This window comes from Saccostrea echinata, unplaced genomic scaffold (genome assembly GCF_033153115.1).
Source record: "Saccostrea echinata isolate AGI-Se365-2 ecotype Australia unplaced genomic scaffold, CSIRO_AGI_Sech_v1 ptg000030l, whole genome shotgun sequence".
Taxonomy (NCBI): domain Eukaryota; kingdom Metazoa; phylum Mollusca; class Bivalvia; order Ostreida; family Ostreidae; genus Saccostrea; species Saccostrea echinata.
Genome location: NW_026889779.1, coordinates 7,072,343 through 7,190,000, shown reverse-complemented (window position 1 = coordinate 7,190,000; position 117,658 = coordinate 7,072,343). Strand labels below are relative to the sequence as shown.

The 117,658-nt window shown below is 33.3% G+C and overlaps 4 protein-coding genes across 10 annotated transcripts; 2 read left to right on the top strand and 2 right to left on the bottom strand.

Moving 5' to 3' along the window:
• Nucleotides 1-3,331: 3,331 nt before the first annotated feature.
• On the top strand, nucleotides 3,332-30,184 carry LOC133197183 (dnaJ homolog subfamily C member 7-like). 4 transcript variants are annotated; one of them, XM_061333081.1, is made up of 14 exons: nucleotides 3,332-3,466; nucleotides 3,707-3,785; nucleotides 15,923-16,023; nucleotides 16,201-16,325; nucleotides 17,101-17,214; nucleotides 20,215-20,289; nucleotides 20,687-20,805; nucleotides 21,921-22,077; nucleotides 23,549-23,713; nucleotides 23,796-23,887; nucleotides 25,516-25,589; nucleotides 26,427-26,573; nucleotides 26,720-26,875; nucleotides 29,072-30,184. In XM_061333081.1, the coding sequence occupies exons 2-14, from the start codon at nucleotides 3,757-3,759 to the stop codon at nucleotides 29,173-29,175; spliced, it is 1,458 nt and encodes a 485-aa protein (XP_061189065.1). In that variant the 5' UTR covers nucleotides 3,332-3,466; nucleotides 3,707-3,756; the 3' UTR covers nucleotides 29,176-30,184. The 4 variants fall into 4 exon arrangements, with proteins under 4 accessions (XP_061189065.1, XP_061189066.1, XP_061189064.1 ...); XM_061333082.1 differs by having other exon boundaries at nucleotides 3,348-3,473; XM_061333080.1 differs by lacking the exon at nucleotides 3,332-3,466 and adding an exon at nucleotides 11,496-11,664 and having other exon boundaries at nucleotides 3,724-3,785.
• Nucleotides 30,185-31,741: 1,557 nt separating this feature from the next.
• Nucleotides 31,742-40,285, bottom strand: LOC133196272 (uncharacterized). Its single transcript, XM_061332193.1, has 8 exons — nucleotides 40,191-40,285; nucleotides 39,935-40,084; nucleotides 37,655-37,747; nucleotides 35,611-35,673; nucleotides 34,655-34,699; nucleotides 33,410-33,495; nucleotides 32,871-32,946; nucleotides 31,742-31,845 (listed from the first exon to the last, which is right to left on the bottom strand). Exons 1-8 carry the CDS (start codon nucleotides 40,245-40,247, stop codon nucleotides 31,792-31,794), a joined length of 624 nt encoding a protein of 207 aa, XP_061188177.1. The 5' UTR covers nucleotides 40,248-40,285; the 3' UTR covers nucleotides 31,742-31,791.
• Nucleotides 40,286-40,617: 332 nt separating this feature from the next.
• LOC133197182 (advillin-like) lies at nucleotides 40,618-63,711 on the top strand. 2 transcript variants are annotated; one of them, XM_061333077.1, is made up of 25 exons: nucleotides 40,618-40,795; nucleotides 44,957-45,045; nucleotides 51,617-51,691; nucleotides 52,067-52,105; nucleotides 54,201-54,266; nucleotides 54,771-54,907; nucleotides 55,104-55,206; nucleotides 55,490-55,600; nucleotides 55,691-55,792; nucleotides 56,028-56,140; nucleotides 56,269-56,347; nucleotides 56,475-56,573; nucleotides 56,812-56,956; nucleotides 57,306-57,406; nucleotides 57,711-57,935; nucleotides 58,164-58,235; nucleotides 58,326-58,436; nucleotides 58,532-58,615; nucleotides 59,157-59,212; nucleotides 59,340-59,433; nucleotides 59,835-60,038; nucleotides 60,538-60,660; nucleotides 60,775-60,846; nucleotides 61,220-61,330; nucleotides 61,813-63,711. In XM_061333077.1, the coding sequence occupies exons 2-25, from the start codon at nucleotides 44,977-44,979 to the stop codon at nucleotides 61,924-61,926; spliced, it is 2,505 nt and encodes an 834-aa protein (XP_061189061.1). In that variant the 5' UTR covers nucleotides 40,618-40,795; nucleotides 44,957-44,976; the 3' UTR covers nucleotides 61,927-63,711. The 2 variants fall into 2 exon arrangements, with proteins under 2 accessions (XP_061189061.1, XP_061189062.1); XM_061333078.1 differs by lacking the exon at nucleotides 52,067-52,105 and having other exon boundaries at nucleotides 40,619-40,795.
• Nucleotides 63,712-67,449: 3,738 nt separating this feature from the next.
• On the bottom strand, nucleotides 67,450-87,634 carry LOC133197181 (next to BRCA1 gene 1 protein-like). 3 transcript variants are annotated; one of them, XM_061333074.1, is made up of 20 exons: nucleotides 87,413-87,634; nucleotides 85,377-85,439; nucleotides 85,189-85,230; nucleotides 84,828-85,063; nucleotides 84,333-84,393; nucleotides 83,794-83,934; nucleotides 83,230-83,443; nucleotides 83,037-83,109; nucleotides 82,656-82,907; nucleotides 81,040-81,120; nucleotides 80,603-80,744; nucleotides 80,381-80,495; nucleotides 80,048-80,205; nucleotides 79,034-79,370; nucleotides 76,427-76,585; nucleotides 70,387-70,581; nucleotides 69,691-69,885; nucleotides 69,282-69,570; nucleotides 69,065-69,191; nucleotides 67,450-68,898 (listed from the first exon to the last, which is right to left on the bottom strand). In XM_061333074.1, the coding sequence occupies exons 1-20, from the start codon at nucleotides 87,515-87,517 to the stop codon at nucleotides 68,638-68,640; spliced, it is 3,246 nt and encodes a 1,081-aa protein (XP_061189058.1). In that variant the 5' UTR covers nucleotides 87,518-87,634; the 3' UTR covers nucleotides 67,450-68,637. The 3 variants fall into 3 exon arrangements, with proteins under 3 accessions (XP_061189058.1, XP_061189059.1, XP_061189060.1); XM_061333075.1 differs by having other exon boundaries at nucleotides 69,691-69,843; XM_061333076.1 differs by lacking the exon at nucleotides 81,040-81,120.
• Between the last annotated feature and the right edge of the window lie 30,024 nt (nucleotides 87,635-117,658).

The window sequence follows — 117,658 nt, the reverse complement described above, 5'->3', positions numbered from 1 at the left end:
GCAAATACATGTATTTTAACTTATTTTTCAATTTTTTAATAATGGTACTTCTTGTTCTTACTGCTTTTCCATTGTTCCTTCTACTTTTTCTACTGATAAACATTCTTTTTCAAACTACATTTTACATCATAACAGATGGATATAAATTACAACTTAATCATTCATTAAACTTCTAACCTGATGTTGATACTGGAACATGAAATTCCCTTCTATGGCTTGAGTCTTGTCTGCTTTGGAAGCTTTGGAAGCTTCTTATATTCTATCCATTTTCTAATGTGGGTCTAAAAATTTCTGCCAATTAGTCGAATGTTTTACAATTGCACATGGATTAAGATATTGGTTCAGTGGGCAATAATCTCTAAATCTGCAAACACAGAGAGAAAGGGGGAGGGGGATAATGAATTTCGTTTTTAATAATATATAATATTCCATTCAATAAAATGCCCTGCTGAGCAGTAAGCACACATATATTTACAACACAATTATTTATCTTTCTGTTTTTTAGGCACTAAGGATTTTGAAATTGATGTTTGTAATATTTTCTTGCTTGTTTGACAATGAGAGTCCCTGTTACAAAACAACATGTAACAAACATTTGGTATACTGTTCACAACAAATAGTTATATTTTCTATATATTTTTGAAAGGTCTATCAATAATCTGAATTTAAAACACGTTTACCACATTGATTTATAGTAGGGAAGACGTGTTCTTTTTTATAAAAAGAAAAAAAAACGCGCTTGCCAAGAAACTGCGTTCCCGGTTATAATAAACGTCTGACGTCAAATGCTGTAAATAGATTTGAAGCACTGTAAAAAAAACGTTAACAAATAAGATTGCACGAAATCTGAACAACGTTTATTTCTTAGTTGGACATTAAGGTTTATAGTCAGAAAAACATACAAATATGAAACAGATGTAACATACTCCATTTTGTCTCACTGGGCAATATCGAGTCAACATATGAACGAAAATAATGTAAAAGGTAAAGATAACGAACAGTGGTCGATCTCAAAAATCCACAAACAATACAAATATGTGAAGAGGGCATAAAACACGAGCCCCTGGAAATCCCAGAGGGGTGATCAGGTGCCTAGGAGGAGTAATCACCCCCTATTGACCGGTCACACCCACCGTGAGCCTCATGTATTGATCAGGTAAACGGAACTATCCGTAGTCAATCCAGTACAAAAACAAAGGTCTTACAATTAGTATGAAATAAGCCAGCCAAAATACGACCCAATGGTAGGTTATATTTGCTAACAAGGTAATTTTAACGACCATAAAATTTACGAAATGCTGACTTTAAACGAGGCTATTGATATCCCTGTAATATCTGTTAATTGATGAAACGTATCCAACATCTAATATTGAATTGAAGACCATTGCAATCGGTTTTTTTTTCTTCTCATGTAGAAGTTTTTTTAATATAAATTCTGCTTCAGAAGAATGTAAAAACAGGTCGGCCAACAAAGGAGCACAATTAGAGCCCATCGAAATTTTAACAGATTGTTGGAAGACCTATTCTCCAAAGACTACATAGTTATTGTCATTGAAAAACTCCAGCATCATATCAAATTCAGAGTACTTGTGTGTAGAATCAGTACAGTAAATCGGAAAATAAATATGATCCTTAGCATGCAGCATGCATTTTTTACGTAGACCTACTATAAGCCAAGCACATTGAAGTTGTGCTTTATAGTTTTAATCAAAATTCATAATTGCACTTTCAGTACTTTGATGAACTTGAAAACAAGGATACTATAAGATCCAACATCATCTTAGAGACTAGGAAAAAATTAGAAAATGTAAATAAACCAGTGACATTATAGTTACTTGCACAAAACACATGAAATATAAAACGAGACAATGCATATTCAACAAAAAACAACTAGTCCAAAAACCGTATTTGTAATAAAACTGCAACAAAGACATGTACATATGTTTGTGCAGAAACAATTTCATACAGACAAAGCACATCACTGTGTGACTAAGGTAAACAAATACATCCACTGAGTATGAACTACCTTAACATAATTTCAATAATGTAAATTAATGGTGCAAAGGCACAGATGAACTTTCTCTGTAATTTTATTTCTACAAAAGCTTCATATTTGTCTTTAAAAGATCCCTGTAAAGTATGACTTTTTTAGGAACTTAGATATTTTTTCTTTCATTTTCTGAATATTTAATTGGTAAACATATTTATTAGTAAACATAATTGAGATTTCTGTATTTAGAACTACAAGTAATTTGTACTTGTAAATAAGACTACATATAATATTATCTTTGAGGAGATGATATATTCTGGTGAATATTTATGTGAAAACATATTCAAGTAAGATATTTTCTACATAAGCTTTGAGGTTTTTGGGAATTTTTTTTTGATACAGTGTTTATTATTTTTAAAAGTTCAAAAATAAAATAAAATTAAATTTAATTAAACATAAAAAGCAAGATAGCATTTACATGTATAGCATTCTGCTACTATGGCAATTTTTTTTATCTTTCTTCTAATTTTGTGTTCATTTCCCCCTTTTCTGAGTATGAAATGTACCAAAACAAACTCTTTTTAACTTTGCAATGGCAAAAATGCCATTCCGTGCATTGAATCTATAAACATGGAAATTTTAAATAAAAAACATCATTATTTTCTTAGTTTAAAACATGTAAACATTTGTAAAACCTCTTACAACATATTCTGTATAAATGCAATTTTAAAATGAGACGTTGCTCAATTTATACAAGTGTTCTTTCGATTGTAAAAAAAAATTCGACGCCTTCCGTTTTTTCTTACTGCATCTGGTGAATTAAAATTTAGAAATATGAAAATTAATTTAATTTTTCTGTCTAATCATCTCTAGATTTTAATTTTTTCAAGATTTTTTATTTGACCAGTAGATGATACTTAATGAATAATTGGACAAAGGCATCATTTCATGAAAACTGCGGACCTGTTTTCTAGTAGTTTTCATTGCCAACATTCCTCTAAACATTGATAATTCAATACTTTTGAACAAGCATTAATAAATACTGTTAATCATTTTTCAAAAATTAATAAACGTAAAAATAAATTATTAATAACTGAAAAAAAAATGCAAGTGAGCAATATTTACTGCTATCGTATAAAGTATACTAAGCTCGATCTAGTTTCTTTAATACTCGTCCTCAATTTCTACAACTTCCGGTATTATAATTTGGGAAATAAAAAGAAAATGCTTTGATGTATTTTTATTCAGAAAAATATATATTATTTCTTGAGATTATGGGTGATTGCTGTAGAAAGCAATTTTGGAAATCTTTATTTTACATGCGTGCGCTGTTCACCGGAAGTCCCTTGATGTTTGGAGGACAGATAGAAGACATACGGCCATATTTGCTGTGGCAAATAATGGCATAAATAATTACACATGCCAACAAAGAAATAAGTGGTTACAAAGTACGAAGATTCCAGTTTCGACATTTTGGTAAATGGTATCATTGTCTCACTAGTGGCATTGTTTTTCAGTCCTCGGTCACTTTGCTCTCAATAATTGCTAGCCTAGTTTGCAGCCAAATCAATTTGCAATTTTGAGCTATTATTTTATTTTTAAAAAGTGTTAAAAGCAAATATCTTTAATGCTATTGCTTGTTTATCGTGTTTTGAATGTGGAAGTTAAAAAGAATGTTATTGATGGCAGTGGATGCTATTTTTGGTATTTTCACAGGTCTCTACACAGTAACACCGAAGTCTCACCAAGGTCTCTAGAGAAACGGGATGGTTCGCCTGAAAGAGGAATCAGATGAGTACGTATTTCGATCATTAATTGTTGCTCTTTGCTGTTTTTTCCCTGTCACATCACAAATTAATTTTGACTGAGAAAGAAGAGTATTTGGTCCAATACATCAATTTTGCAGAAACATATATATTGAAAAACAAACTTGAAACTGAAACTTAAATTGCTTCTTATATTACTAACATCTACAAATTCGATGTACCCATTTATGATTTTAAAAAATGGAAACTAGGATAAGATGAGAATAAATGTATTGCATTAATAATTAAATCAGTAAACTTTCTTGTCTACGTCAGGGTTAGGTCACATTGCTTTTTGTCTCGAAAATTCTGGTGAAATCTTTACACTCTAACAATTTTATGTATATTATTGTGTATTTACTCATCCTTTTACATGTTTTTTTTCAAATACAGGTTACAATGTACAATCAATTATGCATTTCAGTTGACCAAAAAAAAAAAAAAAAAAAAAAAAAAAAAAGGTTTAACCACCAAGAGAACTTTAAAATGCATTGATACAACCCATCCCTGCATGTCTGCCCAAAAATGAACCAAATGCATAGATTCTTCAACATAACACTCTGTGCATAGATATCGAGAATATGCATTAATAATTTGTTATCATTGTGGTTTTTTGTCACATATGCAAGGCATGCAGTTTGCATAAAAAAAACTATATGCTACACATTTAACAATGTGATCTTATAATTGCAGCTGATGTTTAACGAACGACCCAGTATGACATTTCAGAGTAAAAATTGAACATAAGCAAACACAAATATCAAAGTAAACTGGATTGTTATTCCCCAAAGTTTGTCATCTTTGAAAAAATATTTTGTTCAAATTCTTGTTACGTGTGAATGATTGTGTTTTTGGAGAATTCAAGCAGACAGCTCAATTAGTCCTAGTTTAACATGATAATCACATTATGTTGTGTTAAGAATTCTGTATAGTTGTCCTGTCTCGTGGTTAAAGTGTCAGCTTTAACAAATACGAAAAAAAGTATCCAATACTTTAAAAATTTCAAGCAAGTGTTTGTTCAGTACCATTGATCAAATATTCATATGAAATTTTGTACGTAATTATATCTATATTTTTCCTTCTAGGGTACAAGTCCCAACGAGCCTTTTCCCTTCGTCTGTGCCTATTTTATATTATTCCAATGAATCAGTTCCAGCTTAATTAGTAGTAACTCAAAGCTTCTTGCATTTGTCGCTGGTTGCAAAATTTCTTGAACTCTTCCTTTTTTCTACCCATGTTTTGTCCTTTAAAGGTTTGCAAAAGTGTGTTCTTCCTATCTTTAATTTTATTTGGGTTTTTTCCTCCAACACAGATAAATGTCCCCATAATCTTTCAAAATCATTTGCTATTTTAGTACGTGTATATTAATCGTAAAGACTGGCAAACAAGGGTGCAAATGTGTATAGATTCTAATGTATAAAAATCAAATACAATTTGTAAATGAAGTATTTAGAGCAAAGTTCTAATTATTTTTAGGGTATGAAGTAGTGACAAACATAACTTTTCGACTGAAAAATTCTCTTGGCAAGTAGTGACAAACATAACTTTTCAACTGAAAAATTCTCTTGGCAAAATTTATTCTAAGGTAATTTTTTAAAGGATTTCTTGGGATTTGAACCCAAGTGATAAAATTCTTGGGTGTCAGGGTTTTTTTTTCTCTTAGACTGACACTATAACACATGCACTTGTTACGTATACGGGGCACCCCCCACTTATAAGTATACGAAACAAGTGCCTGTGCACTATAACCATTACACCAGCCAATTTAAAACGGGAATTGTCATAGATATGACCCTTAAATAACTGGACTTCAACTATTTCTCGAAAAAAATACGAATTTTGTGCATAAAAATGTGTTTTATGGTAGAGTGGGTCCTTGCTCCATGGTTTTGTTAAGTAAAAATGTATACTTTTCAATATACTTAATATCCACTTATATGGAAAAGTTGTATTATAGCATAAAGAAATGAATATTTTTGCCCTCCTTGGTGTGTGCATGCTATTTCATAGACGAATAATTTAAACACGTGAGATTGTTGCAAATTGTGAAGATTTTACAGGAAGTATATTTTGTTGTTAACTGAAATAAAGAAAATTGTGTTATAATTGAGATTTAATTTTTTACTTCCATTGGCAATTTTCTTGGCTTTCGCCCATCTTCTTCAGTGAAAACATTTGAACTTTAAAAAAGTTATTAAAAATAGACTCGGTTGTGAAAATAAATCATTCTCTATCTATCTATCTATCTATCTAGTCATTTAAAATTATATGATTTGTAAATTGGCAACAGAAACGTCTCGACGAAACTGTTTTACTTATAAAAGTTATAATTACTTTCCTTGAGCCTGTGTAACTTGTTCAGAAATTAAAAGAAGCTTGTAAAATTCATTTAGCACCTCCCCCTTTTTTAAGAAAAATGAATGAATGAAATATAATGGGGTAAACTGTAATTTTTGTAATACGAATTTCTGATTAAATTCAGATTTTATCAAGTGTAACAGTGAATAATTAGATTGAATCAAATTGAACGATTTCTTACCTATATGGCTTAAATCCCTAAAAAGATCCAGTCATGTTTGCGCTGAGCACGGATTATAACCGAACCAGCAACTCGACTACTTTGCAGGCCCCAGAATAGACTTTTTTGTTTTAAAAATTACGTCTTAGTTTAGTTGTAACTTCATTTTTTGCCACGTATCAGTAATTTGATTTATCGTAACGGAAAGGGTTAGCTTTTGTGTGTAAATACGTACTGTTGTTATAATAATGATACGGAATAGTTTTTGCGAATGTTTTAAATCGAACTACGTTTTATTTTCATCGCATAATGGTCAAATGCTTTGTAACTACGCAGTTTATACCTTGAAAAGCTCACAAATCATTTTGTTTCCCACGAAATATTGTTTCCTACGTAAATTTACTAATCTGGATAGTTCTAGAATTACCCATGCCCAAACACCAATGAAGTTCTAGATTTATCCAAACCTTTCTCGATTTACGTCATAGGTGTCAAACTATTTCGCTCTACTTCCGCTTCGCACCGAGACGCATTCAGTCTCTTACACTACGTATGTATTGTACCTAAAGAATATATAATAATTATTTATTTAAATGTAATATTCATTCCACGACTTATAAATTATATTTAAATATAAAAGCTATATTAAGAAACAAAAGTAATATTATAGTTTTGTTTGCAATTACATAATTTTGATTCTTAAAACATGTTTCTAGGAATTATTATATTTTGTGATATGATTTTAAAAATCGTCAATTTACAAGAGAGAAGCATTGTTGGGCGATATAAGGCCCCAACATTCATCATTACGCATATGTAGTGTGTGTGTGTGTTTTTCCAAAGAAATAATACTTTAAAAAGAAACAAAGAACATATCAAAAAACTTGATGTATAGCAAATCTCGCGATTAACAAATATTTATTTATTCCTTTTTCTACATGTATTATTTTGGCAATGTTAAATCCCCGTGGACTTTGAATTTGCCACAGTGTCAATACCACTGGTTGAATTCAAGGGTTCGAATACAGGCGCGGATCCAGGAATTTTTTTCCAGGCGTGGGGGGGGGGGGGTTTACACCCTAGTGAAAAAAAATTCCTATCCAGAAATTTCTTTTCAAGCAAAATAAATAAATAAATAAATAAATAAATAAATAAATAAATAAATAAATAAATAAATAAATAAATAAATAAATAAATAAATAAATAAGACTCCTTTCCCAAACGTATCTAACCCAGAACATTTCTTGAAAAGCAAAAAAAAAAAAAAAAAACTGAACTAACTAAGGTCCATTCTTAAACGTTAAAAAATCCCTATTTCGTGGTGATGGTGGTGGGGTCTACGTTTTCTGGGGTGGGGGGGGGGGTTCAAAGTCATTTTTTTTATTTGCTTCAGTATATACTTTTAATAACTCTGCAAATTCAAGGGGGCCGCCCGCCCCCCCCCCCCCCCCGATCTGCGCATGGTTTAAATGCAGGAAGTTAAAAAAAATCAATCTAACGATCGAACCTATAGTTTGAAGGCCAAGGTATTTATTTTGAGATATCTTGATAGTTAAAAAAAATGTAATTTATATATGACAGCACCCATGTGCCCATATCATTGAAAAGCTATGAATTATTGGCTATTTAAATTGCGTGCAGCTACAGTACTGAAAATTAAGTTTGCGGCCAGTCTAGCCTCAATAGATCATCTTTTTCCCGACAGTTTAAGGATTATTTATAAAAAAAATATCATTCTGATGAAATAATTAGTTTAAAAAAGAAACATTCACCACTGGGAAGTATCACATCTATAGCTTCCAAAACTCTCTGCATTCTTACAATAGTCTGTCAAAATATATACAGATATATACCGAGGTGTGATTTCTTAATATTTATTCTGAGGGAAATTTTTAAACCCTCTCACCCTCTCAATTCAGGGATGGATCGAAGAGAGGGACCCCACCCCCACTCCCCGCAATTAAAATTGTCTTGATAAAACGTATACTGTAAAAGTCGTTATTGTATCAACCCCCTTATGAAAAAAGGTTTTAACCCCCATCCCTCCATTTTTTATGGTCAAAAGATTTTTTAGTAAGAAATAGAGCCCCATAGGAAAACTTCCTGGAACCGCCCTTGCTTTCTGTTGCCATTTATTTTTTTTTTTTCTCACAAATTTGTCTTCTCCCTCACTGGAAATCATGATCCCCCTTCCACTTGTTGTCGCATTTATTTAGAACTATTGGTAGATTTTTTTACGGAAACAAAAATAAAATTAGCCAATTGAGACCGAAAAAGCTTGGGAGATTAATGCATTTGTTCAAAACACAAGAACTGTTCATATATTGAATAGCTATCATTTTTCAAATTTCATTCAAAACGACTCTGGGTACATAATATTTATTCATTAAATATTATTTTATAAATTTATCTGTTTAATTTTGATTGGTTGGTTTGGTTTTATAGATTAATTGAATCACTTAGGTGACGCTGTTTTTATCTGTTACCGTTCATTGTATTTCCTCTTATGATGTGCGTACACTTAAACATTTTCAAATTCTTTCTTAGGTGGCAGAACCATTTTCAGCCAATTTTGACATTTAGCTTCTGTACGTGAAAGGTAAAAGGTCATTAATTTAGAAAGGTCCATGTCCACTTAGGGTTTGTAATATGGGGTCAAAACCAGCAAAATTCATGCAATCGTTAAGATTCTTTACATCGTTAAGATTCTTTTTTACTCACTGACAAATTACAGGCAAAATTAACCTTACCAGAATTCTGGAATTCATGTCTAGTCGGTCCAGCGTTCTGGTCCCAGGGTAGGGATAAGTTGCTCATATACATGTGTTGCAAAAACATATCACCTTTAAAAAATGCAGCATGCAGACTATTTGCATAATTTTCATGAGCAGTGAAATTCATACCTGTCTAAATTATAAACTCTTGCCACTGCCTGGGTAGGCCCAGTTTTAATTGATCTTTGGAAGCCTTATTCTTCGACCATGGAGATAACAGAAATGTTTGGATGGTTACAACTTGAGCTTTGAAATTGGTTCAGGATTCAGGTCCAATTCAAGAGTTGGACCTAGCTGGCCCTATATTGAAAAAACATATCTTTGACATGATTTTTCTTTACTCTATAGGGCATATATAGCGGGCGAACTTTTTTTGCATGATTATATAGAGCAGTTAGGCCTCTAGCAAAATTTTAAAATTCATGCACTCTGGGTTCGGATCCCGATTGGGGGGATAATTATGTTGGTCATAACCTGAAAATTTGTTGTGCGGAACAGAGTATTAATTAATAAAAATGTAATTTATTTTTGGACTCTGTATTCATGGTGACAGCAACCCGTGAGTCCAAAGTGTGAAATCTTTGTCCCCGGGGCTCAGGCCACATCTGGAGCTATGTGGATCATGCATTTAAAGTGCACTACATGTCTTTTTAAAAATCATATTACTCCTGAGCATTTTCAAAAAGGCTTCATATAGTGTGGCAATGAACATTTATATAGAGTCCTGGCCAAACTGTAAAATTCGAACTACACGAGTCCATGCATTCAGCCCAAACGGGACTGAGTTAATCTTAGGATTAGCCTCAGAAACTCGTAATGCTGTCCCATGCAGTGTACATAGACACTTTGTTATAAGCATTAAGGTAGTCCGATCCTCAGGTTCTGAAAATCAGCTTTTAGGTAATTGAAAATGCTCACAAAAATGTCTCTGATTTCACAGAGTAACATAAATTTACCCATGATATTTCTTCAAAGTTCATCATTATAGTTAATCATATTATATAGGGAAAATTATCAAATCTAACATATATTTTCAGGAAATGTGAATAAAAACACCAGCTATGTATTTTCTAATTGAAAATTGATCAACAAATATATTTTAGGATAAAAAAAAATATATAGGTATCCAGGCATTTGGAGAAAATTGCATCTTTTTTTATGCTTATACAGTATTTTAGTTCTTCTATTTACTTCAATTGTTATAATACATAGTGTAAAAAGCTTGTACTATCATTGATAGACATTAAATATCATGTGTAATTTCATATCATGCTAATAAGCATTGGTATCTAATGCTAGATTAAAGGAAATTCAATTTCTATAAAAATGAATTTATTTTTGTCTTTTATGGGGTACAAATGTCAACTTTTTACAAGAATGTTTTTTAATACTTCAAAGAACTTTGAATCCTATTGAGATGCATAAAATGAAAATTGTTGCATGAAAAGATCTCAATTTCAAGCTTCAGTTTGAGACTTTTAAAATAAAATTATAAATTTAAGAGTTACCCATCCTGGCTGAGGATCGGATATCCTTAAAAAACAAAAGCTTTGTGAAATTCAAAATATGATTGACTTTTACATGGTTTTAAGGAGGCCGAAAAATATTTGTTATGCGGCGATGTTGTTTACATTTCATGATTGTAATCTCTAAAATTTACAAAACGATTTTTTTTCCTTCGAATGACCACAACACATCGCCTATGGACGCCATCTCATTCTGTATTTTCAAGTAAAATAAATGAATACTGGGATGTATACCTTTGTATATGATTTTCCGTATCCCGTAAATATTTCAGTCATTTGAATGAAAATTCCTTGTGCAGATCTAAAAAGATCGGGAATCCGAAGCCACCACCTTTTTTTGGTGTAATCAATTCTACATGTAGTAGACTAGCCTAAATTACTTTGGATTCAATATGGACCGCCCTTAAAACCCAGGAAAGATATTATATAAAAGCAAAGTTAATATTTTCGGTTCTGTTTTCTTTGATTTGTGTTTGTCAGTTTTTTTTGGGGGGGGGGGGGTAGGTCTAAAAGTATTTTTTTTTAGGTCGATTAATTTCTGAGTCGCGTTTATTCCTGTTCTGTCTACTTTATCAATACATAGGGCTCACGGCGGGTGTGACCGGTCAACAGGGGATCCTTACTCCTCCCAGACATCTGATCCCTAATCAGGGATTTCTAGGGGTCCGTGTTTATGCCTTGTTCACATTGTATTGTATGAAGTTTTTTATGAGATCGATCACTGTTCGTTTTCTTCACCCTTTTTCATTCCAACCAAATATTAGATTAGTATTGCTTTATGATTGGCGAATTTTTAATCAGAAATGGAAATTATGAAAAGAAAATCTTAAAAATCACGTGTTTTTAAAGTATTTATTATCAATATTTATTTATTTTTACAAGAAAATACAGAAGGGGGTATCAATGAGCTATGTGACTGTGGAGTGACAGCGTCCATTCACATGGGAGCATAAAAGCCGAAAAGTAGCAAGAAATACCAAAAAAGAGGCCAAAAACGTTACAAGAAAACTGTAATGAAAAGGACTCGAACAGGCCGTAGAGTCAGAAGGGGGTATTTATTTAACATTATTTGCATCTGTGACTGCAGTCAGAAATAATATAGTTGCATGCTCATGTTGTTTACCCCAGAACTGGCTCAAACTATCTAATCGAAGTTTGTCCACTGTCTCTCTGTCGTTAATTTCAGTTCTAAAACATGTAAAATCCATGCATTTGAAAAAATATTCTATCCACTAAGACCCCCTGGCAATGACAATTAGAGTGGTATAACAGCATAGCTCTATCTCCATCAAGGATTCTTTCTATATCCCTTACATGTAACATTATGTAATTATTTCTACCAAGTGGAGGCATTTGCATTTAGACAGTGAATTTAAATCATTTTTAATTTTTTTTTTGTCTATTTTGTTGTGCCCCAACAGAAATTTGCTTCCTATGGGCCATTCTTACAACGTCAGCGGTCCTGAGTCAATTCTTCGATGTGGTCCCACGGCAATGAGACGACTCAAGACCTTTGAGTCGCCCACGTGGCGCAGTGGTTAGAGCGTTTGCTCTAGAGTTGCGGTGTAAGGAGTTGATCCTCGAATCCCACTGTGGGACATGGAGACCGGTCCTTCGGATGAGACGGTATAAACCGAGGTCCCGTGTTGCAGTAGGTGCTGGCACGAAAAAGATCCCTCGTTGCTCAATGGCCCTAAGTGCCGAGTATTGGTCAAAATTTGCAGCCCTCCACTGGCAAGTGGAGGCGTCTGCATATTAGTGAAAAATCCTCGAGAGGGACGTTAAACAACAAAACAAACAAACAAGACCCTTGTCGTTGTGAGGATACCCCACGGGCCTGAGATGTCTTTCTACAAGCTTTGGCTTTTATATATAATTTTCACATGGGAGTTTGGGGTCCAATATGTTCTATCTAGAAAAGAAAAATATAAGGAGTGAGAAGGAATGGGGTGGGGAGAAGTGCTTGTAGCTGAGCTACATGTAGGTACTAGTACATAGTATACATAGTACTGCAAAGATTCAGTGAGTTAAATATAAAGCCCCCACCCCTCAATACCTCATGATTCCAATGCAAACAAGTAAATCCTTTTAAAAAGCATTTTTAACTTTATATACGAGGAGTTATCAAAAAGTTCGTAGACTGATGCGATAAAATTAATACTATGTTGTCGATGATGACAAAATTTATAAGGAACATAAAAAAACAAGTTTAAGAAGTGCTGAAAATTTAAGCTGGATACGTTGATAATGTTCCAAATGATCATTAAATAAAAAAGACATTATATGATCACCCGTCGCCGTCGCCGTTTAGTTCCATGACGTCCGACAACGTCTTTGTTTCTCAATGTCCGCTCTCTCTGCCTCAGTAGACTTCTCTGGAGTTAAGTAAAGACCTATACCCGTCTTGTTTAAATGACTTTATAATGTCATGAACAGCTGATTTCAATGCATTAATATTGTAAATGAATCTAAACATAGGTAAAGATCCTCGTTTGATTATGCCAGCATAATTTGCTTGTCGGAGTTCACTGTCTACCACACAAGTACCATGGATGCATTTTAGTTCTCTGTCAGGCCCGTATATATATATATATATATATATATATATATATATATATATATATATATATATATATATATATATATATATATATATATTGTGAAATGGGTTTTGTGTTTCACCTCAGTCTTTCCAAAAAATTATTTGGCTCCATATTCTCTCTTCCTCTTGGTGTTTCTTGGTGCAAAGTTTTTTTTTTATCATCTTTATCTCTTAGCAGGCCCGTAGCAAGTTTGGGGGGGGGGGGGGGCAATTTTTAGTTTAACAAAGTCTGACAAAAGTCTAACATGCCAGAAAAAATCTTTAACTGTCCAAATAGAGAAGGAGGCTTTAAAATAGTATTAATTAAATTCTATTTTCAGAAAAGCATCAATAAAAAAAATAATAATAACGTTAATCTAACGTATTTTATATGTAATAATGTCGCGCTAACGTTATCTCAACGTGTAGTGCAATTACGCAAATGTACACAAATGACCGTATTCAAAGTTAATGACTGACATGTGGTAATATCGATGTAATAGCGCATGAGGGAAAATGTGTTTACTAATTTCACATAATATATGATAAATACAATAGATTAAGTGTATTTTTTTTTTTTTAATATTTTTGACGCATTCTTGAACTTGACATTTGATCGTAAATTTTCAGCATGCAAAAATGACGTCGTTTACAGTTTATTTTCTGACTCGTGTTGTTATTCCCCTTCCATAGCCGAAAGACTGTTTACCATACCTAGTGGTTCTTGGTCTTGGTAATTCCAAAGTCTTTTCGTACCTAAAATTGTATATGGAATTTCTCTGTTGAACTAAATGCACTGGCAAACTGTTTATTACCACTGTCTTCTAAACATCCATATATGGCATGCTTGTCTTTATTTTCTTATATCTCCGTATTAACAGCGTCAAAACTCTCTTGCCGAGTGGATAAGTCGAATTACACCATGAAATGGTATGCGCATTTCCTCTGATAGTGTAAATAAGGCGATTCTGGGAAGGGGGTCCTCCATGGAGTTTGGAGCTGGATACCTTGTGTTATTATTATACTATGGTTTTAAAAATTTATTACCGAAATAAGTGCCCGTGGACGGAATTACGGGGTTGGAGATCGATGCCAAACTCTCACCAGAGGGCGTATTATAACGCTACGGCTAAACGCTACAATTAATAGAATGGATCGCAAATTATCCCTCTCCCCCCCCCCCCCCCCGGGTTCTACGGGTCTGCTTAGTTTGTGCAGAAGCATATATAACATTATGTTGTTTATGTCTCTGGTTTGTAACATTTTATATCTTTTAGGAAAATCAATTCATAGCTGCGCTTTCTATCACTCTATCCAAATTGCGGGCACGCTGCTTTCAAAAGTAATCTGGTCCCCAAACACAAAAGATCATGCTAAATATGCCCAATAACAGATAACGCAGTGTTCTAAAATGTTTATTATTTTTATTTGTATACAATCCCCCAGTATATATCTATTTAGCGATTTTTTTAGAGATAAAAATACTTAAAGTTGGGCGAAGGATTTAGTCCTTCAAGTATAAACAGAAACAGATCTTACTTTCAGATGTTTAAAAAGGAACTCAGGTTTTGCTATGATCCCAAGACCAAATTACATATCATTATTGACAATTTGTATTGTGCGCTAGGCGTATATAGTTTGCTTTTTTAGAAGTTAACCACCTGTACCAGAGACATAAAATAATATTTATGTCATGTCACATGTGTGTGTATTATCAATGATTGATACATGCATGTATCTATTTTTAATTATATATTTTTGTGATTGAAACTTCGGGTCTCAATGTGTAATTCAAAACTATTAAAATCTACGAAATACCAATTATGAATAGATAGAGTAACATAAAAATGCACAAATCATCGTTCCAAATGACCATGCAGTCCAGCCCATGTATTAGCATGACCTGGTAAAAACTTCCAGTCGATTCTCGCGAGATTCCCTCTTACGTAGAAGTTGGTTTCGTCAAAATGTCCTCGGAAACTCCTATGGAAGAGGACCCCAGTCCACAGACAGAATTTCATTCCGGGGAGTTATTGTTAAGTATCGTCGATATAATGTGTACTGTTTTGATATATTTTCATTCATGCGAAGGTCATAGTGGTAAAGATTTTTTTTAATCTGTGCCGAGCTCGATTTAGAACTGGGATTTCCCCCTTCTCGTATGTTCTTAAGTACTTTTCGCATAAAATGCCCTGTTTGAGACGTTTTTTATGAAGAATTAGTTTGATAAGTTTTATTAAATGCTGCAAAATGTATGTTCACATTTTAGAACGTAATTTTGAAAAACAGGATATATGATTTCCATGGAAACTTCTAGAATATATGGAGATAAAAAAATCGGATTTTTTTTTAATAGCCATGATCCATATTTACTGTTGCGTAGCAAAATTATTATATGGATGAATTATTTAGACATATACACATTTTTAAAAATATTAAAATAATGAGATTTTATTTAGATCTTAATCTAAAATCAACTGAATTAAGCTACTTGAATATAATAAGACAGTTATAGTATATTGATATGATTATTTAAGTGACAAAAAATTCTTTCATAAGACTTTCTTTTATGTAAATTTTAAAATTTTTAATTTATTTAAAATTAATGATATTACAGAATTACAATTTATAATTCATGATGGATATGATTTTTTTTTTATTATTGATTTAGCTTTTTTTTAAATTAGTTCTAGCAAATGTAACTAATATCATGATTTTAAAAATTTAGAAAGACAAACATCGATGCAGAGAGAAAGAAAGCTGAAGGAAATGCATTTTATTCAAAGAAGCAGTATAAAGAAGCAATTCAGTGTTACACAGAAGCCATCGGTAAGGTTTAACTGTAAAGCCTGTGCCTGTTGGTTAGATTTCCATTTGAAAAGTTTATTTCACAAAAAATACCTGTTTAATGATTAAGATTTGATTCCTGGGATATCAATAATCATTTTGATTATTAGTGAACCTCTCCATTAATTTATTCTTAATGGCTTTGATGTTTTTGTTTAGATACATGCCCTAATTGTGCTGCTTACTATGGGAACCGAGCTGCTGCCTATATGATGCTGAATAGGTACAAAGATGCACTGCATGACATCAGAGAAGCACTGAGGATTGATAAGGCATTTGTGAAAGTAAGTGACTTTTTTTTTTCAAAAGTAATATTAGAACCGATCATGAAGAAAAGATTTTTTTTTTGTGTTAGAATAGTGGAGTTTTTGTACCATATAACTACATGTGCCTATTTTGTTTCTATGTTTCTTAATGTCACCTTGTTTTGAGTTGTATTTCATAAATTTTATTTCAACAGGTGAATGAGGGAAAGAGTGGGGGGGGGGGGGGGGGGGAGAATGGTGATAATGTTGAGTGTTTAAGAAATTCTTACACTATGTGCAATGTATTTACACATGTGTGACTACTTGCATTTAGCTCAATAAATCCACTTGTTTAGTGGCATAGTTATGTACCTTTTGCTTGTAGAAGAGAAAGGGGGATGAAAGAGTAAAAAGAAATATTTAATATAAAGTAAGGGTCAAGAAATATGAAACTTGGTGTGTGTGTGTGTGTGTGTTTTTGGTAATGTGAGAGGATTCAGAGGAAATGTTACCACTTATTTTAGACTGAGTGATCTTACCACTTTGTTGTTTTCAAATTTGATTACTCAGACACAAGTGAAAAAAGCCTACAACTGTTTTAACAGTATAGAATACATGGTCATATTGGCATGTTTCTGACACTCAACACAAAGGTAACATAAATTGCTTATTTTGTTAGGGGCTTTCTCTGGAAAGTCTTCCTTAAAACCACCACTAGGAGAAAATGGGGATAATTTTTGCCACAAAAATCAAAATGTTTATCCAAAGTACAGAGAAACCATTTTTTTATCCAGATTTATTTGACTTTTTTTAGGGATACCTCAGAGAAGGAAAGTGTCACCTTGCTCTAGGAGAGCCCCAGGCTGCTCTCTGCAGCTTCAGAAAGGTTCTTGAACTGGATCCAGACAATGCAGCAGCAAAGGCAGATGTAAGACTTAAACAAAGATATCAAGCTTTATCTTACAGTAATAATGTCATATAATAATACAGTCTTAAATAGTCATTCATGGTAGGGATTTTTTAGCTCACCTCGACGAAGTCGAGAGGAGCTTATGCTATACCCCCGGCATCAGTGTCGGCGTTAGCGTCGGCGTCCCGGTTAAAGTTTTAGGAGCAAGTCCCATTCCCAAGTAACTATAAGCCCTATCTGGACCAAACTTGCATGGATGATGCATCTAGTGATGGACACTACCACACTTGCTTCGGATGCTGGATCTGACCTAGATTTTCCAGATGAGTGACCAGGTTAAAGTTTTTGGAGCAGGTCCATTCCCAAGTAACTATAAGCCCTATCTGGACCAAACTTGCCTGAATGATGCGTTTAGGGATGGACACTGCCACACTTGATTTGGATGCTGGATCTGACCTAGATTTTCCAGATGAGTGACCAGGTTAAAGTTTTTGGAGCAGGTCCATTCCCAAGTAACTATAAGCCGTACCTGAACCAAACTTGCATGGATGATGCATCTAGGCTCAGTGATTTTTTTTTTTTTTTAAACCACCACCCCCTCCTTTTGAATTGGGAAAAATTAGCGACATTTTCCTCAAATTGGGAAAAATTATTTATAGTAAATTAGAAAGCTAAAAAATACATAAAATAATCAAACTAAGTAACAACAACAGATTTTGTTTGATTTTAACTTTGATTTTGATTTAAATTCATAAAATAATCATTTAAAAATATTAACATCAATATTTTATTGAATGTGAACATGGCTTATCAGTGATTTTTCTACACCCAATTTAGGTCCGAATATCAGCCCTTTCCCCTCTCAAAAATTACCGATTTTTTCCCAATTTCAGTTGCTTTTTTCCCCAAAATAAATTTGCTGTAGTTATTGTTATATTGAAATTTTTACGTACGACTTATCTAATATGGAACGCTATTGTTCTTGGTCATTCAGACTCTTAAATTAATGGCGAGGAATAGCAGATTATTTTGTGCATTTACAAGGTGTAGAAAACACATTTTGTGGAAAGATGCATGTGAACTGACGAAACATAGCTTTATTTGTAAATCAAACTAGTAGTAGTTCTACAACATGCATCCCTGATTCGACGAATATCAAACTGTTTCTACACCTCTCAGATGCAACTAGTATTGCAGAGAAATTGCGGTAATATGATTAGGGCAATTCATAAAGCTTTAACTAGTTAATAAGTTGATAGAAAAATAAATTACTTGTCATCTTGTCATTAATCATGTCAGATTATCCCATCTTCAATGGCTATTACGAGAAGGATTTTCTCTTATGTCTACTATTATGGCAAAAAAAAAATTTGAAATATAGGAAGGTCGCACTTACCGACAACTTTCAAAGATTTTTTTTTTAAAAGTTAAGAATGTAGAACTGTGTCTAATTTGTAATTTTGTAGCAAATAAATTGAATAAATGATGTAACATTTTTATAAATATTCTATTTTACCTTTTAATTAAGGTTAAATACAATTTTATTGAATTTTCCCAATTTGACACAAATGTCGATGATTTTTCCCAATTGAAAAGGCCCAGGCCCCTTTTAAAAATTGTAGAAAAATCACTGGCTTATATTAGTCACATCTTGTATATAGCTTCTATTTTCTTGGAATTGCTTTGTCTAATTTCATTTTTAAAAAAAAATAAAATAACCAGTATTTTGAAATCGCGATATTGAGCAAAATAAACACCATTTTTGTACTTATGTTAATATTACGGTATATTTTGAATAAAAATTTAACATATTTTACAATAAAATGTATTCAAGAACATAACTAAAGGGGCATTTCGGTAGTTTTCAGGGGCATTTCGGTTATTTCTATGGGCATTTCGGTAAATCGGGGGCATTTCGGTAATTCGGGTTACCCTTAGAATGACCCTCTATGTAATAATGGCGGTCAAACCAAAATCATTATGTCAACATGCATCATGACTTGTATCTGGGGATTATTTACCAATTCATTGAGAATATTATAAGCTACTTATCTGCTTATATGGATATCTGCATTGTTTTACACATTCATTAAAAAAAATCAGCTGCATATGCATGGATTTGAAGAATAAATACGTATTTACTCTGTCAGGAAATTTAGCGACTTTTGTTCAAAGTTAAAACATAATTTTCGTATGTTTGAAATTGGGAAAAATATACTAATAATTGGGAAAAAATAGCTAATTTTTGTGAGGGGAAATAGCCGAATATCGGTGGCATTTTGACCCCAAAAAAATCACTGCTAGGAATGGACATTACCACACTTGATTCAGATGCTGGATCTGATTTAGATTTTCCACATATGAGACCAGATTTAGATTTTGGGGCAGTCTCATTCCCAAGTGACTATAAGCCCTACCTGGACCAAACTTTCATGGATGATGCATCTAGGGATGTGCACTAACAAACCTGCTTCGGATGCTATATCAGACCTAGATTTTCCACATGAGAGAATTTTAGCAATATTTTAACTAAATTAGCATGGATGATGTATCTAGGGATGAACACTTCCAGACTTTCTTTGGATTCTGAATCTGACTTACATTTTCTAGATGAGTGACCAGGGTAATTTTTTTTTTGGATTAGCTATATAAAATTATGGCCTGTTATGATTAAACTTGCATAGATGGTGCATTTAAGGATGAAACTTCCAGAATTGCCTTGGATGTTGGAACTGACCAAAATTTTCTTGATTAGTAAACAGGTTAAAAGTTTTTTGAGCAGGTCTATTTCCAAGTAACTATAAGTCCTACTTAAACCAAACTTGCATGGATATTGATCTTGGGATGTACCCTAACTAGAAAAAAAATATGATGTGAAATTTGCCTTACATGTAGATAACATTCGTCGAGGTGAGCTTCGTAATCTTTGATTACCTATGTTTTAAAAAATAAATTTCAAATATTCAAAAGTTAAGAAATTTCCACTGAAACTGTATTTGAGTACAATTTTTTTCCCAGATTGAAACAGCAAATGGAGTGATGCAATTTGAAACAATGGCAGAAGTAGACTTTCAGAAAGAAGACTTCAGAAAGGTATTAATGAATACTGGGAAATTTTCACCCTGCTCACAGGTGGGCGAATTAAAAAGGGGGGGGGGGGGGTGACTTAAAAAAAAAATTGTTTAAACAGATCATTTACGTATGTGTTAGCAATTACAGTTACTTCATTGTGTGTATGTGATGGTCATTACAGTCTTTATATAGCATGCACATAACATGTATTTGAAGGTTATTACAGTATTAACCAATAGATGTGATGGTCACTACAGTTATTTGAGTGTATTTGTTAATGTAATGATATTTGGAATGATTACAGCATACACGTACATGTAAATGTGTATTTGATGGTTATTACAGCTACATTGTACTGCACTGCATCGATGGTCATAGATTTACTATAGGATATTTATGTTTGTAATGGTTATTGCAGGCTGTGTTCTGTATGGATCAGTGTCTACAGAAATGTCCAGCATGTATCAAGTTTAAACTGAAGAAAGCAGAGGCATTGGCAATGTTAGGCAGATATCAAGAGGCTCAGGAAATTGCCAAGTAAGTATTAAATGTCATAGAGTAATCTTGTATGTGCAGTACATTTCACACACAATCTTGTTAGAGGAGGGTATACTGTTTTACCTTTGTTTCAGTCAAATGAATATATTTCAGTGTAACCAACTATGGCTGAACTATTGCAGAAAACACTGTTATGAAATTCTATTCAGTAAAGTAGATGTTTAGGGTCAAGTAGCCACATTTTTTTAATACTGTATTACTCAAATGGGTACAGTCCACTAATACATTTCCCATAGGTGACAATGTTAATGTTACAGTCCACTAATACATTTCCCATAGGCGACAATGTTAACGTTACAGTCCACTAATACATTTCTCATAGGCGACAGTGTTAATGTTTTCTCACACAACTCCTTCCCTAATTTTCATTGAAGGATGGTACACCCCTCAAATGAAAGCTCATTAAATTCTCTCTCATTGGTTAAAATCCTGAGGTGGCATGTCAGATTCATTTTCCTGCAAAATGCACATGTTCGCAAAAACAGCTGAAAATGAAAATAAAAATAGGGTAATTTCCAAAGTCAGGGTATGCACATATCAAACAATTCAATTCCCTTCCTTTCAAAGATAACATAAAGCTGAAAATTTCATTTTAGTGAACTACTTTCTTCCCCTACCGATTCTAAAAATAATTAGGGGTATGTACCCAAATATAAGTCTTAATTGTCTTGGGAGCATCACATGTAATTGCAGAAACTTCATTTTCAAAGGCAACGCAACGCAGAGCATTCCCTCATAAAAGAGCACCTCAATCCCAATATAAATTACTTGTGTAACTTCCATTATGCATGCATTGGCCCCCCCCCCCCCCCCCCCCTCCACAAGCATGTTACGATATCCCGACTTCATTGCAAAGGGATAATTAGCATCTGTGCGTGTCCATTGTCCAATATTGAATGTTATAGAAAGCAAAATGTGTACACCATGATATTACTACATATCCAAATATGAAAAAGCACAGATTACCTGATGTAATTACTGAAAATCATAGTCTGTATATTAAATAACATATTGAAGTATCTTCAAAGTATCTGGGAATATCCATATAAAAGTAAAGTCATTATCACTTTATCCATGCAATTTTTACTTTGCAGTGATGTGTTACAAAGAGAAGATCCCATGAACTCAGATGCCTTGTATGTACGGGGATTGTGTCTGTATTACGAGGATATGGTAGACAAAGCCTTCCAACATTTCCAACAGGTTCTGAGGCTAGCACCAGACCACGCCAAGGCAAAAGGAGTCTATAAAGTAGGTCTAATTTTGATATTAGATTCAGCATGTCTTTATTTACATGTATCAACTGTTTCTTTTAGGACAAAACAGAGTTGCTTAGAGATTAACAGAATTTATTATATATTGTAAAAAAAATGAAGGGATGATAATTTTTCTTTATTGAAAATATTTTCTCAAGCTACATGTACATATAGTGTTCCGCTCGACTATTATTTTGAAAGGCTAGATACCCCATGGTCACTCATTTACCAGTATGTTTCCACCATATTTTAAAAAACCAGTCTTCTTTTTTTTTGAATCTGAAAACAAAATTGAGAAAATGTAGATAATTGGGGGGGGGGGGGGGGGGGGGGTGACCACATTTCCTAGAGGAGACTTCATCAATTCAGCTGTGATTTGTGGACATGAAAAAAAAACACTATTAAGGAACTTTTCACTTATTGTAAATGTGGAAAGGTAGATTTACTGTATTTCTGTTTACCAGAATCAAAAGAATTTCCATCTTCTTTGGAATTTTTTTTTTGCTTTTCTCATAATCTTATGTATATTTAAATGTATTTCAAATTTACAAAAAGGTTTCATATAGAATTGATACGCTGTAGTCAAATTACATGTATAAGAAAATTTTTTAGGGTGAAAAAAACCCCAACAACTTGAATACATACATGTAGCTTTTAACAAATAAGGTTCATGGTGTGCATGAAACGGCACTATCTATGTATAGACCAATTAACTGTTACCCTTTGTCCAATTTCAAGCACTGATATAGACTTCATGTTTTCAATTCCTGTAATTCTGCTGAAGTTCTGTGTAATGGAGAACTGGATTTGTAAAAATGGAAGTTTAGTATATTTAGCAAAAAAATCAGAATATCAGCTTAGCTATAAATCCCAAGAATATATCGGTATAATAAACTTTAGAAACAGTTCTATCATAATGTACTCATCATTTTGTGAAATGAGGTTGGTCCCTATTTGAAATATTGAACAGCTTGAAATATTGACCATTTTGGAAGAGATTTTCAAGCATTGGAAATAACTACAAAATTCTTGATGTGTAATACATAAACCAGCAAGAAAATTATGTCTACATTTCCACAAATGATATGACTTCTTTTTGGGCAAAGATCCCAACATTAAAAATATTAAGATTTTTTTTGTAGATATAATGACCTGCTTCGTACTACAGTAAATCTCAAAGTCACTGGGACGTCAATTTTTTGCTTCCTTATAAGCGAGGTTCTTCATATCTCTATAAGGAATACAGTGATAAGCCTTATATGGGAGGGATTTGTAAAAAGTTCTTTGTAGCTGAGGTTTCCTTATACATGTACATGTTAGGAGATTTTTATAACTGAGTTTACTGTCATTATAAGGATTATATTTTTATGGAAAGTTCCCCTGGCCTGAGGCTGCATTTTCCAAACAATCTGTAGGATATGACTTTGTTACTTTAAATGTGTTACAAGGAGGATAAACTTTTTCAGAAAGCAAAGTTACTAAAAGCAAAGAAAGAAGAAGGCAATTCAGAATTCCGTTTAGGAAACTTGGATAAAGCACACGATTTATATACAGAGGCATTAGAGATAGATCCCCTTAACAATTCAACAAACTCCAAGTTATACTTCAACAGAGCAACTGTATCATCCAAGGTAAAGGTTGCAGAAAAGAAATATTCTGTGTTTTTCTTGTTGCATGAATATAAACTAATTATAAAATCTTAATATTTTGTAGTTAAATCAAGTGCAAGATGCCATAAATGACTGCTCAAAAGCAATAGAACTTGATGATTCATATATCAAAGCATATTTAAGGAGGGCAAAATGGTGAGTTTTGTTTTTGACCTATTTATTTTAATTGCTTGTATGTTTCTGTATTCTGTGAATAATTTAGTCCAAGGGCATTATACCTGTATTTATTCTGAAGAAGATGGAAAAATTACTACAGTGTAACATGCTTATAACGAAAGCCAGGTGTGGACAATTTTGCTACATTATAAACATAATTCGTTATATCCGTTAGGTTTATAATATGTTTTAAAGCCTTGGGGAATTAAAACCACTTTGCTACAAGCATGAATTCATCATAACTGTGTTTGCTGTAAGCATGTTTTACTGTATACATACATGTACACATGGTCATAAAGGTTATTTTTAGGAGTTCAACACAGATTCAAAAGTCTTCGCTTTATATATATGCATCATCTATTGTTGAACATATCATGGAGCTAAATGAAGTCCTCCTGAAAACACAGCATTTAAAAATAATTTCCATTTGTAGAAATAAGATCTCTGCAATAATTTAATTGTCAGAAAATGTGAGTTTTAGATGAAAAAAAAGTTCCTCAGCACTTGCCGAAAATCACATTGCTCAGTAGAGAGTAAATTCTAAATAAAAATTTGGGGGGGGGGGGGGGGATTATAAATAATTAAATAACACGTTAAGTCTCGTTTGTTGTATCAGGGATTTTTTTAGAGTCTCTCCGGGGCCGAAATTCGGCCCCATTCCCAATGCTGAAAAGTGTATGTTTTTCCCAAAATCATACCTAAAAATTCCCAATATGAAAAGAAGTATTAAGTTGTAAATTATTAAAATAAAATAATGAAAAAAGGGGTTTATGTTCTCTATGTGCGATGTACGAGCCATCCGAGGACTTCCGAGAAGTTATTCGGAATACTATGGATGTTTGCATGCATACTTTTTAAAGAGGGATCGATGTTTAAAAATTAAAGTCGGGATCGTTATCTAAAAAATAAACGTGCATCATGTCAGTCTCTCCAGTTTGCCTAGGACGGTAATTTTCAGGCTGGGTTGAATCGCTCTTATTCTTATAATTTGGTCAAACAATACCGATTTACCACTCATCTGGAACAAAACCCACTATCAAATATTATTTTAAAGAACTTCTTACATAAATGTACAAAAGATGACAATGTATAAATGTGTTCATTTACAATGTTATCATACCCTGCGGCTTTGTCATTTTTAAGCTTCTGAACGTCAACAGCCCCTATTATTTCATATCACTAAAGCTGGTTTAAGCCAGCTTCATACTATAAAAAATAAGAAAAATGATTAAATATTTGACTTTTGCTTGTTTTTTCATATTTATTTGTATGAAGATATTTTTCCCAATTTCAACCAAATATCGCTATTTTTCCCAATCTTGACGGCCCCGGCCCCTGGAATCAAGGGGTACAAAAAATCCCTGTGTATATACAGTAATGGAGGAAAACAGAAAATGTGCATTCTTGTATAAAGTGAAAAAGTCAGATATTTATTTTCAGTATTAATTAAATGCTGTTGAACATACTTGACATCTTTAATGAATATTTTTTATATCTTGATACTTATATTATGATCAATATCTATTTATATTTGTAAATAAAAGAACTACATGAATTTCTACACTATTCTTGGAAATGTATTTTATCAGAACTTGATTATGTTTCAGTTACATGGACTTAGAACAGTATGAGGAAGCTGTCAGAGATTACGAAAAAGTCTATAAAAATGATAAATCAAGAGGTAAGAGTAGAGGAAACATAATGTGTATGTAATTAGTTTATTTAGATATGCCATGTCTGTCTGAGTTGTCTTACTTGTAGTGTTCTCCACAGTCATAGTATAGGGTGATATACTGTAAATAGGAAATATCTTCATAATCAAATTGTGAGTTAATTTGGAAGTGCAAATATTCCAATCCTGAATTTCTTGTAAACAAATTTTATAAATGTAAAGAATAGAAATTCTAAATAAAAATTTTATATGGCTGAAATGTTGCTTTGTTAGCAAGCTTTATTTGCATACTGTAAAAGCAGAAATATTCATTGGGGATTAAATTTCATTCATTTCATTGTTAACAATTATCAACGAAATTAAATCCCACACAAAATTTTTGTTTGACTATATATTGAATAGGGTTACTTTCGAAACAACGTAATTTAAAGCCCACTAAACCTTTTTAGATGACAAATCAATGAAATTTTATCCCCACAAAAATTTGTGCTTCTACAGTATTAAAGAGGAAAACTTCATGATTTTGGGATCATGCAGTAACTTTTCCACAATATTGGACCATTATTTGCCTGATTAGTTCATATGGCATATGTTGGCAAATACCCTTGGAGTCTTCACTCAGAATTACATTCTCAAGCTTGTAAATTGGAAAAGGCAAAAAGAAGTCCGTGTTATGTGTAAAATTCAGATGGTATTCAAAAGTGAAATATTAAGGATGTATGCCAATATTTTTCTTCTTTCTGTCTGAAAGAGTAGAACTTTAAATACATGTAGTTTGAATACTTCGAGAAGAATAAGTTATCATGTTAACGATCCAATTTTCATTTATATTGATTTTTACTTCAGAAAACAAGAGACTTCTTCAAGATGCAAAGCTTGAACTGAAAAAGAGCAAAAGAAAAGATTATTACAAAATTCTTGGTGTCTCCAAAACTGCTTCTGTGGATGAAATTAAGAAGGCATACAGAAAGCGGGCATTAATCCATCACCCTGGTAATATCAGCAACACAGTTTTCATAAGAGTATTAGAGTAATGATGAATCATGAAAAATGGTAGCTTGTAATTTTGTATTGTGTAATTTAAAATTTGTTGATGCAAAAATCCAGCAAAACAATGTTGATTTATGCTTAATTTTCAGATCGACACAGTCATGATACACCCGAAAAACAAAAGGAGGAAGAACGGAAGTTTAAGGAGGTTGGAGAGGCCTACTCTGTTTTATCTGACTCTCGTAAGAAAGACAGATATGACAGTGGTGCAGATCTTGATGACTTAGAAGGACCTGGTGGATTTGGTACGATAAAATAAACATCATTTCACTGGAAATTTTAAACAATTTACTTATTAATCAGTAGTTGTTAATAATATTTTCTACCACAAACCAATTTTTGTTCAAGCATTAGAAATTTATCTTCTGTTTGAACCCCCACCCCGAAAAAAAAAGAAGTGGAAAATATTTTCGGCTAGGCAATATCAGATGAACAATTTTTTTTCTTCGAATTCTTGCATTGTGAATTGAGGAATTAGGAGAAAAAAGAAAATCCATCATCGGTGTATTGAGTTTATTGTTAACTTTTAAACCTACCTTGCATCACATTTTAATGACCTTCTTAGACTTTGATTGCTAGTTTACTACTATTAAGTACTAGTGTTGTAGTATATATTAAATGTAGCTTCAGCCAAGGCATACAGCTTCTATCCAACTTGCATTTCTCAATTTTAACTAGAACTATGCATGTATTTTCCATTACATTTTTAACAATGCATTTATTTAAGTAAATTGACGGGAGAACTAAAAATTTGATTGAAAGTCATGGTTTTATAGTGTCCAAATTATTGAAAGATATTTAAAAATTGGAAGGGTTTTAAGTACCCTCTCTACACCAGTGCAAAATGTTTTTTGGACATCGAGAAAAATATTTTGAATAAAGATGTAAATAATGAGCTTATCTATTTAATTTTTCAATATATGGTACGTGGCATTTACCCCCAGGAAAAAATGTTCAAACACAACACAGTATCAGTGAACAGAAATCACTGCTGTTTACTTCCATGGAGAAAATACAAGTAAATAACATGTTCAATTAATTTATCTTGGCCTTTTAAAATGTTAAGAATACTTGAATTGATAACAGATTGAGTAATATACTGTAAATTTCTATTTATTGGAATTTAGATCTAAGGGCAGATCACTCCAACTGCAAAAAAATACCATAGAATCAGAACTCTTTAGTGTGCAGTGTAGAGAGGGTTCTTAAGTGCCCTCATGTTTTTGTCCCCCACTTTTGTAAAAGCGAGGGGACATTAAATCTTATTTGTCTGTCAGTCTGTAACAAAAATTAAACCTTGGGCAGAACTTTTGAATGAGAAGAGATAAGACTTTCATATTTCACATGTTCATTACCTGTGACAAGACCTCCAAATGTACTATGATTTTTGACCTTTTTACCTTGACCTTGAAGTTTCACCTACTTTTCAAAAATTTAAACATTTGTGATAACTTTTGAATGAGAGAAGATTAGGGCATTCTTATTTGACATGTACATTACTGGTGAGAGGACCTTTACAAATATTAAGTAGTCATATTTCCATGTGGGTTTAATTTATGCTATGTAATTTTATTCTGCGGAAATTTGTCATGGTGCACTTAAAGTGCATCTTCGACATACAGTGGCAATCCAAAGAACCTGTGTAATCTACCTGTGGATTGGAAAGAAATTATGATTCCACAGAATCATGACCCTGTGGAAAAAAGTATGTTTACAGTATATGATTTTTGACCCCGTGACCTTGACCTGGAAGTTTGACATACCTTTCAAAATTTTTAACTTTGGTGATAACTTTTGAATGAGAAAAAATAGGGTGTTCTTATTTGACATGTGCAGTACCTGTGACAAGACTTTTCTGAATGTAGTATTACTACTATGGTTTTTGACCTTGTGACCATAACCTTCAAGTTTAACCTTCAAAACTTTTAACATTGGTAATAACTTTACCTTCTGAATGAGAGAAGACATGGTTTTCGTATTTTACATGTGACAACACCTTTCAGAAAGAACTTTTTTTTTTCATTTCATGACCTTGACCTAGAAGTTTGACCTACTTATCAAATATTTTACTTTTGCTATAGAAGAGATGGGGCTTTCATATTTTTTTTTCACATGTGCTTTACTTGTGATGAGACCTTTTGGATTGTATTATAATATTGACCTCATGACCTTGATCTTGAAGTTTGATGCAGTTTTAAAAAACTTTAATCTTTGCTGTAAGTTGTATTGATTCAAAAATTTAAATCTTTTTTGTATGATGGACAGACAAGACAGTATCAATTTGCCATAAATAATTACATCCATTGCAACCCACGAAGACACTGAAAGCTGGGGAACACAATTCCTTGAATTTGCTTGTTACCATTCATATTCTCAAAGGATTAGTCTGACAACTAAATGTTGCCTGGTTATTATCTGTATGTTTATTATTTATTTTGCAGACCATGTGGATCCCAATGTGATATTCCAGACCTTCTTTGGTGGTGGTGGAGGTTTTGGTGGTGGGGGTGGCTTCCCTGGTGGTTTCTCTTTCCAGTTTGGATGATCATGTTTTCACAACTGCAGACAAGGGATTATGATTATGTACCGGTACACAGAGAATCTGCCACCCCGCCATACACACCTTCATAGAAATATAGGTCAGACTGGCATATTAAGACCTTGATCAGGAATTGTTATAGAAATCATTCTGACAGTGTGTTTCATTGTAATTCATGTGTTAATTCACTAGGATTCATTATCCTTTAAGGAACAGCCTTTTCTAGATTCAGCTCATTTTGCCAAGACTAGGATTGTAAATTGCTCACTTTTGTGATCTGTCTCCAATTCATGTTTTTTTTTTTTTGGTTTTGTTTTTTTAATTTTTTTATTAAAAAAAAATGTTGGTATCAACTAAATATGCAGTTTGTCATATATGTATCTTCAGATTGTAGAGCAATTCTGAAAGAAAGACTGCAGTTTCATATTTATTATTTGTGGCTTGCAATCATCTAATCTGATCTGCTTTATCTCCCTTGCCTTGCATTGTAAGATGTTATCTATTATACAATGTACAGTCTGTGTATGCTGGGCTCTGTGAGACCCAATCCTGGACACAGGACATTATTAACTCTCAGTAGACATTGTACACTGAACTTGATGATGTTTTATGTTTTTTTAAACATAATATGGAGTACTAGAAAAGATTTCAGGAAATCATATTTTAATCATTGCATGTTAGTTTCAAACTGTTTTATATTCAGCGATTTACTGATTTCTTGGAAAATATTCCATATTATTGCTTTACCCATAATACAAAAAGTACATATGTAACAAAGTTATTTTATGGTGTTCACTGTCTTTGCTCCTTGAAGTATCCATCATTCTTAAGGTTTTGTTACAAGTTGGGAATAAGTAGAAATGAGAGAGAGAGAGAGTAAAAATGAACATGTCCATCTGTTGTGAAGTTACTAGGTGAATGCTGTGATTATTGGCATGTTTTTTGTTCATACAGTATTTATGTAATGTAAATCTGAGTTGTGTCAACAGGTCTAATAAAAGATCTCCTTTGTCTACATCATTTCTTTTTTTTTTTTTAAGCAAGAATGATTGAGATAGTTCACTCATATTGGGCGCGCTTGATTTACTTACACTGCTTACACCGTGTACACCTTTCTTAATCAAGTGCAGGGGTGTAGACTTTTGGTGTACACTAGGTGTACACTTTCTTACACCAAATTTAGGGCATGTGTTGAAAGGTGTACACTGAATCCAGTATTGCGGAGAATGGTACGATTGAAAATTTAAGAAATGGTTTTGTGTAATATAAAGGATAAGAAATCACATTCAAGTTGTCTTTTGTGTGTAAGTGATGACATTTAAATCATTTTTTGACCATTTTAAATAATTTAGTCAATTATTTCTGTTTTTTAATTTTTTTTTTCACTTTAAGGACATACGCAACGTACCTTACCTACTGATAATTTTTCAAGATATTCTTAATTTAAGATTATAGTACGTGCCATCAGATGTTCGTAGACAAAAAGCCAGCATGTATTACCAGGGGTTTGAAAATATATCAATTGATGAAAATTCTTGTGTAATTAAAACACAAATATACAAAAATTACCAAACATATATTCTAGATGTTTTATTTATCCAAACTTGTTTTAGAAGAAGTGTACTGCAGCATATATAGACATTAAAATGTAGCACACAGTTCCTTTAAGAATTGGAACTCTTCAACTTTAGGGAAAAAGACAGTAAAGTTCAAACTACGTTGCGTATGTCTTAAACAAAAAATTTTTGTCACACACTGGCGAGATACAAAACATATACTACACCATATACACTACACCTCGTAAAATGCACTTGATTATACACCACCATCTTTCACACCGGTGTATACTGGTGTACACCAAGTTAAGCTAAATCAAGCATGCCCACTGTGTGCAGGTTTGATTTTGTACATGGCTATGTTCACTCTCAAGTTTTTTTTTTAAATTTCAGATTTTTAATTCACAATTTTTGTTTCTTTTTTTATGCCCCCTTTTGAAAAGGTTTGCACCTGTTGACCAGTCGATATCCCATTTTTTGTCCACTTAATATCTTATAAACCCATTGCTTGATAGACATCAAACTTGGTACACTGGTACCTCCTTACAAGTACTTAAGATGACCTCCATTGATTTTTAGGTCACAAGGTTGAGGATCCAAGGTCAAAGTACTCGGATAATAAGAAGATACTGGTATTGTCACCTTTGCTTGACAGACATCAATCTTGGTACACCCTTTTGATTTTGAGGTCACAAGGTTAAAGGTCAAACTACATTGAAAATATGAAGATATTATCCTTTCAAAGTGATTAGAACTCTTTTCCAGCTTGAGATCAAATAGTATTTTGTTGCCTTAGCACCAGAATTACAAACCCATATTTTTCACTACCATAACAGACATGTATTCTAAATTTATGATCCTTTATATTTGCCAAGGGGGATGTGGGGTATATATTTTTTTTAAAACATTTCTTGTTTTTGTTTAGATACTAGATTTGTTGTAGCTACCAGGACTTTGTTACCTATCAGTATGAAAAGGGGGGATATATAAACAGTACACAGAATAAGAAAACCAAGTTAAAGGCTGCATCTCAGTTTATTTGTTTCATCCTGAAGTATGAAACATTTTACTTCTTCTTTGGAAGAAATCCCACCAGTGAATCCAGGAGTTTTCCTTCTATCTGAAATTCATCGATAAACAATGAAGTTGATCTCATGACAAATGGAAAAAAGGCCCATGAGCCTTGATGGTCACCTGAGATTCTGAATTCATTAGGCAATGACTACTTTGTCCCCACCTAGAATTTGAACTTGCAACAAAAATTTACAGTTTTGTAAGGACTCTGTAATTATCATGTTCATGCATCTTGTCTCCTTAAAGGTCAGGTGTAAAGAAGATAAAATATGCTATATTATATAATTCAATTTATAATCCAACTTAACCTCGCCCTGGGGCCAGGCCCCCAAAACTGAATTTTAAAAGTTAGGTAGAGGGTAAACTTCCCATTATATTCATGCAAACAATTGCAAATTGTCCATGAAGGATATTTTCAAAGATGTGTTTTAATATGTCCAAGTAAGCCCCACCTTTGGGCCTGAACCATACAACTGGTGCTATGAATTTCAAATTTTGGGTAAAAGTGTGAGTACTCATTAAAATCAGGCAAACAGTTAACCTGCTAGATACATGTGTCTGTAAATCAAGGAAAATTTAAAAGATGCATTTTCAATATATGACAAACCGCCTCATCCTGGCACCTGAACTCAGGGGCCATCATTTTCATTATTTTGATAAAGGGCTCATTCTTATAATCATCCCAAATGATTGACTGTTTGATGAGTAAAGATTTGCTTTAATTTTAATGGTTTTGGCCACAACCCTCAGGCAAGGACTTGTTGATTTTTGTTTCCATTTACTCATAAATGCCATATAGATCTACCAATATTGGTTGCTGAGAAGGAGATGGAAATGTTCAAAAGTTTATGACCAAAACACAAACGCAGATAGAAATGGGTCACTTGGAACAACTCAGGTGTCTATTAAATGCCAACCCCCCCCCCCCCCCCCCCCAAAAAAAAAAAAACCTAAAATGTTAACATCTTACAGTTAATATTATTACAGCCTTTAATTTTTATTCATTGATTTAATAGAGCAATGATTATATAATTTTCAATAATAATAGTTAATACATGTACATGTACTTACCTCTTGAAAATCACGACAAAATGTTCCATGGACCTCAAAAAAATTCCGAAAGTGGTCAGTTATGAATTGTCTCTGCCTACAAAATAGTTTCTTATAACTTGATCTTTCCGCAAAAAAAAAAAAAAAAACCAAAAACAAAAAAAAAAAAACAAAAAAAAAACAATCAATTGGTCATGCACATTTTCATACTGGGGCAGTCAATTGTCTGTGACTGGGCTGACAAATTTTATACCCCCCCCCCCCCGAAAAAAAAATAATGATAAAGAACATATATCTATATTTGAATAAGCCCGGGAACCTAGCGATTTTTCCTATATTCTCAAAAATGTCACTATTTTTCCTAATTCTGATGTCCCCGGCCTCAGTACCAAAAAAGTGCTGTGAGAGCCCAGCAGTATCTTGAACTGTCAAAATTAGATGTTATCTAATAGAGTGAAATGTTTATATTCATAAAATGGGATATTAAATACATAAAAATAATGCAGAGGAGGTTAAGAGTCCTAAATGTAAAAAAAAAAAAATATATTAAACTGATTTACATTCTACAGAGATTGTTCACATCTATTTCCAGTTTTTTCCTCATTTCTCTCAATTCTCGCTCTTTCTGTGTGCACATCTTCGTAAACTGAAACCAAATAGTAATATTAGACATAAACAAAACATTGTTTCTAGTTAATTCAAAATTTGCAATAATATTTTAAAATAAATTTTAAACGAAGCTTGATGCTAAGTTCTGTAAGTAAAGAATAAGAGAGGTACTTTTTTCAGGACTCGGAATAAACCAAACCAAAATATAAGAAATAATTCAGGGTAAGGAATAAAATACGCTAACTTTTTTTCCCTCTCAATATGATTGTATATATATTAGGGATGGCAATTTGTAACCGGTTAACCGGTTACTCGGTCGGAACGATGGTAATCGGTTAGAAAATCTGTAATCGGTTAGTCGGAAAAAATAAAAATACGTTTAAACTTTCTTAAAACTCGATTCACAATGTTATAAAACTCTCTAAATATTGATAAGTAATGACGTTTTCAAATTTAATTCGGCTGATTTGGAGGTAAATAATTAAGACTCTCAAGATTGAAATGTTTGGGGTAATTGGTCACTCTGGGAAGTGTTAATTGCTGTTTATTTAAAACACCATGTCGTTACCCAGACTGTCCAAATTTTCTTTAATGATATTAATTAAATCTTTGTTGAGTTCTATTAAATGATTTAAGTGGTTTCAATGTGTATCTTGCCCCGTCTAACCTTCGCAGTTAACTGTCAAATTATATTTTTAAACAAACATTATAAATTAAGTGACAGCTCAGACTCAGTTTCTGCTTTTGGTGACAATGCACAATGACGTGTTGTAACATTATCAATTTCTTTGATATCTAGGAAATGTTTCATGGTTTCCTTAATACTATCATTAATAATATTATTATTATTATTTTTTTTTTTTGCCTTTCGAAATTGAAGTGAAATATGTAAAGCGTACTAATACAACTGTAAAAGAATATTACTGACGTATTTTTTTCAGTTTTCTTGTGTATATACCTGGTGTTTACTTGAAAAATAAAGTATCAGGAAAATGTGTATTTTGATACGATTAACCGATTAATCGGTCGGAACGTCTTGCGGTTAACCGATTAGCATTTCTGTATTCGATTGCCATCCCTAATATATATCGTTGGCTGGGACTTTATTCTGATACGCTGCGGTAATTGGAAGTAGTTCAAGTTTAAGTATTCTAGTTAACATAATAACAGTAGCTGAAACATTTACATGTCGATACCTTTTCTTTTTCAGCTTGAGACTTCTGTTTGTTCTTCTTCATTTTCTGCAAAAGAACGGGAAAGAAGATAATATCTAAGTCAAACATGAATAAGAGGAAAATAATTTTAGTGTTCTTTCAAAAATATCAACTGCTGCACGAGGTTTTATACAGGTGTGCTGAGAGAAATGACTTATAAAACTACAAAATCTTATTCCGATCATTTTTGTCAGAGATTTTTTTTTCACATCAAATTGCACATTTTTCTCTAATTAACGTGAAATTAATTTTTGTAAGTGCCACACTATCGGATAGGTAAAATCAAACATTTTATTTTCAGTGGCGAGCATAACTATAAATCTTTTAATTTGTTTCACGGTCATTTCCATTTCCTTATGAAGTGAATCATGCAGTCACAACTCCACACCCAATACAGGAATATATAGTTTTTGGTTTTAGATAAACAAATTTCTAATTTTGCATTTCAAACAGTATTGAAGTATGTATATGACACGATTTATGGCATGTACAATTATTTGAAAAGAACCAAAATTCTAAAGCACATGCACTCTGAAATTTAAAAAAAATTTTTTTTTATTTTTTCATATTGAACACGTCATAATCTACATGAAAACAAAATTAATCCCCCCTCAAAGAAGTTGGAGTATATATAATCGTGATGGTGGCGGTTGGGAGGGGGGGGGGTAGTCCTGTCCATCTGTGCATCAACATACGAAGAATGAGCTTTTATATCGAGCATAAATTTCGCTAAATCAGTTTTTAAAAAAGAGAAAAGAAAAGAGAAATATTCTTTGAAAATCAGCTCAACGGGCATCTGTTTGAAACACAACGTGGTTTATCGTAAAGTTCTGTGATGATAATAATAATAATAATAATAATATATATATATGTCACATATAATAATAAAAATAATAATATAATAATAATAATTCTCTCTAAGAGTAACGCCTACTTACCTCACCTTCACGTCGGTAATGACGTAATGCTTGACTTCCTTCCTCAATTTTAACTCGCAAATCCTACAAAACGTATGTTTTAGCCCGGCATTTATTATAGTATAATAACCATCAAATATAATCAGAAATACAATTCTCTATGTCAAAACATACACCGCCTATATACATGCATAAATAGGATGAGTGTTCTACCCCCCATCCCCTCCCACCCAACCCCCCTCTTTCCAATTTTTCGAAAGGGAATATATCTCGTTTTTAATATATCCTAGAAGAAAGGGATTCTATGATAACGTTTATAAGATAGATCTACCGCAATACTTGCAGGTCGGGTGCCCACAGAATTCTAAAAGATGAAATACATATACATTGTATAGCAATGGCGTAAATCCATATACTTTTCTTTGACAAGGGGGGGGGGGGGGCGTTAAGGGAGTCGTCTATCATGTGAAATTGAAGGAAACAGAAATAATTTAAACTGTCATATTTTGTTTTTTTACATTATGAATTAAATAATTCTACAAAAGCCCATTGAGCTCATTTTCGTAGATAAAAAAATATATATTTTTCGCGTTATATCGCGAAACTTTCGCGAATAAACGCGTAACTTTCGCGTTATAACGCGAAACTTTCCCTGTAAAACAGAGACATTTGCATAAGTCTACAGTTTGTTTTACTTTTTAATGATCTAGTTTATTCATTACAGTGAAAAACGAAAGACTATTTTGAACTTGGATTATCACGAGCTGAAATTTTATGTTTTCTCGCCATTGAATGTGTCTTTCCTCTTTCTAAATCTTTTTTGCCGTCACATTTTGTCTTTCTCAATACTGTTCAATACAAGTGTTGAAGCGTATAGTAGAGGAGCGAAAATACAAGTCTAACTTTAATTAGATTGAACACTCTATATAGAATTTGAAATAAAAGATCTCAGAAAATTGGCAACAATGAGGTAAATTTGTATTTCACGGAACAATTGTGTCACATCACATGAGTAACCTAATGTGAAAATTGGATGACAAATATTCGTATCAAATATTTCATCTCCGATAGACTCACTGAAGAAATACAACATTGTATTTTAAGGTTGCACCATTTGGTCATACCATTACTTACGAAAACATTGACAATTTATTCAAAGAAAGCAACGAGTGGAGATCTTCCTGAGAAAAAAAAATTAGTCTACAGAATTTCTTGGATTCAACAAGTGAAAAACAAGAAAATCTTTAAAGGAATATTCATTTAATTAATTAGTAGGGTTTTGAGATTAAATGCAAAATCAACACTAATCTATCCATTTCTCGCATCAATTCTCTTTTACATCTTCTGAAGAAATGTCATTTATAAATTCATAGAAGTCCCCCTCTGCGTTCATGTTTTTTTATCTGTCAGTCAAGATCACAGATTCCTGAGTAACATGACTATATATGTATAATTTCGCGTTATAACGCGAAAGTTTCGCGTTTATTCGCGAAAGTTACGCGTTATAACGCGAAAGTTACGCGTTTATTCGCGAAAGTTTCGCGTTATAACGCGAAAAATATATTTTTGTTACCTACGAAAATGAGCTCAATGGGCTTTCGTATAATTCAAAAGTGTTCAAGTCTTCCAAAAAGAATAAGTCGTTTAATATCCTTTTTTTTTATTAGAGTAATATGACAAGAAATATTATCAAAATGATTATTTTTTGTTGTTGTTGTTGTAAATTTACGGAGATGAAATACAAGAAAATTATGACTTCACAAAGCGCACCATTCTATATCAATAACTACATCAACTTAAATCCATTTTTCCTCAAGTCATCTCTCATAATTGTACTCGTATGCATCTAGTTGATCATATACCCAGGAAAGAAATAACAAGTTATAGTGTTTACTCAGTTTTTCTTGATTCTTTTTAAAAAAAAATAATAATTAAAAAAAAATAAACAAAACAAAACAGGAATATGAATTACGTATGTACTACTGGATAGATTAATAAATGTACAAAAAATTTTTTTTTATAAACTACATTAAAGTTATCATTTTTTCAGTGATTGTTAACTTACTAAGATGACGTAGAACTTGTCTGCGAAGTCTTGGAACCCGTCTCCGAGTTTACTAACATCCTTTTCCAGTAAATCCCACAAGTCGTCCAAATCCTGGAACAAAAGCCAATGTCACAAAGAGGTATCGTGAGATAAATTTGTCCAATACAAAAAAAAAATATATTTAGTAGGTAATTTATTAGGAAGGATGTCGGGTGGGGTTGTTTGTGGGATAAGATCATAGAATATTTATTGTATTCAACAAAAAATTCATACCCAACATTCAAGTAGTTAATTTTTATTTTATTATATCCATTAGTATTCGTATAAAAAAACAATTACGCACATTTTATGTTTGAAGGAACTGCGCAGATCCAGGATTTTTTTTTCCTGGGGGTAGGTGGGATATATATATATATATATATATATATATATATATATATATATATATATATATATATATATATATATATATATATATATATATATATATATATATATATATATATATATTAAAATGTTTCTAACTCGGAATTGTTTTTACCAAAAAAAATTTTTGGGGGGTTGGTGTTGGGGGGGGATAAGTCACTTTTCTGAGTCAATTTTCTTCATATACTTGACTCCCCTTACCATTTAACAAGGGTCCGTGTTTCCGGGGGTGGGGGTGGGGGGCAAGATCATTGATTGCATAAAAATTTAATAACTGAAAATCTCAAGGGGGGGGGTCCGTACCTCCCCCCCTTTAGATCAGCGCATGAAGAATATATCAAAAATAAATCAAAGCACTGTGGAAACTGTAAAGAAACATTTTAAAAACCAAAAAGACAGTCAGAGTAACGTTTCCAAGTGTTACACAAAGTAAGAATAAAGTTCATAATGTTTAAGAAATTAAGGGGGAGGGGTAGGGGTGGAAAGATTTCCATTTCACTTTCGCTAATACCTGGATTTTTATATCTATATGATATTGGAATAAAAATATTTTTTTCTATCAAATTTGATTGTTATGAAGAAAAAAAAATCACAAATTCCATTGAAATATGTGAATAAGTTTATTTTTTAAAAGCTTTGATTTTATGTATAGTCTCCATATCTAATTGTAAAAAGAAAAAGAATAAAAGATTCTAATCTGATTAAAATCAATTTCTTTGCTACGCTCCGAAATTTTGATAGTCTTTGCACAGCGACTATCAGAATTTTGGAGTGTAACAATAAAAGATTTGATTTTAATCAGATTGAAAAGAAAGATTCATTTAAGATTTTAAACTATAAAGTAACATAACAAAATAATTATTAATTTTATGCAAAAATATTTAATTAAAAGTTCAATACCTTCTGAAGTACATGTGTATCAACTAAATATACTTTTCCACATATGTATAATACTTTAATACATGTATTTACAAAGATTTTATTAAAATCGCATGGTCAAGAACAAACTATCTAAAAAAATTCTATTCTTAGTAACATGTATACTGATAAAATATTTATTGATTGTTGTAAAAATAAATGATTAGCAATTGTAATATGAATTCCAATTTTATCACCTTACTATATGAAAAGCCACTAAGTCGAAATGCAAGGGAATTTAGTTCCTAGCTACCCTTAATTCTCAGCTGAGGCAAAGTAAAAATAAGATGATAAAATCGATAAAAGTGGCTTTTATGTCTTGTAGTTTTCTTTTCTCTAAAGTCTGAAATGGGGTGTACTTTTTAAAATAGAATATTTAAAGAGTTAAATGTAGTAAAAATATATCCGGAGGGAAGGGGTTGGGATTATCCAAATTTTGCATACGCGGATTCAAATAATTATGTTAAACATTATGTTTGTGTCAGTCAGATTTTTTTATGTAAATGAAAAATCATAGATCCGAACTATAAAACAAAGATTAAAACTGCATGTTTTATATATTTTGTGTTGATCTCTTCGCGAAATGTTATAATGTACAGGCCCGTAGAACGCGGGGGCGCCCCCCCCACTTTTTTCTGAGTATATTATTTTGCTATAGCAAATTTTCCCTTAGATGCTGGTTGGCTCACCCACTTTTTGATGTTGTAAGGTCGAGTAATTCTAGGATTTGTACAGTAAATTAGCTTTTTTTTGCTTGTTTTTTTTTTTTTTTGGAAATTTGCCCCCCTTCTTTTGGTAAGTTTCGTTTTTTTTTTTTTGTTTTTTTTTTTTTTGGCTTGTCAGATTTTTAGGGAAGTTGCCCCCCCCCCCCATCCCTTTTGAAACCGTTGCTATACGGGCCTGATGTATGAATACTCAAAGTCGTTAAAACATTGCTGCAGTGCTGGATTATACCTGGAGGAGGGATCTGAAATAATCCATCCCTGGCCAATAAGTGCCACAAAAGAGCAGAAGGGCGTTGTTTACACCAGACATCCCTCGCTTCATGGCAGAGATTGTGGACAAGTAGGCATCCATTTTCTTGGCTAATACTTGAAACGCATTCTGGAAGTAAAGCGTCGAACATATTTGTAACGTTCATAGTTATGGCTGAACTGAAAACATATCGATGCACGAATGAAAATTTATAATTAAAGAAATTTTTAATTACCACTTGGGTGTAGAATTCAACTACCATGTCCTCTGGCGAGATATCCTCTTTATCCATCTATAAGAAATAACTCAAATGAAATATTCAGAAAAAGGTATTGAAAATTCAATGATTTGCAACATTTTATAAATTGGATCTTACCCTATGGTGTTGTGTCGGATACTTTGTGACGTCATAGAAGTCAGCGTCACAATCTCCGGAATTAAGAATTCCATTTCAGATCAGATGCTTTTACGATTACTTTGAGCTGAAGAGATCCGGTGTAAAACGATGTTGGAGAGACATGACGTGTTGCAGCAGTTGCAGATTGTATATAGTTTGCTCAAGCTATCAGTGCTATAGTTTAATTTGCATTGTATGTTGATATTCAGTTGCTGAGCATTTGTCCTGAACTCTTACTTGCCTGCATGGGAAAAATTATTAGTCATCGTCTGCTTTTCGCACCTGTCGCACGCAATCAATATTACAACCAATCAAACAACCCCTTCTATTCTAGTGCGGGACAGTCTCGGTCGAATTTCTATTTTTACTGACATACCTTTACGGTAGCACAAGTTCGATAACCAGATTTTTATTTAAATTCTACCTGGACCGGTTTGTGGATAGTAAGTACAAATTCTTTATCTATTGATTTTATTTATCCCCTTTGAATGTATTTTTATGAACCTTATTGTGTGTAACATGCAGTAATATCTGTCACTAAAGCATGCCGTATATTCAAAACTGTGAACCTGGCTGTGTGTAATGTTTACAGTTACACTATGGTACATAAGCGATGCTAGTCACGCCTGTGTGTGTCCAGTGTGTCCTCTATTAATTATGTACATTTCTTAGTGCAGCATCAGTAATTTCATTACATCCAACACTTGCGCTAGTCCTGCGGGTTGTCAGAAGGGATGAGAAGTGTGTCTCTTTTCTAAACATTTCTACCAACAACACACCCAGTAACACAGTTATGTGCAGCAGAATTTGTTAATGTACCTGTGGGAGTATTTTGAAATAACTTGAAAGACACACCAATTCTTCATTTCTTGTCATGTCTTGTATAAATCCTAGACTATTTACCTCCAAATTCTAAAAATTGTTCCAGGCAGAATCAATACAGTGCTATATAATTTTCACATGTAAGAAATTTGCATATTGCTTATTTTGCACTTATTCTCTTCATGTATTCATGGGTTAATTGCAGTCTTAATGTTTGTATGACAGAGCTGAGAGAACTTTCAAAACAGCTACAAACACTTGAAGGCATAATATGTAGATCAAATTAATAATTTCATCAGAAAAATTTGCCAAATTTCACAATTATTCTTTATGACAGTTTGTTTTATAAGAGGTGTTTGAAGCAGCTATGACTGCCCCGTTCCACTTCTTATAAATCTTCCAAAATATATCTTTTATGACAAAGAATTACAATTTGTAAATGAATTTATTTTTCTAGTAAAGCATAATGATACTCTTTCAATTGCCTTAAAAAAATTAAGGGATATAGCGTTCGAGATAGATCTCTTTTTATTGGCTATATAATGAACAGTTATGATTAACATGACATATATATACCACTGGTTTATTACTTATGAAAAGAAGACAAATAACAGATGACTCAATCAGTCATCTTGTTTCTGTAAACCAAGAAACAGCTTATGTCCATTTACAAAAAAATGTCACACTTTGTATAATAGTCACAGTGGAAAAGTCATTTCATTTGCTTTTTTGTTACTTTGAAAGTTGTTGTTAAGCTCAGGTCTGATAAAATGGGTTTATAAGACAAATTCTGACAGTACAGGAAATTAGTTTAGTCAACAAATAATATATTGCACAGGGAATTATTTAATTATATTGTTTCAGGTGCTTATTTACATGGTATGGTATTTATGTTGATTTGAACTACAATGAAAATACTAGTAGTCTAAAAAAGCATGTCACCTGTGGTTCAAAAAGTACTTTGAATGTTTTGGAATTTGTTAAATGTCATGTCGAAGGTGTTGCAGTAGATGAGTTGGATAACTGAGGATGTATATGATGTTAGGGTGCAAAACAGACCGGTTTCAATGTGTCAGTAATTGCAAATTCATATGAACCAATTAATGTATATTTTGTAAATTCTTTGTAAATGATAGTGTTACCCAAGTCTCTTAAATATCTTAATTACATTGCATGTCTTTCTGCTTGATCCATTTACAGATTCCAAATATATATAACACTATAGCTCTTAATTAGAATAGAAGGGTCTCTAAAAATACATGTACTGACATTTAAAATATTTTTATAGGACGGTTAAAATCCTCCTTGTGATCTAGAAAAGAAAATCAATTTTGGCATGTCTGTGTAATAATTACTAATCTCTTTTTATCAGATAGTGCATTCACCTTAATCTGAGAAATTGAAGACATAACACTATAAACTTAACATTTTTGCTATCTACACTAAAACCACAGTAAGCCTAAAGGTAGAATACATCATATGTGTAACAGAATATTCTGTTCCACATACAATGTATATGTATACAAAGATATGTTTAGTGTAAAGGTTTAATTTTCTTTTATCTTTGCTTCAGTTTTATTAAACTCATGATGAATGATTTTCCAATATTTTAGATATATTGATACAAAAAGTTAATAGCCTTAGGAGAAATTTAATGAATCAGAGTGATTTCAATGTTAGATAAATAGCATGAAGTCTGACTAAATGTGATTTCTTATGTGCTGAAAAGAATAATAGGCGTACTTATACATGTATCAGTCGTAAAAGTATTCTCATAAAGCTTTCAGGTGACTAAACATGAATGAAGTTCCTTGTGTTGGATTGAATATGTGGACAAAAATTATGTTTGAGGTATATGACTAAAAAATAATGGTCTTCTGTCAAGTGTCAATGTTTGCCATGATTCAACTCCCTAAACTTTGATGATAGTGTGTTGTACTTCATGAAGAAAGTTTGTTTTCCATGGAGACAGTAAATTTGATGATGAAATGTGCATCTTTTATTCCTTTTAACCTAAGTTTTAAAAAAGTACTTGGTATCAGATGATTTTCAGTACACTGTATAACCTATATTCATTTTATACATGCAAAAAAAAGATAGTATAGAACACTGAACTAGGTTTCCTAATGTCATGAAGTATTTAAATAGAATTCAAAATGTAAAGTGAACTGCATCCTTGTATTTTGTGAAATTAATTCTTATATTCAAAATATTTCTTCAAAAAGAAAAAAAGTATGAGAACATGCAGAATCCTTATTTGTTATTAAGATGTGAAAAAGATTTTTGACATTGAAGGGAATTTTTAAGTTCCTTTATTACTTTATCCTTACTATATTACTCTATCCTTTATAGTGGACAGTAAGCCTCTCGGATATCCACAGGGGTGCGGGCTTTAAACTTGTTCAATCATCTTGCACTTGTGTACTGTTATGACATGTTATGTTTATTCTAGCTATTGTGTGCCAGAATAAAGTTTTTGTCAACTTTAAAGACAGTTACAACATTCCCTATTTGGTCTAGTCACAAGATAATCTCGGATTATTTCTTTTATAGGGTCATTGTGGCTATTACAAAATAGGATGGATGTATCCAATTTGCCAAAGATATCAAAAGCATTTACATGTATATGATGTGAAAAGCTAGGTACTATATTGCAATGTAGTTGCATAAATTTAAGATAATCACTTAATTGTCTATATGTAGAATTGTGGAGTAAAGCTGCATGCGTGAATGCATAACTGCATATCTGTTGTACTCTAAAGCATGCAGGTAACTGAAGATGCACAAAAGGGCATTCAAAGTATGCCTTCCATATGTATAAATTACTGTTAGATATCTTACATACATGTACATGTAAGTAAATATTGATCTCTGATCAGAAACCACCCAAATTGTCCCAGGGGGCCAGAGTCACTCATGTGTAACAGTGGACAGGAAAATCAGACCCTCACAGTTAAATCTTCACACCCTACTACAAGTTGTGATGACGAGTAAAGGAATGTGGTGTGGGACAGATACGTCAGTGGTGTGACAGGTCTATTATTGATGGATAATCATGTCATTACATTATTGTAATGGCTCTATCTGCATTGTCACTCAAAAGATGGTGACCAGGTTTAATGGGCTGGATTAATACTTAAAACACTTACAAAATGAAAAACTTTTTCTTTTACAGCGAGGGAAATTAAGGTTTCAATTTGTTAAATAGGAACAACTAGCATATCTTATGAAAAAAGCAATCTAAATCTTAATATAAAAATATTTATTTTAAAGAGCATTCTTGATATTAAAGCCATAATTATAGGGATAATATCTTTAATATGCTAGGGTTAGAATGCAACACAGTAGGGAACATAAATTATAAAATTATAGTTATTGTTTACCTGTACCACTTGATATTTGTTTTGAGGTGAAAATCCAAATCAGTATATGTTTTGGCAAGTTTGAAAAGTGGTTGAATGAGTTTTGGTTGAAATCCTTAGGGTAGACAAATGAATATTGTCAGATTATCACAGTGACACATCACTGAACCATAAATATCATAAAATCATCTATTTGGAATGTCCTGATAGCCTTTGTACACAGAAAGATGAGCCTTGTAATTAGTGAAAGATAAGATAATGGTCATCACCAATTGTGTACCGACTTTCATCAAAATTATGCAAGGATCATGAAAGTGTTCAGAGAAACTTCAGGGATTTGATAAATTATTTTTACCTTTGCATTTTAATTAGATTGTAAGATTGTAAATTTATGCTAATCTTTTAATATTACTCCTTCAGAAACATTGGGCTTGTGAAAAATGAATGTGGATCCAGCATTTCGTAGTGTACAAAAAGGGAGGTCTGGATTCTACATATGGAGAATAGAGGTAAATCAGTATATAGATTTATCATGTTAAACATCTATGTACCAAAATTCATCAATTTTGTTATTCTATATTAATTTCCTAACACTGATTGCTGCTGAACTGCAGCTATAAACTAAGACAACACAGTGTAAGTTTGGGCAAGAAATAACCATGATTTATTTGTTATACAATGAAATCTAATAAGACATGTATGTGACAAGCATACAGTTAAATGAAATCATGGTTAACCTCTGACTAACTACAAACACACACACTCTGCTCTCATACAAAAAAAAAAAAATTTCGTGGCCTTTCCCCTTTGCCCTTTTCCAAAAAAGTGACGCTTTCTTGCAAAGTCAGGGATAGTAAGCCTGTGATTGTGCTATCTGATTGGTCAGTTAAATTGTTTTTATTTAAAATTTCCTAAATCTGACCCCTGATTGGCTTAAAAGAGCCCAGCCACCAGGGGGCGCCTGGTACTGGGCCATTGACCTAATTCCCTAGAGGGTCCCCCCCTATTGTCTAATTATGTAAACGATCTGATTTACCCCCTAGAGGGTACCCCTCAATTGTTATCAAGCATTGGGGCAATTGACCCATATTTCATAATAACCAAAAATGGCGTATAATAAAACTAATAAAGATAGACACAATAAACATGTAAGTTATCGCATAAGTATATAGCCCATACACTGCACATATGTATTACATAATAATCAACAGAAATAAACATAATCTGAGACATGCAAACATGCAAGTTATTGTATAAATATATAAACACACTGCACATACATATTACATAATAAGCAATAGTACCATAAGAATACGAAGCTAATGGTGACATAGACATAAAAACATGAGAAGTATGTTACATAAATTAATAACAATTAAACACTGTTTAATAATATATTAATTTCCTAACACTGATTGCTGCTGAACTGCAGCTATAAACTAAGACAACACAGTGTAAGTTTGGGCAAGAAATAACCATGATTTATTTGTTATACAATGAAATCTAATAAGACATGTATGTGACAAGCATACAGTTAAATGAAATCATGGTTAACCTCCAAAAGCCCAAACTGGGTAGAATGTAGGGGAAAAAAAAAAATAAATAAATAATAATAATAATAATAAAAAACAACCTCCCACACAACTTGCACACTTTCCAAACAATTCTACGATAATAATACAAAAGCTAGGCAAAACAAAGTATAGGTAGTGTCAATGATCTACAATCAATGAAAAGCACACAAAGTTTTTAATAAAAACTGCCAAGCGAGGGAGTCGAAGAGCCATCACATCATGGCAAGCACCGGCTGACGGTCAGTAAACAGAGAACTCCACGCAAGGTCTCTCCCGGAATATGTACGGGAAAAGACTTGTTAATGGTACAGATGTTCATACGAGAGTCACACAATAACATAAGCACTGTTCGTACCGAGTATCACCAAAAGGTTCATATGAGAGTCACACCATAACCTAAGCACTGTTCGTACGGAGTGTCACCATTTAGGTTAATATCTCTCAGGATAATGAACACAAATGTAGCATATTACGGTGGAAGGATAGCAGCACATGGCCAAGGTGATGGAGGAATCCATATTCCTATGCCTGGCCAACCCACAAGAACACAGCACAATAACATACATATAAGCAAAACAAATATAGACCTAAATATATACAGAATATTATTGCATCACAAAGTATGCTTTCGTGGCAGGTTATATCGGGAATTTTCGTTGAAATTCTGAGCCTAATCTGGCAGCTACCTGGCAACGAAAGGAAAGAGATGGGTCTACATATGAACGATAGGCATCTGATCGCCAGTCTCCTTGGGACTGTATTAAATCTGAAGGTAAACCACACTCTAATGCAAAGGATGCCCCACCCCTACGGAAACTGTGCCCTGAAAATTTGTCTGGATTAATACCTAATAGTGATAAAATGTGTTTAAGCTTCCTCAGGAAGATTGGATAAGTCAAGATATGCCATTTGGACCCTACTAAGTATGTAAAGGCTGGCTGGGGGGCCTGAGAGGATGGAAAAAGTCTGAAAATAAGCTTTAACATGCAACTCGGGCAAAAAGGGGATCTTGGGATATGGGGCAAGGGCACTTGCAACGACCTTTGAGAGTATTGGATGGTTTTAGACCACAGAACTGAAATCACTGCACCAGTAGAAGTGAAGGTAATATTAGACCTTGAAAGGTGTTTGTTAGGGTCAAATTTGTCCCATGCCGGAGCTAGTAGGTTAGATTTCCTAAAAAAGGAGAAAAAAGCCACTAAACAGGCTGACCAGAAGGTGAGATCCTCTGGGTTATGCAAATTTATAAAAGGAAACATTCTATTTAAAATGTCCGGGGTAATGGGCAACTTTGGACTAGATTTTGCACCTAGGAGGCGTTTAACCCCTTTAAGAATGTTGGTAATTTGCAAAGAGTCCAAAGGATTTGGATGACCCGCATCGAGGTGTAGTAGGCGGACTACTGATAAGTAATTACGGATAGAAAAATATGATAACCGAAATGACAGGAAGGCTATAAACCTGCACAGATTATCTGGAGAAATTGGTACCAAGGCAATGCCTAGAGAGTTACAAAACAACAAATATGACTGAAGATATGACCAGTATGTTCTTTTGGTGGAATCAGCCAGAATGCTGCATCGAAGCAACCGCACTCTTGCATCTAGGGAAGCGGTTGAAAGCGAGTGTGTACCTGTCAAAAAGACAAGAAAAGGTGGGCTTAGAGATATGTGAGTACCAGTCACTCACGTCAACATATCCTGTGATAGGATGTGCAAAGGTAGCTAAAAAGGCAGTAAAATTATGCTTCTCATGGAGGCGGGAAATAAAATCTGCTTTGCAATTAAGCTTACCAGGTACATGTTTGGCAGTGAATCTGAAGTTGTAAATGGCTGACAGCCAAAACAAACTGCGTAAACATTGCATAAGAATGGAATTTTTGGACATGCATTTATTTATACTGGCCACTGTGGCCGAGTTGTCAGAAAACATTGTAACCCTATGATTGGCCCAGAGCGGGGCCCAGCGGTGAGCTGCAATAACAACAGCCAAAATTTCTTTTTCATTGATGTGCATATTGGCTGCAGATGGGAAATCCAATTCCCAGTTACAATAGAACCAGTCGTGGTTCCAAGAGCCCCCTGCACCCAGTGTACAGGCATCAGTGTAAACTGATGATATGGGCTTACCATGAAGAAGTAAGGATTTCCCATTGAAGGTTTCAAGGAATTGGCACCACCAGGAAATATCCTGGAGTACCTCACCAGACAGGCGTATCTTGTGCGATTTGTGCTTGAGGCCAACAAAGGCGTTGATAATGCGGCGCAGGAACACTCTTCCACCGTATACCACTGATGCGGCCCAATTAAGCTTCCCAGCTAGGGATTGTAATTGATGCTTAGAGGCGCGTTTGCGCTCTTTAAAAAGATTAAGCTCATTGCGAAGCTCAGCTAATTTGCACGCGGGCAGCCTTAGTTCCATCTGAACACTACTAATTTCTATGCCTAGAAAAATTAAAATTTGGGAAGGATCAACTACTTTTTTCCAGTTTATATAAAAACCTAGTCTCCTTAGGAGATGTATCAATGTTGACAAAGCTTGTGAACAGTCTTGTTTAGACCTTTCGCAAATGAAGAAATCGTCTAAATAAGCTACAATAATATAGCCCCTACGGGCCATCATTCTGCGAACTGCTTGGGAGAGTCGGTGAAAAATACCTGGAGATTCTTTAGATCCGAAAGGTAGTTTAGTGTCAAAGAAGTAGGAAAATTTCCCATCAAAAGGCCATTTAAAACCTGTAACCCTTTGACTTTCCGGGCTAATAGGAACTGATCTGTAAGCTGATTTTAAGTCTACTTTGGCCATGTAACATCCCTGTTTAACCAGTCTAGTTGCATCATCTAAAGATTGGTATTTAAACTTGTAATCATTTGACACATAATCATTGACCGCAGCACCTTTCGGGCGGCTACAGTCATGTATTATGCGAATCCCCCCATCTGATTTTGGAATAATGCCCATAGGACTTACTAAAAGAGGAGGGCTAGGGGCATGGACATAATTGCCTTCACTAATTTCATCTAAAATTTGAGCTGTAGCTTTAGCAAACAAATCTGATTGAGGTGAGGCTGAAGGATGATTGTTCATTTCAACTGAATGAGGGGACAGTGAAGGGTCTATAATGTGAAAACCGTTTTTGATACCTTGAAGAATAAAAGATTTATCTGGGTCATTTGCAAGTTCTTCTTCCCAAGCAGACAGAATGAGACCTGAGGGTTTTAACCGTTTTTTGTCGAAGTATGATCGGTGGAGGAGTGTTTCTCTGCGCAGCCTGGGACTGCACAAACATGGGAGAATCTACATTGTTTAGAGAAACAACCTTTTCTAGTGTTGAAACGTTTGCAGATTTCCATGCCCTGGGGTGTATGAGAAGCTCTAGGGGGGAACTGTCCACCTGATGTAGGTCTTACAGACTTAAGGGGATGTGTATGGGGTAATTGTACCCTTGGTTTTAAGTAAACCGTTTGGATATGGGGGATGTCTGTGCCCCACCTAAATTTGTGTAGATTTTGGAGCTTTCTGTATTCTCTATCATAGAAGAACACAGATTTAATTTCGTATGAAGCTAAGAGTTGGTAAACCCTGGTGGTGTACGATAGATAATCCAGGATACTGCCAGGTAACAAGGCATTTTCTTGTAATAATTTTTGAAGGATCGCTAGATTAGCTACCGACCACTGGGACAGGGAAATATTTTCGAGTTTAGGTTTGGAGGGCCCCGATTTGAAGACTAACTGCCCATCTTCATTGTTAGACAATACTCTTTCACTTTGTGAGGCAGCTGCCTGATTAATAAAATCTACAATATCATGATATTGACTATTTGCTGAAGATGTAGACAGGGACTTAAGATAAATTTGAGGGTCCTGCCACGAAAACATACCTGGTTGGTCCAGTGTTGGAGCAGTGTTGATTGTGGGCTGGCTGGATCCCTGGGCTGATCTAAGTTGGCCCAACATGTCCGTTAAGAAAGGGTCCGATCTGTCCCCAAGTTGTCCCTGCGAGAGCGTCGGATCCGTCCCGTTTAGGGGTGTCCCGAGCGAGGGGCCAGGCATATCCTCTGCTGGAGCGTCAGCTGTTGTAGTATTGGTTTGCGTAGCTGCCGGGCCTCGCGGAAAAGTTTGGCGTATCGAATGCATAAGCAAGCGCTTTTGTCCCACAGGAATAGTGGAAGGCAAGTCATCTTCCGACAACAGCGATAAAGCCTCCATACTGTCGTATCCCAGTTCTATAAGGACAGTTGCGGTACGGGTTGACAATTTTTTACGATCCGCCCATTTTGATACCGCTTCCTCGCCGACAGTCATTTCAATCTCACCGTCCGACATTATGATTGCAATAAAGGCGATTTCAATACAATGAAAAGTCACATGCGTACAAACAAAGACAAATAGAATTTACTGCGATCGCTGATCGCGCAGACGGCACACAGGAATTCGGACAAAGTCCTCAGGGGTACAAAAAATGCAGCCATTGCAAAAGGCAGAACAGTCCATAGAAATGAAGAAAAGCGCATCGACGAGCACGTAATTGGCCTCCTGGATAATTGCAAACAGTCTGTCAGATTCCTCATCGGACATAACATACCAGGCTGGAATGTTGAAAAACAAACGAACCGAAGAAAGTCTCTGCGCCATGGTGTAAGTGTTCACAGTCCAACAGAAAAAACGTGCATTTCATCACGTGTACAATTAGCACAGAATGGAATGTCAGCAAAAAAAAAAATTTCGTGGCCTTTCCCCTTTGCCCTTTTCCAAAAAAGTGACGCTTTCTTGCAAAGTCAGGGATAGTAAGCCTGTGATTGTGCTATCTGATTGGTCAGTTAAATTGTTTTTATTTAAAATTTCCTAAATCTGACCCCTGATTGGCTTAAAAGAGCCCAGCCACCAGGGGGCGCCTGGTACTGGGCCATTGACCTAATTCCCTAGAGGGTCCCCCCCTATTGTCTAATTATGTAAACGATCTGATTTACCCCCTAGAGGGTACCCCTCAATTGTTATCAAGCATTGGGGCAATTGACCCATATTTCATAATAACCAAAAATGGCGTATAATAAAACTAATAAAGATAGACACAATAAACATGTAAGTTATCGCATAAGTATATAGCCCATACACTGCACATATGTATTACATAATAATCAACAGAAATAAACATAATCTGAGACATGCAAACATGCAAGTTATTGTATAAATATATAAACACACTGCACATACATATTACATAATAAGCAATAGTACCATAAGAATACGAAGCTAATGGTGACATAGACATAAAAACATGAGAAGTATGTTACATAAATTAATAACAATTAAACACTGTTTAATAATATATTAACCACACAAGCATTTTACAAATAAATCAATTATACAGAATAGAATAAAGAATTGAAATTTTATCCTATTTGAAATGAAAATCATCTGTTTAAAAAACAATATTGCAAATGTTTTAATGTCACTGTTACCTCTGTCCTCAAGAAGTATATAAAGTTTAACTGTGATTTCAGGACATGAAAGTTGTGGCAGTTCCTCGAGAACAATATGGCAGCTTCTATAAGGGTGACTCCTACATCATCCTCTCTGTAAGTTGAATGAATTCAGCTGCTCTGTTTTCATATTACATATTTTTCTTCTCATTAATGCAACACTCCTTTGGATTGATATACATATACATTTTAATTATCTGATACACTTTCAAATACTTTCTTCATCTCAAAACTTTAATATGTACTCTTTGATTTCAATTTTAAAATTGTTCATTATACATTACTGGGTATACATGTATTAAATCTTTTGCATGTATGTTTTAGTAGTGATACATGTAGATTAAATAAAAATGTCTCTTTGATTCATGTTTTACAATATGTTTCATCAGGTTACAAATGATATATGTTTCAGTGTTAACAGGTATAGTTAAGGTTAATAAATAGAACTAAATTTAAAATTATACAAACCAGTTATCTGAAGAGGGAGACATCAAGGGCGTGAACATTAAGGTATATACATGTATCTATCTGTAGTCAAAGCCTTTACATCATTAAAAGCTTGTTGTTGACATTGGGACACAGTGTATGCCACCACCATTAAAAGCATATTCTTGACATTGGCACACTGGCCACCATGTTTAAAAAATTGACCTTGACATTGGAACAATCACAATCATCAGTATATGTAAAAGCATGATCTTGATATTGGAACATTTGCCACCATCAATTAAATCATGTCCTTGACAATGGAACACTTGCCATCATTATAAAATGCATGTCATTGAACACTTGCCACCATCTTTAAAAGCATGCCGTTGACATTGGGCCACCATCATTAACAGCTGATTAACATTGTGTCCTGGACATTGGGATACTTACCACAACCATTAAAAGCTTGTCCTTGGCATTGGGGTACATGCCACCATCAATTACATTGTGTCCTGGACATTTAGACACTTGCCACCATCATTTAAGGATTGTCTTGACATTTGGAGACTTGCTTGTTCTAGACATTGAGACATATTCCACCATAATGAAATGATTGTCCTTGACACTTGGACATTTGGAGACTTGCCATCATCATTAAAAAGTTGTCCTTGAAATGGGGATACTTTCCACCATCATTTTAAAGGTTTTCTTTGACACTGGGGCATTGAGATGCTTGTCACCATCATTAAAAGCATGTCCTTGTCATAGAAACATTCATTTTCGCAAAAGCCTCATAAACTGATAATGGGAAGTCCAATTTTAGCATGCTATTGAGTGGAAATGTAGTGAATTATCACATATGAATTGAACTTAGCTGTTTGTTCTTTCTAGCATGCTTTTTAAAGTTTTATTTCTGCTGAATGCTTGTTATGCATTGATCATTCATGATAAGTTTTGATATTTTTGTATTCCTCAAACAATGAAATGTTAAAAGGTTTTGGATGAAATGAGATAACAGGTACATGGTTTTTTTTTCACTGCCAGGAAAATTTTTTCACTATTACTGTTCTTTTTCATGTAACTGTTGAATTTTGACTTAATGAAGCTTTTTGAATGAAAATTTCACACATTGCTTTAGCATCAAATTTGAGATATGATATGTCATTTTAAATCATCATCCAGGCTATATCTTAATCTTCACATTTGACGTCAACATGTACAATATTTTTTCTTTAACAATTCTGCTAAAGAATATCTTTTTCTCCTTTTAGAATTGAACTCCAATGTAATATATTTTGTAAAGGTCCATACAGTTGTAATTTATGAATCATTCTTTTGGATTTTTTTTTTCAAAGAGCATCTCATTTATTGAACACATTGAATACTTAGTAGTAAAAGATCACTTTTCAGAAAATAAGGTCTAGCTTATTAAATTTCAGAAATTTTAATTTTTTTCTATAAAATTGTGTAACATATTTAAAATGTATTTAAAAGAAAGGTATTCAAACCCCATCTTCAGGTATTAGAAATCTTTCATATTTGAATAAGCTAGTCTGATCTTTTTGGTACTTATCATTTTAGAATTCATTGATAGTTAATGCATATACTGAATGTAGGAAAAGTTTTACAGAATGAACATGTCATGATCTGCTTGCTTGGACATACTTTGTGTTTTGCTTTGAGATCTCGTAGAGCTGTTTGGTCACATGGAGATAAAATGCACATGCATTTTGCCTCGTTTTTTTGTCATCAAATTTGCAACTTGGTTGTTCCTGATAAAACAAAGGAAGTCACTTAAAATAAAAGATTAAAGAATATATAAAGTAGTGGTACAACTGTTTAGTGTATATACATGATTTATAATGCAGTATGTAAGATGTTGCAGAAGTAGCTGTATAATTGTTATTATAGGGCAGAGTAAGGTATATTTTTCCTAAATTAGACAAATCTAAAATAATAATATATGCATAGAGCAAAGAAAATTGTGGGTTTAATATTTATATTTTAGAACATTATTTTTGTGTCATAAGATGTCTGCCCATGCAGGGATCGTGTATTGACTTAACATACTATACTTCATATAGTACATGTATGTATTGATAGTATCACTAGTTTAAATGGAAAGGGTCAATTTTTGGTATTATTTTCCTAAAAACCTATCCCTGTTTGATTTCAGATTAAGGAAATTAAGGGAAGCCTAGATGCTAACATTCACTTCTGGCTGGGCTCCGAGACTACACAGGTATGATCAGCATCTTATCAGAGTTTGTTTTTCCCAAGGTTGTGTCACTTCAACTCATTTAAAGCTACCAACCTTACCTCAACTCAGGCATGTCTTTGTGGCCTGATTAAACTGTTAAAAAAAGGCAGAGTGCAGAATTAAAGGTATATATTGAGAGTTTATTTAGAATTTAAGACTGATGGCTTTAAGGTAGACATTTGAAAGGTGTGGATGTGATTGGAATGTTGATCAGAGAGCACAGGTAGTTCTGGGTATTTAAATGTCAGTATGCTAAAGGACTGAAAAAGAAGGCAATAAAACATATATAAAAAACATATCCATTGGCAGAAACCAGATTATAGGTTTTCTGGGTAACATGAAAGCTGATTCAGCTCATTTATTTCAATAAATTGAGATTAATCCTCTGCAACAATACTTGACTTCATGTTGTAAGTACATGCATATATTGTTTTGAAATAAGATTTGAAGAGAAGTGTAGTAAAAGTTTAAAATGAATTGATATAGGATGAAGCAGGTGTAGCAGCATATAAAACAGTAGAACTTGATGATTACTTGGGAGGGGCACCTGTTCAACACAGAGAGGTCGAAGGTCATGAATCAAAACGCTTCCTCAATTACTTCAAGTCAAAAGGAGGAGTCAGGTATAGATATAAGTTTTTATTTAAATGAGTATTTTTGTTTCAATAATATGAAAAAGTTCAAAAGAGTTTTTTTTCCCCGATCAACTTCAAAAAGAAATGTAAATTGTTGAACCATTAGCAGAATGATGTAAGCTTGATTTTTAGAAAAAGAATACTGAATCCATTCAATGATGCATTTTTTTTTTGTAATTTTCAGATATTCAGATGGAGGCCACAAGTCAGGCTTTAACCATGTGGAACACACATTTAAGCAGAGACTCCTACATGTCAAAGGAAAACATCATGTCAGAGTATCAGAGGTGAAGAGAATCGTACAACATTATCTCATGTACTGATGCATGCAGAGAGATCTTTTATGAAACTGATATATATTTGTGGTTTTCAAAATTATTTGATATGTACATATATTATGACATTTTGCAATAGTCTTTGGATTTCTCCCACAACACTCTTTTACATCACATAATAAAACATGATTGTATTCAATAATGTAGAGGTTCACAGAGGGATTTTTTTCACTTGAAACCACAATAAATACTATCTCTGTAAATATTGTCTCTTAGGTATATATTTTTTTTACAGACACCTATTGGCTGGTCATCCATGAACCATGGTGATGCATACATCTTAGACACAGGTCTGGTATTATATGTATGGGTTGGAAAAGAGGCCAGTCGCACGGAGAGAATCAAGGTCAGCAAACAGAATCAACACAGTCGTCGTGTACAGGATAAGAGATACTTTAATTTTTCAGTCTTGAGATGTTATGCTATGTCTTTGCAGGCTTTAGAACATGCTCGACATTTGAGAGATGAGAGAGGAAAGGCCAACATTATTGTAGTGGAGGATGGGCAAGAGAAAGAAATGGCTAAGGACGAATTAGATGTATTACCCTTAAACAATACTTAGCTTACAGTAGAACACACTTATACATAGCAAAGTTCCAGGGATGAAAATTTTGATTCATTATAAATGTAGTTCATCATATCTGATAAGTTCATACTATGTTTAAAAGCTACAGGGAATGAAGATCATTTCTAGCACACAATTAAAAGTTTACAGTAAATGAATCCAGTGTGAATAATAGTACATTTATAGAAGCATGGTTCTATCATTTTAGGAATTTGAAAAGCACCTTCCTCTGAGTTCCAAAGATCAAATTAAGTCAAAAGAGGAAGGAGGTGCAGATGAGGTGGCAGAGAGAAAGGGCAGCTCTGAGCTTAAACTTTATGTGTGAGTCATTTACATGTATAATATAAAGTGAAAACTATGAACTTACAAGAAGTTTTCATTAGGAGAAAAGAAATTTGGGAAATGCCATGTAGGTTGTATGTTTTATGGTATATATTTTTTTTTTGCAGCTGTTCAGAAGATGATGGTACCCTCAAAGTCTCTGAGGTCAAGAGTGGCCCTCTTCTGAAGTCTGACCTTGACTCTGGTGTAAGTTTGACCTTGACTCTGGTGTAAGTTTGTCAAGTCTCTGGATAATATTTTATGATCCAAATTTAAATCTTGGATAACCCTTGCATCTAGTCAAGAGTTTTTATCTTCAATGTTTGCCCTTTAGGAGTCCTACATTATTGACAATGGCAGTGCTGGTATTTGGGCCTGGATTGGAAAGAAATCATCCAAGAAGGAAAGATCTGAGGCTATGAGGAATGCCTTGGTAAGTATAGTTACAATAACTGAGGAACACTACCCTTCTCAATAATTATTATTGCTGCATTGAAGATGCTTCAGTGACTTGTTAGTTTATTGTTTGCTTGATGTAAATATTATAGTCTTGTTGTAGGAAGATAATTTGCTTTACATTTATTCCTAATAAACCAATACTTTATAAAAACATAACTTAAAGTTTTAAAAAGAAACATGACTGTATGAAAGATTTGATTTCTTTCTCCCAGGGCTTCATCAAGAAGAAGAACCTACCTACCAGTACTAGTGTTACTCGTGTCGTGGAGGGAGGTGAACCTTCTGATTTTAAATGTCTCTTCAAGGACTGGCCCCAGCCTCCCATCACAGGCAAAGTCTACAGTCGCAACAGAGTTGGTGAGTGTCACATTAATTGTCAGAGCAAGTAATGCATACCGTATATCCATATATTTGCGATGATCTATTTTTCACATTTTTTGCATTCATTTTTAATTCGCAAAAAATAAAACATGCAGAAATAATGTTGATTATTGTGCCATAAAAAACAGCCTTCTAGTTTACTGTGTGTGGAAGCTCACACTGTCATTCACAAAAATATAACTTGCGCAAAATAAAAACTGTACAAATCTACCCTTTTTTGCAAAATTTGCAACACGCAAAAAAAACAAAAACGGATATATGGTAATTTAATTCCTGCTTGTTGTTATGAACTAAGATAAATAGAAATTTATGATTTCATTTCCAGCCAAAACCATCCAGACCAAATTTGATGCTTCTACTCTCCACTCTAATCAACAGCTGGCTGCCGAGACTCAGATGTTTGATGATGGATCAGGGCGAGTTGAGGTCAGTAGAACTGATAAGCAACATGTATTTTGTTCCTTTTTTTTCATCTCTGATCTTTTTCTTCAGAACTCTACAGAACATGAAAATGAAAAAAAAAAGATTAATAGATTTTTTTTGCCATTTTAGACTGTGTCAGACAGTTAAACTTTATAAAGCAAGTTCGTGATTTGTATTTATTTTAAAAGTAGCTAAGCTTTAATTGAACTGTGACTAGTTAGATGTCTTTCAAAATACATTTACTTCTTTTTTCTTCATTACACCTACAAGTACAACTTAATTTAATGCATCTTTTAAATACGTGTAGGTGTGGAGAGTAAAGGACTTTGATTTGGAACCCATACATGCAAAGTACATGGGACAATTCTTTGCTGGGGACTGCTATGTTATACAGTACACCTACCAGGTCGCTGGGAAAGAAAACCATGTCATCTACTATTGGCAGGGACTCAAGGCCACCACAGATGAAAAAGGAACATCAGCTCTAAAAGCAGTGGAGCTAGATGATAAACTAGGAGGAGCTGCAGTTCAGGTACAATTTTTTTTTCAAAAATATTCGCAGCTTTCTATGATACACAATTAAATATTTATTTTTAGTGCAGATTAAAGTACATATTAACAAATATTCGACATTCAAGGAGTCAATCAGCCAGTTCTTCTGGAGTGCTTCTGCAGAAATAGCATTTGTTTTTAGTTTCTCCATATTTTTTGAGTTAACTGATTTGAACCGTGGAATAAGTTTTGTTATGGTCATTTGCAGGTTCGAGTGGTTCAGGGCAAAGAGCCAGCCCACTTCATGTCCATGTTTGATGGCAAAATGATCATTTTCTCTGTAAGTCAATCATCGGTTCAATCATTTACAATTTCATATTTTGCTGCATGATTTAATTGATATGTTTCATTAATTGTCTGTTTGTGTCAGGGTGGTCATGCTGGATGGGGAGGGCAACAGAACAACAATGCCGATGGGCCAGGTGACAGCTACATGCTTCAGGTCAGGGGAACCAACCAACTCAACACCAAAGCTGTTCAGGTATTATAGCAATTTTATTTACTAGAATAAGGATGATAAAATGAGCATGTTAATTATATGAAGATTTTTTCATGAACATGTTCTTCATTTTACAGGTGGAAATGGATGCTTCCTCTCTTAACACAAATGATGTTTTTGTTATTTTCACCAAAACCCAAGTTTTTATCTGGTGTGGAAAGGTAAGTTTTAGGGATCTAAATTCAGATTGATTGAATGTTTTAGTTTATTTCACCTGGTGATTTTTTTAAAGATTTTTGGATGAGCTCATGACATATTCTCCCAACTACACTTTAGTATCCACTGTAAACATACCTGGACAAAATTATTACATTTTTAAGTACAGTTTTAGCTAGGAGATGTACAATTATGCAACATACATTTATAATCCATTTGGGGGAAAATACATTTATATCTCCCTGAAATTATTCTTAATATTCTTTTTGTGGGATTAACATGTACATGTTTTTTATGGTATTTTGGTATACTCCATTATTAATGATATGTACTATTGAGAATATTATATAGATTTAGTAAGCATAAATTTACAAAGTTACTGTAGGTAATCAAAAGCATTGTCCTGAAGATTTATACATGTATATGTGAAACTTTACATCTCTTCCTTTTGTTGAGGTGATCTGCATGTATTTATTATAATCTTTGATTTAAACTTTGTTTAGATTATGTTCATGTATCTGAACTTATTATTCCTGCTGTTTGTAGGGTAGCACAGGGGATGAAAGAGAAATGGCCAAAAAAGTCACCAGCAGATCACCTAGGTAGATGTAGAGATAATAAGAAAATATATTCAAGTGTAGAGACTAGCATAATCAGATTTATTAGTCAAGAACAACGCGAGTGTAAATGTGCACTACACATATATAACACTACATGTATGTTTGACAGAGAGCCAGTCATGGTGTTTGAAGGTCAAGAGAAGGACACATTCTGGAACGTTTTGGGAGGAAAGAAACCTTACATCAATGACAAGAGGCTTCAGGTATGTGTGTGAATGGTACCGCCCGACAGAGTTCTGTGTCGGGAATGTTTTAAGATCACATTTATTGAACTAAAATATGATAATTATGCATATTTAGTTTAATCTCTCTGAAATTATTTTCAATCATATCAGCGGTAATTTTTTCATATATGTATTCACAGAGACAAAAATGTAAGTTATGTCTTTGGTATTCATTGTGTTATTAATGCTTGAAAAATATAATAGTAATAGCTGTATTCTTCATTTGAATTCTGTATTGATAATTACTAGATTTGTGCAAATTTAAAACACCTGATGGAAAAATAAGCAAGATTATGCACCCACATATTGAAAGCACTATGCAGAGAAAATCTAATGTCAATCACTTTTTGTAATGTTAATTCATAATCGATGTATTACAGGAAGTAGAGACAAACCACCCAGCACGCCTGTTCCAGGTGTCTAATGCCTCAGGCAGATTTACTGTAGATGAAATCCCAGACTTCAGTCAACAGGACCTGGTCAGTGATGATGTCATGATTCTGGATGTCTGGGACACAGTGTATGTTTGGATTGGAAATGGAGCCAACAAACAGGAGAGGGATGAGGCTGAGAGACTGGCCATTGTACGTACAACAAAAAATAAAGATGTAGAAATTAGAGATATACATATATTGTAGATTATACGTGTATATACTTTCTTCACAGCTTTTTTGCTATTAGATTTTTCAAGCCAAAATAAGTTTTATAAATTGTATTGTATTATATTTTTTATGTGTATTTTTAACACGGTGTGATTTTTATTCATAAATCATGTGTCCAAAATTACAGTATGATATAAAGCTCAAATTTTCTTACTGTCAGTAAAGTTTTCATCGTAAATTTCACATGCAGAGTTCTGACCTGCAAGTAAATACTGCTCTTTAAAATTTCTGTTATCTACATCCTCCTAAAGATTATTATGTTTATAGACAGTGTTCATGTCTGTATTAACGTTTGGTCAAAAAATCATTGTGAACACTTTAGAACAGTGTTCATGTATGTTTGAAGAAAGAATCATTGTGAACGTCTTAGTTGAAGTAGGTGAAAATTCTGTTGCAAAAAAGTCTTATTTTTCTGTTCCAGGAGTATGTAAAAACAGATCCAGCAGGGCGAGATGAAGATACCCCAGTATACAAAGTCAAACAAGGCTTTGAGCCTCCCACATTTACTGGCTTCTTTGGAATGTGGGATAGGGAGTTGTGGAGTGTAAGTTTATTTTTATAACTTTCCAAAATAATAAACACAACTTAATACACTGAGATTGGCCTGTACATTTTCTGATTTGAAACTATTTACTTCATGAATTTTATGACTTTGTAGAAGGGGAAATCCTTTGAGGAACTAAAGAAAGAACTTGGAGAAGGAAATGAAGCTATGTCTCTTGTCAAGCAGGTCAGATTTCAATCTTTTGTAAGAGGACTTGTAGAACAACTTTAAGTGATGATTAAACTGATAAACAATAACACAAGTGGTAAAACTGATAAACAACAACTATAGGTGGTGTTAAAACTGATAACCAACCCACACAGCTTTAATTTCTCTGACTTGTAATTGTTAGCAAAATCTATTTTCATTTGTTTTGAATTCTTGTCCATCCTGTTATTAATTTCTAATTAAGATGATATTCATTGGTTTCTATTAGCTCTAATTGTAAAGAACTTGTCTTACTCAGTGTCTAATGAGTGAGAACAACAAAACAAGAATCTACATTTTCTGTCTATTGAAAATTTCATTTGAAGAGATTGTCTGTTTTTGTTGCATTAAGGTGGCAGAGAATGGTTCCACAGACTTCCAGGATGTGGCTAAATATAGCTACGATGAGTTGACAGTACCGGCAGAAGAACTACCTGCTGGGGTTGACCCCTCATGTAGAGAGGTACATGTATTAGAATGTTGTGACTTTCTGTCTCAACCTTAATCTTAACGAAGTTACAAAATCTTATTGGTAATTTAATAACATGGAATATTATACATGTACATGCCAAGTGTATGTAGATATGTACATACTCTTTGTACATGTGCTTAAAGTATTTATTGCATGATCATACTGGTAAACCAGTGTTTAGTTTAGGAATGGTGAACATGTTCAAAGTTTTTATGAAATTTGTGTTTACTAGAACATCATTAAGGAACGTGTACTGATTTTAGGGTAAACAAATTTAGTGTAAAGATTGGCATTAAGGCACAATTTGGCACAATCATGAATAATTTAGGATGTATTCATAAATTAGTCCTCAAAGGATTGTATGAAAGGTGCCAAATATGAATCAGCTAAGATGACTATAATTTATATATATACAACATTTTGTTAAATTACAAAGAGAGACTGTTATAACAAGTTCATTTTGTCTTTTTTAGATCCATCTTAGTAATGAAGACTTTGAAAAGATTTTCAAGATGAAATACTCAGATTTTATTACTAAAGCACCATGGAAACAACAGGAATTAAAGAAGAAGAACAAACTATTCTAGTAGAACTTTTTATTTTAGTCAATATTTCACATTGCTCATTGTACATTGTACGTTATTTGCATTAGGCATTAGTTAATGTATATAAGTATCCAAATTTGAAATGGAGCTGATGTTGGTCATTATAGGGTATTTATCATTGCTTACACTGTGAATGCTTTTGTGGTGTTACACAATGTTTTAGACTTTGTTATACAGTAATTTTCTATTTTATCGTAGTGTTGTACATTGACACATACACCTTTATATTTGAAAATTAATGTTCACATCAAGAATATGCATTTCCATTTGCAAGAATAGTAAATATGAAGAATGTATGCCATGTTAGTTGTGAAAAGACCACATTCCTTTATTTATTGTGATCCAAATTTCATATTTTCTTTTTACCATAAAACTTAATCACATATCAAGCACTAAGCTGTGAACAAGTATTTATAAATGGGTTCTGTTTTTTGTAGACCAAATCTCATCAGAACTTGACTTTCTATGTTGGATCTGCTTTGTTGTTTGTTTATTTTTATAAAATAAATCTTTGATATGTTAAATATTTACTTACACATTCCTAGTTTTGGATATTATTATTATGATACATGTACAATAGTTGTTTTTTTTTTTTTTTGGTTTTGTTTTTCACTATATTGATTTGGTTGTCCAATAATCTATAGTTTATTTGTGCCTGTTGCATTTATTTAGCAAGTATTTTAATATTAATGATGTATCTTATTCAAGAGTATTATATTTAGGGGTGTGAGACTTATTTAAACTTGATATGAAAAACAAACATTTAAAGGCATTAATGTTTAAGTTTAATACAGATACATGTACATGTATTTTACAAATTAAAATCAGTTTATTATATTTCAGAGTAAGGAAAAAAGACTACTTTCCCTTAGAACAAGGAGAAATCCTTATCTCTTGTCTCTGTTATGCTTAACCCTGTGAAGAATATAAAATATGAATAAATTGGTAGCGCTAACATCATTTCTTCCTTCAAAAAGATATTGCAAAACTTTTCTTGCTTTCAAGAAGACAAGTTGTAAAGACATCCTCTCGTCTTTGGTCAATTTGATCTCAACCAAGGTAACTGGACAAGTACATGTACCTTTTTATCTTGTACATGTATTTCAGAAATAAAGTATTCAGGGTAAATACATGTACATGTATGAAGATGAATGGCATTTACATGAGAATTTCTTTGTTATTTCTAATAATTAGCATAATTTTTTTTTCATGAATCTAAGAAAGATGAGATATCAAACAAACTTTTAATATATGCTGGAATAAATGGATCTGCACAATGTCTTCCAAGAAGGTCATTCATATAGATCTTGTAATATTTCTAAAATATCCCCATAAATCTGTAATATTTCATTTGTGTTTATTACAGATAATTTTGAGGGTTTTAAATACTTGTTATTTTTTCCCCACAATATTCAATAATTTTTGTTGTTGTTCTTTTGAAAGGTGACCTATGTGCTGCTGATTGTTAGATCATTAATGGCAATACATTCCTTATTTTTTGCATTGATATATGTAGTCTGTGCAATTCATATTCCTGGAAATGTTAGTGTGCAATGTAAGCTGTTCTTGGGTTTAACAATTGTATGGAACTGTAGCAATAAGATTATGGGGATGGTAGATTTTTTGATGTGTATATTTGTAACCAGAATTTTTGTTCTAGCTTTGTAGTTTCACTTTATATACATGTATATGTCTCTTTAACATGTCATTTTACAGACATCAATATGTGTTGAACTTCTATATAAATGTCTATTATGAAAAAATGAATGCAGTACAAATAGTCTTTTATGCTAATCCATCATCTTTCTAAGGTTATAGCTAATTAATGAAACTTGGTAATTCAAGTAAAACCAATTTTCAGTTGTGTGCAGTTTATAACATCAAGAATATTTCTGCATTATCAAATTTACCCTAAAACAAATTAAGAGATCACACTACAGGTGGTGTGCCAATAAATTTTGACATTAGAAGAGAATATCATATTGAAGCTTCGCACACTGTTTTCATGTTTAACCATCAGTATGTGCAAGCTCCCATGATGCTTCAGCACAAGAATGCACAATTATAACTATGGTCATTGCCACTAAAATCTACAACTAGAAGTCAAAAAGTCACTGAGAGAATAATTTTCAAATTACAAAGTTATTGCATAATTTATTTCGGACACTGTGTGTTTGCGATTCATTGCTGCCCAACAGGTGAATTCACAGAAAATGACAATTAGATAGGTGGTAGAGGGCAGAGGATTCTGCACAAAATAAAAAAAAATGACGTACAATCATTTAAACTGAAAAACCTAAAAATACACAGACTTACATGTATCAACACAAATCTTCCAAAGATAGAACCAAATTATCAAAGAATTAGCTGTGGCCTCACTTCAAGGAGGATTAATTGCCATGTAGGGAAATTTAAAAGAAGTTTTTTTTATTGACCATCTCAAAACCTCTGGATGTGGTAGGAGATGATGGTTTAATGTTTGCTGGGGATCTTTTCAGTGTATGGTAAATGATTGAGTATCATCAGAACATGCATTTGGAATTTCAGATACCTACTGGTTTCTCTAGCAATGTATTTGTTATTCACCAACTAATTCAATTACCAAATCTTAGGAATATTTTTGCAAGACAACAATCTAACAGATGTTACTTATTTGTTGTAGCATGTCAGATACACAGCATTATATGTTGTTTGTTTCTCTGAAAGAAAATTTTTATGCCCCCGGATCGAAAGATCCCGGGGGTATATTGTTTTTGTCCTGTCTGTCTGTTTGTCTGTTTGTCTGTTTATCTGTTTGTCCGTTTGTCTGTCTGTCTGTTGTCAACTTTAACCTTGCCCATAACTTTTGATTGGTTGGAGCTATGACTTTCATATTTCACATGTGTATTCCTTGTGACAAGACCTTTCTTTGGGTACCATCATATTTGACCTTTTGACCTTGACCTTGGAGTTTGACCTACTTTTGCAAAATTTTATGAGACTTTAACCTTAGCCATAACTTCTGAACAGTTGGTGCTTGGGGTTTCAGACTTCACATGTGTATTCTTTGTGACAAGGCCTTCCTTTGGATACCAACAACTTTGACCTTTTGACCTTGACCTTGGAGTTTGAAAAACTTTAACCTTGGCCATAACTTTTGAACAGTTGGTGCATAGGGTTTCAAACTTCACATGTGTATTCCTTGTGACAAGACCTTCCTCTGGATATCAACCAATTTGACCCTTTGACCTTGACCTAGGAGTTTGACCTACTTTTGAAAAACATTAACCTTGGCCATAACTTTTGAATGGTTGGAGCTAGGGCTTTCATACTTCACATATGTAATCTTTGCGACAAGACCTTCCTTTGGATACCAACCACCACTTTGACCTTTTGACCTTGACCTAGGAGTTTGACCTACTTTTGAAAAACTTTAACTTTGGCCATAACTTTTGAATGTTTGATGCTAGGGCTTTCATACTTCACATATGTAATCCTTGTGACAAGACCTTCCTTTGGATACCAACCTATTTGACCCTTTGACCTTGACCTAGGAGTTTGATCTACTTTTGAAAAACTTTAACCTTGGCCATAACTTTTGAATGGTTGGTGCTAGGGCTTTCATACTTCACATTTGTAATCCTTGTGACAAGATCTTCCTTTGGATACCAACCACTTTGACCTTGACCTTGACGTTTGACTTTTATTCAAAAAACTTTAACCTTCGCCATAACTTCTGAACAGTTGTATCTAGGTCTTTCAAATTTCATAGGTGTATTCCTCGAGACAAGACCTTTCTTTGGGTATCAACATTTCTTATCTTTTGGCCTGGATTTTGACTTGCATTTGAAGAAACTTTAACCTTTGCCATAAGCTGCCATACGGGGGCATCAGTGTTTCACAAACACATCTTGTTTTTTTTTTGTTCATACTCTAGAATGAATTTTTAAAAAAAAATTTGGTCAAGCATGAAATGCTCTCATAAATTTTAATGCAGACAATTTTATGGGGACACCTCTTGTTGAGAAAAGACCTCAACCCTTTCCAAACATTGTTTTAATGAAAAATTAATATTTAAACATCAAAGTCATAGCTCATCAATTAACGATTAACATAGAAGTAATGTGGCATACGATATAGTATGAACCAACGAGATCAAATCTCAGGCAGGAAATTTTACTTTGCTATGAAAATCATTATCATTAAACCCCCATACGATTGCAGAGAGTATAATGTTTTTGACCCGTCCATCAGTCTTGTTCTTATCGGCGCAACTGCTCTAAAAATGCTGGGTGCTTAGGCTTTCATATTTACCAGGTATATCCATTGACACAAGTCCTTTCTTTGGATAACAACATTTTTGTTCTCTTGACCTTGACTTGCATTTGAGAAACTTTAACCTTCTCCATAAGCTGCCATATGGGGGCATCAGTGTTTCACAAATACATCTTGTTTCTTGGAGGTATGCCCCTTTCGGAAGTTTGGCCTCCATCAATCCCATTTTTGTCAGCGCAACTTCTCTGAAATTGCTGAATAGTTTCATGAAACTTTTAGTGAATAAGGACATACTGTGTTGATGTGCATATTCACAGGAAATGCCGATTCAATATATTTCTTTCCTGGGAAATATGCCTCTGTTTAACGTAGAAGTCTGACCAAAATTAAGTCTACTAAAACAGTTCCTAAGTGCAACTCCTCTGAAACTGCTTAACAGAATTTCATGTAATTTTGTAGTTTATATGGATATACTGTAATTGTGCATATTCACAGAAGATTCTTATTCATTTTTTTTTCTTTTACCTGAGTTATGCCCCTTTTGAACATACAAGTTTCACCAAAATATTCTATGTGAAACCCATTTAGTTATAAATCTTTTTATAATATAAAATATAAAGGTGAGCATCTGAGAGCCTAATGCCATTGATGCCTTGCATGATATTGATTTAAACATGTCAAAAGAGAAAGGGAGGTCGGGGGGGTTTAATCGTTTGTTGTATTTAATTAATGCAAAGCATTGACATTATGTGTAGCATTGTCAAGCAATGTGGGAGCATGGGCTATGCGAGTTTGCTTAATTTTTCTTTCATTAATTCTTAAAACTATAAATCATTACGATTTATGGAGAACATTTGATGTATGAAATTTAATGCATTTAAAAAGCATTCCGCTTCTTATCAATCCAGAAGGAAGAGTTTTTGTTTGCATGAATTTGATGCAATGTGAAAGACTAATTCTCTTATATTAATAGAAGAATAGGGTTTACCCAAATCGTACACATACATGTATGTCAAACAGGTTTAAAAATGTGCACTAAAGCCTATATCACAAGTTATCATGCTAGTGGTAGCACGTATTTTTTTTAGTTCACAGCCTAGTGCTAAGCACTTTCCTACTAAACCTTAAATCCAGAAAAGATTTCACTACATTATATTACTTTTACATGAAATAGTATGAAATAGTATAATATGATACTTTAGAGTTCAAAAAGCCCTTTGGTGCATGAAAACAGAAAACAAACAGAAAAAATATTATGTGTACAAGTTCATTTAATCTTGGGCACAAAATACAAGTGTATGTCTATCAATAGCTTTTCAGAGAAACACAGATATAATTTTGCTTTCTAATTAAGCCTTGAAAAAGCTGACACACTTAAAACTAAATTCTCCAGCACTTTTCTTCCCTGTAACAGACAAATTCTTTCTGTAATCTTCAGGACAGAGTCTCTCTTGCCATATCTTTATACAAATACATTATCTATTTATATAACAAAATAATTTGCATCCTCCAACAACCATATACACATTTAATCTGAATTCTAATCCAATTTGATATCAACGCAACAACAGAGTATGCACATTCCAAACATTTACAGTGTATTAAATCAAAAAATGTAGGACAAAGCAGAAAAAATAACAACACAAGAGGAATTAAACAGGTTAACCCTTTCACTTAAAAGTCAATGTATATTGTAACTGAATAACTTTTGTACATTATAACAACAGCACTGAATTTATAAATATGCATATATTTCCAGGGACAAAATAAAATCAAACACATATTTTTATATAAAAGTGTTATCACAGAAAAAAATGTAGAATGAAAACTATATCTTGAATAGTACTAGTCTTTCACCAAATGTACATAAGTAATGATAAAAAAAAATGTAAGCTTAACAATCAGAATGGCAGAGTATATTATAAACAGGGTATCTTGTCATAACAGGGTATCTAACCCAATGCAGCATGGAAGTTGAATATTCATGAGGATACTCAAATGCATACAATTAATACAGGTTTGTCTAAGCTATCAAACAATTTACATGTGTACTCTATATTTCTGGAGAAGCATATACCTATTGAGTAGAGCACTGATTTTCAATTGTTAATTATGGTGCGTTTCAATGAAGTGGTAAGAAGCTGAATACAAAAGGTCAGTAGGAGATTCAGTGCCATTTTAAGATTGGTGATAACAATTAAAACTGACTACTATACACTGAAGACAGAAATTTAAAAAAAATTTTGTTTGTTTTTTTCTTTTTTTAAATCAATTTTTTTGGTCTTCAATTCTCCTGTAATTAAGAAATGCAATATTCTTCATCACTACATTAAATAATGTACAAAAAACAGCTCTTTTAAATACCATGTGAACTGAAACTTGGAACACTTTCAGTAAACAAAATAAAATATTGTTCATCAAATTGCAGCACTGATAAGCTTAGTGCCTGTTGTGCATCCAATCATTGTCTGACTGATTGAGAAGTTCTGCCAGAACTTTGTCCAGGTCATAGTTGTGTTTGTTGAGCAATTCCTGGTTTCTCTGTCTGTTACAGAAGCCCATCTCTATGAGTTTCTTCATTGGACCAGAGTCTGTTGACTTGGGTACCCACTTTTCCTCCTTTGGCTTCCATTTTGCGGCCTTTGGTTTCCATGTTGATTTGGGAACCAGGTATTCTTTTCCTTCCTGGGAAGTACCGTTCTAAAAAGGCATTCATCAGTGTACAACTCTATAAGTGTTATCATTATTTACAGCAAACTTACATAAATTCATTGTGTAATGTATAAATATTACATGAAAGCTGTTTGAATTGAATGTGCTGATCATGATTTGACAATGATAAATGGAGACTTATTTTTGGCTTTACCTGGTATGTTCTGGCTTGCCAGGTGTAGAAGACTTCCTTACAGGTAGTATAAGCATTAGCAGCAGCACGATTGGCTGCTTTCACTGCAGTGGTCACCATCTGATTCACCATCTCACCAGCAACGGGCCTGTACATAAATCATTGTTCACATTATTCCTAGCTGTCAAGATAGTGTACACAATATTTCAATACATTAAGATTTCTTTTGCAAACTTACATTTCATATCCTTCAGCTTTATCCCCTTTGTTTTGATCCCCATGGTGAGCCCCACCTGTGCACACATCTCCCTGAGGAAGGGCCTCTTTGACCTCAGTTGTATCAAGAGGTGAGCAGGCTTGATCCTCAGTTTGATTGTTGGTTGCCTCCCCTGTCTCATTAGACTGTTCCATTAATGGAACATTTGTGGCACTGATCTCCTCTGTTTCAACAGCTTGTTCGATAATTGTTGTATTTGTAGCACTCACTTCCCCTGTTTCTGTATTTGTTGATGGAACATCAAGATTTCCTGGTAAATATTAAATTCTGATTAAAGCATTTCACCTTGCAATAAAGAGCTTCTTTCACCATTTTAAGGGTGAAAGAACATTGAACTTTGTTTAATCCAGCTGATATTATTTGAATGTACCTGATGCTCCTATTTCCCTCTCTGTTCTTATTTCCTCCCTGACTCCCCCCTGGGCTGGAGCTGTCAATATCTCTGGTGCACTCTGGCTGAGATCATCTACCAGTGCAGGAGAGGCTGGTGAAGGGATGAGTGGATCCAGTGGGGGTGTAGACACTGAATTTGAAGCAGTCAGAATATCATCCACAGAGGGAGGACCTGCATGCAAAATGTTATAATCACTCCAAACCAAAACATGCTGTTATAATGCTAGCATAGCTGTGCCACAGGCATGCACTACTATTATTTTAGCCCTCACAAAAAAATTATATTAAAATAAAATTTGAATAAAAACAATTAAAAATAATGAAATAAACATCAATTATGGTACAGTTATCAGATAAAAAGAAAAATTAATAAAAATAGAAAGAAAAATGTTTGCTTGTCTGAAGCCAAGGGTAACATGAAAAGAAACAAAAATGCTAATTTAAAAAAATGACATAAGCATACACATTAAATTACTTGTAATTTATACTTTTGGATTATATTTCACACACCACTCTAAAGAAAATATAGTCGATGCACAATCACACAAGAGCTAAATGTACAGTTTTGAACTAGAAACTAGTAATATTTATTAATGATACAATTCAGACAATCTATTAATATACAAAATAAAAAGAAATCAATCTACCCTCAATTCAAAATGTGATATCTTACTTGTGACAATGTTGTTGTGGTTGTCATCAAGCACGTTATGGTTGTTGTCTGTTGTTTCATTGTCTGAGGAGCTTTCTGACACCTGTGGTCTGATGACAGGCTTACTGAAGTCAAAACAGGCAGGCATGGGAACAATGAGGAAATCGTCATCCTCACTGAGGCTGTCATCTTCCTCAGAGGAGTACTGTACCTCTGCTGGTAAACAATGCATACAACAAAGATAAGTTTTTTCTCTTTCTCAAACTGTCTCATAACCTATTGAGACTTACAACTAGGTCTAGTTAACACTCGTAATATAAATTTAACCAAACTCTGTGATTTATGCACTTCCTATTTTCTTAGTTAGACTCGTTAAAAAAAAATTTTACAAAAGAAAGAAGTTGAACTGTATATATAAATACATTTTGTAATAAAATTCAAAAACTATGGAGGACTAAAAGAGCTAGGTACGTTAGCTAATGTCAACAGGCCCTGCAAAATGCTTAAAAAATAAAGTTTGCGTATCCTCACTGACAATGTATATTTATAAAGTTTATGATCCTAAGTCCTTGTATATGTAAATGTTTGGGCGGATCCAAGCCTCTTATGCTGCTATGTAATATCCAAACCTATGCCGTTTCCGGAAAACAAGCAATTTTCTTCACTTTTCACCCGGTTTTTGGGAAAATTCGATGTGGCCACACGCATCGGCCACGTAGATATTTTAACCAGAAATACTATTACATAAAAGGGATTGATTTATACAGGTTTCGTTCTGGCCGTAGGCTGTGGCCACATTGAATTTTTACAAATTCTGATATTATCAGTCGTCTGCTATACGGATCTTGACGTGAGGGGAATGGAATATTAGCTTGGTAATTTGATTACATTCGTAGAAAATAAATAACAATTGAATACATGTTTATTTTATAGAAATCTAAATGATAAAATGCATTACTTTAATAACTCATTTGTAAAAATTTCGTATCCGCGACCACCTTTTTAACTTTCGTTTTCATTCCAGGCAACATTTCGGGAACAAGCAAAACTCAGGCAAATGTACACATAAAACGTCTAAATTTCTGAAGGTCTGTTGTAAAAAGGTTTATCTGAGATGTTTTAGGGTTGTTAAGTTTATAAAAAGGCATCTTATGTTTATTTTAAGGCAAAACCCTAACATCTCCAGGTTGTACATCGAACTCTAAATATAGACGTCCTCGTTGTTTACATTGACAACGTACAGTGACGCGCCAAAAGTTTTTCTCATTTTTCAGTCTTTCGTTCGAATATTTTACTGTAAACAATACGTTGTTTTATCAAACATTTTGATAAAAAATAATTGAGAATTTCTCATAGTAAGAGAAAACTGTATTCAGATGATTCATTGTAGATATAAAAAAAATCTCAAATTAACGACTTTTTATTATCCGTAAAAATGCTGGAAAGTTTACATGTTTCAATGCACAGATGAATTATTTTAATATTATAGCACTTACACCCTTTCTCCAAAAGCTTAATTAGTACATACTTATACTTATATTTAACGTATGATAATCTTTCAATGAATTAAATTTATATACCATCACATAGAAACGAAAAAAAAAACCATACACAATTTAATGTTTTTATGTCTTCTCAAAAATAATTGAAATGATAATTGAGAACAGTAGAGACATAAGTATATGTTATTTATGTCCCTGAAAACAGAGAAACAATGCGGTTAAATTCAGGGGGGGGGGGGGAAGAAGAATGGGGAAATTACATATAACTATTAAGTTTTCCTTCAGAGAAGTTAAGATGAGAATATTAATAAAATAATATTCGACTAACATGATTCTCATTATAATAAAAACTTATGAATGGGACAGCAGCTTCATATAATTTTGTGAAATTCTAAGATACTGAAAATATTTTTTAAAATTTATTTTATATATCTATAATTTTTTTCTAAGTCATTTATTTTACACCCTCCCTTTTGTGACAGGAAAAACTCTCCAAAATATTTGCAAATTCATTGATTCTTACTAAATCAAATGATATTAATAATTAAAATATCTTCCTATGAGATACACATGTATACAATTTGATACTATACAATTATTGCATGACGTGAGGAAAATATGTAGATTTATTCAGCAAAGAAAAATTATACGAATTTTTTTGGTTGAATAAATCTTCATTTTTCCGTAATATTCATGCAATAGATTCTTATTATACCGAAACAAGCAAGGCCTTTAAAAATAAACACAAACTTTCAAAAAGTTACTGGAACACTTAACCGAAGTCCCTTGGACACTTCGTAGGGGTGAAACGATACACCTCCTTCACGGTTCGATACGTATTGTATAATTTTGTCTCGGTTCGGTTATTTTCGATACGATACATTTTGATAGAAGGAAATGAATTCAACGTTGTTTTATGCTTTTTTTTTTCTAAATCTAGTCAGATATTTTACGAATTTTATTTGCAAATTGACTAGAAGAAATTGATTAAAATTATTTGACTGTCAAAAATTATTTTACAAGCTATCAGTCATCAAAAATTTGCTGAGTAAAGTGTTTTACCTTATGCCAAACCCGACTGAATAACGATCCCGATCGAAAAATGAACCGAACCGAAAATTAGAGATTTTGCACCGTGTATCAAACCGAGAAAAAATACCGCGGTGTATTGATACCGCGGTGAACCGTTTCACTCCTAACACTTCGTATTTAGATTTCTTTCTTTCTTTCTTTTTTTTTTTTTTTTTTTTAATTGAAGAAGACCGCCAATTTTGTCATTGCATTCAATGCCTTTATTTTAAATTTTGTGATGTCTGCTGTTGTCGGGAGTTTCGTCAACGAACGATTTATAAGTATCGCGAGAAAATGCACTTGGTTTTCCTAGGAGGTTAAATATGATGAAAAGCATGACGACGACAGGGAAATATGAAGTTTTATGGCCCCGTTACGTGACAATTTAGAACCAATCAGATAACGCGTTGTATAGAATAATTATGATGAGGTATAAAAATAAGATGTATGTGTAGGGGGAGAATCCCACTTAGGCTTTTTACAAGCTTATATATCATACTTAAAATCTCGAAAATCGGAAAGTTGAACTACTTGGCCAGGTGTCTCAAGGTAAACCCCCCCCCCGACCCTTGCCTCTGAAATCCCCCTTCACCAACTCAGGTGACATACGTACCAGGTAGATACTAGTATTGTATTTTGGATATAGAACATTTTAGCGTTACAATATAAAGACTCAGGAGAATTATTTTCAGATCTTAATTGCAGCCCGGAGGACCGGGCTGCTCTATACATATAAGTTTAAGTGTTGGTATATGGGGATTGAGGTGGGAGAAGTTATTCAGAATTAAAGGTTTTCTAAACATTAAAAAGATCGTTAATCAGAATGTTCTTTCCCTTTATAAATTACGAGATACACAATATGTTTACTTCCATAAAGTGAATCTGTAAAAATATATATGTTTTTCATATTTAATATATAAAGTTGCTTATCATTTACTATCGAAAAAACGACAGGTCCCTTTTTTTAGAACATCGAATTTTACTTATCGCATAAAAACGTAAAAAAGTAATTTACACAGTTCGTGTTTTATATTCTTTAAGTGAAAGACATTTTTGAAAATAGGTGATGCATGTGTCTGGTTTCAAATTATATTTTATGCAGCCAACATTTACTTGAGGAATTGATAAAGTTCAAAAGGGTATCGTTTTTGTTCGATTTTCGTCCGACTATAAGTTTTCAAAATATTCTCGACTATCGTCTCCATCATTTAGACGCATGCCTTTTTCACACATATCGAAGCGGTTTGATGATCAAGACTCATTTTCATTGTTTACTTTATTTATTTCCCGGGCGACAATTGATGGCTACATCAATGTTTTCTTGTTTCTTGTTGTTGTTTGTCCCCAGACGATCAACAGTCAGGTTCTAAAGCTGAAACCACGAGAGGAATGAATTCAACATGACGCTAGTTGATGCGTTATTAAAAGTCATGTTTGTTTCACCTTATGCTTACAGTCATTTTGAAAAACCCCGCGTTTCGAGACACTGGTAACCTTATCGCTGTACTTTGTATCCAACTTAAGACAACCCAACGTAATAACTTTTTTTGTAAAAAAAATAAATCGACATCTTTATGGTCGCAGATAAGTGCGTATTGCCCAGGGTTGAAATATTACAACCTTTTTATGAAGGGTTGAAAAAATATACCTATCTATTATAAACCAAGTCAAAGCTTAATAAAGATTAAATATGTCATGTAGGAGATGAGTCGACCATCTTAATTTTCTGATATTTTTAATATCGATTATTGGAGGGATGATGGATATGTTCAGAAAACAAACAACGTCCAATCATAAAGTTATGTGTTGATATGGTAAAAACGGCGTCAGAGACATAATTAATGATTGTTAAAATTACTGGGAATAATCAAAATATTCTTTAACTCATTTGACAAAGCAATTCATCATATATTTCACAAAGTTTTAGAAGAAAAGTATTGTCTGAATTCCCCATTAGACAGATTAAATTAAATTTTATTACTACCATTATTAGAATTTACATCAGCTGTTTTGTATGGCTTTGCAAGTCTCCTGTTGGTAAATTAGGAAAATGATTTTAATTTATTCTTTGTTAGTTGACACCTTTGTCTGTGGTCCAAATTCAAAGATCAATTTGCAAGGTCATCGTAAACTTAAAGAAAATGCTGGTGGAAATGATGGAAGCATGTCACCTAAAGCCCGACTCTGACTCAAAGATATGTAATTTAGATCCAGTCTATACTATATGTATGAATTTTGACAAATAAAAAAAGTTAACTTTGACGTATAGTTCACAAGGAACCTTAGGGTCAACTTTGATTTTTTTTTTTAATTATTTGATATACCAGTAGCTTACTTTCAACCCCCCCCCTTCCTCCCTTTCTTAGCGCAGTATAGCGACCTAGAATATGTTTTTACTTTAAACAAAACCTTGAAGTGACTCAGAATTTCAGGATTCTGAAGTCAATGAATTTTACTAGATATTTCTTAAGTTGCAGGCACGTAGTATCGGTTTTGAAATGCGGGGGGGGGGGGGGGGGGGGGGAGAGAAAACTTGAAAATCCCATTTCGTGGGAGGAAGGTCCAACTTCTCAACTTCTTCCACATCAATTTTTTTCATACATCACCACATAACCCTGCAAGAAAAAGTGGGGGAAGGGAGCTACTAGCCCTTCAATGGACATTTTCGATAGAAAATGTAATGTTCGAAAAAAAGGGGGTCAGCCCCCCCCCCCCCCCCAATACTTCGAGCCTGAGTTATTATTACATCCTGGTGATATAATTCCTTATTATTTTGCTTCCCATTGATCTCTTTTGCATGAATAATTTAATAATTTTTAAAAATTGTATTGATTTATCTCAAAAAGGGCGATTTTCGGTAATATAAAATTATAATTTGAACCTTAGTGCAAATAGGTCAAAATTAATGCTAAAGTTAGTTATATTTCCTCGTTAACTGTTCTTGTTTGTTAATAAAAGCTTCATTTCTTTTTGCATTCTCTATCTTTTTTTTAAACATTCCCGAAAAAATAAATTTATTTGTGGAGAAAAACAGACTGCACATTATGCAAACAATTTTGACTGCAGTTATGATATTCAGGTATATCGATACTATGGAGGTCATTTATTCTTTAAAACATTCTTTTTGTGCAATATTTTTTTTAAAGTAAATAAACTATGCAATGTAAACATTTTATTGTAAGATTTTTTTTACGTATAACATACATTGATACATTATATTAAGTTGTTATTTAAATGTACTAAATTGACAACAATAATGACGTCATAGTGCTCAAAGCGTTTAAATGCAATAAAATACATTCCATTTTTAGAGGGCTATTACAACTAAACTATGAAAGGTAGATAAAAATTATTGATATATTTATAAAGTTTACATCCTCAACTCATTTCTTTATAATTATTTTAAATTTTCAAAGAAGGGCCGATTTTCACTACTAACGTACCTGGCTCTTTGTATGCATTTTAATTCAGCCCCTTCCAGAATTTACCTGGTTGAGGGATGGGCAGACTGCTCATGTAATTCTCCACAAATTCTTTGTCAATGATCTCTGTTTTTTCTGTGTAGTCTTCTGGGTTTAAAAGTTCAACACTGCTGGTCCTTGACAAACTGCCCTCTTCTGGCAATGGCGACTTAGGAGGGGACACAACTGTTGGTGCAACACATATAATAAATTGATTTGGTGATCCAATATAAAGCACAAATATTTATGTCAACAAAATATTTCCATTTTTTCTTTTAAACCTTGAAAATGAAAATGCAGTTTTCTAAGTTTTTGTGTGCACATTTTCACCCTTTTTTCCATCCTTTTCTTAAAGGATAACAATAATTACTATATGCTTCTAAGCTTTTGTAAATGTGACCTTGAACTTGCCAAAATGACCTTGGTTAAAAACAAGAGGCCCATGGGCCACATCGCTCACCTGAGTAACTTTGGCCATGCTGTTCTTTACCAGATTTCCCCCCTTTTAATATACCTATTGTGGCCCCGCCCTACCCCAGGGGAACAAAATTTGAACAATTTAGAATCTACACTACCTCTGGATGCTTCCAAATATGTCTCAGCTTTATTGGTCCAGTGGTTCTTGAAAAGAAGATTTTTAAAGATTTTTCTTATATATTTCAATGTAAAACTTGGATTCCCTATTGTGTCCCGCCCTACCCCCGGGGGTCAAGATTTGAATAATTTAGAATCTACACTACCCCAGGATGCTTCCTTATAAGTTTCAGCTTTTCTGGCCCAGTGGTTCTTGAGAAGGCCCAGTGGTTCTTGAGAAGAAGATTTTTAAAGATTTTTCTTCTGTATATCAATGTAAAACTTGAATTCCCTATTATGGCCCCGCCCTACCCCCGGGGGTCATGATTTAAACAATTTAGAATCTACACTACCCCAGGATGCTTCCATATAAGTTTCAGCTTTTCTGGCCCAGTGGTTTTTGAGAAGAAGATTTTTTAAGATTTTTCCTATATATTTCAATGTCAAACTTGGATTCCCTACTGTGGCCCCGCCCTACCCCCGGGGGTCATGATTTGAACAATTTAGATTCTACACTACCCCAGGATGCTTCCATATAAGTTTCAGTATTTCTGGCCCAGTGGTTCTTGAGAAGAAGATTTTTTAAGATTTTTCCTATATATTTCAATATCAAACTTGGATTCCCTATTGTGGCCCCGCCCTACCCCGGGGGTCATGATTTGAACAACTTAGATTCTACACTACCCCAGAATGCTTCCATATAAGTTTCAGTATTTCTGGCCCAGTGGTTCTTGAGAAGAAGATTTTTTAAGATTTTCCTATATATTTCAATGTCAAACTTGGATTCCCTATTGTGGCCCCGCCCTACCCCCGGGGGTCATGATTTGAACAATTTAGATTCTACACTACCTCAGGATGCTTCCATTTAAGTTTCAGCTTTTCTGGCCCAGTGGTTCTTGAGAAGAAGATTTTTTAAGATTTTTCCTATATATTTCAATGTCAAACTTGGATTCCCTATTGTGGCCCCGCCCTTCCCCCGGGGGGTCATGATTTGAACAATTTAGAATCTACACTACCCCAGGATGCTTCCATATAAGTTTCAGCTTTTCTGGCCCAGTGGTTCTTGAGAAGAAGATTTTTTAAGATTTTTCCTATATATTTCAATGTCAAACTTGGATTCCCTATTGTGGCCCCGCCCTTCCCCCGGGGGTCATGATTTGAACAATTTAGAATCTACACTACCCCAGGATGCTTCCATATAAGTTTCAGCTTTTCTGGCCCAGTGGTTCTTGAGAAGAAGATTTTTTAAGATTTTTCTTATGTATTTCAATGTCAAACTTGGATTCCCTATTGTGGCCCCGCCCTACCCCCGGGGGTCATGATTTTAACAATTTAAAATTTACACTACCCCAGGATGTTTCCACATAAGTTTCAGCTTTTCTGGCCCAGTGGTTCTTGAGAAGAAGATTTTTTAATGACCCCACCCTATTTTTGTCTTTTCTTGATTATCTCCCCTTGTAAGGGGACTTGGCCCTTTATTTTAACAATTTACACTCCCCTTCACCAAAGGATACTTTGTACCAAGTTTGGTTAAAATTGGCCCAGTGGTTCTTGAGAAGAAGTTGAAAATGTGAAAAGTTTACAGACGGACGGACAGACGGACGGACGGACAGACGGACAGACGGACGGACGACGGACAACGGGTGATCAGAAAAGCTCACTTGAGCTTTAAGCTCAGGTGAGCTAAAAATGATAGATCCTCTGGTTATAAGTTATCTTTAAGTGAAAAACATCCAATTTTCTCCATTAGAAAAATACAGACCTGACATGAATTTTACACTTTTCTGCCAGTGACCCTGGGTTTAGGTTTTGACTTACTTTTAGCTCACAAATAATCTTCTGACAAAAAATTTATACTTTTTCTGCCAGTGACCTTCAACTTGCCAGAATGATCTTGAGTGAAGGTCATGCCACACACTCATGTCATAAACAATCTTTGTACCAAGTATGAGCTTCCAATGATTCTCCATTAGAAAGTTATAGCCCAGAAAAGATTGCATGGACAGGTCGACAAACAGACAGATAAACAAGGTCATTCCTATGTAAAAATTCTTTACTTACCAAGTGGAGTGTTGTTGGGTGTGGCTGTCTGAGACATCTTGTTAGATCCCCTGGATGCCATGTCAAGCATTTCAAATGACATTAGATCCTGTCCTGTCTCTTCGGACACAGTGGGCTTCTGCTGGGCATCCAACTGTAACTGGGCCATGGCAGCAGCTGCTGTGGTCAATTCTTGCTCCAGTTTCTGGACAGTCTCATTGTTTATGGTCTCAGAGGATTGGTTCTCTGATTTCTTTTCAAACTGAATTGGACTTTTCTCAATTAGGAACTCTGTTTCATCCTTTTCCTTGGATTCTGCAAAGCTTTCATCTGCATGATCTGTCAGGGTTTTCACTTCCTGTTTAATCAAATAAATTTAATTTCATTTTCTTTATTCATTAATACTAGATATGAATATACTGTACTATAAATCTCTGACAATAGTTCTACTAGTTTGATCTTACAAATTTTGCTCCTGGTCTTGTAATACTTGTAGCAAGTTTTAAGAAATCAAATCAATTTAAAGAATTTCACAGATAATCCTACTTTTAATAACCCTGGCACAGTTCATTAAAGCCAAAATTAACACATATTAACTGGACCATCCATAGAACACATATATCAAAACTGAACCAAATCTGTAAAAGTATGTTGAGAGAATTTCAAAATATATAATAAATATGTATTTTTTGAACAGTAAATTATGGTAACATCATTTGAAATCAAAATTGATGCTATTTGTGCACCACAATTTTCTTAAAATTGGAGCAAAATAATAGGAGGAGCAGCATTTTCACAGGAATTTTTTTTTCTAATTTCAATAACTATGGCAACACTATGGTAAAGGTAAATCAAAACTGTAATAAATATATACATGTACATGTTTATATATATTTATTTATATGTGTGTGTGTGTGTATGTACAATTATGATTATTTTAAAACTATTTCATATCCATAACATTGACAGAATTACAAGAGAACTGTAATATCAGTCATATGGACTCAGCTTACAAAATAGCTTTTTATCCTTTACCTGTCTGTCTGATTTTGACTCTTCATTGACAATTCTCAGTGAATCCTCTGATTTATTTGGTTCTAGAACCAGTTTTGGTTCTACCTGTACCAGGCACCAGACTCGATGTCCAAACTGGTGACCGGAATCCAGCATCTTCCAGTGACTCTGATACTTCCCTGTTCACAGGGGGAAAAAAAACCTCAATGAATCACTCAAAACTTATCGTGAGTTTTTTAAAGAAAAAATAGTACAAGGCAGGAAGTCCCACCAACATGTGTTACCAAAAAATATCTAGAATTTAAAATAGACAAATATAAATATACTCAGGCTTTAAATTTTCAAAATACTAACCTGGTTCCTCTGGGGCAAAGAATGTGACAGAGATATCAGCTGTCTCCCCAGGGTTAAGGAGAGGGACATCAGTATCAGAGGAGGGAGTTGGTAGGTCTCCAGAGATGTTATGAAGCTATAAAAAATAACAGACATCAGTAGTAATATTCCTATTAAGACATTTAGCTAAATTTCCTTCTTCAGATTCAGAATGAGATAGAGAAATCTACAATGTGAACATACTTTAGTTGTTTCCCTCCATGAGATATTTCCAGAATTTCTGATTTTCCAGGTTTTTACAAATTTGGTCCCTGGTTGTACTTTGGTTCCATCAGGGATGGTCAGGTCTCCCATGAATTGGGCCTTCATGTCTTTCAAAACATCCCTAAAGCACAAAGCTTTAAGTGTACACAATGCTATACAATTTTTTAAATTTTTTTTTACAAGTTCTAATTACTGAATTGTGAAGTCTTTTCCTTTTGAATTACATGTACATGTATTGTCAAACATTTCATAGTTATTATCAATTTTATCATTTGTGACACAAATACAAAACAAGAGTTTCTTACTTACAGGGAATTACAATAATAATGTAACTTCTTTATTAAAACAATTCTTTCTGTGATTCTTTGTATCACAAACATTATTAAAAAAGATTCATGTTTGCATGGCAAGCTTACAATTTCATTTTCAACTTTTCTATTGTCTTCTCTTGTTTTTGTTTTATCTTTTCTTGCTTCATTGCTGCTTTTGCTTGTACTCTACAAACAAAATAGACAATGAAAGTCTATTTCAATTCAAAATGGCAGGAAATGATGTTAGAAAGTGGATAAGGAATACGAAAGAAGAGAATTTGATAGGGTGATGGTTAGAAAAGATGGCAAAGGAAAAGATTTCACAATTAGGCAATATCAATATAATACGGCCCAAGGACCATCCTGGGGAAGACCGAGGCCAAAAAGTTGCTTCTGAGATCCAAACTTCACAATAAATTATCACAAAAGCAAAGTTTAAGTCACCTTAACATTTCACCCCCTCTTTTTTTTCAATCATAAAAATTCTATTAAGAACATGCAGTAATATTATGACTATTTTATAAATCTCTTTGGTATTATCACTGCTTAAATAGGTGAATAACAGTAAGGCACTTGCACCTGTTTAACTGCTAATGACCACTGCATCAAATACTTGATTGCAACTCCTCTAGAATTTACTCTTCAGCATAGAAAATACTCATTAAAAGTTTTACACAAGACGCAAAATACAGGTACATGTAGCTAAGTAGCTATCGATGTATTGCCAAAGATTTTGGAGTTGATTTTAAACCTTCTTATTGTCAAAAGATTAATTCATGCTGTGAATATGAATTATTTTACAGTTCAATTTTAGAGCAATTAACTGTCTTGAGCAATTGCACGTGAAAAACAGGGCTGATTGTACGATGAAGTCCCTCAATTAGCATGCAGTATTTCATCTAATTTTCAAATTAAAGTAATGCATTTATTATTTTTGTTTTCATTTATTAATAAAAACACATTCACCTTAAAAAAAAAGATGATAAGTCTTTAAGTTGAGACAATTTTAGATTGACAATGTGTAATTTTCTTTCCCTGCTAGATATTTAGATGTCTTGTAATTAGAAAATAAAATATTTTTTTTTAAATATACCTTTTAGTATCTTTCAGTATTTAATGTGATTTTTAATAATACAGGAAATGAATAGGGATGTGCGATTTTACCTGTATACCCCGATTTTTAATTGTGTGATACTGTATCGTGGTACGGAGACTAAAATACCGTTATTTAGGTACATAGTTATAAATTCCTGAAATCATTCATTTATTCTTTCAATCTTTCATATTACAATTACAGGAAGTGTAAAAAATAATGAAAACCGTAAAAGAATAGCATCCTAGCATCCAAAATTGCTTGATATTATGTAAATAAAAAATGAAAAAAAAGTGAAGTTATATTTTTCCAGCATATTTTTCGGAAAAAATATGAACATTCATTTAAAATCATTGCAAAAAAATGTTTGTAAAAATATCATGATATTTTGGGGGAAAATCCTGGTATTTCGCGATACGAATTTTTTTGGCAATACCCATCCCTAGGAATGAATGCATTGAAGGATATACATTGACATATTTTTAATATTCTAAAGTTTTAATAATGATCAATAAGCAGTGCAAACACTATAATTAAGAAGTCTGCCTAGAATTTCTCTTAATTTCTGAGGGAAAAGTGATGTCTCCCTAAATTTTGAGTTAAGGTTGGTCCCTGCTGCCAGACTTACTTTTCAATTTTAGCCAGTATTTTGCCCTGTTTTCCACTCTTCAGTGTTATTGCAGCAGCCTCATTTTCATCTGTTTCTTCCTTCTCCTCTGAGGATGTTGGCTGTCGATAAGCTTTGTACAGAATTTGCTTCATGAGAGGGCCCTTCTGCCTGAATCTGATTGGTCGACGGAGTTTGATGAAGACATGGGTAGGATCATGGACTCCACTGACGTTCTCGCATTCCTCACACAGATCATAGTCCACACAATTACTATAATAATTATAGACTTGAGCAATTAAAAACAATAAAAGATATTAAATGTATACATGTTTTGCTTTACTAATTGTTGCTGTACATTTGGTTATTTCATTACTTTATTAGAATAAAGTAATTACTCACCAACACTTGTATCGTGATCCAACAACTACTTTATTGCAGTTGTCACAAATAACACCACAGTGATAGTAAACTTCTGCAAGAATGAATTTGAGTTTCATGTTAATATCTTCCAAAAACAATACAATCACATACAGTATTAATTTTGTTCTATTACAAATGCTAATAAAACTAAATTATACAAAAGATAGCTTACGGTGGACACTGCTGCTGTCTAGCTTGACCTTGTCTGCCATTGGTTTGACCTTGGGTCTCTCATCAGAGGAGGCTGTAGCCCCCTTAGGTTGGTTTTCCGTTCCCTCTCCCCCTTTGTAGCTCTGTAAAACAGCCCCATCCAAACCACGCAACACATGCTTTACAGTCTTTCTAGTCACATCTTTAACAATTTCCGAGTGTAACTCCTTCTTGAGCTGCAAATTCAAAATTACAAAGTTTATCATGTGCAATTTATTTCACATATGCATACATATAACACATGTTCCAAAATTTAATGAATTTAAATTTTAACAAATTATATTAGAAATATTTGAGAAACATATACAGTTGAACTTCGGTATCTCAAACACTGATATCTCGAATACTATGGATAACCACCTATTCTTTAAGTATTTTACCTTGACATCTTGAATACTCAGATGTCTTGAAGTTTTTCACTAGTCTCATCAAGTTGGAAATAACAACTTTTGACTGTACATACATGTACATTGTTGTATATAAAGTAAATATAGATGTCAAGCAGTCTTAAGAAATTCCCACTAACCTCCTTCATGTATTTAATGAAGGCTGGGTATGGAATAGCTTCCTCAGATTTTCGCTCCCCTTGGGAATCCTCCCTATGGCGATGTCCACTCTTCTTTCTTTCAGAGTCTCTAGAGTGTCTCTTCTTAGATTTCTTCACAGGCTGTATTAACACATTTAAATAATCAAGCATTGGAGTTCAGTTTTACAAAAAGGTAAGAGTACTTGGCACAAACACAGATTATCAATGAAATTATGTTTTATACAAAATGAAACTTGATTTGTACATGTATTCAGTTTCTCTTGTGCTAATTTTATTTCATCACTCTAAATACCGTTGAATTTCGTTATCTTGAACATGGATATCCTGAATACCATGGATATGTCGCAGTGATTTGGAAGTCCCAAGCAATTTTTCTTTAAGTATTTTTCCCTCAATATCTTGAACCCTTGGATACCTTGAAGTTATTTCTCGGTCCCATCGAGTTCGGGATAACAAAATTTGACTGTAATATACTTTTCTCTATGGACTACAGGTTTATTGTAATATTCTTCACTTACAAATAGTGGTGTTGTTTCTGAAGGACTATCCACATCATCTGGTTTTTCTCTTTTCTCTTGTCTACAACATTTAAGTAATCTAGATTCATTTACAAAAAAAAAAAAATTCCAATATTAAGATATTTCATCACAGTTTTATTTATAAATTCAAGTTTCAATAACTTGTACATGTTGTATTAGATGTGTGCATATCTGTATATTTGGAATCACCTCAAAATTGTATACCCTCTAAAAGATATGTTCCGTGTAATCTCTCAGTCACTGAATCTAAACTTTACTTTTTCTGTCTGGCAACATGTACTTAATATTGACAAATACTGATAGATACTGATCTATTTCTTGTATGTTAGTACAGTTATTTAATTTACATCAGGTACAGGTAGGTTCATGATAACTGACTTTTGCTTGTTTTAGACTTCTAGAGCATAGAAGAATTTCTTTATGGAGGAAAAAAAAGTTGTTTAAAAGTCTTAAGAAGAGCTAGATAGACTGTACCTAGGGTGTTTCCTTTCCCCGGTGGCTTCTTCCACAGCTTGAGCTGGACCCTCCACTTGTAATAAAACCTCTGGCTTGTTCTCCTGATGGAGGGTGTCTGGAAAAACAGGGGCCAACTTTAGCTCTGTGTTGTCTTCAGAAATGGGCATGGCATCTGCCTCAGTTGTATGTACTGGAGGAGTGGACCCTAAGTTTCTCACTCTCATATACAAAGTGTTGTGGCACTGATCTGCAACCTGTTGCAAACAGTCAAGAAAATAACATCTGAATTCAATCTTCGATGAAAATTTCAGAAAATGCGACTTTATATTTGCATTTATTCATAATGAGGGTAAAGCAAAATAATGTGAAAAACAAAAACCTTGAAGGCCTCCTCCAGTTCTCCCTGGCTACTCATGGCAATCTAAAACATGACATAATGTATTTTAATATTCACAACAGTCAAATTAAAAATTGTACAGGTAATTGCACTGTAAGCTTTTTTCTCTATGATTTTAAGTATCACTTAACAGAATATTTATCAGTTAAAAAAAAGTCCTTGCTACTTACATAGTCTCCTTCTGAGTCAACATAGTACACTCCCATATTTTCACAGTCAAACTGGGCTTTCAACTACAAATGACAATTTTATAAGTGTACTAAATGAAAAAAAAACCCAACAAAAAACAACTTTTACTTGCAAAATAAGAGTAAAGCAGAAAGAATATTCCTAACATAAATGTTTGTTTATCTCTGTCAAAATGTACATGAGAGAAAAGGGTAGACCATTCTGTAATCTTGTATGCAAAAAAGATCTCTTTTCTTTTTTGTGATGATTGCTGTAGAGGGGGTTTGATTTGTTAAAAAGATCCAGTCTCCCCCTGGATTCTCCAGCTTAAATGCTAATTGTGTCATGTTTCTTTGTGAGCCATCTGTACATCTATCAAGAATAGTCTAATGAAGATTTGAAAAAGTCATGGTATAAAAGCTACGGTTATCAGACTTTTCAGTGTTCCGCTTGAAACAGACTCATCATGATAGATGAACTGGTCATATATAGATGAACTGGTAGCTCTATCGGGAAGTTTCTAGTATGCCGGTCCCCAGAATCACGCGATTGCGCATGAGCAGTTATTTCCCTTGCCGTTGCTATGCAGAATGTAAACAAACCGCCATTTTCCCCTCGCTTCAACAAAACGCATTCGATCGAGTGATTAGGGTTAGGGTATATTGTTTTAAGATTGGAACTGTTTTATAAATCCACCGTTAATTAAATATGGCATTGTATGCGATCTACGAATTAGGGTTAGTGTATATATAGCTCGGATATTGTAACTGTTTTATATTCACCCATGCTCGCATCTATACCACTTTGGGCTTATTCATGCAATTTTTGCTTACAAAGAACAGGAAAGTTTTGCGAAACTTGGATGAATTAGCCTTGGTCTAATGTTGAAACATGCCCGATATTGTGCGCTAAGTTTTGGCAAGTAATTGGTAAAAGCGACTTACCGTTTACTTAAGCTCGATATCCTAACCTCCTAATGTCCATATTCAGAATATTTTTTTCTTTCAAATCAATGGTGATGTACAATTCAATCAACCAATTACTAGTAATTAGTTATCACTTGTTAAATCCCTGCATTTCTCACAAAAATCTCGCAATTTTAGTGTCATTCACTTTGAGTCCTATCAGCTACTTCTTCATCAGTCTTCATTACGTCAAAACACAAGTGACGCACGTCATGAATATTTATGAGATTACGTCAAAAACTGATCATGTGACCACATTCCTAAACAACGCAAAATGGAGTTTTATCTATTAAACAAGTACGTTATTTTACGAAACCTTTTAATTCTCATTTAAAAAACTGTGTTTAAAAACCAGTTTTTTAAACCCAATTTTTCACAAGGAACACGATTTTTGGCTCAATTTTGCGATTTGTGGCCTTTTTTTATCGATTTTGTCGATCGCTCACGCGATCATATTATATTGTACACCGCCTTCGACGGCACCTATTTTAGCGCCATATTTATAGGGACCGGTATACTAGAAGTGTCCCGCTCTATCTGAACATGACCACAGACCCATCTGTATTGTTGACTTTTAAACTGCATAAATAATTCTTTATAACACTAGAATATTCTGTGTATTCAAACTGGCCCAGTCACATGCCTCTGTGATCATATATAAAAATATTTGTGATTGTGAAATAGATCTTTCCATGCACTCCATAATGAAATATTACTATGTTCACATATAATCCAAAATAACATTTACATAATGAATAAATCATTTTAAATTAAGGTCTCGTCTCCATCATCTTCAAATGCACCCAAACCGCAAAGAAAATAACCGTTTTGGACTTCCTTGAACATCAAAATACTGATCTGACGTAAATTATCATGGCCACCATTTTGTTTTTTCGATTCAATGTTCACATTCAACAGTTTCTCTTTCTTTTCGTTTTAAATACATATATAATTTATGACAGTCAGTGAATGTGTTGACTCCTTAACCTTAAACCGTTTTTCAACAATTCTCCTGACTTAAGATAAAATAAAAATAACAAATACTTGACCAATTTGACACGCAAGAATCTCACCATTGCCTCCAAATCAACCCATCGGGTTTGACGATGAAGTTTGTAAATTTCGGAGACTTCGTTGTCCCCCTCATAGCTAATGTTTATCACTATTATTCCTGCCATTTTCAATTACACTGCTGTAACGAAATTTCTCAGAGTATCTTTTAAGTTATGGACAAATTTGGGTGACGAACTTTGTTACGAAAATAGCCATTACACTCTTGTTGACATATGAACCTTCTGATTACAACAACAGTAGAGCTACTTCCACAGAAGAAAATAGTTCTTTCCTCCATTGAATAAAATAAGTAATGTATGATTCATAAATTATCGATATTATTTAAAATTTGATAAATTTACAAACTTCATCAAAAATTATTATATATATTATATCTAAAATTCCAATTTCATTTTCTATTTACATATACACACTAAATAAGTGCGCGGATTAAATTTTCACAGAGATAAAAATAGAATGACGTCAGAAAATTTTCAGAGTTGTTTCTCTTACATTGCGTAAGAAAACCATTGGTGACGTTCATTCACGTGTTCAACATTGTTGTAAAAGCATTATCCTTTGAACATGATGCTGAAGGAGAATCATTGTAAAGTATTTTGTACCACTGTCAATGCAGTTCAGTCTAGAAGGCTATGTGAAATTTTAATTATATCCCCTGATTACTTTCATTCTTCTCTTGAAAATGTGTTAAAACATCGCTTGTCCCCATAGACTTCAATGCAATCTTTGTTAATTAATTACTGCTTAGTTAATTAAAATTTTGATACATCCTCTTGGTAAATCCTTTTCTACTGTAAAATGCTTTAAATTATTATCAGAGTATTATGTACATGATAGACATTTAAGGGTAGAGAATTTGGTCCTATTAGGGATGGAAAACCTAAAATGCGGCTTTGCCATTTCAATTTTGCAGGAAAAAAAAAAATAAAATTGTTTGTACGATTTTTTAATTCGTTTGAACGATGCGTCGCGTCTATAGACACCGAGTTTAAGTAAATGTTTAAAAAAAATCTAGATTTTTCGGAGATTATTGGTTTTGTTACTCCATAACAACTGCGGGGAGTTTGCAGAGCCATTGTTTTGCAACCAATCGAGATCCTTGAGAATTCTATAGATACAGCTGAGAGATCTAGTGCGACCAAGAGTGATTATTCTGACTGTAAGGACAAAGGATTTTGAGAGACTGATTACCTTTGCCATCCTTGGGATCAGGTGACATGGAAGAATAAGCATCACCTGTCGACCGGTCACGTCCTTCGTGTGCTCCTTGTCATGATCCGGAAAATCCGTAGACAATATTCAGTGTGTCAATTATTATGAAAAACGCCAGTCAGCATTCGATTTAATGATAAATTGTATTTGCTAACAAGGTCATTGTATCGATCATAGAACTTGCGAAATGTTGACTTTAAACGAGACTGTTGATATATCCTTGTTTCATCAATTTGTTTGTTCAATAGTTTGCCTCGTTCTAGAAATTGTTCGCACGTAGAGCATGCTATTGCGTATCGAATCAACTGGAAGAAATAAACTCCACATGCAGGTGAGAAGGGTACATTGCTGCATACTAATAAATAAGGGAAGTTGACGGTAGAAAAGTTGAAGTCGTCACGTTTATCATAAAGTTTTGTTGTTAGTTAACATTAACGTCTATCCAAATATATGAAACAGATGTGTCAGACTCTGTGCACTACTGGACGAAAAATGTGCTGAGAATCCCAAATTTTACTGATAATGTTTGATAATTACTGATACGGTGCTGTTCTTGCTGATAAATACTGATATTTACTGTTATTATTACTGTCGTTGCTGATAATTTTAGTTGTTTCTGATAAATACTGATAATTACTGTCGTCTTTATTGTGGAGTCTGATAAATACTGATAAATACTGTTGATGTGCTGTCGATGCTGAGATTTACTGATAATTACTGTGGTCTTTGTTCTTAAGCTGGGAAGGGCAAAAGAAGAATTGAGGGCTGTAAAAACCTTCAATTATTTCTTTCTTTTAATTATAAATTATCATTACGACATTTTCATATTTCTTTAAATGTTCTGCTAGTGACAAAAATTACGCTGATCTCATTTACTACAATACGGTTGTGAAAATGTTGACAATAAATAAATGAAACCTTCCGCGTATATTAAGCAAATGTTTTCTACCAATCTATGAAAATAGTACATTCAATTTATCTGTAAGCAAGATAAATGGAATTTTATTAATGTACTGTAAATAAAAAGAAAATAAGGCTATCTTTTAAAAAGATTCGTCGCCGCCCTCTCCCGACTCCAAGACATTTGGGAAGGGAGGTTGGTGATGTTTTTTTTTCAATAATAAGAAATAGTTCTTAATGAGTGGAAAAAAATTCAGGATAAAAATATTTCCTGCAGGTTAGAAAAGTTGATTCGCACGGTTTCACTCCGTCAGCTGGTCAAGAGAGGAGGACATTTTCTTTTTAAAGATGACCTTTCATATAGCTATTTTTGTTTTTTCGTTCTCAAAGACATTTTTTTTTTCATTTTTAAATGTTGAGTTTTCTGGTCTCTCAAGATATTTGAAAACTTTCTCGAAAATTAGAAATTTTATGCATTTTTAAAGTTAATAAAGAGATGAAAACAGAGATGAATATGTTCAATCTGGAGGCACAAATTATTTATTTATTTATTTATTTATTTATTTATTTATTTATTTATTCATTCATTTATTTGAAAGTAATATAGGCATTTTAGATTCTTCAAGAATATCTCTTCTACATCTACATGTACACGATACATACATGTGCAACCGGCAGATTGGGGGCTGATTAAAAATTAGTGCATGGTCAGAATCCCCAGTGTCAGAGCGAAGGTACACATGTGTTTATGTTATTTTGATGTTGGTCTCTTAAAATTTCATGACACGAAACATTTTTATTCAGTAAGTTTTAAAATCTCATTAATTTAATTTTATGGAATGTGAAATAAGAAATGAGACGTAATATAAAATGTTTACTTAGTAAAGTACATGTATATGATCAAATTGATAGATTTTAATCTTGTGTGGTCAAAAATTGCATGGAATAAATTGATCTTCATTGATCAAAAATCGAAGATCAGTCTCTGATTTGGCTGTATTGTGTACAAGTCTTCCACCGCGGGGTAGAACGGGGTACAACATGTATATTCCATGTAAATTGTAGTGGTCAGCGTAACAATGGGCACTAATTACCTATTGTTCCTCGTCTGCGGCCACCGGTGTACATAATAAACAAACTACCTACACTGTACATGTACTGTCTTCTTTGAGCAGGAAAATCTTTACGGTCGCACGGAAAAAAAAATATCCTGTAATATTCAATTTGTTGACGAATAAAATTGAAAATTGAAAAAAAAAACTATTTAGCAAAATAGGTCATTGCAGTACTAAGATAAAAAAAAAAAAAAGAAAAAGAAATGAAGTTATATACATATACATTGTACAGACTTAATATTCAATAATTATTTTAATTCACATAAATCTATCTTTGCTCAGTATTTAATTTCATTTGTTAGTTTTATGCACATTTCTTGACATGCTTGAGATAAATTTAAAAGAAAATCCCGGGAAAGGGGCTACATGTATTTTCAATTCTGAATCTCGGTTAACGATGGTTTGGGGCCCGTGAAACGGAGACGAGAAATTGATACGGAACATTTGACTTCATCTTATAATTAAAACATTATGCAAAATGTACATATAAATTTAAAAAAAAAAAAGATCGTTTAGTGAAAGCAATTATTGATATTATATTAGCATTAACTGTTCACAATTCAGAAACAGGGAATTAAACTCCACATCGCTCAGAATCCGTGAAAAAAATCTGTTATGAATTTTGAATGACAGTAACATGACGTTGTTGATCGCACTCATGAATAAATCTTATAGTTCTGAATTTGGTATCGTTCATTGATTTTCTAAAATAATTTTATTCATGTATATAAAAAATATGTAATAAGTAATTATAACATGTATATGACTTATTATAAATAAAACTAAAGAATCAACCTTGCGCGTATCAGTTTTAAGTTAACAGTATTTCACCCCCCCCCCCCCCCCCCGCCACCCCCCCCCCCCCTTTTGTGCTACAATAAAGCATAATCAAGTCGGTAAGCGCCCAGCCTGTACTGTTTGTCTATACAAAGGTCTCCGACAAGGAGAAAATGGAATAAAAAACATTATAATCTCAGTACAAAACTATTTCTAATTTTACAAAATTCATGTCGCACGATACACAGAATGTACTAATAATTGACCCGATTCTCAAAACGAAAGTAGAACTTTTACACGTGGTTGACATGTGTGTTCCAGAACAGTAATTTAGCTAGACGGCATTAATGGACGAAAGTAACTTCAAGTTTTGTTTTGTTTTATTTTATTTTGTTTTGTTTTGTTTTTATTAACTGACTGACCGCGTATAACATGTATAAGAAGTTATTTATTGATCTCCCGGATACCGGCGTATGTACATAGACCTAACGCAGATTTGTGTACTACAAAGAATTAAATAAAAAGACGTGTATTTCATTGATTGAAAATCACACTGCATAAGATTTATAGTGTACTGATGGCTTAACAATTAAAATAAAAAAAACCCGAAAGATAGAAAGCGTCGATACCACACAATGATATCAATTTCGCATCGAGGACGTAATCAGAGAACTAGAGCGCACTGGCTATATGTATATAAAAGAGATTATTCTACAAATTAAAGATGTTTTATTTTTATTATTTAAACCTGTCACATTCTTCAATAAAAGGACATAGTGTACACAACATAAAATAATATATTTTTTTGCGAGATATATTTAATACTGGCTAAAGTGTCTTCTTAAAATGATAGATGTATGTAAATAGAGGGGGGTGGGGGGTGGGGGTCTCAACTTACAGAGCTCATACATGTTCAGTTCTCCACACGAAAAAATAAATTGACAATAACAACCACTGACTATATTAAAGATGCCCTCTAAAAGCTTTTGATGACAATACAAATACACGTGGAAAAAATATGAGATGGAATTTTTTTTAAACCTTTAAAAATAAAAACTTGTTTTAAAAAGTACTTGTGGAGAAAAACCACTGCGATAACAACACAATTATTATTTTCGGCAGATGTTGAAAACTTTGTGAAAGGAGAAATATAAAGGTAAAGAAAAACAAACATTTATGATCTAATTTTAACATTATGATGTAAAAATGATTATAAAAAAATAATACATGAAATATGAAAACAACAAATAAAATGTGACTTTTTTTTTCTAGAATAATTTTTTTTGTTAGAATACTGTAATGAATTTGTTGATAAAATACTTTCTTTAAAACAAATAATTATTTCTTAGGCTATTTTAGTCCCTTCCCAGATTAAAAACAATGACCACAGTAATTATCAGTAAATCTCAGCATCGACAGCACATCAACAGTATTTATCAGTATTTATCAGACTCCACAGTAAAGACGACAGTAATTATCAGTAATTATCAGAAACAACTAAAATTATCAGCAACGACAGTAATAATAACAGTAAATATCAGTATTTATCAGCAAGAACAGCACCGTATCAGTAATTATCAAACATTATCAGTAAAATTTGGGATTCTCAGCACTTTTTTCGTCCAGTAGTGGTGGTATCTTTTATTTCAAGTTCACTGGGATATACCGAGTCAACATATGAATGGAAGTAACTATTGTTAATTGATAATACGTCGTTGATATCTAAATGTCGAGTTGAAGGCCACAGCAAGTGTTTTCTTCTTGTCATATACAAGTTTTTGAATAAATTCTGCTTCATATGAATACTAAAATAGGTCTACTAAATAAATAATGGGTCGCAATTGTTACCTATGGAAATTCCGACAGATTGTTGGGAGACTTGATCTCCAAAAACTACGAAGATATTATCAATCAGAAACTCAAGCATCTTTTTAATGTCAACTTTGGAGTGCTTATGTGTACAATCAGAATTTTTTTTAACAAAATGATTTTTCCAATGACCAATGACAAGATAAGTAAATTTACAAGTTCCATTTTTATTGAAAAAACAGCTGGTATGGTGTCAAAAAGCCTGGACTTTAATTTATCTTGGGGAATGGTTGTAAAAAGTGTTGAAAAGTCGTATCTTTTGATGTTATTGATTTTGGTAAAAATTTTTGATTTCAAATTTTCTAACAGTTCCTTGAGTTTTTAAGTATTCACATCTGATTTACACCACTTCTCGAATATGTTGTAGTACAGTACTCCTCAAGTTTCTCCTTCACTGCTGTTGATATTTTAGCGAAGACTAAAAAAAGAGGCTTGGTAGAACATTTACTGGAAGCCGCGAAGTATTTTTGTTTGAAAGGATTTTTATGTAGTTTAGGAATCCAGTATAAATATGGCAATTCAAATCCAATTTGATTGTTGGAAATATAAAATATTGAAAACTGACATATGACTTTGGAGAATTTCCTCCTTAGAAAAGGAGCTATGGTATAAGTTGGATTACTATACCTGCAGAATTAAATCCTAGCTCCTCTAAAATACACAATTATAATAACGACCCTTCCTCAAGAATCTTTGATTGGTCGCAAATCAAGAGCAGTGTAACCATATAGCTCTGAAAGTTAAGATCCCGCCGTGTGTGATCCTTTAGCGCCCAGATCACCCCCTGATCTCAACATATAGGCATGAAATGGGGATTTTCAACGTAGAGCAATAACATATACAAAAAGATAAATTTTCCTTGGCATTCAGAGATGGCAAAGAGCTAGATCGGGGGGTTTTAACTAATGTTCAAAGTATTTAAGTCACAAAATCACGAGAGCATTATAAGACACTGTAGGAGAGTGAATCTGTCAACGGATTTAAGGGGGGGGGGGCGCACCCGCTCGCGCCCCTCTAAAACTGTCAAAGTTAGCGTAAATCATAGTTTCGTCGAGAAAATGTAAAAATGTCTACTCGGTAGACCTCATGTTTACCCTACAAAATCTCTAGAATCCAGGAGCTTCCGGGGGCTTCACCCCTTGGGCTCCCACCTCAGGGCGGCCCCCAGACCCCCTGCCTACTTTTTGCGCCTCCCCCTAACTTCAATTCCTGGATCCGCGTCTGTTCAAGAGTATAATAATTATACTACAATTGTGACTCTTCTTCTTTTTTTTTTATAAAAAAAATTATGAACATTTTTCTATAATTGAAGAACCAAATCAATTCTTTTATCTTATTATATGATTTACTTTAGCGGTTGTTTAATTTCAGACACACCAACTATTAACCACAAATCAATTTTAAAATTATCTTATTGATAGAACAGTAATTGCACTTAATGCTGCGTATTTGTCACAATCTATATACATCATGATCAATTAAAGTATCCCGGTGGATCCAGGTAAATGCTACCTGCCTAACGGGATGACCTCCCTGAGAACCTGACAAAAGCCACCATGATATTTCATTTGTATTAGAATTCAAAATATTTTTAAAAATATCTATAATTGTTTTTTGCTGAACTACCACTATATACTGTTTCTACACATTTTGAGTTTTCATATTGTTTATCATAATTAACCTATGTTCTAACTGTAATTACGTCATGACATTATCACAGTGTTTTCAAATAATATGCGTGCAAAAATAAATAAATAAAGGTGCTGACATAATAAAGTATAATACCTGAACACAAGTATTTGTATCAATATAATCTCCTTCGAACCTATTACTCATGAAAAATTAATGGTTATTTATACAGAGAAAATGACACAAAACTCAGTATAGAATTTATACTTATTTATTGTGGCGAGTATTGGCCGTGGCACAAGAAAATACAAACATTGTGGGATGCCATTTCAACTGGGCAATCCCACCAAATTCAAACACCATGTGTGTTTCAAATTCCAACCGTCCCGGGTTTACCGCGGAGGGTCAGCACACATACAAACTGTTCAAAATCAACATACAAACTGTTCAAAATCAAAGTCATATCTCAAACTTCAAATATCAATCATATCAACTTCACATATGAAATCTTGTACATAATATATATCAAATATCTCAAACTTGATAGATCAAACATCTCAAACTTCAAATATCAAACTTTTTCATATTTCAAACTTGTACTATATATTACAGCTCTAAAGTATATATCACTGTCACCAAGAGTAAGCTTATTAGCTTAGTTTACACTAGCATTAGCATATCAACAAGGTGACAGTTCAGTACAAGTTTCACACAAATATTCAGTTATCAGTTGACTTGGTGTGCGCAGACGCTTCACTCTAACGACTTCTCCTTCAGGAAGTGCCACGACAATTTCCTTTAAAGTTCAAACTATCAATCCTTTAATCGATTGTATGCTACCGATTCAGTTTATAAACGATAGTAAATTTGGTCTGAGTTTGCAACACTATTATGTTAGCATACTGCACAGAGACAGTTGAATTCATGTTCCGGACAATCGTTTTAGCTGGAATGGACTTGATGCGGCAAATTCTTCACTTTAACTTTTCCTTTAGAAAGCACCAGGATGATTTTCTGTATAGGTATAAGGTATTCACCTCGGACGTCAAGATCACAGCTGCTTCACTGCAAAATAAAGCAAAAACCAAGCAGCAGAAAATCCTACCTTACTAGAAAACAGAAAATTCTAATAAAGGTGGTGGGAGGGAGGGTTTTTAAAATTACAAAGCAAAAATTAGATGTATTCTTTGCAAGCATTTGATATGCGTCTTTACCTTTGAAAGGTTCAGCAGAAAGGAATGTGAAGAACAAACCCGACCCTTTATATAGACAACACTTGCTGTGTCATCCAAGCCCGACTCTTAAAAGCCAACGTACAAGGGACCTATATACTAGTATATAGGTCCCTGCAAATATACTTTTCTCGTAAAATAAAGGCATCTATTTTGTATACACAAATAGATGCTATTATTTATACAGAGAAAATGACACAAAACTCAGTATAGAATTTATACTTATTTATTGTGGCGAGTATTGGCCGTGGCACAAGAAAATACAAACATTGTGGGATGCCATTTCAACTGGGCAATCCCACCAAATTCAAACACCATGTGTGTTTCAAATTCCAACCGTCCCGGGTTTACCGCGGAGGGTCAGCACACATACAAACTGTTCAAAATCAACATACAAACTGTTCAAAATCAAAGTCATATCTCAAACTTCAAATATCAATCATATCAACTTCACATATGAAATCTTGTACATAATATATATCAAATATCTCAAACTTGATAGATCAAACATCTCAAACTTCAAATATCAAACTTTTTCATATTTCAAACTTGTACTATATATTACAGCTCTAAAGTATATATCACTGTCACCAAGAGTAAGCTTATTAGCTTAGTTTACACTAGCATTAGCATATCAACAAGGTGACAGTTCAGTACAAGTTTCACACAAATATTCAGTTATCAGTTGACTTGGTGTGCGCAGACGCCACATGGCTGCAAGCTGGCACAGATTGCAGTCACCCCACACATTGGGGGAAGCAAAACAAGTCAACTGTTCCACGACCAATACTGCCCAAGACCCCCCTCCCCAATGGGTACTTGCACACATCTTGATGTATGGATGTGTTCATCCTTCAGCAGACTTGGAATTAATTTTGAATTTCCCTCTATTAAGAAAGGTGCTATAACACATTAAGTAATCAAAACTTGCCAATGAAATATGTGGAGCAGAGCAAACATCTCTGAAACCTCTGAAACATAGAGGTGGGATCAGGTGCCATGGAGGAGTGAGCATCCTCTGCCGACCAGTCACACCTGCTGTGTCCTTATCATACAGGGAAATAACAGAAAAATCTGTTGATAATTCAGTGTGTAAATAATATAAATGGTCTAACAACTACCAGGAAGTATGAAAAACATCAGTCAGCATTTGACTTAGTGATAGATTTTATTTGCTGAAAAGGTCATTGTATCGACCATAGAACTTACGAAATGATGACTTTAAACGAGACTTGATATTGTGATATGATATCATATATATATATAATGTCATGTATCTCACCTATTCCCTCAATGCCTAATAAAGCTTTGGTCTTGTAAAAAGAAACTTCCCTACTATCCTGCCTCACAAATGTATATGCCACCTTGCAATGCATTTACATGAAGTTTACCATTGCTTGTTAATTTTGTTTTGAATTGTCCATTAGCCAAGGCAAGTTTTATATGTAGGTTGTAATTCATCAAAACAAATATCTGGAGATTTATAACCAAATAGGGGGAGTTTCATTCATTATCATTACATATAGCATAATTCTCAATCCATGAAAATTGCTAGGAAAGCCAATGCATATGCTGCTATTTGATGAACCAAGTTTCATGTCACCAAAGGTGACACATTCACTCTCTAATTAGCAAATTTAAGCAGAGCTATTTGAAATCCTTAATTACATTTCAAAAACTCCAGTTTCAAGGTTGAATCTTACTATATTCCTATTGATACCAAATATGTAGTTTCTTGGGAGATTCCCAACACAAATGTGGATTACACAATTATAAGAATAGATTACACTACTTAGTGATGGTTACCAATGGTTGTAGAACTGTCAATTATAATGATATTTTGAAAACATATGCTGGTCTTAATGATATTCCTAGAAAAAGATACATTACCTGATACATGTAACAAGTTTATTCAAATTTATACTTACCAATAACCAGTTTAGCTGCAATGAATTTATCTGGCACTTTGACAGTGCCAATTTGAACCTGTGATTTTTAGGCTGCAATTTTATTACAGATGCTTGTCATACTAGTATACTCAACTAATCTTTATTTACGTGCTAATTCCTTTACCTCTGATAAAGAGTCTTTCAAACATTATTAATGCCTGTGACACATGTATGCGCTTCAGAACTCTATACAGCTCTGCATGACCATATTGTTCCAGTGTAGTACAAAATGCACAGCAAAGTATAAAATTCTTTTAGGTATAGTTGTTTGATTATTAATGACACCAATTGGAGATATATTTTCATATGCAATGAGCCTGAATATAACTAGTACTGCTATCAATATGGACTTGATCCAAAAAGGAAATTATATTTTTTTGGTGTTCTGATTAAAAACAAAACCAAACTCATTAAAATGTAAACCAAATGCACACCCTGAAGTCTTAGAATCAGCATTATATACATGTATAAAATTACAAAATATAAGCAACTTGCAAGGAGTTTTCAGATCCAAACACCTTAAAATGTAAGCCCATTGCCCGAAGTCAAACAATCAGCATTATCTCTATAAAATTACAAAATTTAAGCATCCTTCTAGGACTTATGAGAAATAATTGCTACATTATTAAGAATTTAAGGTACATGTACTTGACAGTCTTTCTTTGGGTCACTTCTGATGTCTAAAGACAACTAAATATAATTAAAATAAGGCCATATATTCATTTTGCAACATACAATTGGATGAATGTTCTATAAGTTTTAATTGCTTTACAGAAGTAATTGTAATTTTAACTGGTATTTGGAAGACTGAAATCTTAAATTACATGGTTACTCCAGATTGACACCTACTCCTCGAGCATTTTACCCTTGACATCTCAAGTATCCGATATCTCAATTGAAATTTATTTCTTGTCCCATAAGTTCAAGACAATAAGGTTTGACTGTATTGACTTTTTTGATTTAATAATTGGTCATTAAGGTATACATGTATTCATAAATAAGTGATCACAAAAACATTCTTGTACAAGATGTTGCAATTTCCAACATTTCATTTGCACTCTACAGGATCATAACAAAGATATCCCAATTCCAGTAATAGAAAATGGATGTTTATCTAAAAATATTTTGCATTTTCCTTTTCATTCAAACTTAATCAATGAGATTGATAAATTATGTGGTTAAACAATGATAAATCCCCCCCCCCCCCCACTTTTTATATTACAAGATCATTTTTTTCCAATTTAATAGCTAGCAAATAGAATCCTCAACGAGAACACCTAAAGATACGAGATTTGAGAAAGGCCCTTTCTAGAGGTTTACTGCTCCCAGACCCCACACAATTAAGATCCCCCTGTTTCAAGTCATATATATTGAGTTGGAAGCTGTGTAAATCTGTAATAACTAATGATATGCAACTGATCTTATGACTTACCTATATATCAGAGCCTCCTAAATTTTCACATTAGTCTAAAATTTCATGAATACAAAGCACTGAAATCCAGGAAAGCCCTGGAGCATTTAAATAAATATAACAATACTCTTCTCTGGGCAAGATAGGTGGTTTCATTCTCCCTTTTATTTAAATACATCACATACTAAAGATTGTTTAGTCTGAGCCCTGTTGTAAGTAGTGCCTAATAGTTGGATTTGAAAGATTCACCAAGTTCTACTTTTATAATGACACAGAACATTGTATCGGTTATATTACTTAGTACCTGAATTTATACAAAAACTAAATTTAATCCTCTCGCAAATAGAAACCAGCTAATATAAATATATAATAGGTCCAGAACATTCTACTAATATAACCGGACATATGGCAAAGTTAAGGCTGCTGTACAATGTGCACCTAACAATAGCATCTATGCAAAATCTATTGAATTATTTTGACCTTAGTTTTGAACAATTCCAGGCAACTGCAAGTCTTTTGTCCTTATTTTGAGAGAATTCTATGGTAAAATTATAATATGATTTGAATGTATTTTTGAAAGATTATTTTATTGTGACATAATTTTGTAGGATTAACTGGTTAGTTATATCTAAATATATTTGGTTTTGTATATATATATATTTTGTTTTCAACTTGACTTTCTGGTACTTTTGTTTGAAACTTAATAGTTTTTTTTTTTTTTTGTTTTTGTTTTTTTTTTTTGGGTATTAAACCCCCCCCCTTTCTTTAGAAAAAAAAACAGAAATAAATTCTACACCATAAGCTTGAAAGGTAACACTTTAAGCAATGATTTTTTTTTTTAGAAGCAATATCTATACACTGTATAAGCAGTCTATTGCTTATATTTTGGTCTCGTTCTACAATGGCAAAGATTAATCACGATACATGTACACATTCAACTGATTTATGTATTTCAAAGGTGGTGGATGTACCTGATGTATTGGATTGTGATGATACATATATTCAATGTCTGGTTTTCCAACTGGTTCACAGACTATTTGCGATTCTTTTCTTTGACTTATATTGGGGCCCATCCTCACTGTGTCCACAAAAAGGTCCGACCGAGTTTCCATATTGTTGTTCCCCTATTCTGAGTTTGCATTTTCCGGTTTCGACGCAGTATGAAACAAAAAGACAATAATTAATGTTGATAACCAATATTTGATCATTTAATAACAATACAAAGGTAAATTAATTATTTTTTGGCATAACCGCGTGTGCGTCGTCTGCTTCGTAAAAATTTGAATCCAACATCATCCGCCTTATTTAATAAACATCAACAGTAATAAAAGCTTTAAAATGGTTGAAAAACAATTCATAAATGGAAAATTATACGATTTTTTAAAATTACAAAGCAAAAATTAGATGTATTCTTTGCAAGCATTTGATATGCGTCTTTACCTTTGAAAGGTTCAGCAGAAAGGAATGTGAAGAACAAACCCGACCCTTTATATAGACAACACTTGCTGTGTCATCCAAGCCCGACTCTTAAAAGCCAACGTACAAGGGACCTATATACTAGCATATAGGTCCCTGCAAATATACTTTTCTCGTAAAATAAAGGCATCTATTTTGTATACACAAATAGATGCTAATATTTTTACACAACGTGTGTGTTCAGTTACACATAATGTGACTTGATAACATCCATTTACTTTTTAATTAATACACTTTTATTAAATATCCATCCCTTTTATACACTGTTACATTTTTATTAAATATCCATTCCTTTTATACACTGTTACAACTCAGAAACCACGAAAATGAAAAAAAAAACGGGTTATTTTCGGTCACTTTACTATTAAAATTAATGGTATTAGAATTCTCAGGTGACGCTTATTTTAACACATATATACATAGAGGGGTCATCTTCAAAAGAGCAACTAAACGTGTCACTTCCTTGTAAAATCCTATTTTTAAATTTTCTCTCCATTTTTAGATTATTACTTTACAGTCTATGGTATCTATACCTTCTATGACTACAATGTAATAGAAATTTTCACATACAATGCATTCCAAAATCAAAACAGAAAATCTTTTTTTTTTCTGTTTTAAGCATTTTGCCCTTAGGTATTGACAAAATCTAACAAAAAACACTGTTTTATAAGATATTTATTGATAAGATTGTAAACCTTCAGCATTTTTCTAATAGAATTACGATCTAGTGTCACAAACAAATTGAAATGTAAATATAGAGAGGAAATATTGACAATCTAGCAAGATTTTACGGGGTAAATTTCCCCCAAAAGAAAATCACTGATTCACATCTTAAAGATAGCAAAAATCTACAGGGTAAATTTCCTCTCAAAAATGACATTGATACAGTTTACCTACAGTATTTCAAAGCAAAAGCAACCATCTTTTAGATAGCAAGACTTTACGGGGTAAATTTCCCCCAAAGAATATCACTGATACAGTATTCACTATTACAAAAAGCGAACATTACACTTAGAAAATCGCAGAACTCTACAGGGTAAATTTCCTCTCAAAACTGACATCGATTCAGTTTGTATACAGTGTTTGAAAGCAGTAGCAACCATCTTGATGATAGCAAGACTTTACGGGATAAATTTCCCCCCAAAGAAAATCAATAATACAGTATTTATGATTCGCAAACATCATGAAGATGGCAACAATCTACAAGGTATTTTTCCTCTCAAAAATGACATTAATACATTTTATACACAGTATTTCAAAGCAAAATCACCCATCTTTTAGATAGCAAGACTTTTCGGGGTAAATCCCCCCCCCCCCCAAAGAATATCACTGAAACATTATTCACTACTTTTACAAAAAGCGAACATTACACTTTGAAAATCGCAGAACTCTACAGGGTAAATTTCCTCTCAAAAATGACATTAATTTAAATACAGTGTTTGAAAGCAAAAGCAACCATCTTAATGATAGCAAGATTTTATGGGGTAAATTTCCCCCCAAAGAAAATCACTATTACAGTATTTCTTATTCGCAAACATCGTGAAGATGACAACAATCTACAGGGTAATTTTCCGCTCAAAAATGACATTAATACAGTTTATACACAGTATTTCAAAGCAAAAGCAACCATCTTTTAGATAGCAAGATTTTACGGGGTAAATTTCCCCCAAAAGAATATCACTGATACAGTATTCACTACTCTTATAAAAAGCGAACATCACACTTTGAAAACCGCAGAACTCTAAATTTCCTCTCAAAAATGACATTGATTAAGTTTATATACAATGTTTGAAAGCAAAAGCAACCATCTCAATAATAGCAAGACTTTACGGGGTAAATTTCCCCTCAAAGAAAATCACTAATACAGTATTCATGATTCGCAAACATCGTGAAGATGGCAAAAATCTTCAGGGTATTTTTTTCTCTCAAAAATGACATTGATGCAGTTTATACACCGTATTGCAAAACAAAAACATCCATCTTTTAGATAGCAAGAATTTACGGTGTAATTTTCCCCTCAAAGAATATCACTGATACAGAATTTATGCTTCACAATATATTTCAAAAAATATTATTGATACACTTTATATAATACGTAGAAAAAGCAAACATTACACTTTAAAAAAGCAAGTATCTACGGAGTAAATTTCTCCCCAAAGAGTATCAAAGATACATTATATATTATATTGAAAGCATGAACAAACATTACAACTTGATGATAACAGGACTTTAGGGGGTAACCCCCCCCCCCCCCGTCAAGAATATCACTGATACAGTTTATATTATTCACAGAAAAAACAAACATTACGTACATATTTAAAACAACAGAACCTTACAAGATAAATTTCCTCAGTCTCTTAAAATAATTTGATACAGAACTTACTTTTTACAGAAAAAGCATACATTATTTCTGTACATTTGGATGACAAAAAAGACTCTCTGGGGTAAATTTCATCTCAAAGAATCTCAATAATAAAATATATTATTCAAAGCACGAACAACATTACAACTTGATGATGGCAAGTTTCGATCTATGGGGTAAATTCCCCCTTCCCCCAAAATATCTCAATGATAAAGTATACATTTTTCACAGGAAATGCAAACGAGGTCTTTGGGTAGACAAAAAGTACTATTTAAAAAAGGAAATACAAAACTTAAAATTTTGATGCTAGCAACACTTTATGGGATTAATTTACCCTCAAAGAATATCAATGTCGCAGTGTATTTTATAAAAAGCAAAATCAACAAACATTACATCTTGATGATAGGAAGACTCTACAAGTACCCCCTCCCCATCTGAACTAAAAATTTTCGGAGTTAATTTCCTCAGTATCTGACAAACTGTTCAGTTATATCGAGATTATGTAGTTGCAGTTTAAATTTTTTTTAATCAAACTAGTTTACAATATCTTCATCTCGTTGACATATTTTCAAAACTAAGAAATAGAGTATTGATTTTCTCTCAAAATCTTAGATAATTTTTTTTAATTCGGTACTTTTTATCAAACCAAATGCAGAAATCAATGTTACAAAGTAAATGTCTACAAATTTTGCTACATTTTTTTTAAATTGCATATAATTCTCAGAGTTAATTTTAACGGTTACTTTTCAATTATTTTGCAGGTTTGATGACCCCCTGCATTTTTATCAAACCGATACAAACAAAATTACCAACATTTCTCCACTTGATAATTTTCTTCATAAAATTTTACGTCTCTGACATTTTATCTTTCAAGAAAAAAATAACTTAAAAACGTACATGTACTACACGGACGCTATGCATTTTAATATTTTGCTAGTATCACTAAAAACTTTCAAAATGATGATTTGCTAATCCTTATAATTTTGTTAAAACCTCAAAAATCGTTCCAACGGTAATTTCTTGTAATATAATAAAATATCAAGAAAAAGAAATACAATTTTACTTCTCCCTGATTTAAAAATGAAACATAGGAAAACAAAATTAATGACATAAAATTTTAGGATAATAAATGTATAATTTTTATATTACAAATGATGTTTCTAACTAAATACCATGCAAGCTGGAAAAATTAAATATTAAAGTTAACATAATATTATATCTTGTAAATATAAAAAAAAAGAGAGTAAAGCTTCTCGCATCTTTCTTTCCCTGTTAAAGGAATAAGATTTTCTTTTGTCTCCCGTTATTCTTTGTTTATTTAAGCAGCGTCCTATCTCTGACCGAAGTTCCTTTTCTATGCTTTTCTACTGGCTGATGCAATAGACAGATTGCAGATTGCATTTTCCAAAAGAAATCTGGCAACCATATTCTGAACCAATCCAAAATCCACCTAAGGATGAAATTTTAAGACTCGTAAATTACCTCATCATAAGTTTTTCAATTTACTTCAATTTTCCAAACCCTTAGGGAATTTTATATGATTTCATGACAGGCATGTCGGATTTAATATTGCGCACAAGAGTAGAGTAGCAGGTGCCTGCTCCGAATTTTTGTAAAACAATCTATCTGTTTATTTGGTATGGAAATTTCATTCAGTATTCTAAAGACCCCCCCCCCCCCCCGACAACACATATATACACATACATTGAAATGCTTCTTTTGAGATTTATGCTTATTTGTGATATGAGCTAATATTAAAAGATTATCAAAACAGTTAAATTCACTTACTATAGTATTTTATTTGTAATAAGAACAGTTCAGACAGGACATATAATTACATGTATTACTGATGCCCTCTAGGTCCATCATGGATGGTTTTATTTAAGGGGAAGTGCGAGAGGTTACTGAGAGCATATACTTTTACTGCAACCTAAATGTTGGTTAAAGTGCTTAACATTTCAGCTTAAGTTATTTCACGTAATAAAGAAAGCATCCAAGTTCCGAAATCTTCATGCTGGGCAATGGAATTGTAGATCACACACACACACACACACACCCTCACACACACACACACACACACACACACACACACACACACACACATATATATATATATATATATATATATATATATATATATATATATATATATATATATATATAGTGACATTGACATATATATAATTGTATATTTACCTTTATTGTTCAAGATTTGGTCTTGAATTTGTAATTGTTCCATTCAGCTCAAAACAGTCACTTTTGTATCGAATCGTGATAAAAGTACACTTTTGAAACACTCCTCAAATACCTGTGTTCAGGAAACTGAGAGGTCATCTAGCCTGGTTTCCTTTCCCTAACTTGCTTAGTGTTCTCTGTGACCTTGACGTTGATGAGGCAAGGAACAAGGAAAACGGACGCCGCGCATATCAATACGGCCAATAATATTTAAATTCCCAACGCACAATCCATCAAGTATGAGTGTAGGGTATATTATAGGGAAAATGAACAAAATCAACTGTTTTCACACAAAAATTAAAATAAACACATTGCTTTCAAGAAAATTATTGAACATATTGAACTGAGGTGATCTGTCCCTCATCATTTTACTGTTTACTTTCCCGCTGCGTGAAGTCCTTTTTATTCAACCCGGGCTTGTATTGGATAGCATTGCGGCCGTGTCATAAATCTGACCTTAGTTAGGCTGTTATTTCTAAATTTTCTCAGCAGCTAAATCTGTTATCTATTAACATGATCAAACCTAAGAGCATTGGAAGAAATTCTGTGGATTTTCTCAGGTGTAGCTTTAGACTGAATTTAATCAAAGTGCAATTAACGCTAATCTTTATATTACCCATTCGAGTGTTGCGACACAAATGATATCAGCAGTGTTGAGGGAAGGATCAAAAACTTTTACAGATTTAAAAATTAAAGCTTCAAAACTTAATTTTCAGAGAACAATTTGAGGCCCTATTGTTTTTTTTGGGGGGGGGGGGGAGGGCATGATTTCAATATCCTACGGGCTCAATATAATAATAATGAATTTAAAATGAAGCATATAATTATAGGAAATAAACGATTTAAAGATAAACAAAGTAAAACAAAAAGGAAATTAAAATAAATGTTCGAACCCTTAATTTGATTGTAGAAGGTATAAATATGTCATAGTTTACTAATTTCACCCCATTTCATTGACCATGGAAGTAGTGCCAATTAAAAACACAGTTCCCCCCCCCCCCTTAAATATGTCTAATGATGTATACGGGTGGATTGGGCTGAATATAGGGTATAGAACGGAGGGAGAGTGTGTGGTGAAAAGAATTAAAATTTAAAATATATTGAGAAATGTTGCCTTTGAATGCTTAGTAGGAAGGGTGTAAATAGGTCATGTTTACCTTCTTCTCAAGGGGTAAGTGAAATATGCATCATATGGGGTACATGTAACTCGCTGTGTCCTAGAGGGATTTGCACATCATGAATTCTCCTTAGATTCAGAAATATTTAAAGGCTATAATAAAAAAAATCGCTAAATTCCAAGAAAATTTTAATCAATTTCAAATAAAATTGAATTAATTCCACATGCAAAAATGTAGAAGAATGCGTGGTAGCAAAATAATTAATCATATCAAAGGAAATGAATGTTAAAATTATCAATGACATCTGAAGAATATATTTGTAAAAGTAATTTTTTTCCTTAGATCCACCTCTCCAAGATTCTGTCATCAATTGTCTCAAATCACTCTTAGGGGAATATCAGTGATTAGCGTTAATAGCACTTGTATTGAGTTCAGCTCACAGCTGATCGGACGGGATTTCTTGGGATGCACAAGCTGCCCTCTTTGAATTTGGTGATTTTTTAAGGTCATTGAATTTCATTCCATTATACTAAGTTACTTGTTTTAATTGTACTCTACTGCAATCGCATATGCATAATTCATTCACGTGGCAGTAATCATTGCACTGTTGAAAATGGTTTTTTTTTTCAAAATGTAACAAAAATCATGAACAGTTATTCCTTTCCTAAGAAAGTTCATTTATCTATACTGCTACTTCTTTAAGTTAAAAAAGAAAAAAATTAAATTAAAAAAATAGATATTAAAAAAGTAATATTGATAGAACTTTATTCCGAATTCTAAAAGAGAATGATTTATGAGTACATCATTCTTAACATTAAAAAAACCTTTGCATTCTTTGTGTATCTCTTTATATTTTGTAATACCATGCTAAGCAATAAAGAATTTTTTTCTTCTAAATTAATTGACTGAATTGCATGGCGACTTCTGCAGGATGGGCGATGCGATATCATTGCCTTTGAGTACTAACGCATACATGCTGAGCACACATTGCTACTAATCGTTAACTAATGGGTTGAAAATTTGATAGCCATCTATACTTGGCTGCGCGGGGTTGTTTTGTATAACGTGGAATAGAGAAAGTCATTGTAAACGATACGTTTTTGAACTAAAATAGAATGACCTTGACTATGACAATCGCATTCCTCTCGGACCTTTCCGGCATAATCGATTGTCGAAAATGTCTGCTAAGTAATAATTCTCTTCTTTGAAAATTTTCATAAATAATTCTGCCTATATGTGCAGTGTTTAAATATTCAATTATCAAAATTAATCACAAAAATGTTATAATAAGAAGTTAGATGAGATTAATACTCGAAAACCACTCGGGAATTCCTTTTTTCTTCTTTCTACTTATCAAATGTACGATTGCCTATATGAGCCTGTTTAAAATAATGGTACACGGCCGCTACCATGTATACCTAAGGTTTTATTTTTTTTTTTATACATGTACATATCTCTTAATCTGTACATATACGCATGTACATGTATACAAAATATAACGTGTTATAATTTCGGAAAAAGATACGTAAAGATAAAAATATAAACAGAAGTAGATAGATTTCGTCACTGTAATTATTGTACATGAAAAAAAAATCTTATGTTAAAATTTTTTGTCTATCATTCTTTCATTAATTTTTGCACTTGACATCTGATACTCCGCAAAGAATACAGCTAGGAAAGGTAGACACCGGCATATAGAAAGTAATCAGAAGATGGATATTTTTTTCTTTAATTTTTAAAATGATGTACAATATATTCGAGTTTTAAAGTCAAGAATACGTTCTATCAATATTGCTTTTCATTAGCTTTTTTTTTTTTAGTTTATTTTTCTCTTTTTCAACCTAAGGTTGTGTCAGTGTAGAAAGATCAACTGAAAAAAGAATAACTGTTCATAATTTTTTCACATCTTTGAAACCACATATTTTGTAAAGTAATAATAACTGCCACATGAATAGATGATGCAATTGCAGTAGAGTATATGTAAAATGTCACCAAGTTTTAAGGAGGGCAACCTGTGCTTTAAATAGATCAAGATATGGATGCTGAGAAAATTGAGAAATTATCTTAACTTAGGTCAGTTTTATGACATGGCCGCAATGCTATCCAATAAGACGGTTGATTAACATCTGGAATTCACGCAGCGGAAGAGTAAACAGTGAAGTGATGATAAAGAGATCACTTCAATTTTTCTCTCGCAACCACCCATTGATAAATTCACTCATTTTCCTTGAAAGCAATGCGTATAGTTGATTTTGTCCGTTTCCCTGTAATATACACTACATGATGAATAGTGAGTTGGGAATTTAAATATTATTGGCCGTATTGATATGGCCAGCGTTCATTTGCCTTGTTCCTTGGCTCATCCACGCCAAAGGTCACGCAAATTAGGGAAAGGAAACCAGGCTATATGACCTCTCAGTTTTGTGGACGCAAGTACTTTAAGAGTGTTTCAAAAGTGTACTTTTATCGACGATTCGATACAAAAGAGACTGCTTTGTGCTGGAACTGAAATACAAACTCAAGTCCAAATCTTGAACAATCAAGGTAAATACACAATTTTATATATGTCACAATATATGTATGTTTTAGGAAGTATCTGCATTTGAATTCGTTCCTGATCTACAATTCCAATGCCCAAGCATAAGGATTTCGGAATTTGGTTGCTTTCTTTATTAGTGAAATAACTGAAGCTGAAATGTTAACCAACATTTAGGTTGTAGTAAAACTATCTGCATATGCTATCAGTTACCTCTCTCACTTCCCCTTAAAAACGTCCATGATGGACGCAGAGGGCATCAGTAATACATGTAATTATATGTCCTGACTTTTCTTATTACATATACAATACTATAGTAAGTGCATTTAACTGTTTTGATTATCTTACGATTTAGACCCATATCACGAATGAGCATCATTCTCAAAAGAAACATTTATAAATGTATGTGTGTATATGAGTGTGTGTTGGGGGGCGGGATCTTTAGATGAATGCAATTTCCATACAATATAAACAGAAAGACTGTTTTACAAAAATTCGGAGCAGGCACCTGCTGCTCTAGATCTACTCTAGTGCGCAATATTAAACCAGTCATATCTGTCAAGAAATCATATATAAATGCCTAAGGCTTTTGGAAATTGAAGTTTATGAGACTTAAAATTTTCATCCATAGGGCGACTATGGATTGGTTCAGAATATGGTTGCCAGATTTCCTTCGGAAAATGCACTCTACAATCTGTCTATTGTATCAGCCAAGAGAAGAGCATAGTAGTGGAACTTCGGTCAAAGATAGTAAAGGAGGACGCTATTTAATCAAAGAAATCGTATTCTTTTAACAGAGAAAGAAAGATGCCAGAGGTTTTTTTTATGTTTTTGTATGTTTTTCTATGTTTAGAAGGCGTAATATTATGTTAACGTTAATATTTAGCTTTTCCAGCTTGCATGATATTTAGATAAAAGTATCGTTTGTAATATAAAAATAATATATTATTCATATTCTTTGATATGAAATTCACCCCGAGTCTCTTTGTCATCAAGATGTATGCTTTTTTTCTGTAAAACAATATATACAAGATTAGTTTATTTTATGAGGGGGAATTTACCTTGAAAAGTTCTGCTTTTTTCAAAAAGTAATATTTGTTTCATTTTGTGAATTATATTATAAACTGTATCAGTGATATTCTTTGTTGGGGGGGGGGGGGTTACCCCCTTAAAGTCTTGCTATCATCGAGTTGCAACGTTTGTTCATGATTTTAATAATATATGATGTATTATTGATACTCTTTGGGGGGATTTACCCTGTACATACTTGCTATTTTCAAAGTGTAATGTTTGCTTTTTGTAAGTATGATGTAAACTGTATCAGTAATATTTTTGAGAGGAAATTTACCCCGTAGATTTTTACAACCTCCAAGATATTGCGAAGCATAAATTTTTTTATCAGTAATATCTTTTGGGGGGAAATTTACCCCGGAAAGTCTTGCTATCTAAAAGATGGGTGTTTTTGCTTTGAAACACTGTATATCGCTTTTATAAGAGTATTGAATACTGTATTAGTGATACCTTCTTTGAGGGGAAATTTACCCCGTAAAGTCTTACTTCTAAAAGACTGTTTTGTTTTTTTTTTGCTTTCAATTAATATATGGAAACTGTATCGATGTAATTTTTGAGAGGCAATTTACCCGGTAGATTTTTGCTATCTTTAAGATGTTGTGAATCAAAAAATCTATATCAGTTATTTTCTCGGGGGGGGGGGGGGGGAATTTACCTCATAAAGTCTCGCTGTCTAAAAGATGGGTGTTTCTGCTTTTATTTACTGTATATAAACTGTATCAATATCATCTTTGAGAGAAAATTTACCCTGTAGAGTTCTACAGTTTTCGAAGTGTTATGTTCGCGTTTAAACTGTATCAATAATATATTCTTTGAGAGGAAATTTACCCTGTAGATATTTGTTACCGCCAAGATATTGTGAAGCATAAATTCTGTATCGGTGATATTCTTTGGGGGGAAATTTACCCCGAAAGGTCTTGCTATCTAAAAGATGGGTGTTTTTGCTTTGAAATGCTGTGTATAAAATGTATTAATGTCATTTTTGAGAGGAAAATTACCCTTTAGATTGTTGCCATCTTCACGATGTTTGCGAATCATAAATACTGTATTAGTGATTTTCTTTTGGGGGGAAATTTACCCCGTAAAGTCTTGCTATTATCAAGATGGTTGCTTTTGCTTTCAAACACTGTATACAAACTGAATCGATGTCAGTTTTGAGAGGAAATTTACCCTGTAGAGTTCTGCGATTTTCAAAGTGTAATGTTCGCTTTTATAAGAGAGTGAATACTGTATCGGTGATATTATTTGGGGGGAAATTTACCCCGTAAAATCTTGCTATCTACAAGATTGGTGTTTTTGCTTTGAAATACTGTGTATAAAATGTATCAATATTATTTTTGAGAGAAAAAGTACTCTGTAGATTGTTGCCATCTTAACGATGTTAGCGAATCATAAATACTGTATTATTGATTTTCTTTGGGGGGGGGGGGAATTTACCTCGTAAAGTCTTGCTATCTAAAAGATGGTTGCTTTTGCTTTCAAACACTGTATATAAACTGCATCAATGTCATTTTTGAGAGGAAATTTACCCTGTAGAGTTCTGCGATTTTCAAAGTGTAATGTTCCCTTTTTTATAAGAGTAGTGAATACTGCATCAGTGATACCTTCTCTGGGGGGAAATTTACCCCGTAAAGTCTTGCTATCAAAAATATGGTTGCTTTTGCTATGAATTACTGTAGGTTAACTGTATCAATGTCATTTTTGAGAGGAAATTTACCCTGTAGGTTTTTGCTATCTTTAAGATGTGAATCAGTGATTTTCTTTGGGGGGAAATTTATCCCGTAAAGTATTGCTAAATTTTCAATATTTCCTCCAAATATTTTACATTTCTGTTTATTTGTGACACTAGATCCTGTTTCCATTAGAAAAATGCAGATTTTTCACAATCTTATCAATAAATATCTTATAAAACTGTGTTTTTTGTTAGATTTTGTCAATACCTAAGGGCAAAATGCCTAAAACAGAAAAAAAGATTTTCTGTTTTGATTTTGGAATGCGTTCTACATGTAATTGATTTCTTTTAAGTCAATGGATGATTTTTTTTTCACACCAATCGGCCAACATCAAAATGTCAATGGAATTTTTCTCAATTGAAATAAGGATAGATATTCCAAAAATGATATGAATTTTAGTCTAACAAAACATGTATGCATAAAATATATGTTAAAAAAGAATATAACTACGAATAGAAAATATGAGCCCCATGTTCCCATAAACTGATAAAGCATCAAATATGACTGTACTAGAAAGCTATCCTGACAAGGGATCATAAGCAGTCCTGAGTCATATTACATCACTTCTCATCAAAAGAGAGAGAGAGAGAGAAAGAGAGAGAGAGAGAGACTGTTCCATGATATTCATGGTCACAGCATATTGATGGACTTCTGAAGTAAAGAAAATAGACTAGTACAAAGTTTTAATGTCAGTTGTGTTTTCATCGTTATTTCAAAACAATTTTAGATATTCATTAAACTCTTTAAGGCCTTACGAAAGGTCTTCTTGAGATCTCATAAACTGGTTTTATTTATGCTAGACGTGTAGTGTATTCTGCTTTCTACATTAAGTTTTATTTAATGATCACAGGCACTTTTCTTACATAAAAAAAAATAACCCATATCAAATAATATTATTAGGTATGGGGTTATTTTTTTTTATATAAGAAAAAAATGTAACGTCAAGTGCCCGTGATTCTGATATGTTTAAATACTGATTGTTAAGTATTAATCAATTTCGGTCATTGATGTTACAGCTGAGTCAGTGGAGTAACTAACCTAAAACTGGTTATTTATGACTTTTAATAGGTTTCAATGTAAGTTTTATTTCTAAAAAAAAAAAAAAAAAAAAAAAAAAAAAAAAATTAATAAAATACGTTATTTTGATTTTTACACACATGACACCACATTTACAGCAGATTGTCTATTAATTTATGTCTCACTTCAATGTCCAAATCTGATTGAAAACTTAATTTTCACCACTGAATAATGATACTTTTGTACTTATCAGTAAATTGGAATAACCCTAGTGAATTTTTAATAGTTTTCATTCACATGTTTTTTCACTTGACTCTATATACCAATCCTTTATAAGGTAACACCAAGGACAGGAAAAACACCGTTTGATAATTTTACGAAAAAATTCTGAAAAAAACCCCATTCCTATTGTCTGCTAAATGTTGTTTTCTCAGAATATTGTGTTACATTATCATTTTACATTAAGGAGGCTGGGGGTTCAACAAATTAACCAACAGATATAAGTTATTTTTTTTAAAATATGATATCTTAAGCTGTCGACCGTGTTTTGGCAAAGAAAAAAATCATACATTTTAGTTTTAAAATTTGATCATTTTTGTATATCTTTATATGGAGCTCTTCTTCTAAAGGAGATCAATATAGTCTAAAAATGGCCACGACCACCCAGCCCTCTTAAAAATAGAAACAGAAATATTTCATTGTTTCTCCATTTTCATATGAACCATTTGCATGGCTGCTTTTTAGCTCACCTGAGCTGAAAGCTCAAGTGAGCTTTTCTGATCACCTGTTGTCCGTCGTCCGTCCGTCTGTAAACTTTTCACATTTTCAACTTTTTCTTAAGGAGGCTGGGGGGGGGGGGGTGTCAACAAATTAACCATCAGATATAAGTTTTTTTTTTTTTTAGATATGATATCTTAAGCTGTCAACTGTTATTTGGCAAAGAAAAAATTCATACATTTTAGTTTTAAAATTTGATCATTTTTGTATATCTTTATATGGAGCTCTTCTTCTAAAGGAGATCAATATAGTCTAAAAATGGCCACGACCACCCAGCCCTCTTAAGAACCACTGGGCCAATTTTAACCAAACTTGGTACAAAGCATCCTTGGGTAAAGGGGAGTTTAAATTGTTAAAATGAAGGACCAAGCCCCCTTTCAAGGGGAGATAATCAAGAAAAAACGAAAATAGGGTGGGGTCATTAAAAAAACTTCTTCTCAAGAACCACTGGGCCAGAAAAGCTGAAACTTAAGTGGAAGCATTCTGGGGTAGTGTAGATTCTAAATTGTTCAAATCATGACCCCGGGGGTAGGGTGGGGCCACAATAGGGAATCCAAGTTTTACATTGAAATATATAGGAACAATCTTTAAAAATCTTCATCTCAAGAACCACTGGGCCACAAAAGCTGAAACTTAGGTGGAAGCATTCTGGGGTAGTGTAGATTCTAAATTGTACAAATCATGACCCCCGGGGGTAGGGCAGGGTCAGAATAGGTAATCCAAATTTTACATTGAAATATATAGGAACAATCTTTAAAAATCTTCTTCTCAAGAACCACTGGGCCACAAAAGCTAAAACTTAGGTGGAGGCATCCTTGGGTAGTGTAGATTCTAAATTGTTCAAATCATGACCCCCGGGGGTGGGGTGGGGCCCGAATAGGGAATCCAAATTTTACATTGAAATATGTAGAAAAAAATCTTTAAAAATCTTCTTCCCAAGAACCACTGGGACAGAAAAGCTGAAACTTATGTGGAAACATCCTGGAGTAGTGTAGATTATAAATTGTACAAATCATGACCCCCTGGATTAGGGTGGGGCCACAATAAGGAATCCAAATTTTACATTGAAATATGTAGAAAAAATCTTTTAAAAATCTATTCCTCAAGAACCACTGAGACAGAAAAGCTGAAATTTATGTGGAAGCATCCTGGGGTAGTGTAGATTTTAAATTATACAAATCATGACCCCCGGGGGTAGGACAGGGCCACAATAGGGAATCCAAATTTTACATTGAAATATGTAGAAAAAATCTTTAAAAATCTTCTTCTCAAGAACCACTGGGCCACAAAAGCTGAAACTTATGTGGAAGTATCCTTGGGTAGTGTAGATTCTAAATTATTCAAATCATGACCCCTGGGGGTAGGGCAGGGCCACAATAGGTACTACAAGGGAATAATCAGAAGAAACACAGCAAGACCAAAGTTACTCAGGTGAGCGTTGTGGCCCATGGGCCTCTTGTTTTCAAATAATGACCCAGATGAGAGTACACCGCGTTTCTATTACTGATGATTTGGGAATTACCGGGTATTAAATAAAAAGCTACGTTAAATAACAAGAAGAGACATGCAAAAATAAAATACTATAACGCAGTGCTATAAATTATTACTACGATGGCCGACAGCGGCGGCCACTTTCATTAAAATTATTGTCATTATTTATAGTGTTTTTGTCAATTTTTGTTGACAAATTACAACTGATAATGCTACACGTACAATTAGTCCATTCCAAGATTTTTCTGTTTTTAGCGTCCATCCTAAAATCAAAAATCTATCTTTCTATCCGAAAAAAACACACAAAACGAAAGGGAAAACACAACATTGTAAGAATAATTGTAGAATTTCTCATCACCTGAGAATTTTCCGCATTGCAACAAAGATAAACTAATAGTTTATTAAAATTATAAGTTTTGGTACAGAACTTTAAATTAAAGACTAAATAGTGTTGCAAATATATGTATTTGTTCATTTTTAGTGTGTGCTTGTTTTTAAATTTATAATCTCAAAATCAATCCGTCCATTAACACTATATAAACATAAAAAAAAAACTTGTAATAGCCTTATTACACTGACGATTTCCACCAGCGAAAAACATTAAAATTCTTTGTGATATGAAATAAAGATACATAAAACAAGTGACTTGGTACAGTTTAGCGATTTTCACTTTTAATTAGCATGAGCATGATGAGATCCCGTCACCGAAATTAATTCCAGATGCTAAATGTCACCCTTAATTCTTATTGTATCACTAAAACAACTGGTTTTAATCGTAACGGAGACCGTTACAGATGTTCCCAACTCTCTTTTGGTGCCCTATTCCATATAAGCTTCATTTATAAGGCAAAATCTTGGAATTATGGATTTATATTTGTTCGAAGTATTAAGGGGGTATGATAATGCACACACACACATACACACACACACACACACACACACATATATATATAGGAAAATTAGCAAAAGTTAATCAGATTTCAGTGCATGCTGTGCATGCATGTGTTTTCAATAATTTCCAAATTTACCACCTCCCTTTAAACGAGGTTTAAAAATATAAAAGGGTTTTCAGGATAAAAGTGAAAAGAAATCTTCTTTTCCTTTCACCAAACATCTTCTTATAAAGATTTTATTTACATAATGCATATGTGCATTTTAATGCAGATTATTTTAAATTCACTACGATCTCTATGATGTTACATGGCTTAAGGAGGGCGGTATGTGCGACAAAGGCAACCTTGTAACAATTTTTAAGCACACATTTTGCATGGCTCTCTTTTTTATTGAATGGCTCTACTGCTTAATGGAATAATTGTTATAAGGTGAACATTTACTCAAATAACTCTGATGGGCCAACGGTGTCATTTGACACTATTCAAAAGCGTTAACACGGCCAGGAACACGTTAAGTTCCTAGACAGTACCGTTGTCAGAAACCTTTAAAGTTAAGCACTGAAACTGGTTCGTTGTCATGAACATACAGGTGAGGTTATGATAAAATCCGTCCGGTGTCATGACTTGAGAAGACAGGCTGTGAGAAGTTTTTCATTTTTCAAGTTAAATTATCTATAAAAATGTCTGAAATTGCAATGGGAAACAGGGCTGACACCCTATTTGGTGTTGTATGAATTTCAGTCGTTAAAAAGAAGTAATAAAAGAAGAGTTTGCGATGGCGACATTAACACTGTTGAAATCACTTGTGGATCTGATTCTATTTCCTACTGAGATGTTATATTTTTCGTAAATAGAATATATAATATACACACGAAATGGTACAGACAGTATCAAGACATGTTGTAAGCCTTTAAAGAAAAATGAGAACAAATTAAAACTGAAAATTTTGATTTATTTCATTTTTTTGTCCGTTGTTATGACAAGACAGGAAAATTCAGTCCGTTGTCATCGGTCCGTTGTCGCTACTGTACTTTATACACTACGAAGGACGATCTTATGTTGTTTTAGGTATTGTTAAACATGCCATCAAAAAGAGGGGTGAGACGGTACATATTGTCGTTTTGTACAAATATGGCGTCGGCGACAAAATGTACCTACCCTGACTGCACATATCGTCGTCCATCGGTACATATTGCCGCAGGCGACAATTTGTACCGAGATGAGCCTTTTTTCCTCCCGCGTAATGGAAGACAGAATGTACAGTCAAGCATGGGCACGTTTTGTCGTCGGCGACAATATGTACTGTGAACATTTGCACATTTTGTCGCCGATAAATTGTGTTGAATATTTACTAAGGTCGTGAAGAGAGAGAGAGAGATATATTGACACACATACACAGAGAAAGAGAGAGACAGACAGACAGACAGCTAGACAGACAGACA

What these genes read in the sequence shown, in the direction of transcription:
- LOC133197183 (XM_061333079.1), top strand. Translation starts at nt 15,162, where the DNA reads ATGTCCTCGGAAACTCCTATGGAAGAGGACCCCAGTCCACAGACAGAA. An exon ending in TTTCATTCCGGGGAGTTATT is followed by an intron (nt 15,230 to 15,922) that starts GTTAAGTATCGT and finishes TTAAAAATTTAG; the next exon opens with AAAGACAAACATCGATGCAG. An exon ending in GAGCAACTGTATCATCCAAG is followed by an intron (nt 23,714 to 23,795) that starts GTAAAGGTTGCA and finishes AATATTTTGTAG; the next exon opens with TTAAATCAAGTGCAAGATGC.
- LOC133197181 (XM_061333074.1), bottom strand. Translation starts at nt 87,517, where the DNA reads ATGGCAGGAATAATAGTGATAAACATTAGCTATGAGGGGGACAACGAA. An exon ending in TTGACTCAGAAGGAGACTAT is followed by an intron (nt 85,231 to 85,376) that starts GTAAGTAGCAAG and finishes GTCATGTTTTAG; the next exon opens with ATTGCCATGAGTAGCCAGGG. An exon ending in GGATCACGATACAAGTGTTG is followed by an intron (nt 82,908 to 83,036) that starts GTGAGTAATTAC and finishes TAATTATTATAG; the next exon opens with TAATTGTGTGGACTATGATC.
- LOC133196272 (XM_061332193.1), bottom strand. Translation starts at nt 40,247, where the DNA reads ATGGATAAAGAGGATATCTCGCCAGAGGACATGGTAGTTGAATTCTAC. An exon ending in TTGAATTCTACACCCAAGTG is followed by an intron (nt 40,085 to 40,190) that starts GTAATTAAAAAT and finishes CTTTACTTCCAG; the next exon opens with AATGCGTTTCAAGTATTAGC. An exon ending in ACAAGTTCTACGTCATCTTA is followed by an intron (nt 35,674 to 37,654) that starts GTAAGTTAACAA and finishes TACGTTTTGTAG; the next exon opens with GATTTGCGAGTTAAAATTGA.
- LOC133197182 (XM_061333077.1), top strand. Translation starts at nt 44,977, where the DNA reads ATGAATGTGGATCCAGCATTTCGTAGTGTACAAAAAGGGAGGTCTGGA. An exon ending in TCTGAGCTTAAACTTTATGT is followed by an intron (nt 56,141 to 56,268) that starts GTGAGTCATTTA and finishes TTTTTTTTGCAG; the next exon opens with CTGTTCAGAAGATGATGGTA. An exon ending in TCAATGACAAGAGGCTTCAG is followed by an intron (nt 59,434 to 59,834) that starts GTATGTGTGTGA and finishes GATGTATTACAG; the next exon opens with GAAGTAGAGACAAACCACCC.